This window comes from Grampus griseus (assembly GCF_964374135.1).
Source record: "Grampus griseus genome assembly, chromosome: 2".
NCBI classification, from domain to species: domain Eukaryota; kingdom Metazoa; phylum Chordata; class Mammalia; order Artiodactyla; family Delphinidae; genus Grampus; species Grampus griseus.
This window is the reverse complement of record NC_139018.1, coordinates 68,573,437-68,717,615: the sequence shown is the minus strand read 5'-3', so window position 1 is coordinate 68,717,615 and position 144,179 is coordinate 68,573,437. Positions and strand designations below refer to the sequence as shown.

The window sequence follows — 144,179 nt, the reverse complement described above, 5'->3', positions numbered from 1 at the left end:
TCTAATTGATGTTTTATATCGTCACAACCACTGTTTTCTTACCGCAGACTCTCCTTAGATGAAAGGAATCTGGCTTTCATCCACATTACTTTATGAAGTAAACTTTAGAACAATTTTTCTTATATTTGAGACATGTACCTCTTGTAACAGAATCCTCTTCTAACATATTGGTGGTATTAAATTATTTGCATTTTTGTGTTACCTAAATATGCATAAATACAAATTCAAGTTAAATTCTGTATAATTGTTATCAGTTATGATAATGTAACCATAAACATATAAATCAAATACAAACTGAAAAATCAATAAATTATAAATGTAAAATATAAATGTAGTATCTAGATGATATTTTTATTTTGGAAAATATTTAGTTATGTTTAGTAATAATATAATGTAATTATATATGCATTTATATCTAATCTGCTTCTTTATTTTAACATCAATAATACTTATACCTCTCTATACAACCCAGTTTTAGAAGATATGTAAATAATATTTAGTCTTTGAATTCTGGTTCATGATAATCAGACCTTATACTTAACCTAAACCCTTTGAGGAAGTAATCTTAAAATGTCAGTTTTAATTAGCTGTCCCTTGAGAACTCTCTAAATTTGTCTTCTTTGTTTAAGACAGATCTAGTACTGCTATATTGTTGGAATCTATGTTAAATGCCTATGTGACCCAATTAGTGCAATAAGAAGAAACAGAAAAGTTCTTCATTAAGGTATTTAGATTCAGTATAACTGTTAAGGACTGACGTGAACAAAGACAGAATTCACACAATACAGCTTACAGGTTGAATATGGAGTGACTTGCTACTGCTCCGCTGCTTCTGAGCTTGGACACCTATACTCTGAAGTGCATGGCAAACTAAGTCCCCCCAACACGTCCCCATTAGGTACTATGTAACCATCATCAGGACAGCAGAGATTGATGGAAATGACACCCATCCATCACTTGTTTTAGATGCAAACATGAGCACTAACCATGTAGCAGGTAGATATTCAATAGTGCAATTTATGGTTATATTATTTTTTAGATTTTCAAATAAAATGAAAACATAAAATTAAAATGTTTTTCATGGTGAACTCATCAGACCCAAAGGCTAACCCTATGAACCTGTGGACTGCACAGAGGGTAGGATGAGGAAACTACTTTAGAATAATGGTTCTTATCGGGGTGGAAAAACAGTTACGTGGCCACCTGGGGCAGTGGATCGGAAGAACTTGAAACGGTTTTAAACTACTCATATCCTACTATGAGATTCTGATACCAGATACTGCTTTTGATCATCTCCTGCTGTGATAATGCATTGTTGCTGATGGGAGTAGCTACATATCTTACGTTACAGAGAGAAGAAGAAGTTTAAGAATTACTACGTTCAAAAACCACCAAAGATGTCCTTAACATCAAAGTCAGATGCTTTTCCTCAGTTGTAATCCTTATCTCGTAGACTCATGTGATGTTTACTATCTCTTTCTTGAAACTCTATCCTATGATTCTTAAAAACTTATTTTATTGCTTACACTTCTACTTATTTGACTGCACCTAGTCTTTCTTTTTCACCAGCTCCTCTTCATCTACTTTGCTTTTAAATGTATGTGTCCTGCAAAGTTATTTCTAGATTTTCATTCTTAACAATAATTCCCACTTCCATCAAGTACTCAGAAGACTGTTTTAAATCTTTCAAATTACTGAGCAGAGGAATAAAGAGGATTGAGGAAAAAGTAAGTGAGCATAACAAATATAGATGTAAATAATCCCACTTTTCATCACTGTACTATGATTACAAAAATGAGCCACTCCTTTCAAGAGTAACCAAACATTGGAAAAACAAATTCACATTATAACCAGAAATTTTAGCCCACACCTATATCAGCACAATAAAAAGTTCCATTAAGAGCAAATGGCATAAAACAATATTGAATGTAGTATCTGATCGATTTAATTTAGAATTTAAAATACTTTAAAGTCATATTTAATTTTTTTGCAAATTCAGCCAATGATTAGTCAGACAAAAATATCCGGGAAAAGAACTTCTGGTTCCAAATACATCTTAATGAATAGGATTTGAAATCTGGACCATAGTTTAAAACACAAAAATAATGATGATATTTGGATTGAGATGAAGACCAGAATAGACAGAAAGAAGGTTTTTTTTTCCCCAGAAGACTATCTGACCTGATCAGGAGGACTTTATATTGAAAATGGATGGAAGGAAGAAAAAAATAATTTAAAAAACATGAGATGTCAGTTTCATTGTGGAGGAATTTATATTAGGTATATTTATACAGAGAAACTTAAGAAAGTGCTCTGTGATTCATAATACATAACTTAAGAAAGGACCCATGATACCTCTGTATTCATTTATTTTTTGCAGTCTAATCTTGGCTGTTATACAAACTGACTTCTCTGGACTTTAGTTTCCTTATTAACAAAATGGAGTGTTTGGGTTAAATCAGATTATTAATTATGCTGCATTGATCATTTAACTCCTAAATATCAGTGGCCTAACACACAAATGTAAAATCTTTCTCATGTCCAATACTGGCCTGCAAAGGTTCTGCTTCATTTAGTCACTCAGCACCCCAGTTGGTGGATGTCTTGTTATGTTGAGACACCACCTGAATCTCAGGACCAGGCTTCACAGGGCACCATGGTAAGGGACGATGTTGATGGAGGGGGTATATAGCTTTTAATTATCTCAGCCAGAAAGTGATATACACCATTACTATCACAGCCAATTGGTCAGAACTATTCTTATGGTCTAAAGGTGTCCGAGAAATATAAAAGAGCACATGGGATATTTTGTGATCATTTCTATATCTGCCACAATCTCAAACTTCTCAACAGGGGTCCTAAAATCTCTAATCATAAAGGCTGGCATTTACTGACTACCCTCTATTTATCAGGCAATTTACACACATTAAAACTACCTACAGTACTAAAATTTACTACCTACAACTGTACGACTTATAGTAAAGTACGCAATATTATCCAGTCTTATAGATTAAAAACAGATTTAAGGAAAATAATTTTGCTAATAAGTACTGGAGGTGAGTTCTAAATTCAGGGCTATTAACACAAGTAAACAATAAGCCTGTTTCTCTGTATCTCACTGTCTTCCCTGAGTATGATATAATGAAAATGGTTTTCGAAAGCCTGTGCTTTGGCCTAAGTAGGAAAACAAATCTGAAATTTGTTTTAATTATGTCAAAATGCCTAAAGGACATTGTATGTTTATCTGTAATATGACTGCAGGTTATCTAAAATGTCACATTTCTTTACTTTTGATTGAAATTATATAAAATAATATGATAACAAGGATTACCTAATGCTTATTAAACACTCTTATAGCCCATTGCAGGTCTTCGACGAATAAAAAGAAAATATTACAAAATATTGGACCAGTTGGGTAAAAATTATAGTGATTCTTCATGATATAAACTGGGTATTATTGGGATAGGTCAGATGATCGTGAACTCTAGGATTCCCAGATAACTCTAGGATTCCCAGATCGTATTATATACATTGTTGCTCCTGTATTTGCAACTTCTTTGTTCTCGCCAACTGAACATACACCAATCATCACATTAGCTCTCCTGATGTTTTGTTTATATGGCACCAACGCTGCAGTTATTTGGAAACCCCAGGTGATTGGATGAAGTTTTCCCTTTGTAGTTGAAGGCTTGACATCAATTAATGCAACAAGAAAGTCATTAATTTAATAAATAATCACTGAAAATTCTGCCTTGCGTGGCCACTTCTAAATTTATCCTCAATTAAAGACATTCTTTTCTTTATTCATTTAACTGTATTCATTGAGTACCTACTGTATGCTCAGCACCATGCTGGGCTGGTATTGCAAAGATGAAGATGTCAAAGACCTTGCTTTTAAATCAAGATCTCACGAGTAAAGATATTTTAACATTTGTTTCAGTTTGGTTTTTTCCCCCTTAACTGGGCCCCCAAACACTCTCTTTCTAGCAATTTACTTTACCTATTTCCTAATGAAACCAAGCTTTTCATTATTTTATTAAGGCATTTGTGCCTGTATTGTCTAAATGGCACCAGTTTTCAAAATACTTAGGAATATTATTTAGCTTGTTTTTCAGCACAGAAGATAAAATCATGTTTTAAAAATATAATTACCTTTTATCAGCTGTAGTAATAGGATTTATTTTACATATTTGTTTTATAATAGTATACAAACAAATGCTAGAAACAAAATATGGGTGGTTTGTTTTTTTTTTAGTTAATACAATATTTTTTGGATCTCAATACTTTGGAGAAATGAGTTACTAGCATCTAACACTTGAAAGTATATACTACATTTCATTTGATAGACACCTGAAAAAGAACAGCCAATTTCCTAGAGCAGAATTAATATAAAATAAAAATTTTGGAGACTTTCTTTTTCTCTCTTTAAATTTTTATTAATTAATTATCCTTAGTTTGCTTTTGGGAGTTGCAAATGTGTTTCAGTGTTTCCACATATAGAAAAATTTACTGAGTTAGTCCATAAATGCCCTCTTGTGACAGTCTCCAAAAATGCAACTGCCTTTTTCCCTATTTACTTTACTTTGTTTTTTCTAAAACAATTTAATATATCCAGGTTATAACTTTTCGATAGAAATGTTTTATATTTTACCTGATCAAATTAACTTATCTCTTTTTTAATAAGCTATGACTATGTCATGTTTTGAAATTGAGGCAGAAAACTTATGACAATACCATTTCCTGTGTTGGGTAATTATTGGAAAGACCTAGGAAAGATCTAATTCTACCATCACTTTATTCTACTTTGATGTACATGGTAAGAAAATAATAGATGCTGTGAAAAGATCCTATTTTCAACCTTTCTTGAGAACTTTTAGGGTCATAGCACCTTTCCCAATGTGATAGCTAAAAGATAAAGAATACATTAAATTAGCTTGAATCATTCTTTCATAAATTATTCAAAATTTCTAACCAATTGTCTTTTGTATTCATTGGTCATCCTGGATTTCCTAGAAGCAAATTTTACTATTCACATTTGGAAATGAGACAATTAATGATTAAAGCAGTTGAATAACTTGCCTAGAGACAAAAGTGAGTGCATCACTGTAAGACCTGTGAGCCAACATGTGGCTTCCATGGGCTTTACACATAACTGTATTTGAAAGTCAGATGTCAGTGAACGCTTTTCAAAGAGCAAGTGATGTGTACTTCCTAAAATTTATTTCTAAAACTTTGTTTTAGGCCAAGAATACTGAACATAATTTCAAAACACAAAAAGAATATTGAAAAGTGTTTTCTTTCCAAGATTCATTCTACAGAGGTTTTCAATAAAGATATAAACATGTAATTTCTTCTTAAGAATATGATATAAAAAATAGAATATGCTATAACATAAAACTTTGAAATGATACAGACCTGTGTTTGGAAAAATTACTTGATTAAAAAATAATAATCTGTTTCTTATTCTGAAAGATGGGAATAAGAATAACCTACCTCATAGGGTTTTAGTGAGATTTACATGAGATCATGTATATATCAATTTCCTTGCCCTTAGTAGAAGCTTAAAAATTATAGCCATTATTATTAGAAAAACAGCTTAAGTGTGAGTTGTGGACTCAGAAGAAAACACAATTTAACATTATTAAGTGGCTTTATTTAGGTGGCCATATATCAATAACTGCTAATTCCGTATCTTTTAAATTTAAAAACAGTGTCATTATATATGGCATGCTTAATGTTCATAACAAATGAGAATAAGAAAATTCAATAATGTGAATTCTATTTATACTTTTATTGTTAACTTAAATAATTTATTTAAATTAAATTCTCTTGATAACAACATTGGATAACAAGGAGCAGAGAGCCACGTTTTTTTTTCCTGAAGCTGAAACAATCTTGAACTTACAAAGTCTTACCATAACCAACTGGGAACCAGTTATAAAGAATAAAAGTCAGTGATCTATGATGGAATTCAGGGGCATCCTGGACAAAGGAATGTCAGAGGAGAAACCAGGGAACTGGCATGCTTGTCATTCTCACCTTCAGGAGGGAAACCTTGGGAGCAACAGAACACTCAATCGCTCACAGTTTGGAAATGGACACAACATATTTTCCATTCCAATGCAATGTGATTTTCCTATTTGGGGATCCCTTGCAAATAATCATGTTTTTTAATTTTACAATCATATATGAATTTCAAACCAGAGTGCAAGATATTGCGAGAAAATAATTCTCAGTTATGATATGTGAAAAGGTCCCTCATCCCAAAAGTAACCTTTGACATCCTTTTTTTCCCTCCCTTCTCATACTCAATGTATTGCCATTCTTGTAAATTTTACTTCCTAAATACATCTTGAATCTTCCCCCTCCTCCCCACATTTACTGTTACCACCCTAGTTGATGATACCATCATCTTTCTTCTGGGTTATTATAAGAGCCTCCAAAACAGTATTCCTAATTCTACTCTGTTTCCCCATCACCACCCCTTCTCCCCCACACCCCAAACACAGGCTCTGAATTCTTTCTCCAAATTACAGTCAGGGTGATTTTTTTATACCACAAATATGATGAAATAATGCATTAGTTAAGAACTTTCAAACATTTTCTATGACACATAGAACCCTAACATTGCATAAAATCTCTGCCTGATCATCCTTGTCTACTTCTCCAATCTTGTGTCTAACCACTCCTCTCAGCAAATTGTGGGCCACATTGGCCTTTGTCTAGTCCCCCAAATACATTAATTTCTTTCCTGTTTTAGGGGTCTTCTGCACATTTTTCTTCTACCACGTTTTGCCTCTTCAGATCACTCCTCTTCTGATCCAAGCTCAGCTCAAACATCACTTCCACCGAGAAGTAATGCTACCCCCTGGACAAGTATTACATCTGTGATATAAACACACTCCTAGGACATTTCCTCCACCGATTATACTTAAATGTTTATTTGGTGATGTGTTGATAAGTACTGGCTACTGGCCTCATTAGACTGCAAACTCCATGAGGCTATGTCTAGCTGCTCACCACTAAACTCCAGAGCCTGTAACAGTAATTGGCAACTAGTTGGTGCTCAATAATTATTTGTTGAATAAATTTAATTTCCTGTTTTTCTTTCAACTAGAGAAACCATTCTGTGTTTAATCTTTCTTCAGGACAAATATGTGTTCCTGCAGTAGTTTCAGTCTTTTTCTCTTCCCAATTCCAAGCTGACCAGCTACACTTGCCAAACAACTCAACTGTCTCAATCCATTGGTGCCACCTGTTGGCCCTTATCTGCCTCATGCATTTCTCTCCATCTCTTTCCTCCTTTGAGGGGAATGAGTCCTCTGAAGCATTCTCCTTGCCCCTCGTTCTCTCCGATTTTAAACACATAACCAGACTTAGCTTTGGTTAATCTCTTTCTCACAAAAACACACCCATCCTTCTAAATTTTCTTTTTTCTATTTCAACTTTTGTTCAGTAATTTAGGAAAATTTCCTCCAGAACTCTCTCCTTCCCCACTTCCTCTCTTTTCCCTCATTCACCCTCTTCCTTCCTCCTTCCTCTTCCTTCCTCCTTCTCTTTCTTTCTCTCAGCTTCTTCCTCTTCCTTTTTCTTCATTATAATATTATACATGTAGAAAACTATATTCAAATTCCAGAAATATACGTTCCAAGTTTTAGCTTGTAATTATTTGTAAGATAGGACTTTCTAAAATACCTTTGGCTTATAAAACCAAGGTGGTAAGTATTTGCCCCATTAGCATCCTGATAAAGCCTAAAATTCTAACATTTTTTATGGTAATACTGTGTTTTAGGGGTAAACTTAGATAAATAACTTTAGCAAACATATAATCTCAGTGAATTACTGTGTTAGTAAGTAATGATTGATTGGTACCTATATGGTATTATATTCAATGAATAATTTATTGTGGGCTTAACAACAGGAAAATTAACATTAAACAGGTGAAAGAGAAATGAGTTTGTTTTATAATTTTCAGGGTAGATTTATTTACTTCTTCACCCCAACCATATTGTACTTAATATTGCAATTTTATGATTATAAGTTTTTAAATTAGCTATATCTAGAAATAATCTAAACTGGCAAAAAGTTTGAATTTTAAGTAGTATTTAAATTCTAATCTTGAATAAATAATTTAATCTTTCTGGAATTACATATGAAACTCAACAACTAGATGTTCAATTGAGTGGAAACTTCCCTATGTAATTGGATAGTTTATAAGTACATTGATCAGCATTGATAATAAAATATATATACAAGAATTCTTGAATGTCAAAGTTAATTTTATGAAAATTATTTGGTGTGAGCATTGATTACTTGCCTACTCTAGCATAACACATTATGACATGTGTATTTCTTGAAACCTTTAATATACAATCAACTGGATATTATTTAAAATTTTACATAGGCTAACAATTCACTAAAACAATTATGGCCAAAATTACTTATACATTTAGTACATGACAACCAAGAAGGGGAATTACATTTTGTCTAGGTTTAGCTTATGAAGTTAATTATTTCTATAAATTTAATAAACATTTTAACACAAAGTGCAATATCATCCCTTATAAGTAAAGACAAACTCACCTACTACAGGGTTTCAGTTCAAGTTGTCAAATGTTTAGTGAGCAGTGACTTAGCATACTATGAAGAATACACCGATGAAGGCAAAATTCCCACACTCCTGGAGCATGAGTGAACTGAGCAAAAGAATTGGAGATCTGTTTTCAAACAAAAAGAAAATGAAGGAAAAAAGTTGGTTGTTTCATGAATATTAATCTTGCACAAATCAGAAAACCCACCTTTCAAGTCTTCTTGATTAACTCTCTAGTGAGGCCACGGGTCTAGCATTCTTCATACACCCAGTCTAAAATAATTATATATTGCTTTGGGTGGTATCATCATATTTTCAAAAAACATTTCAGCATGAGTGTTATAACCAAAAGTTTGTAAATATGACCAGTAAAGTAGCCTTGAGAGGACTTAAATAGAGTGGGATTTATAGAAAATTTATGTTACCCTTTATTGATTAACATAAGAGAAAATTTTATCATGGTAAAAGTTCTGCAAGTAGCATTTGTATATTAAAGATGAAAAGGTCCAGTTCTGACATGAGTGTCTCAGTATATACTCTTTGTTTGTGAAAATATTCTTTGATTTTATTAAAATAAGGTAGTTTATGGGGATATAGTTAGTGATAAAAGTATTTTATATGTATAAATGTCTAAATTTCATTTTCTAGAGAATAGTTCAAATTTGATACTGTGTTCTTTACTACATTTTTCCCCACAAGAATCTTTCTTTTTTAGGCATAAAATTCATTCTCTGTATAAAAGAGGAAAAAACAAAACAAACAAGCAAAAGAAAAATCCTGCTGGACTGGCTAGAACATAAGATTCCAGGAGTCAAAAGTCTAGCCTTCTGACATGATTATACCTCCATATTACACTACTATGAAGCTAGGCTGCTCATCAATTTGACCAAAAGTTAAAAAGGAGACAAAACTCAAAAAAATGTGTGGTGTATGTTTGAATAATCTTTACATCAACTTGGAAAAATTTTTATCTCTAACATATTCTGTTAAAGTCAACTTACTGAAATATATAACTATCTAGTGTGCCAGTATTTCTAAATAAAGCCTTTTTATATACTAATTATATCATAAAAGTGTGGGTCACATGTGCTGTAATATATCCTCCTATACCATATAGCTTAGAAAACAATATCCCAAGACTAGATTCTTTAGAATACCCTAATCACTGGAATAGTTATAAGTTAGTAGCCAGCAATTGTTAGTGTATAAATTAATGGAACAATAATATAATACTACATATATCTTCTAAAATATTACAGCATATATATGAATTTTAATTTCTCACTTAATTAGGAAATATTATTAATATAAGTAGATAATAAACAAGACAAACTTAAAACAGGGATCTTGATTTTCCCAGAAAACAACACAACCCAAATCTTGTCATTATGCTTATACTGACATATTTCTGTTTCTATTCCCATAATGCATCAGACCAATTTTTTCTGTGTTCAACTATTTAAAGTTTAGTATTTGTATCATATTACATATTTTGTGTTAAATTATGACAATAACAAATTACATCTCAGATTAAAATCTTTGGATATCTATTAATATTTGCATTCTTATTATATAACTATTTTAATTTATGATAAAATATATTATGTATAAATTTTTCACACGTTATATAAAATATATAAATGTGCTGCTCTACTTAAATCAGGAATAATGAATATTCAGACATTTATTTTAAATGATTTGTCTCTTGGGTAAATTGAGTTTTTACTACAATGCGAATTTGAGTTCACCTAAAACTACTGACCAACTTTTTGTTGAATTATATGCCATTAAACAAAAGTGAAGATAAATATTGAAAAGGCATACATGTGCAGCTAACATTATTTAATCCTTCTCCAAATACTGGCATGTTTATCTGTTGAAATCTTAAAATTCTTAAGAATTTGAGAGGTCATTAATTCTGTCTTCCCTTCACCACATAGCAAATTCACATTGAATTAAACTGGACTGAAATATTACTCTATAAGAGATTAACTTCAAAGGCTAAGCTTGATTAGTTACTGTTAAGTTTTAAATACTCACTTTCAGCACTCTTATAGTCAAAATGCTCCACCAGTAAGTTTATTTATATGATAAATTTATCACATATGTGACTAAGAAGGTTTGTATAAATGCAAGTATACTTACATACTTTATGTTCATTCATTTATTCAACAAGCACTAATGAAGCATTTATTTTTTGACATGTATGATTTTTAAAATATTTTAATGTTGGGGTTTTTAATACATATTTACTATATTCTCCTTCAAAGTTTTTAAAGTACTCCAAACAGCTAAAAAATCTACTTTTACTTGATATATATTGATTGTATTTCATGTATATTTCAAAGTAGTGATTATAATAAATATTATTTACAGATCAAAGATTATATAATTTTATAATATTGTGGGTAAGCAGTTATGAAGCAACATAATAATTTAATATTATCAGAGCTGAACTCCTTAGACTCTGATACGTTCACAAATGTATACATAAAACTGACCTTGAGCAAAGTTGACCTTCACAACTGTCATTCTGTATTACTCACATATCTGTGTGGAAATAAAGTGAACACAGCTGACGCTACCAGAAAGGAAAGGATAGTTAACCTGATTACAGGGTATAATATACCTAAGCATAATAATTTTTTTGGTGAATTTTTATTTTATCCTTTTTATGGTCATGTAGATACGACAATAGCTTTCTTTGCTCTTAATATTGTATGTGGATTTTGGAAGTAATCATGAGAAAAATAAGAGAATTCACTAGGACTGTACAGATAGAAAATATGTGATTTTATTTCTCAAGAGAAAATAATAATATATTGAATAGTATAAACATATGTGTGTATATATACATATATACACTTATATATGTATATTTTCCAGTTCATAACTTTAATCTCTAATCTTACATTAATTATCATATTAATTAATGGAGGGACATAAGTAACAATAAATTGTTAAAATTAAAGGAATTTAAAATTTGAGGTGTTACCAACCACAAGATAATTTTTTTATTTAACCAAAGTCATAGTAATATGTATCACATTATTTATAGTAAGTCTAATCAGTGAATTTTATTATAAAGATACCCGTAATTTCATGTACTTAAAGCACAAGTGTGGTGCCATTTAACTGCTGACAAACCAGTTTTATTGATAGAAATAGCTTGAGTTGAAAGAAGGATCTTGAAAAGTTTACAGCTTTATTTTTTCAAGCACCGCAAACTAATAAGTAAAAACATGTGAATTAGATAAAATACTTCATTAACTTACTTTTATTGGGTGAGTCAATGTGATATGATTACATTTCAGAGACATTTAATTCCCCATCATATAAAATCACATTGATGTTTGCTTATATTTTCTCTTCTGGTGATGTAGCCATTCAAAGTATTTTACTCATATCAAAGCAGAGATATTATGAAGTTAAAACTAAAGTCATTTTCATTAAAGCTAATCATAAATTTTATTTTCTAAAGTGTTTCCCAGAGTAATCACATTGCAGGTCTGTAAGGGAGACTCTCAAAAGTCCTCTTGGGTCTTGGGTTCTAATTAGAAAGAATCCCATCAAACTTGGAGCGTTGCTGTGAATATCATCGAGAGAACTGAAACAAAAACACCCACATTTGGTTCATGAAGCTCTGGAAGAACCCACTGCACACATATATTAAGAAGGTGTTTCTTAATGTTGAAAGTATAATTGGCCACTCATTACTTAGGTGGCCAGCTCTACAGTGCCTTGCACCCATTTGTATAAGTTATGTAAATGTATAAATGCTTCCTTTGAAATGAGATAAAACTTGAATCATTACATAAACTGGTAAATGATAGTTGCTCGCTATCTTGTACACAGGTCCCTTTTTATTGGTTAAAGAAGGTAGGTGAACATCACAGATGCAAAATGTGTGTTGTTAAGAATGTGTGTTTACAGGTGTGGAATACCCTAAGGATGGGTAGAACTGATATCCTGCTGCAGGTGCAGACTTTAATAAACAGGAACTTGTCTTTCCTCTAATCACTTCTCTCCTTTATCATGCTTTTGGATTATCTCAATTCACATTAAGTATCACTTGTGCATAAAGCATATACAGTGTACTATATTTATTTAGATATACATGTGACTAGATTTTCTGTGAATAAAACCCCAAATGCATTCACATGAGAAAATGGAGTGGCTTAATTTAAATATTTTAGGAGTGCTAGAATACTAATAAACATCTGGAAGAACAGATAAAACTAGATAAATGTTTAGCCTTGTTATGAGTAACACACTAGCGTACGATTAGGTTTATAATGGTTGTAATTTAACAAAACTGTTGTATGAAATATTTTGTTTAGCATTCATTAAAAACTGTTAATGCAGTTGTGTTTTTCATGGACTAAATTTTTTGCAGCAGACGCACGTTATTAGTATAATACAAATATGCTAAAAAGCAAACAGTTTGGTGTTAAAATGTTTTAAGTAGAATTGTGGAGGGAAATTTTACAGCAATCTTTATTTTTTTTTCATTTTTACAGGGAAAATTTTACCACAAATTCCGTATTTTAATGATATACCAACTCTATTTTTTAAACTCATTTTGTCACTGTTTTGTAACAGAAACACTGTAAATATTATAGATGTGGTAAACTATTATACTTGTTTTCTTATAAATGAAATGATCTGTGCCAACACTGACAAAATGAATTAATGTGTTACTAAGGCAACAGCCACATTACATGCTTTCTCTTTCACAGTAGGCAGCAGAGCATATGGTTTTCTCTTAATGGAACGCTAGCTTCTCATTAACATACCAGTAGCAGTGTCAGAACTTACAAACCAGCATAACAGGGAGATGGAAAAACTTATAAATTAGACCCTTTCAGTACTATTGAGAAGGAAATGACTGATGTTCTAAGGTACAATATTTAGCTAATACTGTGCCCTTTTCTGCACCTTCTTTCCACCAAAAAAAAACCTTTTTTCTTATAATAAATATAAATATAAATATTGAAGTACAAGTAATTTTTACCCTGCTTTTAAGAGTGATTGGCACTCTGATTTTGATAACTCTTCTTAAAAATAATATTTCCTTTTTGCACACAGTATGTTTTAAACAGCTGTATTTTTACCATCCTGTTTCAATACAGTAAAGCAGTTGAAATGTAAAGCGAATTTTCATGTCTCCCTAAAAAGAGGAAATCCATCAGGTAAACAAAAATGAGGATGAGAAGGAAACTATTTTCTGGAGGCAAAAGATGACCATTCCTGCAACAGAAGTGGAGCCGCCAAGAGGTTATGCTTGGTAGTGGAGGAAAAGAATCATTTTATGTCTCCATTTCACTGTGTGTAGTATAAACCATATGTAGCAGTCTCATAATAATTATGGGGATTTGAATTTTTCATCCAATTTTTTTCTTTATTTCAAGATTCTTCTCACAGAGAATTCAGCTATATTTGTAGAAGGAATATATCAATGTCATGTCTTAAGAGACATTTTAAAATTTAAACCTATACATATGGCATGGAAATTATACTTATATATGGATAACCATGACATGACCTCATATTCCAGGAATTCCATAAACTGAAGTTATTTTTGTCATTTATACTTTAAAAATTTTCGTAACACTTACCTATAATTAAAAGGTGGAGTGCTATTAAAAAGTAAAATATAATGTCCTGGGGAAATATCCTATGTGTTCTGGGTCACCAGAGAGTAAACTCCAGAAAGAAAGCAGATGTACCAATCCTCTGATAACCAAAATTCTAGAGAGAGAACAAAGTGGACTGATGGCTCTTTCCAAAGACCTTAATGTCTACACTAATTCAATTCACTGAATGGGAAATTTTACTGCTAGGAGTCTACCCACTTACTAGGCTCTTTCTGCGATGATGTTTGTACATGTATCCCTTAAATCTGCAGATCGTGATGAATGACAAGAATCTCTTTTAAAAGAATGTCAGGAATATACTGATAATACCAAAATTACTTGAATCTTAACTATAAAAATAACAACAAGCTTTCTAATCATTATTATTCTGAATAAGTAATCCATTGATATTTGTAGCTTTTTAAACTGATTTTTTTCTCTTTGGTGGAGTTCAAAATTTTACTGAATTTTGATAACTAAAGTTAGAATATTTGTGACTTAGCTCATTTTCTACAAATGTCTGAAGAATGGCCCAAAGGGCCGGGAATCAACAATATAATTATCTGTAATAAGAAGGTATCCAAGTAACCTTGTTCCCAGAGATATCATAAGCCTGATCTTACAGAGAGTTAACCCCAGCAATTAAAATTTCAGGACTTATTTCTTTTCCTTTGCAAAGAGAAAGATACTAATTCTATTCACAGAAAGACCTTTCTCTCTCCTATCCACCCCAGGACCTGACGATATGTTTATTTGATAATCATTCTCTTTTTCCTCCCTGCCTCAAAGTTTGCCATTATCTCCAACATGATTGCAAGTGCTTTGAAAACTAAGTTAATAATTATTATTCATTCAAGCCCAGTGTTATTAATGAAAACTATTAATTTAAGGGTGTTTCCATACTTTCTGAGTAGCAAGCAGCCAGATAACCATGGTCCATGTTGCAGATTTAATTTGTGAGTCAATGGATCCAGATTTTTCCATTTGGTAAGCAAACTTTTTTTTTTTTTCATTTTAGCAGTATCCAAGAGAGCCACAGGGAATAACTGGCTGCTTGGCATGCCCCTCTCTTAACCTATAGATAATTTCTCTGTAACTCTAGAAAAGGGTGTGTGAAAAGTCTTCCCTCTCAGTGTGTTTTTCAACACCACGGAATCAGGAACATCTCTGCATACAGGTGTTAAAAGAAGCTTCCACCTCATGTCTAGCATTAAAACTTAAACTGATGGTTGTTATTCAGCTGAAGACAGTATCAGTGTAAAGTGTCACCGATCTGGTCACTATCTCTGGGAGGCTGCCAGAGCTTCTGCATTGGCATCATGGTGTCGTCTGTGAAGGAAGCCAATTAAGATCACAAGATAGTGGCTGGTAATAATAAACTTCTAATGATGTTCCTGACTGAAAAGAGGTAATTAAAATGTGTATATGGATGACCCCAGCTTCTGTCAGCTCAGTGTAGCTGTTACACTGACAATGTCTATGTTTTGTTTAAGAAGAGGAGTTCGTGTTGTCTAACAACAATAAAAGAAGCAATTTAATAATATAGAAAGGACTGCCTTGGAAATGCACAGAGGTTTCAGTTTTGTTGCATCCCTGATAGAATTCAGTTGACTGCTGTCTCCTGACCAGTCAATAGTTTGTTGTTTTGGTTACTGACTCGGTAACATCTCCCTCCTCCCCACTCCATCCTCCCACCACCTGACTCCAACCTCAATATGAGTTTTGGAGTTGCTTGTTGTATTTCACCAGGACTAGGTCTTATCTTTTTCAGATGCTTCTCGAAATCAAAGACTGTGTTTTGAAAAGAAAGACAATTAATTAGATAGCAAAGGAAGCCTGTCCTCTTATCACTCAATCTGGTCATGGACATAAGTGCTTCACACTTTTTCCATCCCCTAACCTGGCAGCCCAAAGCTTTCCTGTACACCTGCTCAGCTCAGCTCATCAATTTTCTGTGAGCCAGTTAAGTTCCTTTAAGCCTGTCCACTGAGAGGTGGTGATAGCTCTCTGAGAAAAAGAAGAAAGAGAAAGAGAAACAGAATGCTGCTCCAGGCCCTTATCTTGATCACACTGTTTGTTTTCACACTGATGTCTGTAATGAAACAAAGAGGATTTAATCGTGTTAAACAAAAGGCTGCTGGTACCCAGAGGAAACTCATTTAACTCTACTCCAAGTCTAGGAGTTTCGGGTTTCTTGTCTTCCTTTTTGCCGATCCACCAGGCTGAGTTTCTTACCTGGGGCTTAAAATTGTGAGGTGTGAAACTCTTCTTTTGTTTTGACAGGTGCTCTTTGCTAAACATCAGCCTAGCCTTGATGGTGATAATACACAGAAAGGGAAAAAAAACTTCAGAGACGTTAATGACTGTAGTTACCCAACTTCTGCCTTTCATGGTTTTTATTAGCTTCCCTCATTGGAGTACTTTAGGATAAAGTGGGAAAACAAATTGGGCTGATGGGAGGTGAGTTGTGAAAGACAGTTGCTAAGGAGAAGACCCAGAAACCATCTACATCTTGGCATCTCAAGAAGGAAAGAAAAAGTGAAGAAAATAGGCCTAAGATTGCTCTTTATTGATCAAGGAGTTACTTGGCAGGACTGGCTGCATTGTTATTTGGTGGAAGAATAGGCTGACAAGTGACACCGATAACTCGACATTTGGACAAGGAGTCCCCAGACATGATTCACACTTTAGAATGCTAGAATAGTCGTCAAGACTCAACTGATAACTCTTCTCTCTTATACCCAGAAAAGAGTCTCTCTGTATGGAGAGTGAAGCCCTGACTTCATTGACTTGAAACCATCCTGGTATGTTTCTTGACTGACCACTCCTTCCCAGTGATTCTAAAATGGCTTTTCTGCGTTTGTTTAAAACACCAGTTTCCTTTACTCAGTCCCTACCTGCTGACACATTTCTCTCTGTGCCTCCCACTAACTTTTTTTTTTTCTTTTCTTTTCTTTTTTTTTTTTTGGCGGTACGCGGGCTTCTCACTGTTCTGGCCTCTCCCGTTGCGGAGCACAGGCTCCGGACGCGCAGGCCCAGCCGCCATGGCTCACGGGCCCAGTCGCTCCGCGGCATGTGGGATCTTCCCAGACCAGGGCACGAACCCGTGTCCCCTACATCGGCAGGCATACTCTCAACCACTGCGCCGCCAGGGAAGTCCCTCCCACTAACTCTTGAAGCACACTTACCTTGACATCACTCTTGGGGAGCGGAAACTTTCCCCTTCTGCAAACTCTGACAGATCTGCTATGCTGACCAGGCACTCTGGGGCAGGACAGCTGAATCACATTTCCCAATGATGAAGAAACCTGGCAATGTTGAGCTTTGTTATCAATCCAGAAAGCTCCACTGCTCCAAAATTAAAGAAAAACACCTTCTCTTTTTTGCTGTATAAAACCCCGGTCTTTCTCCATCTTTATTTAGACAGTGGTGATAGGAGTAGGGTATAGACTTCTCCCAGAATAAATGCAATCTCACAAAAGGTTCATAGAAAATTATTAGAAAGATGGTAAGAATTCGTGGTTAAAAGTGGACCCAGACCACCTGGGCAATTTTGGGTACAGTTGCTTGTGCTGCAGATTCCTCAACTTCAAAATATATACACAGTAGCACCAAGATCATGGATTATCATAAGCATTTAATTAATTCATCAATTAACTAATGTAAAATATTTTAAAGAGTCCTCAAGTCATAGTTTGTGCTCAATAAACGTTAACCATTATTATCTGCAGCTGAGTGATCTTCTCAAGTCAGGTTGTTAATTCACTGAGCTTCATTTTCTTCAATGTGTGTTTCATCTTCCAAGCTCTGGCTTCACTTGCTTGCCAAGGCTTTGGTGGAATTGAGCTTCTTTTTTTCATTTAGGAGGGCTCTGCCTCCTGTCACCATTCCTTCTTTTTAGAAAGCAAATCCGGAGTCTTCTCATTCAACGTCTTAAAGAGGATGGAATTATATATTTAATTTCAGCCCTTCTCTTCAGCAAGAGCTAGGAGGCAGAGGCAACGAGGAACCTTCAGTTCTTCTTTCAGATCCTCACCAGTGACGATCAGCTTCACAAACTGGCCACGTCTTCTGGTGCCTGCTCTGACGTTAGCCCTACACAACCTTCTATGTCTTTCTTCCCCCTTTGCAGCAGTGCACAAGGCAAGTGGATGGATCCTGATTGTAGAATGTTGCTGCTGCTGCCTCAAACCTGGAGTTTCCATCTTAGAGAGAGGGCTGCTCTTAGATCCGGGGTAGTTTTCATGCCAAAGTTTGGTTCTTTTATTATGGCTTCTTGCAAATTAATTATAAACTGAGATCTTTATAGAGGAAATAATTATTTGGTAGGAAACTGAGGCAGGTGAGAAGGCTTAGTAAAAAGGCTAAAAACGTAAGTCGTTATTCTTTTCAGAGACAAGAAAATGATAGGCAAACTGCAAATATGGTTGATTTCTTAAAGCAAATACCTGGAATTAAGTGAAAGGACGAGGAGAGGAAGAAGAAAGGAAAAGTGGAAGGTACTCATCCCTTATAGATGCCTTTATCATGATCTTGACACAATAATCTGTATTTGCTTTAAAAATAACAGTTAACACATGAATAGCAAAAGGGGCATTCAAACACCAATTACCTAATTGGAACAATTCAAACTGAATGGGCCTGATGTTGAGATGGGTATTGTGGTGAGTAGTTTCTGTGCAGACTTCTGTTTAAATTCTTCTCAATTAAACTGTGAAACAAAACAAAACAAAACTCTAGGGTCACCTCTGAAAGTCAAAGCAATCAAAAAGAATATTTGGTTCTTCAAATTCTTTTTTTTTTTTTGGCTGGAAAATATATGTATCAATCCATTTTATTCCTTTCAATGTAATCACGTTACCTATTATAGTTAGGTCTTTAATGCAGATTTATAGAGGGTTTTCTTACAATAATGATTCAAACTATTCTTTATTCACAAAATAAAGAATAATAAGAAAAATGTTCTTTCTGCTTTTTCCTCCGCAAATAAAAGCTGTCTGAATTAAAAAGATCAAGTCCTGTCTTTGGTTTTTCTCTTTGCTACCCTGCACGTCCAGACCCACTGAGCTTCCCTTGCATCTGCATGTAAAAGGACTACACAAAGTTCACCTGTGGCACACAAATTATTTTGTTAGGGTGCCATCTGCTGGTGTCAAACAACCAAAGACTTTTTAAAAAGAGATTAAATGGTACACATGTATTAAAACTAAAGACTTAGAAGTTGTTTGATTCAAATTATAGAATTATAGCCTATTTTCAAGTGGTTGTCTGGTGCATAATCCTTAAACACTTTAGTATGGTAATATAAAATGTGACTTTATTCTAAAGTGAGGAAAATGGAGGTACCAGACATTGCCTTGACTTCCTGATTCCTGATCTGTTTCGATTTAAGCTTCCTTTTTTAGTTTCCATGGCTCCCCTGACTTTAAAAAATTCTGTTAAACTTTCCCCATAGAAAAGCAATTTAATTGCTGTGTTTGTGATTACATAGATTTCAACAGATAAAGTCTTCATTTACCCATTCGCTAGGCTTGTTCTCTCTGCCATGGTATAAGATGCATAAACAATTTTTTGCCTCATTATAAAGCAAGCTTATCAGCAGAGCCTTTATTATTCATGTTCAATATCAATGCCCACCCTACCTTCATAACAGGTAAGGCAAAGCAACTGCTCTACTCCCTCTCTTTTTAAAAAACTTTACCACTTAACTATCTGTGTGACCTTGAATAAGCCATTTAACCTCCCTTTACCTCTTCTTCCTTATCTCTAAATTTTGGATACTAATAGTAACTACTTCCAAAGGTTATCTACCCAGTTATCTTGATTGCTAAAGAAAATCACACCTGTAAGTTTCCTAGAACATTCCCTGTATCATAGCAAACACACAGTAACTACTAACTGCTTTACCATAGTTGTTATTTAAACAAATCAAAGAATATGGGTTAGTATCAACTAGAAAACCATTGCTTTACAGCAATTTTTGGGATCCTTAACTTCCTTCCAGTTGGGAGATATAAAATATGTATATATATTTATATTTTGGAGAATATGGACAGAATAATCATTTTCCTTGCTTTTCTTTTTCCCCTTTTCTATGAGTGCTTAGCGGGTTTGAAATCTCAACTCCCTTAAATCTTATGTAAAGCCTTTCATGGTCTGACCTACCTACTTCTCCATCCCCGTTTCTCACTCTGTTTTCCAGCCATAAGGAACTTCTTCCAGTTGCCTGAGTGAGGCCTGCTTTCGCTCTCCACAACTTTGTGCAGACTCTTATCCCCTGTGCCTGGAAAACCTTCCTGCCCCACCTCACCCCCCATCATCTTATCTCTCAGCTCTCCTGTTAAGAAGTCAATCCTTTCCTGGGCTCCCAAAACACTCAATACTCATCTACCCCACCCACAGCCCATCACATTTCCATAGGGTGGAGAGAGATAGGATCTAGTTTATTCATCATTATACTCCCAGCTTCTAGAGCAGTGCGGAAGCCCAGTCTGGACTAGATAAACATTTATTACGTAAGGGACTGTATAAGTGTGCAGTTTATTTTGGGGGAGTTGAAAGAGAAAGCATAAACTATCTCCTACCTACAAAGGTTAAACTCTGTCTCAAGCAGTGACCATCTTTCTCCAGGTATTTTCATTAGGGCACTGCCAGTGTCACTCTCACTCATTAATACCTTTTTATTCATATACTTGTAGCAAAAATCAAGTACATATGATAAAAATGGATGTGATTGGGGTTTTTTTTTGGTATGCATGTAGGCATTTATTTTTAATTTCTATGTTTACAAATCATAAATATTATCTTTACATATCTTTATTTAACAATTATAATTTTCATAAGAATGTACGTGTATAACAATTTATTCAACAAGTATGTGCTGAGTGCCTACTATTTGCCTGGTACTCTTCTAGGCTCTGAGCAAAGCAGAAATTCCTAACCTCATTGAGCTTAATTAGCTCTATGTTTTTGCTTAAGTTTTTCTGTATCTGTCAAGAGAAGAAAGGAAACCCAAAGGATAATGCAGCAACCTGGGGCTCACAACAAGGGGAGTTGTTACCATCCCTGCCTCTAGAGGAAAAGGGAAGGAATAAGTAGTTTACCAGAATTCTAGTTCCCTCCTTCATTCTCCTGCTCTTTCCTTCCACAGACTGAAGCCAGTTGTAGCCAAAGGACAGCAAGCCCAGGAGAAGCAGGACACAAGCTCCATCTACCGGAGCACAGAGCAGAGTCCAGAAGTGGCACGGTGGATCTGGAAGGACAGATGGAAAAAATATCCAGCACTAACCCTGACCAAGAACTTTAAAATTATTATTATTATTTAGTCTCTAAATCTTTTCTAAATACAGAGTCTTCTTTCAAATAATTGGCAGTTTTCATGCTACTCAGTCAGTGACACCTGTTAGAAATTAGGGCCTATTTTTATAAACCCATGCCTTTTAAACAAATATTAATGTTCTGTGTATTTGGAGACTCTTTTTTTGGTATCAGAAGGAGAGACTTAAGTAATCTAATATGAATGAATAATCTCATTCTAGATTGATTCTCTGAAAGTCATGTCAGAACTTTTAAAAGGAAAACAAAAAACCAAGAGGGTTTGAAATTCTATGACCGTGGAAGAGCTAGTGATAATGCCAATCATTTGCAGCCTTCCCGAGCTTCCCCTGGAGCTGCAGTGGAAGCAGGCATGACTTTGTGCCTTGGCTCATGGCCTGAGGAGGAGGCCAGGGGAAAGTTACATGCAAATAGAACAAGGGTTACTGAGGTCCCATGGTATCATTGAGGAGACCAAGATGTCTTTGTAAGGGTGGAGGTTCAATCTAAGTATGTCTGAAATCTGAAGGCACAAAAAAGCAAGAACATTGTATTAACCTTTGTATAGTACCACCCATTTTTCTGTCATTTGTTATACCATTTTCCTTGAAAATCTTACAGAATTTTGCCTTGCAAGGCAAGATTTGTGCTTTCATAGGAGGTGCTATTTTCGGTTACTTATAACTCAGGTGGATACACTTGCTATGAGGTAAACTTTTTTCCAGAATAACTTACTCAGTTACTTCTTCCTGAAACCCCAGCTTCTCACTTCCCTGTCCCCGGTTTATATATTAATTAATTAATCTAAGAGCTTGGTACTTAACACCAAGTACCATGTGTGTTCCATGTCGTGAGGGTATCAGCGTGTATGACTTCCTTCCTTCTAGGAGTTAGAAATCGAACAATATTGGGGCCATTAGGAATAACTTACAAGCTGGTACTGTAAAATGTTCACAGCATTGTTTTGTGCTTTTTTGAATTTGGATGATCATAATATTCTTTGTAGTTAGACCCTGACTCCTATAAAAAGTACAAAAACCAGGAACTTAAATGAGTCCCCCAGACAAACCCATATGTGAGTTTAGGATCTGTGCCATGCATCCACTCTCTGACAAATCAACAATGCTCGTGGGACCATCAGAAGCCTTGGGTTTTAGACCCAGGGGGTCCCGAATGAGGGACTTTCTCTGAACTTCAGCTTCAACTTCTGCACAGTGAAGGGCTAGACCAGATGCTTTGGTTCCCTTCTAGAATCAGACATCTATGGAATGCTACAGGCCATTATCTCTGAGACTTTTGACATGTTGTCTCTTTGGTTTTTTCATCTTCTGGATTAGACTCTATTTGAGGACTGAGTCCTCACTATCTAGCACAGTGCCTACAAAATGCATAGTAGGACATCAATAAATATGTGCAGGACTTAATATATTTAATATCTTGCTGCACTATATAAGCATAACCAGGTCTCTAGAACTATTTCAAAACATTTTGTAACTCTAGCACACTGTGATGCTATGTTTTCAGCTGCTAACAATGCACAACGACGTAGGTCAACAGAGTGTTTTGAATGTTTCAGAAAACTTGGCCAGGGTGAGAACTCTCCATTTGATTAGATTTCTGGAAAGAGGATTCAAGTATATTTATCTCAATTGGGCAAAAGAACATGTTTCCATTTCATATCTTAGCTAAAATTTTATCTAAAAATCAGACACATGGTTCATCTTTAACTAATACCCTTTTTAAAGGTGACCCTGTACAAGCGCTATGGACTGAATGTTTGTGTTTCCCCCCAAATTCATATGTTGAAGCCCTAATCCCCCAGTGTGATGGTATTTGGAAGTAACAGCAGTGGCACCCCCATGATGGGATTGGTGCCCTAAGAAGGGGATGAAGAGACCAGAGCTCTCTCTCTCCACCATGTGAGGTTACAGCAAGGAGGTGACAGTCTGCAAACAAGAATAGGATTATCACAGGAACCAAACCTACTGGCACCTTGATCTCAGACTTCCCAGCCTCTGGGACTGTGAGAAATATAGTTCTGTTGTTTAAGCCACCCAGTCTCTGGTATGTTTGTTATAGCAGCCCAAGCGGACTTAGACAGCAGGGACATCAGGTTTGTTCACAAGCAAAACAGAATCTCATGCTAAAGAATTCAGGTTGGTAATGGATTCTTTTATAAGTGCAATTAAGGAGTAAGAAAGCTAACAATTTCATGATAAGGAGGGACAGGATACTGACATCAATAGCAGAAATTACCAGCTCTGACAGCCCACAACCTTGACAGAGTGATTTGTTGGCAGAGATATTTCTAGTCCAAAGCGTTATACTTCAGGGTTTGCCAGACTGTGAACTTCCACCGCTGGACTCAAACTTCTCCAGGCTGGAAATTATGTCTTTTTATTGCTCATCTACAAATTCCCAGAAAACATCAGAGAATGTTCTATAAATGCTGCTTTTCAAAAAATACATTAAAAATAAATACATTCTTTAGTATTATCTTGATTGTATCACATCACAGCAGGCAGAATTCAACTCTTGTTTTAGCTCACACTATTTACAGAGAATACACTACTTTGTTACACACAGTAAGTTTTCTTGAAACACTAAGAAAATTAATGTATGTATTAAGGTGTGTGTGTGTATGTTGTTGCAAAGATGAGAAATCCAGTTACATCAGTTCAAGAAAAAATATTCTTATTTTAATGATATATTGGACCCATCAAAATGAAGTACAGCTAAATTATATGAAGTACAGCTAAGTTACATGTGACCTAGTATTGGGACAGGAACTCTTTATGAATTGGAGCAGACACTTGCCCACATATCTTGACTTTTCATATCTATTTGTCTCTCTCCAAGTCTCCTCTCTTCTCGTTCTATCTTCTTTCTATATCATTCTCTCTCTCTCCCCCATCTTTCCCTGTTAATTCTAGCTGCTTAAATTATATGGTAGGTTTCCTACAGATATATTCTGTGAGTTTATTGTTTCCCTGGATTTAGGAATGTTTTATCATTGGTTTATTTCAAACTTCCTAAAACACATCCCTAATTATAATACTATTGTGGCAGGACACAAGCTTTGCCAGGTCCCAGAAATCTCCATCTTTGACTAAAAAATTTTAGTCTCAATTTCTGACCCTGATTCACATCAAACCTTTATGGTGAAAGGCAATGTCTCCAGCCCAGCCTTTGGGCTCATCCTGTCTACACAAGTAGAACTAGGGAAATTTCTACATTCCTAAGTGAGCGGTTCATTTTAGCAGAGTAAGGACTTAGTATCTTGAACTGGAAATTCTTAACCTTCAAATGCAGTATCTTATACTGCTCTTATAGCCCACTAAAAATTGAAATATTTTCATTAACAAAGTAATCAAAACCCTAGGCACTGGGTTTTGATCAGATAGGCACTGTTCTTCAAGCTCCTCTCACATAGGTAATTACCACCTAGGGGCTGTGGAATGCTAGTGAGATAACATATTACTTATTCCAGATAAATAGAAATAAATGTCTCTTCAAATGGGTACATTGTTATCAGCTTTAAAAAAATTTCAAACATCTATCAGATTCCCAAGTGTAGGGTCCTACCTCATGAAGTCTTCAGAGACTAATCATCATGAACATTTTCAGACTAGATGGTCACCTCTCAAAGGCTCCTTATGGGCTCAAGTAACTGAGAGATTCAATCAAGGTAACTAAAAAGGAAAAAAAAAAAGTTGGTCATAGTAGGGTGTTAATAAAGAAAAAAAATAAAATTAGAGTAGAAATTTCAAGAAACCAGGTTGGGAATTGTTATACAGATGAGTCTCATGGGAGAATGAAATTGATCTGAAGCTACTCTCTCCTTGTCTTTGAATGCACACTCTGTCTCTAGAAGGATCATTTTCTCTTTCTATCCTGGCTGTTATGCTTCCTTCTGAGCCTAAGCATCTATTGCTACCACTACCCTAAATTAAATTCAATAAAGAATATTTAAGTTAATTCTGTTGAGTGTATTCATGACTACCAACAATGTATTTTACCAGCTCTAAGAATGTCACTCAGGACTTATATTTTACAAAAAGTAAACTGCTATGACTATTTAACAATCATCTTCATTGTACTGGTGGCAGGAATATATTGTCTTGTCTTGTCTATACATCTCTATAGCCATGCTTAACCTACAATGAAACATCTACCTTAGTATTAAAAATTAGAAAAGATGATTTTTAAAAGTCAGTCTTACTTCTCCTGAGTCCATTTGGATATTTATTCATAAAAGTTTAGATTTAGGGTTTCCAACTAGCCACATATTTCTGTAACATTGTAAGAGGTGATGCTATTTTCTGTACTTTTCTAAAATAACGTGTTTTTTTTTGTATTATTTATAAGAGCTACCCGATTTGAAGTGAGACCAGAGGAAGAAAATAAACTTGTGTGCAGTATAATTTGTTTTGAACAGGAACATAGGAGTTATTGAATGCTGCAGTTTGACTTACTGCATATACGAACATGATTAGGAAACAATGAAAAATCATACACACTACTTTGTCATGGAAAATTAAGGTAGAACACAGGAAGCCAGGGAAATATGTTCCAGGTTTCATGACTCCTTCCATCACCACTTAACTCTTCTGGCAAGTTCTGCAAGAAGGGCTTTTCACCCTCTGAAGTAGGACACATTGTTTCATGGTCTTGGGAAAAAGTTGTATCACAAGTAGTCAGTTGCCAATAATTATAGACATGTGTAATTGGTGTGCATTTGAAGGAAATTAGAGCAGATTTAAGTTTATCCCTATCGTGTCATTCTTGTTCCCAATTTGCATGCTTTTCTTGCGTGGAAGGAAAATGGGTGGAGTCTCCAAAGGAGAAGGAAACAGCATTTATTGAAAACCTGTGCTCAATAAAAATTATATGAAAATGCATATGTAGAAAAGTTTGACAGGATACTGAAATTTTGAAAGGACAATGAGATTATGCTTAATGTATTTTTTTCTTTATGTGCATCTGAACTAATTTTCCAATAATAAAAATACATTGCTTGTGGTAGGGGTTGCTGGTTTTATAATATATCCACATGCTCATCTGCAATTCTCAGCTGCCATGCATCTACATAAGATCATGTGACTATCTCTCAGCAATCAAATTTAGAAGTGGTGCATCACTTTCCATTCTGGACAGCAAAAATTGGGTGTATTTCTATTGTGTGCTCTCTTCCATTTGTGCTGCTAGAAACTGGGCTTCTACTTGGAAAAGAGTCTCACTAGATTTGCATCAGACTGTAATATGAGCAAGAAATAAACTTTATTTTTTTTGTTAACCCACTTAGACTTGGGGGCTTATTTCTTACCACATCATAGTCTATGCTATCCTGACTCACACATTTGTATAATTTTTAATATTTTTTTCTATTTAATGTTCATGAGTTCACTTGAGGCAAGTGTAATTATTTTTATATTACAGATGAGAAAGCTGAGACTTGGAGACATCTAAATACTTGCCTAAATAGGAAATGGCTGAGCTGGGGTATAAATCAAGCTTTCATCTGAACTGATTTTTTTTTTCACTTAAACTATTCTTTATTATATCACATATAATGGGACTTGCATGTGAATGGAGCTACTATTTCTGCATCAAAGCTCCATAGTATGTGAACAAAAGTGATTCCTTTTGTCCCTTTTTATCCTTATGTTTTTCAGTGTATGCCTGCTATGACCATCCTCACTGCATAAGTAAAGCCTCTTATTCTATGAGGTAAAACCCAATCTCCCTAATTCAGAATTAAACAAGGTACTACAATTTGTTTCCAATACACAGCAGAGGACAGTCTATCAGAAATCTCCCTCCTCATTTCAGTTAAAGCTGGTGGGTAACTGAGAAAAAATATGTGGCAGAAGCCTGTGTGCCCTGGCTACTTCATGCTTCTCTGGAGGGACTTGTCCTTATTGGACACATGAGCCAAATAATTCTTGAGAGCTTATCATGTAGAACAGCCATTATGGACCTAACATCAAGAGCATCTGTAATTTGGGTTGGTTTTCTAGTAGTAGAATGATAATCATTTCTCCCCATCATTTCTCTTGTAGTCAAGGCTGTGTGTTTTCTACAGGGCTCTGTACTACTGATATACTTTTGAGAAAGTCCCTTCAGCTGAATAACATGAGTAAATATGCAGCCTATCAACTCTAATGCCAAAGCTTAAATGAGTCAAAAGTGTACAGATTTTTTAAGGAAAAAAAATTAAGAACATTTAGCCGAGCTGTTCAACTCACTACATTTAAATAACGTTTCCTGAATTTTGAAATAAAATGTGTCTTAAGAATGACTATGTCTATGAAACTGTTGTTTAAAGGTGTTTTGATGTGGACCATTTTTAAAGTCTTTATTGAATTTGTTACAATATTGCTTCTGTTTTTTGCTTTTTTTTGGCCGCAAGGCATGTGGGATCTTAGCTCCCCAACCAGGGATTGAACTCGCACCCCCTGCATTGGAAGGTGAAGTCTTAACCACTGGACCATCAGGGAAGTCCCAAATCTGTTGTTTAAAACCCAGTTATTGCCTCAAGATACAGAGAACTAGTGACTTGAAATGGCAAAATCCTCTGTTTATGCCTAAGAAAGAGCACTAAAACTAAGATGATTCTGAGTAGCTTCCAAAACAAATGTTTGAATATTTTGTTGATTTACAAACATAGAAAAATCAAATCTCATGCCAAAAGGAATAAAAAATGAAACAATATAATGAAATATACAGTAATTATTATCTTGCAAGTAACCCAAACCTCTTAAAAATGCATCTGTACCACATTAGTTAACTGGCAATAGCTACTGAACCCCTAGAAACATCTTAAATATTCATTTCTCCAGCACATTTATTTCTTACAGATTAAACTGGAAAATATAGAAACTAGAGCTTGACCTAAGTGTTCAGGGATGCTTTGGTTTGAGTTTCACAGAAGGTTATCATTTATTCATATATATGTTCCATATATATGATGTCACGAGTTTTATTTTCTGTTTAAAACTTTAGTGAAATGCAAAAAAGAGATTATGTCAATATTCACACTGTCAAGAGTAATAGCCCTTTTCTTTTTATTAATATTTATTCTGTTTCAAAATAACTACTGTAGCATCATGCAGGAAAAAAAACATTTAAGAAAGGTCCAGGAAAGGTCATCAAGCAGTCATACCAGCCCATAATAAATTCATCTCATAGGTATTCATCTTGGACATGGTTGCCTTTTTGTCAAGGTCAATCAAGTTTATTCTAATATATTTTTGCTCGCATTGTTATTAAATATATAAGAACATCTAGCCATTTTAACAGGAAAAATCTTCAAGCCATAGTACAGATGGAGTCATGCAAATAACTACAATGACCACAAGGTGGCAAAGTATACAAATCTACATCATTTAGATGGGACCTTCCTGGAGAAAAAAATGTCTTTCAGCATGGGGGAGGGGGTGGGGAGGGGAGGGCTTCTCTTATGACTGTCTGCTGGCCAGAGAATATCAAAATTATACTAATTTCTCAAAATTTGGTAATTATTCCAAATTCCCGGTTCTTGAGATGAGTGTGTGTATCGTTACTACTCTAATTCATTATAAATTTTTCCTTTTTAGAGCAAAGTTGAATTTCTTAAATCCTAAATGTGTATTTTAAAGGCAAAATGATTAGGACTCTCTCTTACAACGTTTTAAATCCATTTGATATGTATACACGAGTCAGTTGGAAAGTGGGCGGTATTGCTACCCAAATTCAGAACCGCGATGTGATTATATGATTAGTGCTAGTTATCACAAAATTACAGTTATTTATAGTTCAAAAATTTTCGGTTTCGAGAAGCTAGATTATAAGACTTAATATTGTTGTTTTCAAAACTCTATGTTCTGGCCTATCTTTTTGCTGTAACGTACTCTGAGTGATCAACCAATTTTCAATGACCTAATATATAATACTGACTCTCAAATCTACAGCTGAAGCTCTGGCTTCCCTGAGTCCTAAGCCAGAAAATCTCAAATAGCCATGTGGATAAGCCATACACAATTTATATTTAATGTATTTAAAATTGTTCTCATTTTCTTCCTCCCAAAATGCCTACTCCTTTTATCTGATTTCACTTCTGGTAATCCAATGGTTGGTGACACCCAAGTCAGAAACCTAGGACTGTTTTTATCTAATTTTTGGTTTCCCTGTACACTTCATGGTCTGGACCCTGTCCACTTCTTTGGTTTCAGCCTCTGCCACTATTCTACACCCTTCTCCCGAACTTACCACATTTTCTCACCCTTCTGTGCCTTTGCTTATGCTATTTTGTTATCTAGCTAGTACTCCTGGGGTTATATTCAATATAAACCCATAGAAGCTTTCTGGATGCTTTTGACATAATGTATTAAGTGCTCTAGAAAATTCACATTCTTATGTTTGTCAATTTCACTTTTTTGAAAAGTAAGTCATTGAAAAGCTGGTCTGACATTTGTATACATATTATTTATAATAGCAAAAAAAAAAAAAAAAAACCCCAGAAAACTAAGATTATATAGAAATGGTAAAATGAATTACAGTAAAACTCTAAGAATGTTGTACAGCTATGTAAATAATGTTTTCAAATAATGTTACAGTTTAGAAAAATGCTTGCTGTATAATAGTAAGGAAACAACAAAGTTGAGGGGGGAGTTGAGAGGACTCTGGAGCCAGACTACCTGGTTCACATCTTTGTTCGGTCACTTTCTCACTATAAATGATTTATTCTCTCTGCTCCTCAAGCTTCTTCGTGTATAAAATGGGAGTGACAATAATAGAGCTGTTACGAGGATTACATGAGTTAATGCATGTAAAGTGCTGACAGTGGATGGCACAAAGTAAGTGCTAAATAAAAGTCAGCTGATGTTGTTCAGGACTGGGGTTCTGCGATTTTGCTGATGGCTATGAAGCCACTGACATCCTATGTTGATTGTTGTTTTGATCCATACCCCTTAACTCCTCATGCTTATATGGCCTCAGGAAAATGACGAAGCAAATTATTAAACCAAGTTAAAATTATTCACCTTTGCTCTAAATAGGATACTCCCTAGAGAAATTGGTTATAATTTAATAGAGCAAATTTGTTATATTTCAGTAACTGAACTGTTAAAGCACAAGAATCTCTTCAGAGAACGGTCTTGAAGAGATTAGCCTCAAACTGAATGTTCTAGACAAAAAGCAAGGTTTAATATTCTAGCTTTTGTTCCTGAAACAGAAACTGATATACTTTTCCCAAATAAATATTACTGAATATAAAGACACATTATGATAGTCTACTGATTTACTCTGAAGGCACTTGAGGATTCTCTAGATCAAAACCTAACTTAGACAAGTAGGTCTTAGACAAGGACCCATGTTTTTTGTGTTAATTATCTTATATAAAGTCATGAGTTTTAGTTTGCTTAGCCAATTGGTTAAAAATTATTGATATTCCAATATACATGTGATATTGTAGGTCAAGATTTAAGACTTTAATATCCTCTTATCTCCTATTAAGCTCATCAAATTTGGACTTATTCAAGAATATGTAATAAGATTAACCTATAGGAATATGTATTGAAATAAGCAAGTCTCAAGTGAATTTAGGTAAGTTTTAATTCTTCAACTATGGAATTCCTCATTATGAGTTTTATTTTATAAATTCAAACTTAACTAATTTTTGATTACTCAAAAGGGTTCAACTCATATTGATTTTAACCGGTGATGAAAGTATCTGCTAACAATATAAAAAATCATACATAATAATATGAAGAATACTCAAGGGAAGAAAGGAGTTGCTTTCAAATTTGCAGGGTACCATTCTTATTTCACTGATATTATAATTTACTTAATAGATTGTTAGCATTGCTAAAATTATTATATATACTAAAATATAATCAGATTTTCAAGTATTTTTTTACTATTTCATACTGACATTAATTCTACCCAATTAATGAAATTTTGCTAGAAGTTTTTTTTTTTTTCCCCAAATCAGTGCATTATTCATTTTCTGAGCTGTAGTTGGTTGACTTGTGGTCTCAAAAAGATGTGTCTATATTCTAACTCCTCAAGTCTGTGGATGTGGCCTTATTTGGAAAAACGTTCTTTGCAGATGTAATTAAGCTAGAAGTCTAAAGGTGAGACCATTCTGGATTAGAATAGGCACTACATTCAATGAAACATATAAGAGACACATTAGACACTTATTAGAAGATTAAATGTGGAGCAATATTTGATATTAGTTGTCTAAGAGTAATTTTCCACAGTATCAAACTCTCCTTGCTTCAGTGATGGATTCATTACTGGAAACAGTTTTGGGTAAAGTCAAATAATAATTTGAGAGCTAGTTTAACCTTTAATTTCATAATTGATTACTCTATCTGACCTTCAGCTGTTAGGGTAGTGGAACAATTCCTCCTTGATGGGTCACTTGAGTTTGGAAGATGAAAGGGTCTATCAAATGATTCCTGGTCCCATATCTGACCCCAATCCTTTCTCCTCTCCACCACACCATAGGACAGGGGTGTCAGGAGACAAGTGAGAGCAAGAGAACAAGAGCACGCTCAGTTCCTCTGCTTAAGGAAAGTAACTAGAATTGAGATATGGACAGCTAGATTGAAATAGTAATAAGTATGTTATAGAAGCCAGTTTGACCTAGTGAGAAATGCCCATGGTTGAACAGGCTAAAGGAATTTCAAAGAGAACAGGGATGTCTAATATTTAATTTCATTCTATCTGATGTGATGTTGCTCCACACCATTATCCCTAAACAAATAATAACAACCAACATTTATTAGATGCTTACCGTATACGAGGTAGTTTACTTTCATAACTTCACTTTATGCTTTTAATAGTTCTATGAAGTAGGAACTATTGTGAACCCCAGTCTTCAGGAAAGGTTTACAACATGCAGGTGCCTCATGGGAGCGATAATCTGGAGAAGTTAAAGGCTATGTTCCATTTACATTCAGGTAAATGCAGACTAGAGAAAACACAGGGAGGTCAAAAATATTTATTCAAGCAGAAAGAGATGTCACACTGAGAGAAACATCAGAGTAACCCAAGAATTTCCAGGAAACACTGTGTTTCCTATCTTACAAAGAACATTAAATTTTTACAGGCTAGAGTGCCTCAAGTAGACTGAAAGACTTGAAGATACTGAGGCAACTGATACCTGAAGGCTATAAACCAACATTGATGGACTAGTTCATAGAACATGATATATAGAACTAATGATTTAGTTTTCTTTTTTGTATTTTGACTAATTCTTAGTATTTTTGTTAGAACAAATTGAGACATTTATACATCCCAATTTTCCAATTCTGTAAATACTTTTTTTTTTTTAGAATACTAAGATTTGGATCGATTAGAGTGAAAAAAAGAAAAAAGTCTTGAACAAATTTGGACAGGGTTTTTCTGATGAAATGTTGTTGTAAAACTTTATCATAAGGAACACAATCTCCACACCCATAGCAGTTCTTTTCTCTAAGAACATGTTTATAGTGTGTGTTGCAATACATTATCTTACATTAAGATCTACTTCTAGATACATAGGGAACCTCCAGAGAAGTTGGTTAATTGTCATTTTTAACTAGGCATGGATGTTTATGTAGCACACTTGTCAGAAAATATTAGTAGCCTGTTAATTGAACAGATTAGATTAAAGGAGTAAGAGCTGTTTGTCACTCACCAAGTTTGAGTAATAAGGAAAATAGTGAACATGTACTGGGATGCACGTGCCTCCACTTCTTCTCTTTTGTCTTCATTCCCTTTTATCTTGCAAGGGTTGAGACTACAGTGCTATGCCTCCAAGGGGGCCTCCAGCTCCCTGAGAAACACCAGGCTGGGACCTGGTGTCAGTGGTTTTCCCCTGCTGCAGCAGCTTTGGGGCTCTTCATAATGGGATTGTAGGGGCTGACCTTTCAGACAGGTTTGAAATCAACTCTTGGGACCTTTCTCCAGGCCTCTGTCTCTTAATAACAAACACAACTTTATTTAAAATGCCAGACATACTTTTTAGAAATGTTAAGAATCACTGAAGAAAGAAAATCCTGTCAGCAACCCTGTGTTTGAATTCATTTTGCCATTGTTTCTTTTAAAATTAGAAGGCAGCACTTCTCGAACTGGTTATGGTAAAGAATCAGTTTTTCACTTTTTGGTTTTAATTCCCAATTCATTGCATAGTTATACTTTTGGAAAATATTGTAAAAATGAATTACTACAATAAAATAAAAACAAAGACAATAAAATATTAGTCTACTTTTTAATTATTATATTCAACAACATAAAATTACTCTATCAAATTGCCATAAAAATTCCTAAACACTTGCTTTCGATCTCTGTACTCATCTTATGGTGGCCCAAGATCAGCCTTATTCCACAGATTTTAGTTCTTGTAGCACTACGTTAGTGCTTTGGTTGGGGTTTTAGTTTTATGAATAACTGAAACCTATTGATTGTTTTAATTTAAAAACTTTTTTTTTTTTCCAGCAAGAGCTGATTCTTGTGGAAACCGCCTACCCTCCATATGCCCTTCCATTTAACATTAGAGTTTAAAAGTCTGAGGGGAAAGGGACTGTGTGAATAAATCCAGCTGATACACATCTATCAGTGGGACTTTAAAATTATTTTGATCCCTCCAATTTTTCCTCACCCTTTTGGAGAAGTGGTAATATCACCTCTTTGTCAACTAATCTTTACTCCTTTCCAAACTTAGAGTAAAATAAGTTAAGCTTGTAGCTATAGCAATTACACTTAATGTTCTCCCCAAAATGCACAATATCATATGCACTGAAACAAAACAAAAAAAGAAAATATAAATAGACAACTAAGCACATATGTTTATGATTAAGAGTTTGGTGTCTGGAGCCAGATTACCTGGATTCAAATCCTGACCCCCAACAGTTATTAACTGTGTGACCTTGGGTAAATTACTCAATATCCTTGTACCTCAGTCCCCTATCTGTAAAGTAAAAATATATAAAACACCTATCACATAACCCTCAGAGTTTTAAATAAAACGCTTGAATTTTGGGCACCTTTGTTGCTTAAATCTCACATACTATTATTGTTTGGACATTTGTTTTAGGCTCCAGACTAAAGCATACTTTCAAGATTGGTTTGACGACTAGGGCTCAAGAAATCTAAACCATGGTTTCTGGTTCCAATCAAGATGGAATAAACACATAACATCCTACTTCTTCCTCCAAATGCAAATAAAAACCCTAGACATAATACATACAGCAGCTATTTGAGGACTCTGAAAAGTAAATGGTAGTAGACAGATTGGGGAAAGAAACCAAAACTTGATGTAGCACCAAATCAGTGACGAGTTTCACATTTTTTTTTCTTCTCTAGTATCTCTTGGCAATGAAAACTCAAAGAACCTAAAACCTGGGACTATGCATTGAATGTTAATAGAAACACTGCCAAGAGAAGCTATTTTCTGGCCACTAAGCAGGAAGGGGGTTCCCTCGGGTCAGAGAGAGTTGGAGAAAATCCTCTTTTTGTGTTTTTTTTTCTCGTCTTTCACCCTGGCCCCCAGACAATCCCAAATAAGCAGTGACAGCAATGGCAGTGACTGTCAGGCAGGTACCTAAAACTCAAATGAAGTAACTTTTTTTTTTGACCACAGGAACTCTGGTCCCAAGAGTGTAGCCCCATTGTTTCTTTACCTTTGTATTGGATTGGCCAAAAAGTCTGTAAGATGTTACGGAAAAACTCACACAAACTTATTGGCCAACCCAATACATCCTCTTGCTGGTTGGCCCGGGAGATGGACACAGTCATAGTAATTATGCAGCAGTGTGGGGAATCTAAAGCCCTGGCATTTTAGCCAAAGGACCATGAAAGGTGCTCCTGTGAGATAGAGGAGTCAGGGACATCACAGAGAGGAGGCAGCTCAGGAAAATAATTCCAGAAAGTTATATATGAACGCTTGGGGTCAGTCACAAGTTGTGCACACTTAAATCTGACTCTAATCAGCATATCAAAGACTTTCAGAACTAAATTGTGGGGTAACCATTTTCCAGATGCTAGACTGCTACTGGGTGGAGCACACAAAAGACAGGTTCAGATAGCACATTTTGTAAAGGCTTCAAAAACTGCACTGACTTTGAAATTACAGCCCGCAGACAGCAACTAGAAATTTGTAGCCAGAACCTAACAGGATCAATAACTACTGAAAAAAAAAAATTAAAAACAATATTCTTCATAATATTTAAACAAAACAAAATCATAATATTAAAAATGTTCAGGATAAAATCCTAAAATCACTTAACTTACAGAGAAAAATAAAATCTCAATATCACACAAGAAAAATGGCAATCAACAGGCACCAAAACTGAGATGGCAAAAGGTAAAAATTATCAGAGAAAGACTTTAAAGTAGATATTTTAATTGTATTCCAAAAAGTAATGCCAGGCTTTCCTGGTGGCGCAGTGGTTGAGAGTCCGCCTGCCGATGCAGGGGACACGGGTTCGTGCCCCGGCCCGGGAAGATCCCACATGCCGCGGAGCTGCTGGGCCCGTGAGCCATGGCTGCTGAGCCTGCGCGTCCGGAGCCTGTGCTCTGCAAGGGGAGAGGCCACAACAGTAAGAGGCCCGCGTACCACAAAAAAAAAAAAAAAAAAAAAAAAAAAAAAAGTAATGCCAAACACTCTTGAAATGAATGGAAAGACAGAAAGTCTCAATAGAAGACATAAAAACAGAACCAAAGGCAAACTTTAGACCTGAAAAACACAACAACAAAAACTAAAAACTCACTGGATGGATTCAAGAACTAAATGGAGATGAAAGAGTCAGTAAATGTGAACATAGATCAATAGAAAGTATCCAATCTAAAAAAAGATTGAAAAAACAATGAACAGAGTTTTGGGGATCTGTGAGACAATACCAAAATGTTGTTCAATATCACTGACGTCCCAGAAGGATAATAGAAGGAGTATGATTAAGAAAAACTGTTTTAAGATATAATGACTGAATACTTTACAAATCTGACCAAAGACATGAACTTAGAGATTTATGATGCTCAGTGAAACCTAAATAGGATAAATGCAAAGAAATCCATGCCCAGAAACACCCTAATCAAACTCCTGAGAACAAATGACAAGCAAAACATCTTGAAAGCGCCCCTGCCAAATGAAACATTGCATGCATATACACAGACAATTCGAATGGCAGCAGATTTCTTATCAAAATCCAGAGGGCGGTAGTCTGAAAGCAGTAGGGCATTTTTAAAGTGCTGAAAGAAAACTGTCAACTGAGAATTCTTTATCCAGTGAAATTATCCTTCAGGAATGGAGGAAAAATAGATATTCTCAGATGAAGAAAAACTAGAGAATTTGTTGCCAGCAGCAATACTCTTAAAAAAAGGCAAAACGGAGTTATTCAGATTAAAGAAAAATGTCACTGCAGGGCAACTTGGAAGGTCAGCAATGAAGGAAGAGGAACAGAAACAGTAAACGTTAGGGTAAACATAACAGACAAATATCCCCTCTTAGCTTTTTAAATTATGTATGATGATTAAAAGCAAATATTATAACAGTCTGATAGGGTTTTCAATATATGTAGATGTAATACATATTACAACTACAATATAAATAGGGGAAGGTAAAAGGACCTATAAGGTAGTAAAGTTCCAATATTCCACTTGAAGTGTAAAATATTAATTCTAAGTGCACTGTAAAAAGTTAACTAGGTATATTTTAATCCTTAGATCAACCAATAATAAAAAATTACAAAGAGATATAGTAAAATACTCAACATACAAACTAAAATGGAATACTAAAACATAAATATTCTAATAATTCAATAGAAGGCAGGAAAGGGAAAGAATGAAAAAACAAAAGGAACGAATAGGAAAACATGATATCATTGTAGCCTAAATCCAAAAATATCAATAATTATATTTAATTTAAATTGTCTGAACACACCAATTAAAAACCAATGTTTTCATAATGAATTTTTAAAATCCCAGACCCAGCTACATGGTATCTACAAGAAACTCTCTCTATATACATCTTTTCCATCCTTTCCAAAGGATGGAAAACATGTACCATGCAAACACTAACCACTAACCAGAATGATATAGAAGAACTGAACAAAATCATCCATCAACTGGATTTAGTTGACATTTGTAGGACACTCCACCCAACAACAGCAGAATACATATTCTTTTGAAGTACACATGGAACACTCTCAAGATTGGCCATCTCTTGGTCATAAAAACATCTTAACAAATTCAAGGGAATTGAATCATACAAAGTATACTGTCTGATCATTAGGGAATTAAACTAGAAATCAATAACAGAAAGATAACTGAAAAATCTCCAAATACTTGGAAATTAAAAAACATACTTTTTTTGTTGAAGTATAGTTGATTTACAATATTATTAGTTTCAGGTGTACAGCATAATGATTTACTATTTTTACAGATCATTTTCTTTATCCATTCATCTGTTGATGGACACTTGGGTTGCTTCCATAACTTATCTATTGTAAACAGTGCTGCTATAAACATTGGGGTGCATGTATCTTCGAATCAGTGTTTTTGTTTTGGTAGTTACATTAATCGGTATGTGTGAAAACTCACAGAAGCGTAGACCAAAAAAAAACAAGTCAATTTTACTGTATGTAAACTTTAAAATAATAATAAATGAATCTGAATATCTTACTTCATTTGTTCATAATTCAGTGTGTGACACTGGAAACAAACTGTAGCCATTTTAATGCATCAACTTCCCTAGCTTAAGAGTTCTAAAAAATTATTTTGTATTGTTGTACTTATAGGATTAATGAGATAATGTTTGTGAAATGCTTTGAGCTCCTTAAAAGGAAGTTGCTATGCAAATATAAAGTGTTGCTATATCATTATCCAGGCACTATTTTTTTCTTTTGCTTATATGATGAAGTTTATGATCATCTTCATTTTTCACATTATTTTTAATGAATTGTAACAATAAAATGTGGTAGCCAAGATACAAAATGAAACACATGTGTTAATGAGGCTAAAACTTTGTAATTAGAATTTGAAATATCAGTCTGTCTAAAGATAATTGGCTCTAATGATTATTTCTCTATGTACACAAGCCACAGTTTTATGATGTCCAAGTGTGACTTATTCTGCAGTTTTGCCTACAGAGCATACTTCAAGTCACTATCTCCTCTGAGATGTCCTTTGTTTATCTGGGTGCCTGAATAGAGGGAATTAAGAATGACGAAAAAATTCACATCTGATGGAAAGAGTACTCTGTCTTCAAAAGGGAGTAATGAAAGTGTAGTCAGTTTAATTTTAGACTCTGCTCGTATTACTTTTTTTTTAAAAAAAAGCCTTTTAATCTCATTATGAACATAAGCATGAATTAATATTTAAATTCTTGGACTCCAAACAAAAGTTTTATTTTACTTTCTTAAGTGTAAAATAAGGATTCCACAATTCCCCTTGACAAAATAACCAAGAGCTTCCTATATACTTTGGGACAAAGTGTGAATTCTTCTTCCTAGTTTTTGAGGCCTTTGTTAGTATTGCTCTAATTAACCTGGACAATGTTATTTCCTGGATCTACCTCCATATTAACCCTCTACTTCATCAAGAGCTTTTCCTTTGTTCAATTCATTCTTACTTCTTTATCCTTCCTCAAGTGATTCCTCTTGCTCCTCTGCCTCCATCTAGAGGGCTGAAAGCACCCACAATGAACCCAGTTTTTTGGAGATTTTGCAGGAGACCTATATATAGGTCACATTCAGGTATTTGCTTCTAATAACCCATGTCTCTATGGAAGGTAGTGGAATGCAGTAGTCAACCAATACGAGACAGTTACCCACCTTCAAGAGTGGAGACAAAATTATGAGAGAAAAGAAAAATAATCTATTTGGATCTCCTTGAAAATTGAGATCACTAAGTGTCCAAAGCTCAAGTAAAGCGTAACCTCAGTTCTCAGACCAAAACAAGTTGAATATTTCAAAAGGAAAAGATCCAAGGGTTTCAGGTTTATTAAAAAATAGTATAAAACATGAAGATCCTTTCATTTCCCAGAAAAAATAAATCTTCATTCAAAATCTTACCATTTCATTCAAGGTACAGAAAGAAGTTTTGAGGCAAATGTTCACGATTTTCAACATAAAGTAGCTGGTAGCCCAGATTCATTTAAAGAAACTGTCACTGTCAAAAGTCCCTAGACACAATCTATGACACAAATGAGGTCCAGGGAAGGATGTGACTTTTCCTCTTTCAAAACCGAATTTGCCCCCAGAGAATTAGAAAACATATGCATCACTGACATCTTGCTGACATTCAACTTAAACCATGCTTTCATGAAATCTATGAATTAGAAGGTAAGTTAGAAGTCAGCTTGCCCAGCTTCTTGTCTTGCTATAGAAACAAGAAATGAACTTCAAAGAGGTGAAAATTGTTTCTGTCTAAGCTCTGACATTCATATATGTGGTTCAGAAATTTGTGGAATACATGGAATTCTTACTGAATAGTACTTTATTAATTTTTAGATCCCACAGCTTTTGTAACACTAAGTAATTTGAATTCATCTTGTAGGTAACTGGCAGCAGAGTCTTTGAAGATTTCAGAACCTATGAGTACAATGATTAAAGCAATTTGGGGGGCGGCAAATCTAGCAGAGGTGTGTAGAGTAGATGATACGGAGAGGAATTTGAAGGAGAAGATTTCACTTAGAAAACATTACATTGAAGCTGATTTGAAAGTAAATTGATAATAGTGATTTTTAGATGTGTTGAATTTAAGTCACGGGGTGGGAACCTCTAGATAGATATAGATTATGGAGATTATCTATAGATTTATAGAGAGATGTAACTGGAATGTTGAGAGTTTGACGTGGTCAATATGGATTTGGGAATGTTAGCTAAAGTAACAGTTGAATTCATGCAAATAAGTCATATCAAAAGAAGAAAATATTGAAAGAGAAAAATAATAAAACTTTGGGAAATGCAGATAGAGGTAGGAGAGAGGAGGAAGTTAACATCTGTTGAGCTGTAACATATGCCAGCAATTTGGCTAAGAAATTTAAATATTTATCTTAGTTATCCCACCTGCACTCTGAAACATACATCATTGCCATTCTACTTTCGAGTAGACAGAGAGACTTTAGAGGAACTTGTCTAAATTCACTAAACAAGGAATGGAGTCGGGATTTGGACCCAGGCTTCTTAAGCTTCAGAATTCAGGCCTTTCCCGTAGCCCATCAAAACAAATGGAGGCAGGACACCAGAGATGGAAGTTAGAGGGAATATGGGCAGTAACCACATCTGTCTTTTCATCTGCTATATTCCCAGCACATAGAAAGTGGTCAAAAATAGTTGTTGAATGATTCAAGAATAATAATTATCACTGATTGATGGATGTCTCAGATCAAGGATGCACTAAAGAGTTTTATATGCATTATCCTGTTCAATCTCTCAAAATACCCCAATAAGAGATTACAATGCTTTCATGGTCACCCAGAATTCAAGAACAAAGTTAGTCTGTCTCTTCATTTGGGTTTCTAACCTCTATGTTATCTTGAGAAAATCCATCAATTTTGAGTTTAAAGCCACTGATGACTCATGTGAGAAGAGATTCATTGATGACAAAAATGAACATTTTATTCCATGGAATATAAATACAGAAGCCGAAGAAAAAGGAGTGAGGAATTTTCCAGAGAAATAAAAGACAGTAATTAGATGTTTGCTAGAAGAAGGAAGGCCCAACTTGATTTGTTTAGGTTTTGTTGGAGGTGGGAAGCTGAACTTGTTTTAAGTCAAAAGATAATTTGTTGATGGATACCAAACAGAGCAAGGTTAATTGGGGGCTGCGTTCTGTCTGAAAAAAGGCAAGAAAGAATCAGAAGAGTTCAGGTAGGAGGGTTACTCAGCCTTTGAGTAGATTTAAAAAAGATTCTTTCTCTGAACCTGCAAGAAAAGTTCAGAGCTGGGAGAAAGAAAAACAAGTCAAACCAAAGGGACAAAGGAACAAAGAAGCTGGAGGTGCTGAGGAAAACATGCAAAATAGCTACCACTAGTGCCAACCCTTTCTCTTTCAAAAAACAATTTGGAACATTCTCCTCAAGCAGCATGCTGCTGTTAGCTGAGGTTAGTGTTAAGGGTTGGAAGGTTCATGCAGGCCCCATCCACACCCACTCATCCCTTATTGTGGAGATAGGGAATGTTTTTATCCACTTGAGTACCCGGAGTCATGTTGTTCAGACACGCAGAGCCTTAAATGAGGGAGAAATAGATTAAGTGAAAATTTTAAATGAGACATTTCAATTTCACATATAATTGAAATTTAATTACCTGATAGTTTATTTGCTCATCATAAGAAGTCTGAATAAATGAGAAAAATTTGGATTCTCTGAATATTTTCTCCTAATGTATCTCTCTTTTTATTTATAACAGATTATATATGTTTTCAGGGTGTTTGTTTAAAGTCCTATGGACATTCTTAAAGTGAGGTTAGTATTATTAACTCTGAAGACTTTCATAATAGGGGAGTGAGAAGCTCAGCAAATCTTTTCCCAAAGAGCAATAATACACCTAGCAAATTTTCCCAAAACAACCATTTTAGGACCATGGAAATTGGCCAAGGGCATACAATGAACTGATAAGCATTTATTCAGGAAAAACTAACCAACCCTTACTAAGAACAATGGGAGTCTGTGGCCTTTTAGCTTGCTCCCCTCCGCCCCTCTCCCCTTGACTCTGTGGCAAGGGAGTTCTACCAGGGTGGGGAAGGCTGGGAAAAACCAGGGATCTTACTGATAGCACATGGCTGACTTGATTTGGAGCAGAACATGGAAAACCCACTTCTAGAGTTATTGTCAAAAACAATAGCAATCTCATCATGAACAAACATTTAAGGACAACATTACAGCTATCCTGAGGTTGCAATACAGATTGGGATAATGAACAGATTGGTAGAACAGCCAGAAATTTACTAGGAAGATACAGAGGAGGTTTTCACATACCCCTCGTGGCTCAAAAGCTACGTGTATGTACAAAGGTGTATACACACAGAAGACTCTGAGCCTTAGGCATCTACTTTTCACCTGAGTGAAAGACCTTGCACACAGAGAGAATAAAAGCATCTCAGGGAAAGAAACTTATTAACTGCTTGAACCTAACCCACACTTTGATTCACCAGCAAAGGATAGAAGTCTAACTGGCTCAAGGTGCTTAAACACAATCTCTGAACTATCACTGACTACTAACCTATGCTGTCCTAGATGTGGCATCTAGGAAGCCAGTCTTAAAAATAAAAATAAACAAACTAAAACTGAGCAGAGACATAAGCAGATGCGTACTTCAGGGAAGACAGTCTCTAGAGTATTAATCCTGATAAGTTACCGAACAAACAAAAGCAACAACAATAACTATGATGGGGATGATAAGAGATGAGTCACAATACAGAGTTGCTACAATATGTTAGTTAAAATCCATAATTTTGACATGAAAAGAAAGAGGAAAGTGTGATGCATACACAGGATAAAAAAGTATTCAATGGAAACTGTCTCTGGTGGGGTAGAGGATGGGAGAGAAGGCCCAGAAATTGGACTTAACACTGGCTTCAAAGTAGCTATTACAAACATGTTCAAAGAACTCAGGGAAACCACATATAAAGAATTGGAGGAAAGTATGATAATGACTCAACTAATAGAAAATACTTTTTAGAAAGATGAGCATAATAAAAAATAACCAGAGAGAAAATTTACATTTGGAAAAAAAGTAAAATAAAAAACTCACTGGAGAGGCTCAACATCAGATTTGATTTGGCAAAAGAAAGAATAAGTGAACTTGAAGATAAATCAGTACAGATGATCCAATCTGAAGAACAGAAAGAAAACGAAAACAAAAACAAAACAAAACAAAAACAGAGTTTCAGAGACCTGTAAAACTCACCAAGCACACCAACTTATATGTAATGAGAGTCCCAGACAGAAAGGAGAGAGATAGAAGGGCAGAAAAGTATTTGAAGAAACAATGGTCTGAGTTTTCCCAATTGTATGAAAAAAATTATCTACACATCTAAGAAGCATAAGCTGAAATAGGATAAAAACAAAGAAATCCACACTTAGATACATGATCTTAAACTGCTGAAAGACAAAGAGAAAATACTGAAAGCAGAAAGAGAAAAATAATTCATCACATATAAGGGAACCACAATACGATTAAAGGTGACTTCTCATCAGAAACAACAGAGGCTAAAAAGCAGTAGGATGAAAGAAAAAAACAAAAAACAAAAAACCCTGTGAACCAAGAATTCTATATCCAGCAAAACTTTCCTTCAAAAATAAATGTGAAATAAAGGCATTCACAAGATATGCAAAGACTGAGAGAACTTGTTGGTAGCAGACATGTCTTAAAGAAATCCTCAAGAAAGTCATTCAGGCAGAAAGGAAATGACTCTAGATAGTACCCTGAATTCACATGAAGAAATAAAGAGCAATGGAAAAGGTAGGTAAATATAAAAGACGGTGTATTTTTTTACCTTTCTTCTCTCAACTGATTTAAAGGATAATTGTATAAAATGATAATTACAAAAAATTGGGTTATAACATATAAATCTATAACATATATGATAATAACATCACAAATAAGGGTGGAGGGAATGGAGCTATATTGGAGCACAGTTTGTATATTTCACCAGAATTTAGTTATTACTGGTGTGAAGTAGACTGTGATAAGAACAGATGCATATTAAAATCTCTAGAGCAATCACTAAAAAATAACTTAAAAATAATAAAAAATCCAACAAAAGAATTAAAATGTTACATTAATAATAACTATCTAACAAAAAAGAAGGTAATTAAAAAGGAGCAGGGGAACAAAAAAGACACGAGACATATGTCAAATGCATGGTAAAAGGATAAACAGGAGGTAACAAGGCAAGAGGGTAGGGTGGAGAGGACACCCTACATTTTCTGAGTGTTTCAGACAATGTGAAAAGACTGAGATGAAAGAGCCTGTTCCCTTTTGGCAACTAAAAGCAGTTGGCCCTTCTCCATGGGCCTCAGTGTATCTTCAGATGAACCAGTATTTGGTTCCTTAAAACAGGTTTAAACAGACAGTATGTAAAATGTAATCACTTCATAGAGGTAGTCAAACTTAACACTGACTGGATAATGAATGCAAAGAGGAGACAGATGGCTTTCTTATTCTCACTGCTGTACTTATTGTACACATTCAGTACAATGGCTGACCATATATTTTTTAAAAAAGTCTCCATGAGAGTAAGTATTCACTAAACTCAAAGATTCTTTAGGGCTAATGGACAAATCGAAAGCATCACTGATCAAAATATTTTTCTAAGCACTGTCCTCTTGCTCAGGCCAGAAGCAAGAATAGTGGGAGTTTGCTCTAGTGGTTCTGGATATATAGAGATCAGCAAATTTATGACATCTTGAATAGACTGATAATGTCGTTTAAGGAATATCGCCACTGCAACAATGACAGAGGACACATCCTCCCTAAATCATGCGTCAGTCATTTCTCTCATCTTTGTCAGAATCAGAAGATTCTTCTGTATCAAAAATGTTGCTCTGCCTCTTGTATTAAACACAGACTACTGCCCATGTCATTAAACACAATGATATACCACTGATGTGAAGTGTGGACAACTGCATTGATGATATTTAGCATAAAAAGTGGGTGCTGGTTCAGTGAAATTGGAGTCTTTGCAGTATCAACTGATATTTTGGATGGAAGAAAGTGGCATGACTTTCAGCGGCCCATTTTTTTCCTGAACATTAGCGGTTACTTACTCTTTCTTGTGCTTGAATAAGTTGTGTCGGTAGCATGGCCACACAGATATCCTTTTGACATGCTACTCTGAATGTAACAGAAAGAGTAATGTTTGTTACAAACTGCTGGAATAGTTGGTAAGGCTGCCCCCCAAAAAGCTGAAACCATTATTCCTCCATAATATTTTCTACTATTGTCTACTTCATTCCTGAACTTACTTTGTCCCTTGAGTTCTATAATATTACTTCATGTAATTCTATCTTTAAATATTCCTTTTCAATTTTCCTTTTTTTCTGATTGAACCATTCATGTTGATATTTCTCAGGTTTGTGTCCTATGATCATTCTTTCTCATTCCACCCCCAAGGACCTGAGTCATTCTAATCAACTTGTGGTGAGTTATTGACTCCCAAATCTGTACCTTCAACTCCAGAATTCTTCCCTAAACTCTACACACATATCTAAATATCTTCAGGATATCTCAGACTTGATGTCTAACAGGAACGTTATATGCAACATTTTCAAATGTGAACTTACCCTTTTTAAGGCTATAACTCCTTTTGATTAATAGTTCCATCATTCATCTGAGCTAAAACCTAGGATTCACTCTGGACTCCTTTAAATTCCACATTCAACTAGTAACCAAGTCCCACTGATTCCACCCATCAATATCTCTTATATATACCTCCCCACCTAGTTTCCTATTTACTCCTGCCTTAGCTCATGCCCTCATCATCCCCGATGTGTTATTACAATAGTTTACCTGGTCTTTTGGCTCACCCCTGCCCTGGCTTCAATCCAGACTCTGTCTTGCTGGCAGTGAACTTGTTGATGTTGATTATTCTTCTGCTTAAAAAGTTTGAATGATTTCCTCAGATTTAACACAGAATAAATTCCAAATCCCTTAAAATAATACAAAATAGTAATTAACCATTGGAAAGATCAACTATTTTCCTCCCATCCCTCCAAGTGCAAATATTGTCTGTTGTCTTAACATAATAATGTAACATATTCAAGTGGCTTACAACACATAAAATTCTTCCAAACCTTTATTACAATTTTTTTTCTGTTATATAGTAACAGTAATACATGATAATTCACGGTCATCGGGCTATAAAGAAAAACAGCCCACAATTATCCACTCCACACACCTGAAGTCTGTTAAGTCCAATACTAGTTTTGTCTTCCCCAGGCTACAGAACTTTACTTAAGTTGGCTTTCTCTTTAGGAGTTTTCCAGTATTGATGTGTTATTATAGTTCACCTCAGAATCTTCTTTTTTAGAAAGAAATTATTAGAGTCATTATTCTAATAAATCAGGAGGCTACATTGAGATTGCTGTTTGTAATATTCTTATGTCTCCAAGTATTCTGTTTGGCTTTGGTCATTCTTCTCCTTTCTACTGGAAACTAGATGACATGCAAGATAGAAAGGTTTCAGTATACTTGGAAACATACTTTTGTGGCTGCAGACTAGACAAAGCTAAGTTCTAGGCCCTGAGACTTTCTCTGGTCTTTTTGAGCAGATACCCCTGCTCTTACTTGGCCAGAGAACATTAGCATGGATCACAAATGAAAATAATTCAGTCGGATGGACACATATTTTGCCAAGAATATTTATTTGTTATTGTTGAAAAATACACATAGGCAAAAGGTTGCTTAGCTGCTGATTTTCCATAGTACAGCAGGGTATTGTAAGAAAGGGGAAAATAAACCTGTTCTATACATGGCAGTTACATTTCTAAGGCATTTAGGCTTAAAAAGTAGTAGGTGCACCTAGGCCCATTTACTTGAGTTTAAATATACTGAGGCACACCAGGCAGGCAAAGGATTTGAAACTATACAGTAAAACTCTTTCATGCATTTGTGTCTTAGGATTGCATATCCATCCCCCCGAGCCCCCAGTCCCCATCATTCGTTTTTTCCACATGAGTTTTGGAGTTGTTCATAGAACACCAGTAATAATCTACTCTTCAAGAGTTTGCTTATAGTGACAACACCAATGGGACACACAGAACAGAACCACTTCATGGACAGGTTCTGTAGACTCTTACCAAATTGAGGCTCCAGTAAGAAAAACACCGATTTGCAAAGGCACAGTGGAGACAGGTTTAATGCATTAAATATAACATGAATCATTCACAATAACAAGTTTAGTGTTTCAGCGAACTTTGGTTAATACAACACAGTTGGTCACACAAAATACAAATGCTTCTGTTGATCTGTCTTGGCAACTCAGATACATCAACAGTGCTAACAGTTTAACAGCTTTGTTCTCATCTGACAGAAAATAATGGCAGTTCTGCAAGGCAAATGTTAAACCTGACCGTATGTATTTATTAATTCCACAGTGTTTTGACAGATTATAGGGGATGGAACTCAGAGGATGCTGACACGCTCACTGAGGGCTTTCATCTCTGTTTCTTCGGTCTCAGGACTGTCACTGTGGCCAGTGCTTGGATCGATCAGGTGTGTGGGGTACTTCAGCCCCTGCTCGCCTGCGTACTGCTCCCACCTTGAGTCATCACTCTCATGGGTGATGTAGCGTTCCCCGATTTTGCATTCCAGCTCTCGTAAATCTAACCAGGTCTGATAATCCTGAGGGAGAAATTGCAAAATATTACCATAGATATGATTAAAACTCATTAAAACACTCTTTCATTGTTGTCAGCTCCCACAACATATATGTTACCCTTTTTTCTTCCACTCCCACCGTGCTATGTCTTTCATCAGGCACCCTGAGGTGACAGCATCAGCACCAAAGCCATCCTATTTACCTAAACTTTGCAAATGCATACTGTTTATAGGATATCAGGCATCAGAAGGTGGGCAATTAATATTTGCAGTCAAACAAAGCAGAATGTTGGTATTCCTTTGGAATTTAATGCCTACAAAGAATCCTTCAGTATTGCAGAGGATCGTTTTTCTAAACTTCTAAGTTCAGTGTGAAAATAAAATATTTAAGAGAGAACAAACACATGCATATGCTTTATATCTACCATGCATTTCTTTTACAAGTATTGCCTTGGATTTAAATATACAGCTTCCAAACAAGTACAGTGCATAACCAGGTGGGCGTCTACTTGGATATTTATCAGGATTACACATACACATGCCTTTGAAATCTGGTCCTTGGAGTTTCATTATGACCCTTCTTTTTTTGTCTTTTGTTTTTGGTGTGTGTGTCTGTGTGTGGTATGGTGTGTTTCTCCCTTATCCAACCTTCCTGGTAGAGAAAGAGGTTTAGAAATACTAAATTGTTATTAAATCCTATGAAGTGGCATGCATTTTGGCAAACAAACTGGTATTATAATTATACTTTAAAAAATGACAAAAGATTTTTATATATAGTATCAGAATCTTAAATATTTAGAAGCTTATTCAACTGAGAAAAGAGCCAGTGATTGATTTTTACCTGTAACCAAGGGTGACTCAAGGTCTTATCCACGCTATAGCGCTTTCTCATTTTTACTTGCAGCAAGTTATTGATAAGATCAATGGCTGAAAAAAATTTTTATTGGTAAAAATAGATGACATATCTGGAACATATGCATAATTCATTTATAGTTTATTCCACATCTGCTATTTCACACAGTTAAATGCAACACAGTGATAATAGACACTAGAACCTGAAGAAAATTCCCCTTGAGAATTCTAAAACCTTGGCCTTAATTTAATTTTAGATGCAAAAAAATGAATTGGAAATAATTGTAGAGGAAGGAGTATGAGTCCTTTGTGAGTATGATGTGAATTTCTCTTAGTCTAGTTTCTAATACATTTTTCTGAAGTAGGAGTTTTGTTCAAATATACATCATTTAAATATGTGTTGCACTAATGGCAGGATAAAACTAATATTCAAGAGAAAGCATTTACTAATTTTGTTACAAAATGTGTTTAAAGTTTGAATACACATAATGGGCTCCGTAGTCTTGAATTAAGTGACAGACATCTGGACACTACATTTAAAAGGAAGAAAATAAAGCATAACCATGGGCCATGACTCATGATAAATTTAGAGCCTAAAAACCAATGGCCCAGTGGTGAAACACTTTTGTCTCTTTCTCTTTACTTTTAAAAATAACCCATGGGGCTTCCCTGGTGGCGCAGTGGTTGAGAGTCCGCCTGCCGATGCAGGGGACTCGGGTTCGTGCCCTGGTTCGGGAGGATCCCGCGTGCCGCGGGGCGGCTGGGCCCGTGAGCCATGGCCTCTGGGCCTGTGCGTCCGGGGCCTGTGCTCCACAACGGGAGAGGCCGCTGTGGTGAGAGGCCCGCGTACTGCAAACAAAAAACAAAACAAACAAACAAAAAAACCCATGAATTGGAATTATATCGGCCTTCATTGCTTTCATAGGGAAGACAGGTAATCAACTTGTCTAACAAGAATTCTTCTAAGAGGTTAGAATCACAAACCATCCAGCCTCATACTCTGCCTCTGACTGGGACTTCAACAGAATGTAATTTAGGGAAAAAAGCGATTCTTCTAGTTATCTAGTCTACAAATCATCTTACCCAGAGTACCATGTAACAGAGTTCTCACTCACCTTTCTGAAAACTATTATTTTCAGCCTATACCCTTAATTGTTCACTATTTATTCAATTCATTACCTCATGCTTCCCATTCATTCTTGTAATGACTTCCCATTTCTTTCTTTCCTGTTAGCATTTTCTTCCCAAAAAGAACTTAGTGAAATCTGCCAAACTAATGAAAGCATTCACATTCCACCAAAGAGTCCATTCCCTCCCTTAATCAACCCTGGTCATTAAGATTCTTGAGAGATGGATCTTTCTATCAAAAACCTTTAACAGGTATCTGATAAAGATGCAAATTAACTCCCCAACTTCCTCAACCATCAAGTCCTGAATGAGGGGGCTTTGACTCCATTGTTTGGTCTACATCAGTCTGTGTGGATCTGAAAATACAGTGTCACAGGAGTCCTGAGGCCACCTGGAACAAAGATCACTTTATTCCCTCAGAATGAATCAGAATCCTTCTCGTTATCAGGCAAAGAGAAACGATTTTTACAGGCTTTTGGTAATCTAGACTTGTATCACTTTGATACTAATATTCCAAGTATTTGCCTGCATGGAAGGACTGTAGAATCAAACATCTAAGAATTGCTTGATTGGAGAAAGTAAATGTAATAGCACATATTTAAATGCTGTCTATGCCCCTACACCCTTGCCTTCGCTAGGATACCTTAGGAAACACAGTATTTAGTACAATTTCAAATTCCAAGCATGTGTTCTCAGAGGGCTTTTGAAAGTATAGTTCTCTCAGTGAACTGTGTATTGGGCACGGGCTTTAAAACATCCATTCACATGATTTACTCACTGGTGTGTAAAGTGCACCTTCCATTCTTGCTGCTGTGAAGTCACACAGCAAAAATGGAGAATAAGGGGAGACGGGAGAATGCATGTGCTACCGTAAGCATGCCACAGCATTATGCTTCCTCATACACTGCAGGGAATAAAGACATGTTATTAATTCACTCCTTCTGCTTTGAATTCTATAATTAGGAAGGTAGGAGTACAGCAACTCGACAAAAAGTCTGGTTTGTGCCCAAATGGGCCCCAACAGTGAATCACACTGCCTAATGGGGAAGGAAGTATAGCCAGGGGAGAAACTACATGTGTCTGAAGGGAATGGAATATGTGAAGATGAAAAAATTGCTCTGCTGAATGAAGCATATAATCACAAGTCTCACTACAGCCACAGTACACAGCTGACCTGAATAAGCACAGCAAGCCAATGACAAGTACCTCCGAGAAAAAATAGTTTAGGACCTAAGGCGAGAATTAGCAGGAGTGTGTGTGGGGGGGTGGGTGTATCTGTGTATTTATAAATATATTTCATGGCTCTTGATAGCAGAAAACAGAAATAATTAACTATTAAATGTTGGACACTGTAGTTAAATATTGGGAACCCGGTGTTACTGAGAAAATAGGTTCATCATAGTGTTTGAGAGTTCCATTCTACTGGTCACTGTTTCTGGAACTCCTAAAACATCCTTTTCATTAATCAAGGCTCATACAACCCAGCATTAAATATACCATCCAAAATGCCTTTCACTAAGCTCACTTATAAAAAGAGATTCTACTGTTGTTTTTTTTTTTTTTACAATATTCTTTTTATTGACCATGTATATATCGCATATACGTATCATTCATTTATCTGTTCATTCACCAAATATTCCTTAAGGAATTACTGTTGGCAATGACATTGGGAATAAAAAAGGTAATGATAAAGCCCTGAAAAGCTCCCAATCTAATTGCAAAGGCAAAATATGCACACGTGTGTGCGCAAACACACACGCGCACACACACACACACACATATAACATGACAAAATGCACCATTTACTCAGCAATGGAAGAGGCCACAGCAGTGAGAGGCCCACGTACCACAAAAAAAAATGCACCATTTAAAATCTTTTACCTTTAATTACTATCCTACTCAAAGAAAAAAATGTTTTCTTTAGCGCTCCCTAAATATAACTAGCTAGGGTCCTAGTGACTAACTGTAGTAGTCCAATCTATTTCACATCTCAACGGTGCTGCAGGATACCAGTGACAAGAATTCTTTTCTCCTATGTTGTGCCCAAAGTTGTCTTTTTATAACTTACCCACATTAATCCTATTTATGTTGTAGATGCAATGGAGAACTTGACTATTCTATATGACAGCTTTTTATGTTCACTAGCTCTTTTTCAATGTCCCTGTTCACAATGGACCAGAATTTTCCTCACAATTAACTGACACCTTAATTGTGATATTATTCATATAGCCTAGGATGGAAGGTTTTGCTTTTTTAAAAAAATTTCACATTCATATTCTTAGGTACTCCTAACAAACATATGAAAGTAGTTACTTTTTTTTTTTTTTTTTTTTTGCGGTTCGTGGGCCTCTCCCGCCACAGAGCACAGGCCCCGGACGCGCAGGCTCAGCGGCCACGGCTCACGGGGCCAGCCGCTCCGTGGCATGTGAAATCTTCCCGGACCAGGGCACGAGCCCGCGTCCCCTCCATCGGCAGGCGGACTCTCAACCACTGCGCCACCAGGGAAGCTCCAGTAGTTACTATTTTAATCTCTATTTTATATAAAAGGAAAAACTGAAACTTCAAAAGGTCATATAACTTGGTCGAAGTCAGACAGTTCCCAGGTAACAGTTGAGGTTGAAACCCAGGGTAACTGGCTCCAAAGCCCATGCTGTTAAATACTGTGGCATGCAGTAGCCACATCATACCATTAACTCATTATTATTAACCGATAATAATCTCAAAAACTAATTAAATTTAGAAAATTTCCAATAATGAACATTAAATTCTTCTTAGTCATGTTTCCACCATACTTTTAGGTACATAAGTGCCTGGATCTATCTATCTATCTATCTATCTATCTATCTATCTATCTTTGTGACCTTAGCTCAACATTTCAGCAAAGACTATTCTGAATGTGATGTGATCTCTCCTATCGAAGGGACTAATCCTCTAGCTTTCCACCACTTCCCAACTGAGTAAGCCTATCTGCTATGTATTAATCAAATTACTAGGAAACTTTTTTCAGGATAAGGCTTAAACATAGGACTTGATGACTCTCCAATAGATTACATGTCCAACTGCCATGCCTATTAATTATTCTTTGAACACACTCATAAATGAGCAATGTTTCATCCTAGGAGTATCCCATTCAATCCATATGTTATCATCTTCTCCAAAGGCTACTGTGGGAGATTTTTTTCTAATGTTTTATTATAGTTAAGAAACATAAGTCCTTGGTATTACTCATTCTACCTATCTGGCAGTAGGTATCTTATTGAAAAAGAATGCAATTATTCTGGAGTAATAGATTCTAAGTAAACTAATATTGACTAGTATTGGTTTTTAGTCATTTCCTTCTCAGTACCAGGATTTGTTTCTAAATATCTGCAAACTATTCATTTAATCATTCATTCTAGGATTTTGACAAGGACAAATATTAAGCTTCTTCTTGAATGATTACAGAATCCATTCTTTCCCCCTTTTAGAAATTCAGAAAACCCTGGCCTGTCTTAAGTATTCTGGTATCTCTCTCATTTTATCCATGATTTACTAATTACCCACAATGGCTCTAGGAGCACCTCTGTTAGCCTCTTCAATATGCAGTAAGTCCTGTTCTGAACATCAGTCATAGTTTATAGCTGCCATTGAGTGTACTCTTGTGATACCACTATTTCCCCCCTGGGTACTAGCTCCCAGCTGAGACTGCTATGGGTAACCCTCAAATGTAAAGGATCCAAGTTAAGGGAGGAAGGAAGCCAATAGCAAAGGAGCAAAAAGACTAGTAAAACTGGAGTAGCTACAGCAGTCCCCAGAGAGTCAACAATCAGGAAAAAATTCCAAACGGGATCTCAACTCCAGTTCCAAAACTCAAATCAAGGCTCAGAATTCTGACCTAGAGGGAATCTGACAGGGTTTGTCTTTGAAACTGCAGGGTGGCTGGGGGCGGAGAAGGAGAGACAATGGGAAAGACAGATATGAAACTGGGCCATTCTGTGAACTTCTTTCAAAAACAAAGCAAAGGAGAAAGGGACGGTGGTCTGGCTGTGGGAAATAGGAAAGTAAGGAAGGGGACTGCAGCAGAATGGGAAGTCAGAAGGAAAGGTGACATGCTGGCATGTCAGCAGAACAGGATACTAGCACCCAAGGCAGAAACTAGAAGGATACAGAAACTCCAGGTTCCCCGGAGCACCAGGAAGATCTGGAGCCCCAGGATAAAGAGATATTTGGGGAAGCAGAGATTGCCGCAAATTCCTGGTACCCATACTTCCTTCCATAAATATAGCAAAAAGTACATATCCCAATACCTGCCTTTCATGAGGTCAAGGTTTATTGCTACACAGTGCTGGATTCTCCAGTTTGGGGCAATAAGCAGATGTAATTTAAAACAGCTGTCGTTGTACCTAGGGCCAAAGCTGTGCAGGAAAATCCTCCATTCTCTGAGTTATATTATTTGTTTCACACCCTCCTTCCCTTATTCTCTCAATTTGAAGAGCCGCTTCTCCACCCCCAAAGAAAACAGGAGCAAAATAGGCAGTGGTTAGTTCCTCCTTCTCTTTGCAGTAAATATGATGGCAACTTTTTCAGAGAGTGGTAGGATTATTTTCTGATTCTACTTGCCCATTTACTCTGAGAGTTAGCCTTTCTAATATTACTCTGAGAGTTCTGTTCTCTTATTCATCTTAAAACTCAATCCCTTCCTTCCATATTTTTAATAAATTGTCTTAAGGCTGAGCTCTCTGAGCACCTCAAATAGCTACATTTGGGCAATGTGAGAAGTCTTTCCTTTTTCTTTCTTATTAGAAAATTTTAAACAATTGTATGGTTCAGATTTTTATTTTAAAGAATCCCCTCTCTCATAAGCACAGAGTTTTGTGTTTTCTAAAATGTCTCTGGCCATGGATTCATATTAATGTTTCCTATAAATTAAAATAAGAGCAAAGAAAATCTGTTTTATGACGCTTAATGTTTCTTTTTTGCTACAACAAATTCTTGGCTAACAAAGTTACTTTTCCCCTAACTTCTTGTACAGCAATTTCTCTTGTTGCCCCATCAGCTGAGAGACTGAAATGTCAGGAAAGCGAAGAGAAAATTTTATCAAACTTTTTTTTTTTTTTTACCAGAACGGGACTTTCAGCAGATGTTGGGATAGCTGAAGTTCTGCATAAGTATATATGAACAAAAACAAAATTAAATGATATACGTAGGTGCTGAGGGCTTTATGTTTTAATATGAAAAGAAATGTTCCATCGGTGTTAATTGTATGGATTCTATTTTCTTAGGGTGTCAAAATTCGGAATCATCTTTGAAATTGTGGAAACTATATTGCAGTCATTCTCCATTTCAAAGCAAATACCATGTGTATGGACAATTGGTTCTTAGTATGCAGAAGGGACATTGCATGTGTCATAGCTATGGCTAAACTAAACAGCATCCAAAGCTTGGAGAAAATCCTACAGAAAGAATGGAACTGGACATATGTGAAGACATAATAGGACCCTCAGGTCACACCTCTCAGTCATCTTCCATTTTTCATCTCTTTTTGGCCGACAGGCTTGCAGGATCTTAGTTCCCCGATCAGGGATGGAACTTGGGCCCCTGCAGTGAAAGCACCGAGTCTTAACCCCTGGAAATTCCCTCATTTCCCATCTTTCATTTTAGGTACCTGCCTGTCCCCCCATTCTCCCCACTAGATTTTAGCTCTTTTAAGGTCCCACAGATTGTGTATTCATTTTTGCACAATTTCATAAATATGTAAAATCAAATGCATCATTTAATGTATTAGGAAAATGCTTGCTAAATAGCATTTGATAGATTGAATACATTAATTAGAAATTTAAATATCCATTTTCTCAGCTCTATGTTTTAATATCCACATTATGTGCATATAGTTTGTATATTTTGGCTAAAAATACTCCTGGATGGTAGGACATCACACGTCTACAAACGGATCACAGGATCAATGACTTTCGTCAGAAAATCAGAATAATGCTGAGAGGATCTGCAATACAGATCACATTTACTTTACAATGTTTATTTGACACAAGAGAAATTATCTGTGAAACCCTGGGGCTGACCTGTTTTGTCCAGACATGGTAGTTTAGAAAAAATTGTTTTTTCCGTACGGTCTTTCGTCCAGCTGCAAATTATTGAGGTACAAATTTTCAAATTAGAAACCAGGTCAGAACTATCACTCTAGTGATGGAGTCTTCATCTGTCACTACTGAGCTCCTTGTTTGCTTTTTTCCCTTTCCATTCTGCCTCACTGCCTGTCACCCTGTAGGCTCAGTACTTCTCCCTTTGGCTTGATTCATGCTGAAGGTAAGTTATGTGTTTATTTAAAAAATCGTTTTGCAACCCTTCACATTCCAGCTCTCAACCCAGCAAGCTGTTGCCCGGCAACACTAAGTGGGACGCTCCTCTCAGGGGCTGAAACCAGAGGCTGCCGGCAGCAAACAAGGGCGCTGGGAATCATCATCTCACTCGTTCCTGAGTCAATTACCGCAATCCAATGAAGTGCAAGACCTTTAGAGGCTCAAGCAGGGTCTTTCCTTTCCCAGTTCTTTCCGCTGTAGAAAGTTATTCTATCATTGGGTAGTCCTTTGCTTTACATTCAGTTTAATTTCCGCCTGAAGACTAGAAAGACAATCTTGGAAATCATGAATTGTTTAAACACAGCATACAGCAGCCCCCAAACTGATGCCAAATTGATTCAAAATTTAAAGTCTAAATTAAAATCTATTTATATTAGTTTAATGAAGTTTGGGGTGAATTTTTTTTTTTCACTTTGGAGGGGTTTCTTTTTTTTTTTTTTTTTTATGCTGATACTCAAGCCAAAGGTCAAGTGAAAAATTGTTAGGGGCCTCCAGGTGTCGGTAGTTTTAGAAGCACCTCAGGTGTTTCTAATATGTGCTCCTAGGGTTGAGAAAGGCTGTGCTAAGCAGTGTGTTTCAGATTTTTACACCCATATGAATAATCTAGGGATCTTAAACTGTAGATTCTGATTAGGTAGGTCTGGGTAGGAGCCTGAGAGTCCCAGGTGGAACCTTAGACCACATTTTGAATAGCAAAGGACTAGGGGTATGAGAACATTGAAAAAACTGGTTTAATGTTGTTCAAAGGGCCCCAGAATAGATGGATATAAACATAGAGGAGGCCCCATCTTGTTCAGTATTCTGGAACGAAGACAATAGAAAGGTTTCAGGATAGCTTCTACTCAGAGGATGCCGACAGGAAGAGCAAACAAGTTGGATTACACAAATAAGTTCCAAGATAACTATATACATATATAGCTATACTGGTAAGATAACATTTAACAGGGACAAATGAAACAGGGTCCTCTATTTAGCTCCCCCCCACCCCAAAACCAAACCAGTCTAAGTACAGAATTGAAAAATGTGGCCTATCAACAACATTTATAAGAAAAAATTCAGGGTCCTAAATGCACAGTAAACTCAACTTGAGTCTACATTTTATACAGAAATCAAGTGTTATTTTATGCCATGCTAAAAGAAATGTGTTCTTTATAATGAAGGAATGGTGGATTCACGTTACTCTCAGGCTCATTGAACCTTGAGTCAGAACAGTTTTGAGGTTTGATTTAAAGAGAACATAGGGCTTCCCTGGTGGCGCAGTGGTCGAGAGTCCGCCTGCTGATGCAGGGGGCATGGGTTCGTGCCCCGGTCAGCGAAGATCCCACATGCCACGTAGCGGCTGGGCCTGTGAGCCGTGGCCGCTGGGCCTGCGCATCCGGAGCCTGTGCTCTGCCACAGGAGAGGCCATGGCAGTGAGAGGCCCGCAAACCGCAAAATAAATAAATAAAAAGAACAGAGAGAGGGGAGTGTCTGGACCAGAGTGAACAGGTGGTTAAAGAAAAAACTCACTGCCCAGGAGAAGAGAAAGCTTGGGGTGACATGATGGCTGTTTTCAAACCTCTGAGATAAGCTTTTATTTGGAAAAAGGATTGGGTTTGTTTCTACCAGTGGGTAAAAACCCAGAGACATTTTGTTCATTGTGCTAGGCTCAAACTGAGAAGAAATAGGGCTCCTCATGAAATTGTACATTCTCTATTACAGTAGCAACGTAAGAGTATTCTGGATAATTGCTCAGTGGATTGGTATTGTGGAGCAGTACACGGGTAGGATAAGATTTTTAATATTCTGTATTTTGAAATATTATTCTGTGTTGTTATTGTGAAAGAAAGCAAATTTACAGAATATTTAACATTTGTTGTTCCTATATCCTGACATCTCCACATATATTTAGATGTCACATTTCAACTCAACTAGGATGTACATTCAGAAGTGAAATTTTATTTTTATTATTGGGATATATAGGAAACATTTCAGTTTGGAGCACAAATAAACAGCCAATTTTTGAGCACTTATAATGCCAATGTTCTGGCTAAAACTTCTTCAGATCAGTTTCTCTCTACAAATTATCATTTTTTAAGAAAAAAATCTAATTATATTTTATTTGCTATCAAAGGTTCCTTAACTGGTGGGACACCTTTTCAGATATTAACTCATTTGGATTTTGAAATATGTATGTGTGTGTATGTATCTAAACACATACACACATACATATATTTAAAAATTCACTCTACTAAGTAGATATCATTTAAACCACTGTATGTCTTTGGCTCATAATTTTAAAGTTCCTTATTACTGAACAAAAAGCATACTCTTTTTCAAAAAAATTAAACGCAAGTAATCCTAGAATTTCAAATAGAGGTTGTTTAAAATGTTAAAACCCAGTGGAAGTTGTGACCCACATCATTCACTATAGTTTATCAATCATGATAGAATCTCATGGTACCCAGTCCAGCATTTTTAAGTACTTTACTGCCTAGTCCCCTTGCATCTCCTCCATGCTGTTATGTCTGACAGTGGTGCTAATATGTTGACAAATCAATCTATTCATTAATATTCAGCAGGCTTGCTGGATCTGCAAGGCTCATAAACTGTTACAAACACAGTTTAATTTTTAAATGACAATTGTCTTTCTTTTGTTTCTCATACCATTGGATTTCTGGGTCTCATCTACCCGAGGCTTATTTTCAATAGGGTTATTTTTTGTTTTGAACAATATGTAGTGAAAGAGGGACCTACAGCTGGTTCCTTTTCATGGCAAAGTGCTACTTCCAACTTAAGTGTTTAGCGTTCTGGAACACTGTTGGATTTTGAAAACATACCATGTGGTAATGGTGCTAGGCTTTTATTTAGCTTTGCTTTGTGTTTGTACTGGCTGTATTTTTCATCTCCAATTTCTGGGGGAAAAACGCACTTGTGACCAATTTTATTTGAATTTACCACATTGAATGGCAAAAAAAAATAGCTTTTAAAATAAAATTTAGATGCTTGGATAAATTTAGTGGTATATTATTATAGCCATTCTATGCCTTGGGATGCCATATATTCTGCACTGAACATAAATGTCAGCAGAGGATTGAGACCAAATGGAAGAATAAACTACAGCTGCACTTATCAGGGGAAAGAAGCAGCAGAAATATTACCATTGAGACTGTTGGATCGTGCAGTGGAAAAAAACCTGTGTCACGGGTGCACCATCCCAAGTTGATAATTTTGAACTAAAGATAAGTTATAGGAATAATGAAAGGGCATTTCCTTTTCTTTTTTTTTTCCTTTTCACATATGTCAAGGCTTCATGTCTGATCTTAATTCTTGATTATATCAACTAACCATGTGACTCTGAAGCTGAGCAGTGACAACACAGCAGGTGAGATGAGAATAGGTGCTTCTTCAGACTTCACCTGCAAGCACAGAAAATGATCTCTGTCTGCGGGGGTCGTGGGCTCTTTGTGAGACAATTTCTGAGGTTGCCTCTGTGTTGATTACTGCCTGCTTGCCTCCCTAATGGCATATAAAAGAATATCAAAACTCAGAAGGAAAAAATAGTAATTTATCTAGTGATCATCATGGTCTATCACTAACCTTCCTCAAATTTACTGTGTATCTCTAATTGAACACATCAATTCAATCTGATGATGGAAGTGTACTTTTACTCTAACAGAGGCTTTCCCATCACTGCAGGTTTGTCATCATTCTCCTAGTAGGATGATTTGCACTGAAGCAAATTATATTTCACCTTATTAGCTATATAACCCACCTCACATGGTTACCTGTGTCATCTCTCTTCTCCTTCTAAGAATAAACTCTTGGGTAAAAAATGCTGTATAAAAAAGCCATTTATAAAATAGAATAATTTAAGATGTGTTAGGATCTTGACCAACTGAAGGAATGTAGAAAAAGAGAATTAATTTGACTCTCACACTTGCAAATTCTCCTTTGTGTGGGCAAAGCAGGTTTAGAGATTTAAGATTACATCTTCTTCATCTGCTCAGTCACCATGCAAGAATTGGTATTATAGAAAAGGAACTATAACCCTCTAACTCTCCAGTAATATAGAGTTTGTATATTTAACATGATAGACAACTTTTAGACCAGGTGTGCAAGAATTTAAGTCAAACAAAAGGTTGTACTCCACTTATTCCTGGAACTTTCTTGCACTTTTGTTCCTTATTATTATTTTTTACAAAAGTGTCATATGCACCTGGTAAAAGATCTAAATCAATCAGTAGGAAGAGTTCAAATTGAAAGATAAAACCTAATATCTCATTATTAAACCTCTTTTAACTATGTAAAAAATTTCTTCTGATTACCTCTACACCTTAAAAAAATATGTGCAGTATCATTTATGCTTGATTCACTAACTTTAAGCTATTCAGAGTATGGATGAATGCCAGTCTGTGAAATGTTTATTAGTTTACAATGAGATAAGTATAGAAAGTGAGACTAAGTCTTTGGAAACTTTCACAGCATTTTGACATTGCTGTCACATTTTTATTATATTTCACAAAGTACTGATCCATATGTTTGGAAATTAAAATAAAATAAAACTGGTCCTTTATCACATAGTTTGAGAAGAACCACCTTAAAAACAAAACAAAATAAAACACTGATTCTCTTCCATTAAGGACAATGAATCATTCATTTCAGCTTTTTCTACCTCATTGTCCTCCTTTATGCAATTAATTTAGTTACATTAATGTACTGGCTACTGTTGTAATTTAGAACAGTGCCTGGTGCACAACACAGGATATATATATATATATATATATATATATATATATATATATATACACACACACACACACACACACACATATGTATATATAAAACATTTATTCAAAAGGATTAACTCTATGATTAAATCGTATACTAAATCATGCATGTGAATGTACTGGGCTGGCCAAAAAGTTCATTCAGCATTTTCCGTACAATCTTACAGGAAAACCCAAATGAACCTTTTGGCCAACACAATACATAAGCCAATCCATTCACCTCGGCAGAATCGGATATCAACTCTGTGCAAGTTACAGCTCTTACAGCTCCTTTCACCTCTTCTCTGTCCTCCTTCCCAGTGTGAAAGAAGTTTCACTATTTACACATCCTTTGCATAATTAAATGAAGTCAGATATGCTTGGTCTAAAGGTTTTCTATAATTTAAAATTAATAAGCAATATGTGGAATAATTTATATATAACTATTATGAACTATAGGATTATAACTCATACCCCCTATAGTCTATAACCTATAACCCTACAACCTGTAACATCAAATTTTTACACCTATGCCCACTCAAAGGAGAATTTTCAAGTGTTAAAAGGATTCTCTCTTCCTATATTCCCTTAATCGCTCAAAATCATGACACACGTTAGTTTCTTCTTTATTACACATAACTTTATTACACAAATTTTTGCATTTCCTGGAGTTTCTTTTTTCTTCTTTCATCTTGACGTAGGAAGCTTGTCAAGAAGCTTTTTCTTATTTTTTTTCTTACTATTTTCATGCAAGTCTATATTGAAATACATTCAACATTTGGAACAAATTACACCTCCTGATATTAAATATCTGATAAAGAAAATGATGTGGATACAAAAAAAATGTTACGAATGAGAGGAATTTTTAGTTCATCTAAATTTGAATATTGGAAACTTACTAAAAATTTTTTGAGAGCACTGTCAGCTGCCAGGTCTTTCTGGGGATCAGGGCTCCCGAGCAGTGTTTTAGAAGGTGTGCTCCATGGACTACTTACAGTCTCAGAGCAAGATGGCAGTTTACGGGGGTGGAGTCTGGGAATCCCCATTATTAACTCGCTCCTCTGATTAACCGCTGGCATGCCAAAGTTAAAAACTGTCTGCTATACATTTAGAACGAGACAATTACAGGTAGTTTAAAACGAGCCATGATCAAGGAGGTTCTTTGGCAAAATTATTAGTAATCCCCTGCCTTGCAAATATTCCTGTGTTCTGACTATTAGGTAGTTTTTCCACTTCCTGTTTCTAAGCTCTACATCCCTGTTACCTATTTCTTTTCTTTTCTTTTTTTTTTTTTTTTGCGGTACGCGGGCCTCTCACTGTTGTGGCCTCTGCCGTTGCGGAGCACAGGCTCCGGATGCGCAGGCTCAGTGGCCATGGCTCACGGGCCCAGCCGTTCCGCGGCATGTGGGATCTTCCCGGACCGGGGCACGAACCTGCATCCCCTGCATCGGCAGGCGGACTCTCAACCACTGCCCTGCTTACCTATTTCTTAAGTTATAGATTGAGTCTTGGTTGCAATTTTCTGGTTTTTTGGCCATGTCCATCCAGGATTCACCCTTATTATGTACTAGATGTGACAAACATGGAGGACAACCTGGCCTATCTCTTGTTATTTTGGAATTGCTAAAAATGCAATGAAAGAAAGGGCATATTGGTACATGATCAAATAAGGTGCAATTCTCTTTAGTTTCATCTGATTATCTAAAAAAACGTTTAAATGACAATGGACTGCCTGTTCCATAAGATGAAGTAAATCTGCCTAATCAAGTAACTATTTGAAAATAGGTGAACAAGTCCTTTCAAGGAACTGAGAAATGTCATAGCCATCCTATGTGCTGAGGACTAAGCTTAACCTAGTATGAGATAAAGCTGGAGGTGAGAGTGAGGCCATGTCTAATTACTGACAGGTAGTAATGGATAAACTGGATGGTCAAATGGCCATCAGATAGTCACAATGATGAAATGAAACAAGGTACAACACACTGACTTAGAATGAACTGAAATGTTCTCAAACTCCTCCTTTCCCATGATTACCTAAAGTCTCCTTTTGTGCAATTATTTGTAATCATATGATTCATTCTGGAGTGTTTTATTGTATACATGCATTTTTATTTAGTTATATATGTATAGCAATATATAATTTATACAAGTATTTAGTTATATATATAATATATAACTGTGATTAAATATGTGTTTAGTTACATACATAATTATATGACTGTATGTATGAGTGTAGAACTAAAATATATATATACAGAGAGATCGACTGATCATGTAAAGTGATTGGAAATAGTGTTTAACACATTTAAGGTAATCTAGTTATGTCAATCACTGTGCTAACCACTTTCCAGTGCAATTTCATTTAATACTTAAAGTAATCCAGTGAGTTAGTAACTAGTGTCACTATATTGCAGACAAGAAAACTGAGACCTGAAGGAATAAGTAACTTGGATGAGGTCACCAAGATGCTGAGTGGAGGCAACTCAGGTCTTTATCACAACATGATCCTGTTTCCCTGTCTTTTTAGACATTATTAAAAATTGTGTTGCTACGCTAGCTCTAAGCTAGTGAAAACATATTAAAAATTTAATGTGACAGCATGGCTAAATCCATTAGAAAGGATAATCAAGTGGCTGTAAATGCAATGAGTAAGAGCATCTGCCTTGGAGTAGGCTGACAGGATTTGCACCCTAGCCCCACCCAGGGAAGCCACTTAACCTTCTATGTCTGCAGTGCCTCATCTTTAAAATGGAAACAATTATAGTATCTACTCAAAGGTTGGGGACAATTAAATAAGTTCATATATGTAAAGTGTGTAAAGTAGTGCTTGGCTACAGTGCAAAGGTTATAGAAGATTACTTATTCTTATTTTTTTCTCTCAAAATTTATTTAATTTTACTATTACCATTTTACCTGTAACATTTGCTAAGTTAAATTTTCCCCAATTTTTTTCTCATTTTTCAAGTCATGCTTTAATTCACAAAAAAATCTATTTTTATAACGGACATCTGTTAATGCTTTTGTGTTTGTTTTTAGCCTAGTATCTTTTCCCTGCAGGAACTTCCTCTCTCCAACCTGGAGGGGCTCTCCATCATCCACAGTGCCAATCAGAGCCAGGCTCCTGCAGTGACAATGTGATTGTTCCCAGGGTATTACAGGATTTAAGGGCAGCCAATCAGTGCCCCTTTCAGAGACTCTACAGCTACTGACAGATAATTATGGTTCCAGTCTGAGTCATGTACAATGGGTAGCATGTAAGCCTGGAGCTGCTGGGAGATCACTTTGTACCACATGAAAAGCCCACCTGAGAAGGAAGCCATCATAAAGTAAAGCAGAGGTAAGAGAGAGAAATGTGACACTTGAACTATAGGATCCAGATGAATGGAGTTCACCTTCTGGACTTCCCTAGTTGTGTGAGTCAATAAATTATCTCTGTCTAACTTAGAGATAAGTTTCTATTATTTGCATGCAAGAGTCCTGATTAACTCACTGATAAATTATTAGTAAGCATATCTCTAATGCCAATACTCAGCTTATTATATTATAATAGCAAGAATAATTAATGAGTTTAAAATATTCCCTATAGGTTGCTAAATAGCAAGACATTAGAAATAAGCACCCTTTGGTGTGCAACAATGTATGCTGTAAAGAATAGAGAGAAACCAATGATTTCAAGTCCAAGCCCTACCACTGTGTGACCTTAGGCAAATTATTGAACCTTTCTGGTTTCTAACATAGAGACTAAATCAAGTTACTTATTAGAGGATTGCTGTGAGGATCAAATGACACAATGATAGCTCAAGCACTTCAATATATAGTATTATATTTTACTGAGTCCATGTCTACACTAACAGAAAAAAAAAAAGCACGATAAAGGAATTTTCTCTTCCTGACACATCTACGTACGTTACAAAGACCTTACAACTTTCTTTTATCTTTTGCTTTTTCATGCCAAGAAAAAAAGTACAACGAACAATTTTTCTGAAGAACACTTGGGAAATGTGCACATCAGTTTGCATATAATTTCTAAAATTATACAATCAATTCTTGGTTACTCGCCAGAGCAACTGCTTAGCTTAGTGCTCTGCTATCCTTTTCCTAGATCCAAATCCTTGGCTCACCCCACACCTGCGTTCTATAAATGCCTTTCACATCCTTTATCTCTTTCAGTCTCTATTACAACTTCATTATATGGGCAGGAATCATTACCCTGTTTTACAGATGAGAAACTGAAGCTCAGAAAAGGTAAGTGATGGCTAATTAGAATGGCAGGAATACAACATCACAAACTGCTTCACTGCTGTTCCTTACCTTTGATTTAGAGTCACTGAGGTGCCTAGATGTTTACTTCCTTGCATCTGGAATTTTAGTGGTTCTGGTGTGGTTTACAGTATCCTGAGACTGAAAATTCACTAATTTCAGTTGTGACCACCCTTGGCCCGATACTAGTTTGCTTGTGTATTCATCAGATCCTATGTGCTTAAAATTATTTGGTACTGGCCCTGTGATAATATCTAATCAGGAAATTATTTGTTCCCAACAAGACAGTGGAATAGAATCTGGGCCAGTAATTACTTTTGTAACACCTCAGCTAATATTATGACATAATTTAATTAGCTTTTCTTTATATTCAATAATACTTCTGTTTGTACACCAGCAGGTAGGTAACTCATTTGCCATCTGAGCTTCATTTAGCAAATAGTACAACTCCTGTGCCTCAAAGGCAAGGATGAGCTAGAAAAAGATACTGAGAAGAGAGGCCAGTTAATCCCCAAATTGATACTTGAGTCATTTAGAAGAAGGAGATTCTACCTGAGCTGGTTTCCACATCACTTTGTCTGAGTGGCAGGGCATTTTTAGTGCTTAGACATCTATAGCCAAGTAAAATGTGTTCTTTCTGGTCTAATATAAATGCCTCTTGAATAATCCCATGTAATTCCCTCTTTGTAAAACGCTGTATCTCTTCCTTTTCTTTCTTCAGTGACTGGCCTAAGTTCCATCTCCCCTGAAAATGCAATTCTGACTAGTCAAGTCCACAGTGATTCTCCCTTCTCTGAACTTGGAGACCCTGATTTTATACCAAGCTAACAATTCAAGGAAATAAATGATCATTTTCCCAAGTTCATATAACTCATCTCCCCAACAAACTTTCAAGGGCATTTTATGAAAACTTGAAGGATATTTTATGTTTTGCCCTTTACATTCATATTACTTATGCATGTATATTGTGGTTTCCCAAGAAGAGTTTCTTGAGCTATTGATATCTATGCCTCTGGTTTCTATTACTAGTGATAATTAAACATTCATAATCTATAGCTTCTATCTACACAGAAGGCCAGCATATTTCTGAGAGTGGGCATCATTTGTTCCACTACTGCAAGAAAAAAAATTTTTAATGTGAAGGTTATTTTCTTAATGTCCTATTCTTGCATAACAGGAAAATGTATGACTGGCTTTAGAGATATTTCAGATTTGCACTGTGGTAACAACATCAAGTTATCCTACTGGATTTCTAGATTATAGATATCAAACATACCTTTAACTGTATTTAAAGGTAATGTTCCCTGACAAGGTTAGGTCACAAGGTTATTTGATAATTCTCTCCTTTCTGCCTCCTGGATGAGAAAAAGAATTACACTTCCCTTTTTTCTCCTATTGAATTATCCTAAATATTTCATTAATCCTTTGGCTACATGGTAGTTCTTTTTCAGGTCACAGATTCCTTCAAAATATATCCACCTAGCTATGATTTACAACTAATTAAATGATGTTAAAGGTTATTCACAAAATCAAAACTACAATGAGGTATCAACTCACACTCAGAATGGCCATCATCAAAAAGTCTCCAAATAATAAATGCTGGCGAGGTTGTGGACAAAAGGGAACCCTCCTACACTGTTGGTGGGAATGTAAATTGGTGCAGTCACTATGGAAAACAGTGTGGAGGTTCCTCAAAATACCAAAAAAAGAGTTCCATATGATCCAGCAATCTCACTTCTGGACATATACCCAGATAAAACTATAATTCGAAAAGATCCATGCACCCCTATGTTCACAGCAGCACTATTTACAATAGCCAAGACATGGAAGCAACGTAAATGGCCATTGAAAGAGGAACGGATAAAGAAGACGTGGTACATATGTACAATGGAATGTTACTCAGCCATCAAGAACAATGCAATATTGCCATTTGCAGCAACATGGATGGACCTAGAGATTATCACACTAACTGAAGTAAGTCAGACAGAGAAAGACAAATACCATATGACAAATACCATACTTATATGTGGAATCTAAAATACGATACAAACCAACATATTTACAAAACAAAAACAGACTCACAGATAGAGAGAACAGACTTGTAGTTGCCAAGGAGGGGAGGGGAGGGAAGGAATGATGGGCGTTTTGGAGTAGCAGAGGCAGACAATTATATATAGGATGGATAAACAATAAGGTCCTACTGTATAGCACAGGGGACTATATTCAATATCCTGGGACAAACCATAATGGAAAAGAATATAAAAACATATATATATAATGTGATATATATAGATATATAATGTGTATATAGATATATAGTGTGTGTGTATATATATATATATGTATAGCTGAGTCACTTTGTTGTACAGAGGAAATTAACACAACATTGTAAATCAGCTATACTTCAATACAATTTTTTTAAAAAGGCTGCTGCCAATAGTAACTCAAAGCTCTGTTAATAGATGGATCGTGCCATTTAATATGAATGTAGTCTAAGAACTAATTGTCCAAGCAAGTTATACATGCTCTTTTCCAATTTCTGCACCACCACGTGCAATAACAGGTATCAAATAGATGTTTATCTATGAATGTATTTGCCTCTTTAAGTGGTGGAAAATCTCAACAAACTTAGAGCTAGATGTTGCCTGAAAACTAAAAAGGAAGCAGGACCAGTGGTTACAGAATGTACGCTCAGAACATCTGGGTATAAATTCTGGCTCTGCCACTTACTAGCTTTGTGATTTTGCCAAGTGGTTCACTTCTTTTGATTCAGTGTTCTCACTTGAAATATAGATATAATAGTTAAACCTATCTTCACATTTTGTGTGTGTGTGTGTGTGATTTAAATAAACTCCAAAGCACGTTCAAGAGGAACTGCTTTCTCTCTCTCTTTTTTTTTTTTTTACGGTACGCGGGCCTCTCACTGCTGTGGCCTCTCCCGTTGCGGAGCACAGGCTCTGGACGCGCAGGCTCAGCGGCCATGGCTCACGGGCCCAGCCGCTCCGTGGCATGTGGGATCTTCCCGGACTGGGGCACGAACCCGTGTCCCCTGCATCGGCAGGCGGACTCTCAACCACTGCGCCACCAGGGAAGCCCAGGAACTTCTTTCTGAAGCATGCAGCGAGCCATTTTCACTGCCCTGACTGCCCCACCACTTCTTTTAAAACTATCTATCACTCTTCCTTTAAGAAGGAATTAAAACTATCACTCTTCCTTTAAGAAGGAATTAAAACTATCTACCACTCTTCCTTTAAGAAGGAAACATTTATTAAGAAGAATTTAATTTTAAATAATGCAACACTGCCAAGGTAATCTATCCTAAAAAAAAAGCATCAGAGATACATATAAGAAATTATACATGAAGGTTATCTAACACTGAACAAATAGAAATAACCTAAAAATATAATAGCGGGGTATATGTATAAAATATTATACATGCTCTAATGTCACATATAGGAAAACAGTATACAAAGAATGCGGTATACTAATATATGTAATGTGACAATTAAAATATCAATATCGTAAGGTTCTTGTGCCCATAATAAGTTAAAAGTGCTTAACATAGAAATAGGCATATAGTAAATAAAAGAGTACTGTTAGCAAAGATCAAGTATTACCATTATATCAATGTGTAAACATTTATAAGTTCTAAGGAAATACACCAAATATTAAGTTTCTCTTTATTTCATTTACCTTTTAATGTGTATTTCTCAATTTCTCTATAACACATATACTTTTTACCAGTAGATATTTTTGTCTCCATTTCCTTTACTGCTCCATCCACCTCAATAAATTTGTGCCCCTGCCTTAGTGGGCAATTTGCAATAAGCATTTATCAATTTAAAAATTCACAACTGAATTAATAATATAACACAATGATTAAATCATTATCACTTTTGAATGGAAGATATTACCTTCATGAGAGATTTCCTTCCAGGGATTTGGTGGATACATGAAAGCTGCGTTCTGGATTTGGTCGTGGATGTCCTCATCTTCATTAAATGGGAATGTGCCACTTAGGCTTACATAGATGATGACCCCAACAGACCACATGTCTAGAGAGCGATTATAGCCCTTGTTCCTTAGAACCTCAGGAGCCAGGTAAGCTGGGGTACCCACCACTGACCTCCGGAAAGACTTCTCTCCAATGATCCGGGCAAAACCAAAATCACAAAGTTTCACCTGTTGATGATAATGGTTTGGAGATATAGTAAGGTCACAAACTGTGTGTCTTAGTCCACAACTGCTAAAAAACAATTATAATATTTTACATATATTGTATGGATTTCTCACGGTAGAATAGCTATTTTCCATTTTATGTACTTGAAGATAGTGGTTTAGGTACTGATACAAAAGTACGCTTTTATTCATAAAAATATCATCTAAACATTCTCCTTCCCTCCTACGTAGAACCAGAGATAAATGTGAAAATATGTATACACAGAAGTGGGTAATAGTGTTTTACCAGGCAGGAAAACATCATGCAAACTGATGGATTTAACTCAAGGGCTTATTATAAGGAAAGGTTGAAGGATAAGCACAAGGACGCATCATGCCATCCACAATATTCCTCAAAATTAGCTCTGCACGGACACCTAGCCAGGACCTGAGGGTATCAGGGAGCCAGGGCAGAACAGCCACCTCAGTCACTTCAGATATGACAGTTCCTGGGAAGAGATACAGTTGTTTTGCATCCTCTGGGTTGAGGAAAAGAAGAAACTTTTTTCCTTGCCCCTGAGAACAACACTGAACTGCAATATCTTGCCTAACATTAGAGAGCTGGTAGCATCCCTGGGACTCTTAAGTGTCTCCCTCTTAGGCCAGTGCTCCCAGCATTGACCTAGTGCTGCCAGTTCTCCAGGATGTCCACACGACAGAAGCAGAAGCACAATGAGAGGCTCAGTGTGCATTATTAAGGCAGGCTGAGCTGAGATGCAGAGCGACAAAGCTGCAGTCCCCACAATATAAGAAGGGTAACAAATGGATGAAAACAGACAGGTGAGACTTGAAACAAAGGTTTTGAGGAGAAAGGGTGACAGAATGCTGCAGGGGAACCAGTGATGCTGTGGGCTGGCTTTTTTGCTGAGAGGCTTTCATACTTGCCTGAGGGAAAGGATCAGCTGATGCTAGCAACACGTTTTCTGGTTTGAGGTCACAGTGAACAATATTTTTAAAGTGCAGATGACGCAAAGCTACAAGTATCTATAAAGGAAAAAAATCATCAAAATCATTTTATTTTAGTCTAAAGGTTTATTTCAAAATGTTTTCTACTAGGACATAAATTTAGAGGGTCAAGAGAAACCTCAAAATGAATGGTTGAGTTTCTTTATACTCCAGTTCCTGAAATGAGCTAGATTAATTAACACAGCAGGTTTCTAAGGAAACTTTAAGGGAAAAAGTATCATATTATGGTATCCATATAGCAACCAAAACAGGTGTAGATAAAAGAATTCAATGATATCTAACAAGGATACATATTCCTGAATATTTTCAAAGAATGAGGACTCAGTCACTGTGCATTTTAAAATTTCATGAGTAGTTTTAATACATGAGCCTGCACACACATTATTCATTTGGTACGTATCCTGAACTCTGGATGCTACAGATATAAATTAGAGAATACAATAAGCCACTGCAACTTTTTTTTTAAGTGTAGTTTAGACTGGGGAGGTAGGGACTAAACAACAAGGGTAGAAAGCTCTAGGTAAACAGTGATAACATTTGATATTAGATATTACCTTTTTTTTTTTTCTGACTCTAATTGATTTCTTACCTGAGTAATTAAAAACTTCGTTATGTGCTCTGGCAACCTGCCCTTTTCACTTGACAAGATCATCTCCAGCATGTCTCCATGGAGTTTTTCCATAACAACAAACACTCTTTCAGGCGTCTCAAACATACACTCCAAATTTACAACACCAGGGTGATGAAGGTTCTATTAAAGATAAATAAAGCACTTGAAGAAAATGAGTTTTTTGATACTGTTTGGCAAGCTCACTGATTATACAAAACTGTTCACGTTTAAAGCTGTGGAGAAACCCACACTTAAGATTTTTAACACCTCTAAATTCCACATGTGCTGCCTTATATTTTTGAAATTCTAATGTCTCCAAAAAATACATCTTTACTTTCTGTGCATAGTGAATTTTTTTTTTTCTATGCTACAAATCCAAGTTCCAGCACAGTGAATTGCTAATTAGGTTTTAATTAGAATACCATACTGAGAAATCTGTAATTTCTTAGGATCATCTCCAATATTAAGCATACTGTCCTAAATAAGTTTACTAGGCCATCTCTACACACTTCATAGAAATTTAAGGTAGACAAGATGAAGTATGTTCATGGAGTGCACCTGACTGCACTGATGAAGCATATTAGTGAAAACCTTTTGGCACTGCTCTGCTCTTGGAGGCTGCTCTCGTTTGCTCCAGAAGCTCTTACACAGAGTAAAGACCCCCATGAAAACAGAAAAGAAATGATTATTGAGCCCTGTTTTGTTCAGGACACCATGCCATGTGGTAGTGCTGCATGGTTCTCAAGCACTCAATAAATATTTCCACAATAAAGTAATGGCCAATAATGATAGGCTGAACTTGGCTTGACAGGTTGTCACACATGTCAAGTAAAGTTACTTTTAACATTAGATGGGCCCTTGTAATGATGCTTAAGTCTGAATGTTGGTCTGGGGTCATCAACAAAAGCCTTTGATCATTTGACTTTTAATATTTTTTTTATGCACATGACAACAAAAAATCCTAACATTAAAAGAACTATTACATATTCCACTTATATTTCAATGAAAAATGGGGAAAAAAATCATCACGAATAAAAACTACCAAAAGAAAAAAATAGGGACTAACTTTAATGTGCTAACAGCTGAACAGGCAGAAGAAATTGCATCCTTTATTCTAGGGGAAAAAAAATCTCAGCGAGCAATAAAATTAAATGTAAAATGAAAATTCCACAAATTATTGGAAACCTGAAATGGTTCACTCTTCAGACCTCACAGACAGATGCTGGGTGGTGAGCAGTAGAGGGCATGTGGGTGAATCTGCACTGTCATTGTCTTCCATGCTACTCATCGGCACAGAGAGCCTGGCATCAACTCAACATGGAGCTACGGCTGTGGCTGGCAGTAGCTCCCGTGATAACCTGTCTCTCTGGGTGCCCTTCCACTACTTTGGCAATTGTGATCTCCACCTCAGACATCTGATGGGTCTTTCTGATTCTGAGGCCTTGGGGCCCAATCATGCAGTATAATGTGGTCATGGTATAGCAAGGTACTGAATGTGGTCTGAGAGATGCCTGCACACCTACCCAATGGCCATTCACCTCTCGAGGGCTGGAGTGATTATTCTTGAAACTGTCAAATCTGGCTACTAGATCTGGCCTAGATAGACTAGGCCCCCCAGAGTTATTCTCTCCTGGTCAGAGCTCAAGTACATGGGACAACTGTGGGATTAACAAAGCTCACACTGTCACTACTCTTAAATTTCTTTGTCCCGACTGCCTACCAATAGGACCAGATAGCTGGTTGGCTTTGACCACTGTGGGAGTGCCAGATCCTTAGGTGGGAGACTCTAATTAATGACTCCATATATCTGTTCGATACGCAGTATGGAAGACCAGTGACAGCATGGTTCATACCTGAACCTGTGCCCAGGCTGTCACAACAACTAGACAGACCACCAGCCTCTGGGTACCCAAGCATCTCAGCTGTCCTCTTTTAAATCAGTGATCACAGAAGAAGCTTTAAGGATGACATGAGAGTCCTGCCAGAGTCATGATTCTCCCAGGACAAGTCCACTATGAGATGTGATAAGTATACCTTCCTCTTCTGAGTATCTTCTTAACTGATTCTTTCTTCTATTTACTCTAACTTTAAGCACTCAAGCAGTGTTCTTGGGAGTTTGGCTTCTTTAATTGGCCAAGGCCTTGTCTAGGTGGGGAGTGGGAAAAATGAATAGGAAAGGAGCAGAACAACAGAAGTAGGCAGCAAAGCAAGCAGGTCCCTTGTGTTTAGACAGAGGAAAACCTAGAGCATGAAGGAGAAGAGGAAAGTTAAGGGAGTGAGACCTCCAGGACCCAAGGAGGGCAGGGGAGGACAAAAGTGGTGTGGTAGTGGCTCAGCCTGCTGCTTCTGCTGCCCTTGTCGTAGGCTGTGAAGGTTGGGGGTAGAGTCAGAAGATGACCAGGAATCTCTCCTACCTAAATGATTCGAATATATGCACAATGTCAACCCTCATGCGCCTCTACTTGTATTTTTCTAAGCATATGAGTTCCTAGTGGTACTTAAGTCCTCCAGTCAGTATACTCCTTTTTCCTTTCCACCACTCAACAAGAAGACTTGAGAGGCCCCTATTCAGAAGGTAGGACTTTAACATGTCCTTATCTAATTGGTATATTCCCAAAATGTTCTAGGCCAAAAGTATGGAATAGACTAATGAGATTGTTTACTGTCAATTATTTTGTGCCATGTTCCCTGTAGACTCTGAAGGACTGTACAACTCTCCTTTAACAGCATCTTTATGAAAAGGATAAGGGAAAATTTTTCTATTTCTCGATAAAGGACTTCGAATATAGTTAGGGATATATTTTAGAAAAAAGTATAGGACTTTGAATATAGTTAGGTATATATTTTAGAAAAAAGTATAGTCAATGAATGCATTGAACTAAAGGTCATGTATACACCACTGGTAAAAAAAAAATGTCTTAGAAAAGTTTAAACTCTTATGTTCATTGCAATCGGCCCTTGGTCTTTTACCAAAACCTTTATGTTTTATAGGTTTGCTAAAGAATACATTGAGTGGTAGCTGAAAAATCTTTCCAATAGCAAAATGACTTCATTTTTTCTGTATAGCTGATATACAATAAGTTGATAGTTTTTTGGGTTTATTATGTATGGTTGAGACAAGGCCATCATAGATGCCTACTCAAGACCCGTATTTTTTTTGCACTGAACCAAATGACCAAACTTGTTTTTACATTTGACAATAACAAAAGAAAATGGAATATAAAGAATCATGCCTTCATCATCCAAATTCTCTTTACTACACTGATGAGAAGCATTTATTTAGCCTAGAGAAGATAATATTTGAAGACTAGAGATAGAAAAAAAAATTCAAGTCACTATTTTCTATCATGTATGATTCATATTATCTTTTTAATACCTTAAGATCAACTCTAAGATGAGCTTTAATCAAAGTAGTTGATGCGACTTGTTCACAATTTTAATTTTGTATATAAAATATGAAATAGCTTTTCAACATTTTCCTTCTGAAGTCTAAAGTAACTTAATTAACTTAAAAATGGTTTGATGACTGTAACATCAACTGTGGAATAGTAGAGTTCAGAAAGAATTTTTGCTAACTTCTCAGGCCTAGCTCAGGGATTTGGATAATAAATTTCATGGCAGAGTAAGCTACTACAGGACTTTCTGACCATCTGTTTGTTGCATTTAAGTAATTTACTTTTCAGGAAATGAAACATTTGGTCAAATATAGGAAAGAATAGTGTCTATTCACACATTACAGATTGATGACATATCCATGGGGTGAATATAAGTTGTTTCAAAGACTCGGAGGAAATGCCATTTGGAGATCAAGACAAAAATTCTCCTGACTCAAATTGCAAAGAGAATTCTCATGTAATTAATGGAAACTAGTCACTAAAAGCAAAGGATTTATTTTGTAAAAACATTTAATTAAAAATTTTAGTTTATGCGTACCTTCTATTTTATGTTACTTTTTTTGGATTTGTATTAAGTAATATTTAATTTGTACTTAAAATCTTTGATTCTAATAGTTTTGCTTTATTATAAATCTAGCATTGCAAATTCATTCTATATATTTAGCTGTGAAAAATTAATGTCATGTGTTCCCCTTCTTCTACCTTCAGGATTATTATACTCAAACATATGAGAGGTAGGAAAGAGAAAAATTAGAATCAATGTATCTTTTCAACAGGTTATTTAGGATTCAGCCTTAATGTGGGAACTTCTGACTACTTTTCTATCAAACAACTAAGTGGTTTAGGTCATACTGGGACAGAAAGAAAGAAACTTCAAAGTGAAGAATCCAGGATCTAAATTCTAAATAGCAGGCAGAGCAGACAGAAGAATATACCACAGCACAGTGGTGCACAGCGATGGGGGTGGGGAAGAGGTACCTTTCTCGGAGGCACAGCACCATGGCAACGGCTTTGTTGATTCTCATTCCCGGATTGAGGGATAAACATACCATCTTATGAATTTTCTAAACACAGTCTCTTACAATTTATGCTTCATTTACTGGTCCTAGAAGTCATAATCACCTAATGCCTTATGAAGGGGACACAGTGTGTAATAGTACCTTGATAGATGCTGAAAAGTCATCGTGTAGAGAGCAGATGATTATAAAAAGACTTGCGAAAGATAATACCCAAATTGATACAGTAAACTCAGCTATCTCTACTAAATTTTCTCTTTAGTTTGATAACTGGAAATTTAAAGTAAGTGGCAGAAAAGAAAATTTCCTTTTGTGTTTCACCTAAAGGAGGCTACATTAAGCTAAGTATGAACTGCCACAAACTTGCACCTTCTAATTTGTCCTCACCTGTCTTCCCTTGTGCTGTATTTTTAAACTTCAATGATGGCAGAGGTGCCTCTACTGTGAAGTCAACAGGTGAGGGCTGTGTTACACCATGTGAGAGCCCTCCTGATATAACATGAGGATGGAGATCGTTTGGTTGTTGCATATGAAAGTATCCCTATTTCATGTTCCGTTGGCAAAAAGCCTATAATTTAAATAGGCTCATACTCTAGTGGTTATCTTTTTGGAGGTAGCATTTTTGGGGGAAATTTCACCTGTAAAATTTTAGAAATGCACATTGATAATAACCTAGAACCAAATAAAGCTAACATATACTGTCAGAGGAATAAATGCACCGATATTACTTCAATAAGACCAGATGTAACAATCCACCCTCCTGTGAATAGGTATCACTGGCTGACATTTAGATCAATGGGGCCACAACCAAATTTAACCTATTAGACTCTGAGAACTCAGAAGTGACCAGATCATTCCTGGTAAAAATTGTCTGCCTATACCATCCATCAGAACTGGAGTGTAATGTTACTTTTTTTGTATGGCACTAATTAGCTCAGATTGACCCTGGTTTAAATAGTTCAAAATTTTGTGGAAGAAGTAAGTTGAAGCATCTCCATTGACTGCTAATGACAATACATATATTGTGTCTGGATATCAAGAAAGGGAGTCAACTTTTAGGTGGCTGGATTATAATGCGAAATTTACCATTATTTCATCTTAAGTTAGCTGTAAGTCCTCTGCATTCTATTAAGTAACAGTGGCGCATGAAAATTTTTTTTAAAGGACCAGTTCAATATTTGCATGGAAGAAAAAAAATCAGGTGACACCTGATATAAAACTTCTGTATTCGCATATATCCATAAACCTATATACAACCCTCTCAGTCATTCTGCACTTCATCTCTTCTGGAAATGCTTTAATCTAGCTTTAGATTCCAGGGCTGTGCAGACACGTGATAAACAGAATGGGTCCTCTCCTTTCCTTATAAAAGGAGAAGAGACCGAACGCAGAGGGAGGAGTATGTAAAAAATACACTTAAAAAACCCTTCCATCATCTCTCATGTTTCTAGCCTTTCTTGACTTTTCAGTAGGTAGAAACAGTATAAAAATATGTGATATTTTCTACTCATCACCAGGAAACTTTCAGGTTAGAGGTATGAATGAGAAATTTAAAAAGCAAAATCTGGATTCCTAAGCCCACCATCTAGAGTCATACATACACTGAGGTTTCAATGGCATTGATGTTTGTATATGGGTGAAATTGTTACTATAATTTTTGGTGGTCGAGGGAGTGATTTCTATCAAAAGAAAGACCCTTACACAGCAAGGATCCTGTATGCATCCTAGTATCTATCCCCTAGCCCCCGACAAAGGCCGGAGTTCCAAGTTGAATTTAGGCAAAAGGACGTAATATTTGAGAACAAGCAGCAAAGGCTTCAAAGGCAGAACATTAATAACTGATTGTTACCTTTTAAAAAAAATCAGTGTTAGTAAACATTCTACCCATAAAGTGTGACCCCCTTTCCTCTATGCCATTACTGTTTGTTTTTAGTGGAAAGGCAAGAATTAAAAGAATGGCATGTTAAAATAAGGAAATTGGAATTGGTAGGTCAAGGTGTGTTTACTGTACATAAAAGTTAGAAAATGGATCAAATATCTGGATATTTTTTTCTATTTGCTACAAACGCATGGCAATGGAGACAACATCTGGAAAACTTTTTTATTTCCTGTTAACCTGCCTGACTGGAAACATGAACACATGAATCCCATCTTACCTTGATGTTAGATTTAAAGTGTAACTTTTAACAATTCATATCACTGTAGCCCAGTTACTATATTTAAATGTCAGCACCCCAGAAAGCATAACATTCTATTTAAGGTTAAATGACCTGTGTAGACACATAATCTCTCTGATGTCTTAAGTACTGGATATTGGGAACTGGAGTGACCATGTAAAGTCTACTGTACAGGGTTAGAAGACAGAACATTATGTGCAAAAAGGTCAGTTTGTGATATCTTACATTTGTGTAAGGGTTCTGTGGCACTTAACTGGCATATTATCAAAGTTAAATAAGTTCTTAATTATGTGGCATCTCAGAATCTTTAATAAGTGAAAGACTATTCACTTGCAAGATGTAGATGACCTGGCTGTAGTACACAATATTTTCTTAACTGTCTTCATGAGAACATCTTAACCCCCACCCTCTTCCATGAAGGAACTCAAAAGACATGATCTTCCAAAAATAAGTTGGGAAACATTGATTTAAAAAACACTTTATAGGAACTTCCCTGGTGGTCCAGTGGCTAAGACTCCACGCTCCCAATGCAGGGGGCCCAGGTTTGATCCCTGGTCAGGGAACTAGATCCCACATGCTGCAACTAAGAGTTGCCCCAACTACAGATTCCGCATGCTGCAGCTAAAGATACTGCATGCTGCAACAAAGAAGGATCCTGTGTGTCGCAACTAAGACCCAGCGCAGCCAAATAAATAAATACATAAATATTTTTTTTTAAAAAAAAAATAAAACATCTTATATATTATTTAATTTAGTCCCCCCAAAACATTCCTGTGAAGAAGCAAGCACACCAAGTCAGATGAATTCTAAGCCATAATTAAGGAAACAAAAAGAGGGTTGCCAAAAAATGGAAAAGCTTTGACTGGAACCTGACCTTCTGACACTAAGTTTTCACTATGACTAACTTCTTAGGGAACACAATACCTATTCAGAAAATTTTCTAAGTTTGTTTTCTTTTCTTTATAATAGATCTTTGTTTTATTTTTCCCTCTATCTTAGATATATATACACATAATCTGTGGGCTTTATTTATTGGAACGTGCAGAAGATAACAAGATTACTTTAGAGCTGCAGAACATGTCTTCAGAAGAAACAATTTCACTAAAATTCTTCATGCAGTAATATAAAAAAGAAAAATATTTGAAGAAATATGATGAACATGTAAGATGAAACAAAAGAAGTATAAACTAACCTCTCAGTACACACAAAAGAGAAAGAACTCAAATTTTGCATATTTTTTCTAGAGAAAGAAAAGTTGACTCTTTCATGATTTAAGTAAAATCACCAGTTTGTGCAAATCTTCATTTTCCCACTCATATTTAGCAGTATTATTCTCTGGTTTTCTATCATGATTACCTCTTTTCCACCTACTCTTGATCGTCTTTTTTGACTAAGAGAACAAAGCCAGGTATTTACAAGATGTATATTTAATCTTGTTCTGTGAAGATAAATTACCATGTTTTTTGGTTTTGTTTTTGTTTGTTTGTCTGTTTTTTTGTGGTGCACGGGCCTCTCACTGCTGTGGCCTCCCCCGTTGCGGAGCACAGGCTCCGGATGCGCAGGCCCAGCCACTCCGCGGCATGTGGGATCCTCCCGGACCGGGGCACGAACCCGCGTCCCCTGCATCGGCAGGCGGACTCTCAACCACTGCGCCACCAGGGAAGCCCAAATTACCATGTTTTGTAGTCAAAAAGGAATGCATGCATGTGCAGTTGGGGCAAATTCTGGACAAAAGATACAATGAGACCAAAAAACCCATCTGCCACTTTTGAAGACCTAGGAGCAAAAGCAGGGGGTAGGGAGCAAAAGCAGGGTACTGTGCATGCCCCCTGCACACAACACTACCTAAGGGGTGGCAAATCACCTACGCACCCCTCTGGCCGAACACTGGATACATCCCTACCCTCACCCCATATAAGGAACCAACTCGCACCCGCCTTGGGGAGCGAGCAAGGGAAACTGTTGCTTGTTTTCATTCCCCCCTGCTGCAGCAGGGGTCCCAAATAAAGCCTTGCCTGAAACAACAAAAAAAAAGGAATTAAGGTAAGGAATACTTTATTGTCTTATTGGCATGCTCTGTGATTCTGTATCCCTCTGTTTCCTTGAGCTGTGGCTAAATAATTTGTTCAACAAATATTTACTGAGTGTCTACCAGGGGTAAGGCATATGTTAATGTATATATGTTCAGCTTTACCCCAGGATTTGAGTCAACTGTGTTCTCTGTTACAATGAAATTATGTGTCTCTATGTTCTCTATTTAGGAAATTCTCAATATCAAGTTATTTGAACTTGTTCCTAGGAGCTAGATTTACAACTTAGTGGTGGCAATACTAGTAGTATAAGTTTGGAATCTTTACTATATGCTAGGCACTAAGAATTTCACAAAATTATCACACTCAATTCTTATAACATCTGTTCAAGGTTTCTGGATAAGGAAAGTGAGAGTCAGAGAAGTTAAGTAACTTATCCAAGCTCTTAAGACTCTTAAGCCTGATGTGAGAACCCAGGCAGTCTAACCCCAGAACTTAGGCTCTCTAAACTCTATGTTATCCATTGCCTCAATGCTTTCCTTGGACTCAAATCCATTTAGGACCTGTCCTGCCTGTTCTAACTAGTATGCTTCAGGGACCATGCTGCTTAAGCCTCCTCACTTTGCTCTCAGAGTGCATTTGAGCATGTTGTCTGGATTTCTGAATGCTGCCTTGTCAGTCTTCTCACTGCAGTGTCCTCTGTACCTGTTATGACATCCACCTTGACAATTTGGATTCCTCGCCTTCCTAGCTGGAAGAACGTCTTCCTTATAGCTTATTCTGTTTTTAAGCTCATGTACCGCCACCGTGTTGTTCTGTGTTACCAAATCCCCCCCTGATCTTGAGGTTCCATTGCCTTTAAAGGTATCATTCTGACATGTTCTCTGATTTCTTTTGCACCTGATGCCCAATTTTTTCCCCCAGGTCTAAGCTTCTGAGACAGCTGTAACATCTGGAACAATGAGCAGTCACTCTACAAACTCTTCCTCCTCATAAAATATCATAGTTTTCTAATTAGAGCCTAAAATGTAATTATTTATTTATACAAGAACGGGGGCATTTTGACTGTCACAACTAGCTGAAAATAGCTTCTAAGAAAGTTTTCTTGCCTTTAAACTTTTTTCTCTATAATATGTCATCCCCAAATACTGATCTGATCATAACAATTTCTTTTTCAAAATATTTCAATAATTCACAAACACCAAAGCATGATAAAATCCAGGTGACTTGGCACAATATCTAAGGTTCTCTATGAACTCACATGAAAGCCATTTCCCAGTCTTACCTAAGCGTACTCTGTCCTTTCACAGCAGTCTCTAAACTATGGTAGGCATACTTTTGGGGTACCAGAAGATTTTAAAGATATGTGAGCAGAGGGATAGTTTTAAGAAAATGTGCTTTGTCTACATTTGTGTCTCTACTGCTTGGAACTATACTTTGAATGAATGAATGAATCTTAACAGTCTACAAATATTCTTCTAATACAGATCTATTTGAGAAAATCCCCACAGTCTTCAAATTCTCCAACCCCAAGTTGCCTTTCAGAATAATTTTTCTTCCACTTTCCAAAAGGAAGGCATGCTTCTCACACATTCCAAATATTACTAGGGTACCTTGCCATGGGGAAGGAAATTGTCTGGGAGAAAAATAAAAGGAAAATTTGAAACATTGTGTTGATATGAAGTGAATGACCCTAATAACTTGGAAATCAGTTCTTTTGCAACTTAGTTTCTAATTCATGCTTTCACCAAAATTAGAGAAGCATTTAATAGATTTATTAACAGAGAGAGAATTAAAAGAGAGAGGATGAATTTCGAAGATAAATCACTGGGATAGTTTTGTCTTGTTTTGGGAGGGCTTACAGCTGGGCTCCTACAATTTAGAAAAACAAAGTTGTTGCTGAACTCTGTTTAACTCAAACAATAAGTAATAATCACCCACTAATTTATGAACTAAATTTTAAAAAATCTCATTAAATAATGTATTTTCAGCAACATTTCATTTTTTATGTTTAACAAACATAGATCAAAATTTTTAGAATATTTATCTTTGCTGGATAAAGGGTTTACTAATAATAACTGTAATGATAAATTCATCCAGGAGAATGCTTTAAACATTTAGTGTTGTAATCAAGAAATTTAAAAATATATACTTATGTTTACTGCAAATAAGTATGAAAGGGGGACCAGTAAAAGACTTTTAAGTATAAAAATACATTACACTGGAATACAGTTCTGTGGGAGAAGTGTTACGTAGTCAAATAAAACAAGGAATGCTGTAAAATAAACTATTGCTTAAAAAGCCTATGCATGTATTTTTTAAATGATTGTTAAAAAATATCAAATGTTTCTGATATTTAGATTCTAATGAGTATATTTAAATAAGTTATATAGCAGCTCATTTTCAAATATCAATATTTTCAGTACAGTACAAAATTAAAATTCTTTAAACTTCTGACAAAATAGTTCTATCTGTCAACTTAAAAATACACAAGCAGAAATAAACGTTTCTAGAATTCTTTCTGAGGACACATGAAATGGTCTGAAGCCACTCTTTTAAAATGATCTAGTTTTCTACTTACATTTCATAGTATATTTATTAAGGTGGCCCCTCAGCCTAATGACCCTTTCCAACATTTCTTTGGTTACCAAAAGGCAGTGAATCTTTCAAGATTTCGCCAATGCTATGTTTCTCTTTGAAGTAATCCTTCATTCCAATGTCCTGACCTCTGTCATAATCCATGACTCTTTTTTTTTTAACATCTTTATTGGAGTATAATTGCTACACATTTTTGTGTTAGTTGCTGCTGTATAACAAAGCGAATCAGCTATAAGTATATGATATTTCCACAGCTATCCTGACTTGTAGCTACTTGTATCTATCTGCTCAAATAGATGATAAACATCCTAAAAGGTTTCATTCATTGTTATATGACCCAGAGGCCCAGTAAATCGCTTTGTATCAAAGAAGGAAGTGCTTCAGGGTACTGCTGAATGACTTAATATTTTTATTAATTGAAGGTAAAGGATACTAGGCTTAGAAACTGGAAGAATGATGGCAAAATAGACAAAATTAGGGAAAGAATAACTTGCAGGAAAAGACATTAGGAATAATCGTTTGGTTTTCAGCTGGTTGGTTTGGGTAAGACTGGCACAGCAAAGTGGAGATGTCCTAAGGTCAGAAACAGGAGACTCAAGTGTCTGTGAAAGAACGGAGCTCAAGAGATAAATTAAGGAATGACCTGTGAGGAGATGACAGACAACTCTCTTAAAGTGGATGAGCTCACTCTGGGAATGAGTTCCAGATTAGCATACATCATTTAGACCAACAGAAGACGTTCAAGAAGGATGGAGCTAGCAGGGAAGGTGAAACGGGGCCTGATAAGTGCAGGGATGAAGTGAGGAGTGAGATTTAAAAAGGAGCAAATGATCAATGCTGTTGAAGGACTGAGACTAGTCAACTAGGGTAAAGACTAAAATATAGCCAAAGGGTGATAGTTGGGCAGAGGTAGAAGACCAAAGGGCCTTGTATTTTAAGAAAAGTGTGGAAATCAAAGAAAGGAATTTATGAATAAGAATGGAAACTGGCATAGAGCAGAAATCTGAAGTGTGGCAATATAAAACGTGCTGCAGTTATGAGAGGTGGCAGACATATCGAGCTCACAGTTTGTTATTGCTGTTATTTTGTTTTAAAGTTAAAATGGGAAGAGGACTTCCACACAACAGAGAAATAAGAATGATGGGGGAATTTCAGGAGATAAGTGCAAGGGGATACACTGAATTGATGGCCTGTAAAATTCTTACATATTGTTTCCTACATTTTGTATTCAGCATCTTTACAATTCCAAAATGCTTTAATATACTGTATTATAAACAGAAGCTCTAGTATTGTTCCTTAGATAAATAAGTTGATATTTAAGATAAAGAAGAAAAATAATAGTAAATCAATTAGAATTAAATTCAAAATAGTAAATCAATTGAATATATAGATTTATATTCAAATCAGATAGAATATAATATTCATTCATATATTATATTCAATAATAGTAAATCAATTAAAAATAATAGTAAATCAATTAAGTATTATCCTAAAGCTTTTTATGCATTGTGATACTATGTTAGAAAATAAAAATTAATTTAGACCAAACAAGCCTGTGTTGATAAATTATATTAAATATATCACGCCCACATCACTTATTTTAGATTTTAAGTTTCTAAGCCTTATAAGATGTAATTGCACCTCCTTGTAAAAGTCAGTTTTCTGTGACACCCTTAATAATCGTAAACTATCTTTTTATTCTTATTTTGTTGACATGAATAGAAAAAACAGTAATTTCAAATTTACCTTTTTAAAAATCAAGATACAACTTTTAAAATAACAATATAAATAGGATCTTCTGGGAATTTTTGAACCAAGTTTAACGTCTACATTAATTAACATTCTTCTGAAACATAATAATAATAATGAAGCATTTAGAGATAATGAAAATAGCTACTCGAAAAGATATAAATAAGGGATAACTATGCCAAAAGATTCACACTTGCCTTAATTTTCCAACTATTCAAAGATATCTAAAGAGCTTGGTTTTCCAATGACTGAATCAGACTTTGGAAAGCCTTCACATAGGTTATGTAAAGAAGATGAAATAGAAAAAGAAGTCTACTTTTTTTACACATTCTGCATTTATACAACTTTGAAGTTTTCTATAAGCTAAGGTGCTTTTTTTTTTTTTTTTTTTTTACAAAAACAGAAACAAATCAAAATTCGACCAGAGGACTAACGGAACTGCATGAGGGGAATTTTCTCCCATCAGCCATTTCGGCCCACTTGATCCCCTCTGGAGAATCAGAAAGAGGAAAGGGTTGGGGCAGAACTTGTCAGACTCCAGGTATAACCATAAGCCAGGAAAACAGCTTTCATAAGCTACAGACCACAGGGCAGAGAATATCAAATGCTTCTGGGTATCACTTTTATATCCAGAGGGACAGAATTCTGTTCCTCAAGATTAGTAAAAGAAAACCCTCCCCACCATTCAGCTGATTTCAATCATGGTACTTTCCCTGAACATATCACTTAGTGAGTCAGAACCCTTCCCTTATCGCTTGCCTCATTACCATTTTGTCTTTTCAGGTTCAAAAAATGAGTTCTTTCTTTTGAGAAGCAATATAAAACAGGGGAATGAGGGATTTCAAAGAACAAAACACACACGATCCTTCTTAACTAACCAATTAACCATTAATAGAAAATAGAGTCTGGACTTTTGCTACCTGGTTGGATACTATGTAGCAATATGTCTTCTTATGTGACAGAAGGATGTCTCTGTACAATTTTAATTCAACAAACATTCATTCAACAAATATTTGCTAAATACCTAATGTTTGTCAGGAACAGTCTCTGGTGTTTGGGATACAACAAAACAACAATATCCTCCCTCCTGAAATGTATATATTCCAGTGGAGGGGCTGGGGTAGGGGATGGGGAAAGAAACCCACAGCAAATATAATAAATGAAATTCTGTAATAGGCTAGAAGATGATAAGTACCATGGGAAAAAGAGGACATAGGTCAGAGTAATTTTTGAGGAACAAGTTTGAAACAAATGTCAACTTTTGATAAAGTATGAACTCCTGAACCTCATATATTTATGCCAAGCCTTAATAAGACTCCTTATACAGGTTTTGTAATTAAAAATTCTACACGTAAGTATGTTGCAAACATCAGACTAGAAGTAAGCCTGAGTAATACAATTTAAAGCCTCGTGACAGGAAGGACTTGTGTGTTTTTGTCCCCACTGTATCCACTGAGCCTGGAACAGTGCTTAGCTCATGATATGTACTCAATAAATATGAGTTTGATGAAGCAAGTGAAATATGGTTGGGGACAATGGGGACGAGTGATAAGTGATGAGGATTCTTGAGATTTCAGGCCATAATATAAGAGCTGCTCAAACGCTTCATATGCTCAAGGGGCAGAATTTGACTTTCAACCTAAGCAAACTCTTTTTTCACATTACAATGGAATTTTTGCCAAATGTATGTTTACTGCATCTCAGTTGTTGATTGCAGCTACTCTTCTGCAAAGGAGATGGAGTCGGTTTATGGTATATTTTATTTTTCTACCTTACTACAGAGTCAGCAGCTGATAATGTGTTGACAGGCTCAGGAAAGCCAATTAAAGGGCTATACACAGAAAATTAGACCTTCCTCTGCAGCTGCAATAAAATGTAGAAAGATATAACCATCCATGTTAACCGGGAAACTCCTCTTATGTCCTGAAAGGAAGGATAAATGTCTTATCCTTATGCCAACTGTGGCAAGCTGCAAAGGAGTCTGCCTTCAGGACACTATGTGAGGGTGGAGACCAGGACAGCAGGGTCCAAGTGTGGAAAGATGTCATTTGCAGCTCAATGTGGCCAAATTAAGAATAATAATAAAAAAAAGAATCTGATTAGCAAGGACTAAGCTATGAATCTATGAATTGTCAGCTTAAGATCTGTAGTTATCTTCTTCCAAGAAAGCAGAGAACACTGTGGTAGTTCTCTGTGTTACATTAGTTGTCCAAAGGCACAAGAACACCATCTTTAGAAAATATGAGTCCCAGAAAAGTTTATGTCATTTTTTATGTACAGCAGCAATTATTTTCAGTTGTCTGTACACATGAGCTCCTTTAGGGCAGAAATCATATCTTTTTCAACATTTTATTGTATAAACTCAATAAACAGCAGTTACATGAAACAATAAATGAAGACATGTAATCTGTTTTGCTTTGCTAGCAATGTTCAAATGAAAATTATTCAATAAAACTAAAAATTACAAATTATGATCAGCTTGCATGACAAGTAGAGAATTATGGAAGTTATATAAAAATGAGCACTTTCAATGGTCTAAATTGTCTAGACTAGATAGCTAGGTTGACCACATTTAGCAAACAACTGCTCCATTTCCTTTTGATCTGCAGAAAAAGTTTTAATAGTTATAGAAATTATATATATCACATAATACCTTTCATTAACAAATTCTAGCTTTAAAAAGGGACTGGCTTTAAAAATGAGAAGAGTTAAGGAACAGTCTCAATATTAAATAAAAGGCTTACAGTGAGACACAAAGAGGACATTAATAAGATCAAGATCATGTATTCTCGGACATGTATTACTCTTTTACCTGATATGCTGACAGCTACGTACTCAATTCATATAATTATCACAGCATAAAGGAGGAATGTTTATGAAGGCAAGTTCATTGATAATGTAAAACAAAATGGTCTCAGCGTGCCCACTATGAGCAAATGCTGAAACATTACCCATTTAATGAGAATTAATAATACATTAAAACCTAGAAGTACATAAGAAAAATAAAAAAAACGCTGCCTAGACTCAGGAAAGATACTACACAGGCTGCAGTTTGATGCTTGATCTGCCTTTTCAGTTATTTAAAAATGTTCCTAAATATCTATGCCACAGATATTTGGATAACTTTTCTTTGTTTTGCAGAAGTTGAGGGGACATTTTATAGCCCCTACATAAAAAACAAAAAAGTACCTGAAGAATTGCAACCTCATTACGAAGTTGGCTTTCTTGTTTTGTTGGAAATCTTAACTTGTCAATGATCTTAATAGCTACATCTCTTCCTGTTTTACGATGTTTTCCTTTAAAATAAAAAAGAGAAATATTAGCATAATCTTATTATATATCATCTCTATTAAAGAATACCAGAATTTATAAAAACCGTTTGGAATTATAAAAATGCTTTACTGAATAAATTAACATTTCTGATGAGCACCGACTTATATCCATAAAGATTTCACTTCTTAGCTTCATTTTCTACATCAAATATGCACTATAAAATTAGCTACAATTTAGAACACAAAAGAATTAGGACATTAAAAGCTATTTGCATGAACAGCCTGATATTTTCTTGTAAAATATATGTTTTAGAAACAGGATGTTGAGCTACTTGATATAGAAAATATTCATACCACAGGCAAAAGTCCTCTCCTTAAGAAAGTATAATTTTAGGGCTTCCCTGGTGGCGCAGTGGTTGAGAGTCTGCCTGCCGATGCCAGGGGACACGGGTTTGTGCCCCGGTCCGGGAAGATCCCACATGCCGCAGAGCGGCTGGGCCCGTGAGCCATGGTCGCTGAGCCTGCGCGTCCGGAGCCTGTGCTCCGCAACGGGAGAGGCCACAATGGTGAGGCCCGCGTACCACACACACACACACACAAAAGTATAATTTTAAAGTCCTAAAAAACGAATGTATGTTATAATGGAACAAACGAAAGTCTTGGCTCTGTCCCTTATTAGCTTCATGATCTTGAGCAAATCACTTAAGCTTTCTGAGCTCCTCATCTTCAATGGTAGTGTTGTCGTGAGAATTAGGTGTAATAAGATACGTACAGTACACAGAGTGCCCAGATAACTATACACACTCAAAAATATGAATTATCATCATCATCATCATTGTCATCACCTGACAGTCCCTTTATGTACATCACATCCCATTTAATTCTCACAAGTTTTCTAGGGAATCACAGGGTACCCTCAAGCTTTTAACTCCTACACTACTAGATTATAGAAGGCATAGAATATGGGAATGCTAATTGAATTTGAAAATGAACCTAATTATTCATTTTTTTGGTCACATACAAACTAACTTGAAATTCCATTATTTCTACATTTGGTGTAAATCTAGCATTCCTTTCCCCTACATCCCACTTTCACTATTCCTTCCAACTCCTTCCAGAATACTTCCCTTCCCAACTGACAAAACTATTGTCTTGCTTTCATGTTCTCTACTTTCTTCACATCACTTTTTAACTCTTTGACTCGCTGCAATCTCTATTCCAATGCAGACTTTTATTGCATCTACTGTCTTCAAGGTTGCAGCTTCTTTTGTCTCTATGCTTCTGTCACTATGGCAACTGACCTCTCTTCTGTAACTGTTCTTATCTGCCTCATCCCATATGTGTCCAGCCGTAACATTTTTTTTTTTTTAACATCTTTATTGGAGTATAATTGCTCTACAATGGTGTGTTAGTTTCTGCTGTATAACAAAGTGAATCAGTTATACATATACATATGTTCCCATATCTCTTCCCTCTTGCATCTCCCTCCCTCCCACCCTCCCTATCCCACCCCTCTAGGTGGTCACAAACCACTGAGTTGATCTCCCTGTGCTATGTGGCTGCTTCCCACTAGCTATCTATTTTACGTTTGGTAGTGTATATATGTCCATGCCACTCTCTCACTTTGTCACAGCTTACGGAGGCCTCTTCCCATGCCTGCTCCTTCACTGTTGGATGTTACAAATTACCTGGCACCTGCTGGTTTCTCTAACCTCATTTCTTATCCCTGTTTCACCTCCACACTATATGCAGTTATGTATATTTACTATTCTTTATATACCATGATTTCTTTGCATGCAATTATTACACCACAGAAGAATTTTCTATGTAGTACTTGGTCTCCTCTATTATATAGTTATGCCTTAACAAAAAGCACAATGGTTGCTGACTTGATAGATTTTCTATCAAAAAAAAAAATCTGTGCATTTTGTTAAGAATCCAAATTACTTTTAGAGTAGAATTTAATTAGCTTTTAAATAAAAAGCACAATATTATACTATGATAAATAATATTGAATGAGACATTGTGATTATTTCAGAGCACCCTAACCTCACCAAAAAAAGATAATCTGTTACTGATTATATTAAGGAAATGAAAGTTATGATGTCATTTTATAGGGCAGGTGAAACATTGATATTAAATTTTTCTTAAAGACTTGAAAAATGTCATTGAACTGGCTAGAATCAAAAACAGCAGAAGTTTTAACTAAATTCACCAAATAGCTTGACAATAAGAAAAAGGTAAAAATTCAGTATTTTACTTCAAAAATGTAAAAAATGCAAACCTTACCAAAATACATAATATTATTAAAGATGTTAGAATTAAAGAATTTTTGAATGGACTTCTATAGCATTCTGATCAAATATGCTAAGAGGAAAAGGAATCTTTATGATTACAGCTGCCTTGTTTCTCAATATTTTGTTTAAATAAACCAATATTTAACCAGTATAGTGTATAGAGTTTGTTGATATTTAAGCAAAAGTTTGTTGATATTTAGTAGTAGAAAAATTTCTCTTTCAAAACAGAAAGGTACCAAATTTCCATTTAGTGACTACCTCAAGAGAAATTTCTAAAGAGGTCAAACACAGAGAGACATACATAAAAACGTATCTACATATAGGTCCTTTATATTTTTCTCGGAGATATTACTTTTCTAAACAAAAATGCTAAAACTTTAAATTAATAAAAATACTTAGTGAATTAACCTACCTCCATAAACAATTCCAAACTGCCCAGAACCCAGTACCTCATCAGGAAAAATCTGATAAACTGTGCTGATGTCCTATAGGTGCAAGTCCAGAGAGAAACAAACATGAAGTGGAACAAAAGATTAGTCCTAATAAACTCTATAATTTTATTAAATATATCATTAACACTGATAAATATTTTAAACATAAACAATTAAAATTTAAATGCTAGATGAAATCTACAATATAACTATATTAAAAACCCACTCTTCAATTTAATGTAATACTGTAATGTTGGACAACTATTCTAATCTTAAGCAGCAGAAATTTTCCAATGTTCAATTATATAGGTTTCATTAGAGAGAAAAAAGACTTAAAACTCTATGTCATTTACATACATAATGTCAGTATTCAAAAAGTGATTTGCTTATTGCAATCGTTATTTAGAAATCTCACATTAAATAATCATGGTTCCCAAGCATATGTCTGTGTGAGTCCTGATTCCAACCATTTCATTCTTTATGGCTAAAATGCTGTGGCTGCCTCTTTATCAATCATCCACATCCACATGAATTTAAACTGAAGGAAGAGGGGGCTGAATCCCTGTGAGTGAGCCAGAGACACCACAAAAAGATGACAATCCACAATGAAATTCTCATCTGTGAGGCAACCACACTCTTCTACCTTTACCACTTCTGGAGGTTAACAAGTCTCCAAATGTCTACTCTTTCCTCTTTGAAATAATAATTGCTAAGTAAAGCATTCTGTTTTAGATGACTATGCTTAGTCTGTGATTTTGATGACCACACTCATGAAAGCACAATGTAATACTTTTTCACTTTCAGTATTCCTATGACATCCTATGGAATTTTCTGTCTATCCTCCACTCTTGTACTCTTTGTCCTTTCAAAAATAAAAGTCCTGGACTTCCTTGGTGGTGCACTGGTTAAGGATCCGCCTGCCAATGCAGGGGACATGGGTTCGAGCCCTGGTCTGGGAAGATCCCACATGCCGCGGAGCAACTAAGCTTGTGCACCACAACTACTGAGCCTGCACTTTAGAGCCCGCGAGCCACAACTACTGAGGCTGTGTGTCACAACTACTGAAGCCCGCGTGCCTAGAGCCTGTGCTCTGCGACAAGAGAAGCCACTGCAATGAGAAGCCCGCGCACTGCAACGAAGAGGAGCTCCCGCTCGCCACAACTAGAGAAAAGCCCACGTGCAGCAACGAAGACCAAACGCAGCCAAAAATAAATAAATTTTTAAAAAAACAAAAATAAAAGTCCTTTTACATCACATCCTACCCTCTGCATATTCCATACATTGCTATCCTTTCCCTTTGTCCTTCCCCCCAGAAAACAACTACAAGTTCTCTCTATCCTGTGATCCCTTCAGAGTATCCATGGTTCAGAGTTCAAGGTTGTCTGAAGACAAGAAAATGAATTAATACTACTCCAGTATTCTGAGTCCAAACTACTACTCCATCTTTCTCTGATAGCTCAATGGCCACCCAGAATTTTCAGCCAAACAGGGTGGAAGAACCCCACAGGAATCTAGAATTTCCTAAGAGGCTTATAGGTAGATCAGTATTTCCCAAAGTCTTCTCTGGCTAAGCAAGAACAACAGGAACCTTCAGGTCTTTAGAAATCTAGCTCATGATTGACAGAACAAGAATATGTCTAATTTTCATTACAAAGTTTCCCTAATTCTCTCAATCATATTTGGTTTTCAGTTTACTTTATGCCAATTTAGCAAAGGTTGCAAAGCTATGCTAGTGATGAATCGAGTTTCATGGAGTTTATTCTTTAAAAAATAGACTCAGATCAGTGTAAGGCTACAAACTTTTTCCTTTTGGTGACAGGTATAGCAGTCAAAATAGAGGGAAAGATCGAGTCACAGGATGAGGTAGGAAAGGCCTTATTACTTTTGGGCTGCTTGCCACAGTGACAAAGTATAACCAAAAGAAGCAAACATATGACAGAGTGTAAATTATTTCATAATATGTATGATCTACAATTTTCAAAAACTGAGCTGAAAGGATGGAGTTATGTGGCACAGCTGACTAGGGTGCTAGAATGTGGCTCCATAAAATCTGATTTATGCAGCTTTCTGAGGTCTCCTTGTTAAGTACAAGTGATTGTAAGAGTATATGCAGCTCCTTGTCATACGACAGCACTTCTGGGTAGCAATCAAGGAATGAGAATAGGACATGTTTAAGCTATTCATGCAACTCAAATAATTTATTTCATTTTATCTGGTATTACATAGTATCAACCATTTAAAATTCCAGTACCAAGATGAGCAAACACGTGAAAAATCAGGCACTGCATGATAATTGTTTATCTGAGATGAAAAGTAGGTATTTAACTTTCCACCCTGCAGAACAGATGATAGAAAATCACTAAGAGAATTGATACAATGTAATGTTTCTAAAATTTTATAGAAGAAAAACATCCAAAAGGACCCTATTTTATTTTCTAGAAAACACTAAAAAATTAAAATTTCAGATCAATAAAAATGTACTTTATGATGCTCTTATTTTCAAATAAAGGATCACAGTAGCAAGTTTTATATTAGTAGGTACACACTCACCACATTTTCTTGAATCTGGGAATTTGATACTGAAATACTCAGAGAAATATCTCCTGGAAATACATGTTCAAAAATACACAAAATAAGTAAGAGAGATAATAGCAAAACAAGTAAATACATGCTTATTAATCAAGCTGCAGGGCTGTTTTAAAACCATAATGATTAGACTTTTCTACAAAAATGTCTATTAGAATGTTTCTTTCCTTTTACAGTTACAGATTTACTCTGTACTTGGCTTTGAAAAATAATATTTTGTCAGTTTAGAGTTAGGAGTCGTAAAGACTTGGGTTCAAATACTGGTGTGCCATGTCGTAACTCTGGTACAAGTTGAGACAACTTAATGTCTCTAGGGCCTGATTCCCTCACCTGTAAAACAGGCTAACCATTAACATCCAACTATTGGGGTTATTTTAGGCATTAAAATAGAGACCTCACATAAAATGCTTAGCACCCAACTAGGCATATATATTCTATTAATACGTATATTGGTTGTAGAGATCAATTAAAAAGTTGTGATAGATCATTAGATAACACACTGTGATGTGAAAACAGAGGGCTTTTTGCCATAGGCTTCATTATTAATAGCCATTATAAGATTTTAAGTTGCATTTTAAATAGATACTCCTCTAAAATATCTTTTAGAAATTCATCCTCAATACTTGATCCTGTTTGCATTTTGGTAAAATTTATCTCATTCTACAATGAACAGAGGTTTCTTCCTGGGATAAAATGATCAAGAGTTTCCAGGTACTCTGCACACTAAGCGTCCTGCCCGGAATAGCATATTAGGTGGTTTTGAGGACATATGTTAACTCACATTTGCAAATGGCAAGACCGGCATTCCAGGTCAAGCTCAAGCTGACTAGATTAGTTCTTCTTTTATGACCAACAGCTCTAGGTTTCTGCTATTGCCTAATATATTGGATTGACATGCATTTGTTCAGAATTTTAATGTAAAATGAAAAATAAAATAGGATCATTTAATGAATGACATACCTTAGTATGTGTAGCAGCAGCTTTTATTTGGAGACCCTATGTTCGCCAATAAAATAAATCATCCCCAAAGAGTCTCTCTTCACCTGTTCTAAAGATAGTCAGAAAACTAGCAGACTCACTGTGCACATTGGTTCCTGAACCCACGGAGGAACCCTTGGGGATAACGGGCATGAGGGCATGCCGGATCGCCATTTCCCACATCCTGGCCACGTCTGCACCAATGCCACTGGTGACGACACTGCTACTTGGTGGTGGGCTGGAGGGATTGACCACATTTTCTCCCACATAATACACGACGTTTGCTGTAGTGATCTCAAAACAGTGAGGATTGGCCCCGTTAGGGATTAAAGCTGATGGTTTTACTGGTTCCAGAGATAAAATTTCTGATAAAGGAATTTCCTGTGGAAGAAAGAGTGTGTTAAACGCAGTATATCAAAACTATGTAAACTTTCAAATAAAATTCATGCCAGGGACATGTGAGAAATGGCATTACAATCAGCCATCAAATGGTTTAGTAAGACACAGAATATTACTAAGAAAAATACAAAAATATCTTTAGTAAGGGAAAAGTTATCATCTCCTTTCTACAGAAAAATGCAATTGACTTTTTTACTATGTTCATGTGGTAAGAATAAGTATGAATAAGAATAATAATTTTGAATCTGCATCAAGATCTAAGACTTGGAATGTAAATGATAATTTTTATAACGGTGAGGTAAAATCACGACCCTTTTGAAATGCCTTTGGGTATGTGCAGCTGTTTTTAAATTTCAACTATTCTTTAAGGCACTGAAAATGAATCATACAATTTGATTTGATAGATGTTAATATAATAATATAGCCACATGAATAGTTTTAATGAGAAAAACCACAGACAGTGGTTTTAAGAGTAGTTGCTTTTTGTTTGTTTTGTTTTGTTTTGAACTTACATCTGCTTAGTTTTTTATTGAGTTAAGTATAAAAGCCCAGCTAATCAACTCATTAAATTGACAGTCAAGGCAGGACCCTTGAACTACATTAACAGGATTTAAAAAGTGGTTGGTCTTTTAGTAGCTCTCTGGTAATCCCACACGCGCACACACACATACACAAATTTGTACAGTACTCTGGATATAGGATTTCCCCCCATAATCTTATATAATGTGCTGTTCACAATCTGCAGTATTTTGAAAACTATATAAATTGGACACGAGCAAATTAGAGATGTCTGATAAACTCTTATAAAGTATTTGGGAACTTCAGCTCTAGTCCTGAAAAGATCAATTTTAACCTATAAAAAAGGAAAATTCATATAAAATCACAAGACTTAACAGACATCTTTGAAAAAAAAAATCAAATTGCAACTCAGTTTTCTACTTTTTCAAATATGACCGAGAGAAAAAGAAGTACAAGTAGTAATGTCTGCATTTTTTTAAAAAAACTATTAACCGAGTGGACTTGGGGAAGAAAAAAAAAAAAACTATACAGTATTATTGCACTCCACGAATGTGCAGAACCCCAAAATGTGCCAGCACTGAGAAACTGCCTTGTGTTGAGGTTTTCCAAGAGGTACAACGAGCCTGCCAAGAAAGCATCTGGTCTGTACTAACGGCTTGCTGTCTTTAGTACAGGTCTTCACAGTGTCACTCATGCTGCTCTTGCAAAAATCCCTTAATGTAAAAGAGTATTCAGTGCTGATAGGTGGGGCTATGATCGATGGTGTGGGATTGAATCCATATGCACATTGAACTTCATTTCATTGTCAAGAATTTGAACAAGCTGTTGCATGGATGGAAGGTGACCAGATTCCAGCTTAGACCACACAGGTACATCATTCAAAGTTATCTCAAATGCACCTGTTAACATACACTGGTTCTCAATCATGTTGCTCAAGAAGAAGACCATCATGCATGCAGAGACCTTATTTTCTTGGCCTCACTGCCAGATGCTAGGAGCCTGCATGCCAAACAAGGCAAAAGGATCCTTGCCAACAATTATTAAGCCTAATTACTAGGCTAGCTTGAAGACCGACAGGAAAGATGCTATGTGTCTATACATTGGTTGATGGAGGTAATTCTCTCCTTCAATGAGAATGCCTGGGTACCGCTAGCTAACAATCCGCGTGTACTCCTAAAACACCCACCTATAACCTCAGGAAACACAAATCTCGAACTTGAGCAGCGGCCCCGTGGCGTACTGCATCTTTAATCTCTTGCCAGGCACGCCTCCCAGGTTGGCCAAGGCACAGCTCTGGACCACTGCTGACGCCGCCACCAGGAGAAGTAGCAGAAGCCTCATCTTAAAACAAGCCAGCCATTTCGGCCGCCCTCAGACTCTAAAAAGTAGTTGCTTTTAAGACAATATAGATAACTAAAAAAATTAATCACCACACTGTCTTCCAGGAGGTACAGAGTGACTAAGAAATAATAACTTTTAAAACAAATTTTTAATTGAAAAGTTAATGAGGTCTCCTTTTTCTGTTAGATCTGTGTAAAGGGGCCATGGAGAACGACACCAACTTTGCCTGAGCCTGCATTAATCTTGAAGGAGCAAGTATATACTGTCTTCAGTATGAACTTCTTTTGGAACCGTGTTTTACTGGGTGATAACGTTATATGACACCTGTATTATTTCATGTAGAGAGACAGAATGAAAATAGCTGACAAATCTTTTTCTAGAGGAAAGTGTTCCTTGTGAATATTGACAATACATGGAGAAATCATAAAATGTTTCTTAACCCCCAGTGACGTACGGCAAGGCTACAGATGCAAAACAAAACAAAGAAAGTTGGATAGAACAGATTTCAGGAATTTACTTTTCGCTAATATTCTGTGACCTTGAGTTTTCTAGTTAAATCATACATCTCTGCTAAAATAGTCAGTTAAGCTTCTTCTCTCCCCCTCCCCCTCCTGCCCCACCATCACATGGGGCTAGAAGCATTCCACAGGGATATTTGAAATTCACAGATGACTAACATGGGGTCACAACCTGATTCCCCGCAAATGTGTAAACTACAGAGAAGAAAAAATATCCCTTGGAGCAAGCTTCAAAAGAGTCATGTCTGTTGGATGTATTTTGTATTTCTGATACTCTACACTCCCATGAGAAAGAAAGAGGGGGTGTGAAACTTCAGTCAAGGAAAGAGCCACCCTTACCTTGTAGTACCTGCTTCCTGTGTCATTTTGAAAGAGGGTAATACATTTGCTATCCAATCTCCAATAGTGCCGTTTCCGCTGAAACAGAAGTTGGATTTAGTATCTTTTAAAAACTTAAAAAATATCCAAGATAGATAAAAATCAAAACATTTTCCCACTGGGGACATCAGACTCGATGGTGGAAAGTGCATGGGCTTTGGACCAGGAAGACTGACACTCAATTTCAAGACTCTAAAAGATGACTACTCAGCAAATGTGTGGTGAGTTTCTGTGTCTACATCCGAGAGTTATGAATAATAAAGGAGATGATGTGTTAGCACCCAAGCGGTGCCTGGCACTTACTGAATGTATAGTAAATAGAAAACTCCATTTTAAAATTTATTTGATGGCTTGAAGAGCTAAAAGTGGATTTGTAGCTGTAATAAAATAAAAAGGCTTAACAGGAGATACAATATTTATATATTCTTATTATCTTAGAACATAAGGCATGCCATGCTGATCCAGCCAGGTATTCTGGCTTCCATTAGAGATGGAAGAGCTCTGACTGTTACAGCAGAACTAAAGAATGTTCTGTAGGATGGCAAGGTTGACTCCATGGCATCAACTTAACAACACCAGGAGAGTGCATCAATAACTCAATTCTCTCTTAAGCTCACTGCAGATCTAAACTTCTATGATTTGGTGATCAGGTCCTTGTGTGTCTGTATGTGTGTATGTGTTTCTTCTTTTTAGGCCAAAATGCCCTGATACTATTCTTGGTCTCTTCCACACCTATCTTAGACCAGTCAAATACACTAAATATGCTTCAAATATTTTACCATGTCTAGGAAGGACTGGATAGTATTCAGTTGAGTCCTACAGTAAGTCATGTAAATCTCCCTCCAGAAGAGAAGGTTGAGATTATAGCTAGAGTGATTAGGTTATAGATGTCCATTTATCTAAAAAAAATGATAGGAATCCTATAGCTAGGGGGTGATGAGGAAAACACTACCAATAGCTGAGAAAGAAGCTTAGCACTAAATGTCAATTAGCTTAACTGAAACATACATCAATTTTTTTTCTCTCTTACACACAAACTCATTCATCAACTATTAGGAAAATAAGAAGTAATGAACTACTCAGACTATATGAAAAAATTAAAATGTGTTGTCTTTTATCTAATAAAATATAGGATTCCTGTATTTCTGAATAGGTCAGTTTTTAAGTGAACACCTAAGGATTTAAGAAGTATATAATAGTTATCATCGTTTCTTCTCTCCCTAAAATGCAGTGTTTCCAAAAAAAAACCTGAATCACAGAGGAGTGCTCTGAGAGCAAGCCTGTAAAATGACAGGCAAGACATTCAAGTTGTTGGGAAATCATCTCAAGTAATGGAGGGAAATGAGTTTGTTTCCCTGAGATTGCTGTCTACACTTTTTTCTAACTCAGTTGTTAGCTCAACTACTTGGGACACTCAGTGACTGTGAACGTGCTCCCCCAATCCGGTGCCCTGCCTGCACTGAGGTTTGCTCCTCATAACCCAGACATCCCACAGTCTTGACAGGGCATCAGCAGCTCCTCTAATTAAAGCTCGCAAGACAAGAGAAAATTTCTTGCTGTGGATCTTACCAGTGTGTCCTTGCTGGTGTAGTGGACCATCCATCCTTCTTTCATCACCGTGCTGCTTTTCCTCTTCGTGTGTTTGACAGACTGCACTACTCTCATGAGTGGGATATTGTTGCTTGTTGATGGACTTGAAAAGTCAAAATATTTTAGGGGAGAAATGTTTTTAGATACAGATCTTCTTTTCCTGCATAAAACCTTATTTCAGCTATTTCAAAGTGAAAGTCAAAAAAAAATTTCATATTCCATTTTTAGTGAACGGTACTGCCAGAGTACCCTAGTTCAGAATCTGGATTACTCTGAAGAGTGATAGGTGCTTGATATGTACACCTTAACAATCCCGAGGGAGGATAATAAGCTCCTCGGTTTTCAGGTTGAAGTGCATGGTGCTCAGTTTTGGGGTGAACATTGGGTAGATTACAGTTTTAGTGTATTGAGGCCACAGTATTCAGAATCACACATGAATGCTTGCTTGCTACATATTACAGCCATAATATTAATCGTTTAGAGATAATATCAGTTACTGTGAATTTCAGTCTCTCTCTGGATAATTTCACAAAAATTAGAATCTGCTGTTGAAACTGTCTTTTAAACAACTATTGCTCATGGAATTATGCCCATCCTTCATGTCTTTCTTTCTCTGTCTTTTCTGTCTCTGTGTCTTCCTCTCTCCTTCACTGCCCCCAACCACAGGCCCACCTGCCCACACCAATCTTTTGATACTAAAGAAATGTACACCTTTGAAAGACAGTGGGGTCATAAGACTAATATTTTCCAGTAGTTAAAAAATATTTCTCATGCTATTGAATGGAATAAAATCCAATTATTTTATTGCTCTCCTCTCATGAACAATTTCAGTCAGTCAATGAATATGGTATTTGTAAAATGGACACAAAAGTTTGAATACACTTTATAACATAAATCAGAGGTTTGGAAACTATTTTTGTAAAGAGCCAGGTAATACATATTTCAGGCTTTGCAGAATACTTAACTTTGTCATTGTGGTGCAAAAGCAGACATAGCCATAGCTATGAACGGGCCTGGCTATGTTCCAATAAAACTTTATTACAAAACAGACAGCAGCCTGATTCGGGCCATAGTGTGCTGACCACTAATATAAAAAATGGGGATCATCTACAAATCAAAAAGTACAGATAATTAGATGACAAATATGAAACTCCACACACTTCTGAAATAAAATCAAGAACAGTAAGGTCCAGACGTATGTGATATCTGTAATAGGGACCAGCTATAAAAATAGATGGTGTCCGCTGAGGTTGATCCCTGATCTCTGTATGTGCACACAATGAGCTTTTTTTTTTTTAACGTCTTTATTGAAGTATAATTGCTTTACAGTGGTGTGTTAGTTTCTGCTTTATAACAAAGTGAATCAGTTATACATATACATATGTTCCCATATCTCTTCCCTCTTGCATCTCCCTCCCTCCCACCCTCCCTATCCCACCCCTCTAGCTGGTCACAAAGCACCAAACTGATCTCCCTGTGCTATGCGGCTGCTTCCCACTAGCTATCTATTTTACATTTGGTAGTGTATATATGTCCATGCCACTCTCTCACTTTGTCCCAGCTTACCCTTACACAATGAGCTTTGAATGAATATTAACTTAGTAGTAAATTTGTCATTTGCACATACGTGTAACCCTCACATGCAAAAGAAAATGGGTCAAAGAATGAGGCAATACCAGGAAAGGACACAAACTACATTTCTCCAAGGGAATCCCGACCTCCTAATTCCAAAGTTAGGAGTCTCCTCCGTAGTACACAGCTCATTTATAAACAAATTATAGACATACCTCGGAGATATTGCAGGTTTGGTTCCAGATCACAGAGATAAAGCAAATATGGCAATAAAGCGAGTCACATGAATTTTTTTTGGTTTCCCAGTGTATATATGTTATGTTTATACTATACTGTGGTCTACTAAGTGTGTAATAGCATTATGCTTAAAAAAATGTATCTAGCTTAATTAAAAATTAGTTTATTGCTTTAAAAAATGCTAACCATCACCTCAGCCTTCAGGGGAGATATAATTTTTTTGCTGGTGGAGAGTCTTGCCTTGTTGTTGATGGCTGTGGACTGATGTGGATGGTGTTGGCTGAAGGCTGGTATGACTGTGGCAATATCTTAAAATAGGACAACGATAAAGTCTGTAGCATTGATTGACTCTTCCTTTCACGAATGATTTCCCTGTAGCACGCAATGCTGTTTTATAGCATTTTACCCACAGAACTTCTTTCAAAATTGGAGTCAATACTCTCAAACCCTGCTACTGCTTTATCAACTAAATGTATGTAATATCCTAAATCCTTTGTTGTCATTTCAACAAACTTCACAGAATCTTCACCAGGAGTAGATTCCATCTCAGGAAACCACTTCCTCTGCTCAACCCTTAAAGTTTTATCGTGACATTGCAGTCACATCTTCAGACTCCACTTCTAATTTTAGTTCTCATGCTATTTCCACCACATCAGCAGTTACTTTCTCCATCGCAGTCCTGAACCACTCAAAGTCATCCATGAGGTTTGGAAACAACTTCTTCCAAACTCCTGTTAATGTTGATATTTTGACCTCTTCCCATTAATCATGAATGTTCTTAATGGCATCTGAATGGTGAATCCTTTCCAGAAGGTTTTCAGTTGACTTTGCCCAGATCCATCAGAAGAACAGCCATCTATCTATGGCAATGATAACCTTACAAAATGTATCTCTTAAATAATAAGACGTGAAAGTTGAAATTGCTCCTTGATCCATGGGCTGCAAAAATGGATGTTGTGTTAGCAGGCATGAAAGCAACATGAATTTCACTGTCCATCTCTGTCAGAGCTCTTGGGTGACCAGGTGCATTGTCAGTGAGCAGTAGCATTTTGAAAGGAATATTTTTTTCTGAGCAATATGTCTCAACAGCGGACTTAAAATATTCAGTAAACTATGTTGTAAACAGATATGCTGTCATCCAGGCTTTGTTGTTCCATCTACAGAGCGTAAGTAGAGTGGATTTGGCATAATTCTTAAGGGCCCTAAGATTTTCGGAATGGTAAATGAGCATTGGTTTCAACTTAAAAGTTACCAGCTGCAGAGTCAGCCTGTCCTTTGAAGCTTTGAAGCCAGGCATCGTCTTCTCTCTAGCTGTGAAAGTCCGAGATGACACTGTCTTCCAATATAAGGCTGTTTCATCTACATTGCAAGTGTGATGTTTAGTGTAGCCACCCTCATTTATTATCTCAGCTAGATATTTTGGTAACTTGCTGAAGCTTCTATATCAGCACTTAATGCTTCCCCCCCTTGTACTTTTATGCTATGGAGATGGCTTATTTCCTTAAACGCCGTGTAAATCAATCTCTACTAGCTTCAAACTTTTCTCCTGCAGCTTCCTCACCTTTCTCAGCTTTCACAGACTTGAAAAGAATTAGGATCTTGGTCTGGATTAGGCTTTGCTTTAAGGAAATGTTGTGGCTGGTTTGACCTTCTTTCAAGACCACTGAAACTTTTTCCTTCAGCAATAATGTTGTTTTGCTTTCTTATTATTCACGTGTTTGCTGAAGTAGCACTTTTAATTCTATGAAGAACTTTTACTTTGCATGACAACTTGGCTGACTGTTTAGCTCAAGAGGCCTAGCTTTTGGCCCATCTCAGCTTTTGACATGCTTTCCTCACTAATCTTACTTATTGCCAGCTTTTTATTTAAAGTGAGAGACGTGTGACTCTTCCTTTCACTTGAACACTGAGAGGCCATTGTAGGGTTTATTAACTGGCCTAATTTCAATATTGCTGTATCTCAGGGAATAGAGAGGCCAGAGGAAGTGGAGAGAGACTGGAGAACGGCTGGTTGGTGGGGCAGTCAGAACACACACACCATTTATCGATTAAGTATACTGTATTATACTGGCCATGGTTTGTGGTGTCCCAAAACAATTACAATAGTAACCTCAAAGACTGCTAAACACAGGTTACCCTAACTAATATAATAATAAGGAAAAAGTTTGAAATCTTGTAAGAATTATCAAAATGTGACACAGAGACACAAAGTGAGCACACGCTGTGGAAAAAATGGCACTGATAGATGTGCACTACCCTAGGTTGCCACAAACCTTCAATTTGTAAAAAAAACGGAATACCTTTGAAGTGCAATAAAGCAATAAGACGAGGTATGCCTGTGAATGCACACTTTAAGTTTATAACAGATAAAAATATCAAAGAGTTTTAAAAAGTACATACCACTTGGGGTTCCCCTGTTTGGCCAAAGCTGGGGTTGCAGCCCTCACCTGATGGTTCTGTTGGAGTCCTCGTGGTCTGGGTCTGGATCCTGCATCTCCCCACTGTCGTTCTGGCACTCTGCCATGACCATCTCAGCATCTTGGACCATTGCCTCTTCCATGTCATCCATGAGCCCACTGTTTCTTTCACTGTCATTGTCATCGCTCCCTTCTTCCATGACTACATCAGACTCTGCCCCAGGGCTAAGCAAATCTAAAAAATTGTTTTGTGCCCATGAAGATAAGCCTGGAATCCTGGAGCCAGGACTTAAGAGAAAGTTAGGCAATCTTAAAGCAAATCAACTGGAAGCCCTAAAAATATAGTTATGTGAAGAATTTTTCTTTTCTTTCACTTTCCTTTTAAATTTTAGTTCATAGCCACCTGAATGAATGAGAGGATGAATATATAATTTTACGAGCAGATGCTCGTTTTTTGTGCCCCTAAGCCTAAAAGCATGAAAAGTCATGGGAAGCCTTGGAAGGAAGCCAAGGGTGAGACAGAAACAAAGTGCTAGGAAGCAAAGTGATACCAGGCACCAGTGAAGAGGATACGAATCTTATTTCAGTAGTACAGCCCTGGTGGGAAAAAGAAATAAATGGGAGGATGTGGGAAACTTTGACATGCAAGAACACTCAAGGTCACTGATTCTTGATATTCCAGTAACTTTTAAAATCATGGATTCTAATATATGGTCACATAAGCCTAAGATATTTGATATTCGAAGTAATACTGAATCCTGTCATTATATAGCTGATGGTAATGTAGTAAATTATAATTACTTACTAAGGCAAAGTACTTACTTTAAAGTTAGAAAACAGATTGATCAGAGACCCTAGCCTGCCAAGCTTGGAAAATGCACATTTTTCCAGATTTTTCTGACTGTATGGAAAAATGCAATTTCAAATTAATCAACATAACATAAACTACACTGTTTCCCTTTGGTTCTAGTTATCAAGTACACATTGACATTTCCTGGGCCTGAACAAAATCAATACCATATGCCACAGAAAGCGGGAAGATTGCCAAGATTTTGAGTTTGGCAGCTAATTCATGCATCTTGAAGCCAGAAACTACTATGGGAATGTTTTCCTAGAGAGCTTTCTCTTCTTCTAGAGAAGAAAGTTGGAGAACATACATAATCACTTGTTCTTCAGGATTTTAGCAACAGAAATACTCAACCTGTTTCTCCAGTCTTTTATCACCAGTTTTCTTCCCAGAGGAATCAGCAAACTGATAACAGACTGAAAATATAACACAGTCTACTATCTATGGAAAAAGTCAGCCTGGGACACTAAGTCAAATATTTTGGTCAGAATCCATCAGGAATTCTACCAGGGAAGAAAATGAGAGCCGTTCCTTTAGGACATAGCGTTTTTCTTAGAATTCCTTCAATCTTAATTTATACAATTAAAGTTTTCCCAAAGGAATATTCCCCAATATAGAAAAGGATATGTAGTTTTTAATTGTCTAAATTAAAGTTCCTTTTATTATTATTAAAGATGCGGGTTAACAAGCACATACATAATGAGAATAGTAAGCAGGTGGAGGAAGAAAGTTGTAACTATTTCCTGGTAGGTCAATTTCTGTGATTCTTCCCTTCCTTGACAGACAGGGAAGAAAAGTTAACTTCTGTCTCAATGCTGGGAATGAAAAGGATGGAGGATGAGACTGATAGCTATAACTGGGAGGCATTCCAACAATTTCTATGCTTCTGAATGAACTAGAATAGGTGTAGAAAAATAAGAGAGCTGGGGAAGAAATCCTGGATATCCAAGTTTTCAGTACTAGCTGGTTCACCATGTAAAAATCAAGAAAATCTCTGGTCTTTATCACAACGCAATGATGGGTGCTTTTTTACAGTAAAGTAGGACAGAGACCATAATTTACTTTGGTTTGGGTCACGAGTATCTGAATGGAAGAAATTAAAAGTAAAAAAATCCCGCTAAGTCCTAACTGACACATGCCTTAAGAGGGAAAAGAAGCATAGATGTGACAGCTGACCTTTTACCTACCTCCGTTAATGGTCACTTCGCCAAGGCAGTTGTTGGGTACTTTTGGTGCACAACGTTTATGACAGTTGAATCTGCAATCTAATCACAATCATTTTAAAAGAAAACACATCAAAACCAAGCATGCATCAGAAAGAGAAGGTGTGGGAAAAATAGTCATTTCAAATAGGTGAGGCTCAAACTTCGGCGGTTGACAAATACTTGGTGGCAAGATCGTCCTTACCTTTGCACTGCAGGCCCTGCCTGAAGAGCCCCTTGAGAAGCTTCTTGCAGTACTGGCACACAGTGGGCCGTGTGTAGGAGTGGATGACGAAAGTGTGCGGCACTTTCACTTTGGACAGCAAGATCTTGTCGAGCTGGATGGGTCGTCCAATGTATGACTGGGAATTCGACCTCTTCTCTCGACCAATGAATGACTCTGATGGTGACTTTTGCTATATGTTTGAAAAACAATAAAGGACAATAAGATATAAGAGACTATCTGATTTATATATTTATATATTTTTATTTTCATTTTTTTAAATTTTATTTTCCAACAAAAGGTCTCATATATTCATTATTGAGCCAAAGCACTAGTGCAGAAATACTGACACAAAATCATTTTCCCAATAAAGCACATCCAGCTGTTCATATAGTAGTGATGTTCTCAGAGTGATATGGTAAGATGCAAGTGACCCTGACACAGCATAATATATTTGTGTATTTTTAAATTGCCTTTTATTTTACTATTGTATTTAGTGGTTTGATCCTTAAGAATGTGAGAGGAATAAACTAAAACTATGTTTCTGTTCATTAATGTCATTTATTTCCCCTTAATTTCTTTTTTGAGTTACTTTATTTTTAACGTATGAAAAGAAGAGAATTGGAGATCAAACTATTTGAACCTTACTTCTAGGACTTTCAAATAATTTGCAGCTTTTCAATTTCATTAGTTTAATGCAGAAATACAAAGTTGAAAGCAAACCAAAAAATTGTTCTTAATCCCACTCCATATATTACTTCATTGACATTTTCTAAAGTTTTACATATAGGAAATGCAAGCAGTTCAGGAAGATAAAAAATGAAAAGTAAATTCCCCCAATCTGTCCAATCTAGTACTTCATAAGAACAGGGCCTACAGCTTCTTTGGATTCCCTCCAAGAAAAAAATGAATATAATTTAAAATTACTCCTCAACCATAAAAGTAAAGGGTTAAAATTATACTATCATTTATATAATTGAAAAACATAGTGACTACTGGATTATATAAGACACACAAATATTAATGTTTCGGTTACAATTATATCTCTGTGCACTCTTGTTTCTCATTTTGTAATTAATCAGCCCAGTACATAGATTAAAAAAAATAAATGAAGTGAAGTAAGTCATAAAGAGAAAAAAAACATCGTATATTAACGCATATATATGGAATCTGAAAAAGTTGGTATAGACGATCTTATTTACAAAGCAGAAACAGAGACACAGACACAGAGAACAAACATGTGGATACCAAGGGGGAAAGGGGAGATGGGATGAATGGGGAGATTGGGATTGACATATATACACTATTGTATATAGTATCATATATAGACTAATGATACTATGTATAAAATAGATAACTAATGAGAACCTACTGTATAGCTCAGGGAACTCTACTCAATGCTCTGTGATGACCTAAACGAGAAGGAAGTCAAAAAAACAGGGGATATATGTATACGTATAGCTGAGTCACTTTGCTGTACAGTAGAAACTAACACAATATTGTAAGGCAACTATATTCCAATAAACGTTTTTAAAAAAATAAAATAAAATAAATTTAACTGTGTTTACAATGTTTTTGAACAATTTCATGGTATCTCTTGATATCATGGAAATGTACTTGGGAATCATCAGGAAAAATAATCATTGGAATAAAAGAACTGAATTACTTTTTAACAGTTATTATAATTATATATCTCATTTATTAAGCTCTTAGCTTAGTATTAACTCTTAATAATCACTGTGTTAGGCACCTTACAAGACAGGCCTGGTTATCTATAGTTGAGGATCTAAGCTCATAAAGTTTAAATATACTCTTTTGGGTCAAATGCTAGTAAACAGTGGAGCCAAAACATGAACCTACACTTGTCTGCTTCTAGAGCCCTTGTATTATCACATTACTCAGTTAATTTCTAATTTGAAATAATTACTGATGAGAAACAAATCATATTTACAGACAATTTCCATCCTTTTCAATGCCTATCTGCATCAAAAGGTAATACCATTTATTACCAAATGGGAAATTTTTGATTTGCAGATTCACTAGCTGCAATAAAAAGAAATTTGAGATGAGGTTCTACTTAGGGATATTATGTCTACAGTTACATTTATAATTTCAATTCCATAAAATAAAACTACAAAGCATAATTATTCTGGAAGGGCTCAACTCTTGCAGAGAGATCTAGGGCACTTTCAAAGATGAGCCAAAGGTTTGCCAAACCAGAATCATAAATATATTGAATAAATATCTCCAATGGAATTGAATTTTACTGGAAAATAATTAAATTTGTAGGGTTAGGTCCCTGTTTTAACTATATCCAATGGGCCAGTTTTAAGCATACACTAAAATGAAAAGTGATATTTTTCCATAGTTGGAAAGTTTCAACACTCAGAATAAAAGCTGACGTGATGTCACACTTTCTTAGCAGACTTAAAATGTTCTCAGATTTGGAAAATCATATGAAAAGTTGACCAAATCACCTTTCAGTTACTTTCCTTAATTAAAGAGACCTAATTCTTAGCTGTGTTAACAAAGCCAGTTTAATGTAGGACTACTCAGTATACCATGGGGCAAATTCACTTAGAAGAGCAAGAAGCAATCTGATAAAACTGAATGTTTTCTTTTCATCCAACATGATAACATTCACATAAACACTGCCATAAACTACAAGAACCAGAATTATTCTTGAGAAGTCATTTTGTTTATTACCTTCAAGGCAAGATTACATAAGGAATTTTAAAACGTTACACGAGTTTAGGGAAAAGAAATTGGCTGTTACTTTGTGGCCCAGAGTCCTTACTTGTAAAACAAACAGAAAATTGTAAACAAACAGAAAAATAAGATCTTATGAAACAAGGCCATTGACCTGTAATATAAATTTATATTTATAATATCTATCTATATATCTCTGTTTATATAAATGTTCAAAAACCATCATTTCTGGAATCCTGCCAATTATTCCTTCCAATAATATGAAAGCAAACTAAATGCTTCTAAGGCTTTTCAGAATCAGTGATACAGTTTGATTAATAATTCATATTCAGTTACTATTTTAAGAAAGTTACTAGTTGTAATTTCAATTTTTATGTGAAGTTTTATTTGAAGGTACATACATCAGAAATCCACAATTACAGTATTTTTGTTTGATGCATCAAGCTACAGAGTAGGCGAAAATTCAGAAATTAGTAATTTTAAATGAAACGGGATGGTTTAAAAAATCTCACTGATCTAAATCCAACTAGCTTGGACTTTAAGATAACTTCAATATGAAAGTAGACTTAGCAAGTCAAAGGGTAATGTTGATTTAAATAACAGCTTTTATGGATGTTATGCATTATTATGCAAAGTAAAGAGATATGGTATCATTGTATTTCTTCATTAACTTCATTTTATTTTTTATTTATTTGTAGATTTTTATACTTAATTATAATATGTATAGAACTTTACAGTTTTAAATAAAATCTTTCTTTAATTCTGGTAAAGAGAAAACTCTCTCTTACCCATCAACACTAGTTTTACTAGGTTAACTAAATGGTGTTTAAATTCATTTCCACTGTTACTTGCTGCTCCAGTTTGGCACTGTGTGTTTGGTGAACCTGGGCAATCTGCAGAATGAGTGGTTTTTTTTTTTTTTTTTTTAAGGGAACAGGGAGGAAAGTTGAAATGTTTTGGAAAGGGAACAGCAACATTTTGTTTCATTCTGCTTCATTATTTTGTGCAGGACAAAAACTGGCTCAAAACTCTGAACAGCTATAAAATTCTCTTCTCTCTCTATAATTATGGTAGGCACTTGCAGGAGGATGTGCTTCTAAAAATTTACATTTTTACATTAGCCACTGGTCCTATGAACTGTTCTCTTCCTGAGTGGAGGAGTTTGGATCACATTACAGGTGTGGAACTTTTGTGAGAACTGACATCACTGTACAATATGGTATTGGGATGGATTGATGTAAATGATCGGATTTGGCAAATTATAGATGACGAAAAGTATAAAGATCTCTTGTTCTCATTGTAAGAGGTATCACATCATAGATGAGAGAGAATACGAGAACAAAAAAATGATGAAAGCTGAATTTAAAGGCGGGATTAGATATTAAATAAAGATTATACAGATTACACTTTTTTTAAAAGACTGGTGTCCTGAAGTGTCTGTAACATCCTCATGCTAACAATATTTCATTTGAAATGACTGCCGAAGTTAAAACTATATGCACTGAACACCTACTTACAGAGGCAATGCATCTTGCTTTTCTAGAGACTGAATCTGTTTTTTAACCTGGTGTATTAAATTGATGACTCAGCAAGTTTGGAACCATCCCAGGAAATGACTGGTTAGATTACATTATGGAAACTCCAACTGCCAGCACATCTTTAAACATTCAACAGGACCATGAAACAATTTCCCAACAAGGTATATTCCACTTCACAGTTCAAAATGAATTCTCTTTATTAGTTAAGCTAGAAAACAGAGGGGAAAAATGGCCCTTACTTGTGGTTTCTTGTTGTCATTTATGGAAAAATCAAACATAAGACTTCCTGAGAGATGAAAGTCACTGTCTAAAAAACAAGATTCAAATAAAAACTTCTCCACTATTAAGATATTTATGTTTATTAACTAAAATCCATTTCACAGACCCATATTGGGGACTGGATTTGGGGTGACATAAACTCCCCTTGAATCAAAGAGAAATAGAAAAGTAGAGAACACTTTAGCGTACGTGTTGACATCACTTTTTGGACTCCTCATTTTTGGGACTCTTTTTGGTCTTAATCATAAGCTCCTAAGGGAAGGACACAATAAGCTCCTAAGGGAAGGACAACGTCTTAATCATGTTTGTCCTCTGTTAATGGAAAGAAGTGCCTGGTAAAGATAAGTAATAAGCATTGCTTGAACTGAACAAAAATGAATGTCTTCAAGCAATAAATGCATGCAAATAATGGATGAGACATTTCAATAGAGATGTTCAAAATACAGACTGTTAATATAAGCTTTTAAAAAATTTAGTATTACATGCACTGTAACATTGACACACTTGCTCTACAGGGTTTCAATTTTAAGTGAGTACAATTGACTAAGGAATGTTTTCCACTGGAACTGTTCTCTGTACTTGTCTACCTGCTCCTCGTCCCTACTTGGCATCTCCAACATGAAAACAAAATCTGTCAGAACCCTTTTGCTCTGGAAAGAGGACAGGTGGCAAGCTCAAATATCAATAATATCTGTAGGCTGCTAATACTAATGGGTGTCAGGGATGCAATAGAGAATGGTGGAGACTACAGTAAATCGGAGAGGACAGGCTCGGTTGAAAAGGGATGGATCAAAGACTGCTAATGGCTGTGAGTATGAAAGCCCTATGTTTCCTGACCTCTTAGTTTTGCAAAAGAAGCAGAAGATCTAGCTGCTTTATGAAATAACTCTATTTCTCGACATTAGCGACTCTGAAAAAATTCTGAAACGTTGTGCCAGTCAACTGATTTGGGGAATAAATCTGGTCATGGGGAGTCTGAGACCTCTGAACTAGATCACGACATAAAACACTTTCTATAACCTTTGTAGGTGCCAGATTCTTTTCGTAGCACTTTACATTCATCAACTCATTTAAACCTCATGACCACCAGGTTTTTTAAAGATAAGGAAACTGAATCATAGAGAGACTACATCATTTGCCCAAGATCGCACAGCCTGTAGAAGCAGAACTATGAACTAAGGTATTCTTTTCTTTGTTTTTGCGGTACATGGGCCTCTCACTGTTGTGGCCTCTCCTGTTTCGGAGCACAGGCTCCGGATGCACAGGCTCAGCGGCCATGGCTCACAGGCCCAGCCGCTTCGCGGCATGTGGGATCTTCCCGGACCAGGACACGAACCCGTGTCCCCGGCAGGCGGACTCTCAACCACTGCGCCACCAGGGAAGCCCCAGGTATTCTTGTTCCAGATGATAATAATGATTCCTCTCTTTATAGCCTCTCCCAGTTCTCACATCCCCTGGTTTTATGCTAATATAAAAATAGAAAGTATTTTCTTCCCTTCATTTAAGTCATGAAGGAAGAGTTCACAGGAAACAAGAAAAATCAAGTAATAGTATGTTCTACTTGCCAAAATGCAAAGTGAAAATATTGTGAACCCCTTAACCTTGACCTACAGAAGAGACTTTCAAGCGACTTGTCTGTGCCCAGAGGATAGCATCTGAGTCATGCATGTTTTCTAGAACATAATGATTAGCATAATACACAGCCTCTATTGTATAAGTATCACTCAGTTGCCTGCCAACTTTCCTGTTCAGGTGCTGTTATGCTTAAAAGATACCAGCACAGCTATGTGAAACACAGCCAACCAAACATTAATCTTTTACTCTAGAAGTTTTATGATCTGGCATTTTTTGATTATCAAAGAACTGTGCAGAATAGCACCTTGTAACAGTTTGCTCCTACTGCCATCCAGATGGATCTATGTAATTTAACAAGTGCTTACTCGGACAAATCCTACCTAAAGGCTCAAGTCAGATGCTACAGGACATACAAGGACCAGTCTCTGTGCCCAATGAGTTTACTATTCAATAGAATTCTGGACACAACATAACTGTTACTATCAACAACATGTGCTCTTCCCTTCTATAGGCATAGATGGTTCTGTCTCATTCTTCAGATTCCAGGTCATATATCACCTTCTCCAGGACGCCTCCAGATCACCTCACTTCCTGCCCACATCCCCTCCACTCTGTGGTACTCTCTGGCACATCATCACGTCCCCTCCAGAGCCATTACTGCAGAGCACAACTATCTTATTTACCTCTTTGTTTATTAGGTTTTTACTGTCTCCCTTCAGTAGAATATAAGTTCCATGAGAAGGGGAACTTGACAATTTTGTTCATCACTGTATCACCAACTTCTGGAATACTGCCTCACACAGAATAAGTGCCCATATGTATGAAGGTTCGAAGAAAAGATAAACCACTTCCATGATGGAGATAAAGGGGTCATTCAGAAAAGGAGTTTCCTGAAGAAGAGGCATTGGGTGTGGATCCTGAAGTGAGTCTTGCCATGCAATGACTATGTTGACTATTATTAGCAGTTAAAATTCTGTTTAGGACAACTCAGTCCTCCTAATCTTCAGACTGCCTAGAGATTTCTTTTATACACTCTGAAACCTGTTTATCCCACTTGGAAATGATTATCTAATGCCACCCATTGTCACTGCTAGTAAAACACGGCTGTGAATGCTTAGTCTGAGGCTATTTTACGAAGCAAAAAAGAAACAATCGACTTCTGTCAACAACACTGAGATGAATATTTCACCTCAGACATGGGGAGTCCAGGATTTCCCAGCACAGAGCAGTTCTTGGGCAACAGACAAGTTTGAAGAGCCCTGGGAATTGAGGTGCATATACGAACATGCGAACATGGCATGTTGCCATGCCCTGTAGTTCGCTGAGTAGAGGTACGGTGTTTGGCGAGTTTTAAATTGTTCAGTGCTATTCTGTTACAATTCTGATTCTACAGGCCTTGAACTACCTGCCAAGTGTGCCAGATAAATGAGTTTGGTTCCTCAGTTGGATACCCTAAATATGTACCATAAATAAAATCTAATCAACACCTTTTCATAACAGTGAAAAGGACTGCCACAGAGCAGAAATAAAAAAAAGTGTGCCCCCTGCTTAGTGGTGATGGCTGCTGTTTTACAGTGGAGAATCCATTTTTAATGTTTGCAGCAATTTGTGAAAGATTTCATAGTAACAACATATATAATCTCTTATTAAAAATACACGGTGATCTGGATTTGCTGAGTGCTGAAGCAGTCTTAGAAGTTACATTAACTTTTATACTGCCTCACTCTTCTTAAGTAAACAGAAATGAAGGATAAAGGAACCTTACTATTTTCTTAAGCAATCCACCTTTTCCAGGGAAAGCACTAGACCCCTGGAGAACTTGTTACAAATTACAATGCACTGTTCTTTCAAAATGTCAGTTACTGACATCTTCCAAATCTCTGGGTTCCTGGAGGAAAGGGGAGACATAATACAAGTACTGCCTCTCCTTATCCTTGAAGGCAATGCAACCTTAACTCCACACACTATACACTCATAAAATAAAAAAGCACTTCCGCTGAGGAAGAAGATAACTCTGCATGTCAACAAGTTGAGGGCTTCGACTGTCATATAGAAAGTGAACTGGAAGGTAAGCAGATCATGTGGAAAATTCAAAAGTGATTTTAGGGACACATATTCTCATGGTATTTAACCTTGACTGAATTGACAGGCGCCTGGCCTCGGTTTACGAGCTAACGGGAAAGCTGAATGAAATAATCTAGAAAGAGATTTTCCCAGTGATTACTGCCTTGGAGCTTAGTAGTCATGATTGGTGAGGAATTTAAGGAGCAGAGACTTAAATCTGACAGGCCTGGCATGACATTAGATGGACACAGATAGCCACTAAGCAAATGCCTGTTACTGGTCACTGGGTGCGTGGGGGGGTTGCTTTGCATCTTAAAGCAGAGAGCAATGTTTTGTGTCTTAAGTCACGGCAGTGCAGAGTGTTAAGGAGGCCAAGGTACCTTCCCGATGTGAGTGCAGGCCCTTCAGGGACTTCACTAAAGATCCATTTGTTCCAAAGACCTGTATGTTTGTAACTGTGGACAAGTGGTACTTGATGTCCTCTTCCCCAGTGGAATTCATGAAGAACTCTCCAGCTGTGTTCGTACTTAGAATTACACACCTGGAAGTCTATGTTCAGAACATGAAATAATAATGTACAGATGACAAGCCAGACAAATTGAATGAAATCAGGCAACAGCTGATTAATAGCACATCAAAGAAGGCCTCACACTCTTAATTTTACTGATGGGCTCCTTCCCGACAAACGCACCACTGCACATAGTCTTCTGCCTCTCAGGAGGTGGAAAAGTGCCAGTTAAATAATTCTTGGATGTCTTTTCCTCACTGGAAGTATACACTGCCCAGGTTTGAATTTAGAGAAATAGTCTGTACAATCATCAAAAGAAATCTTGCAATATCTGGCTAACGTACTGGATGTCATGGTTCATATTTAAATGGAAAAACGACTTCTTAATTCAGATGAATCACCAGGATTCCTGGAACTCCAGAACACAAGCATAACAATGAAAGTGTCTACCTCTAGATAGACTTTTGCTACTTTGGAAAATATCCTGGTAAATATTTATTGGGCCAGAAATTTCACCATAGTTTCATTAGAAATAAACTTTTTCCCCAGTATTTGCTCATTTGAAAAGAATCTGCCTTAACTATTATAAAGTGTATCAGGAGCATACCCAATTACAGATAGGTAATGCAATAGTGGTATTCTCTTGTCTTTACTTATTTATTAATGAACAGAAACAGCAACTGAATGAGTCATTTTGGGGGGAGGTTTTCTAGGAGAGTATGCAGACAAGAGTTCCTTTTACTACAATACTTGTCTGAATTAAATGTGACTCAGGAAACTCTATAAAAAATAATAGTGGTTTATGGAAAAGTATTATTTAGAAAATACGCACCCTCACATAAAAAGGTAAACTGAATATCGTCCAAATTTTGTAAAAACTAAAGGATGTGAAGGGTAAACAGTCAAACATAGAGAAAGCTTTTGGAATGAGCAATGTATTTCCTAATAATATCTTACTGTAAGGCAGTCTGACTGTTAAGAATTACCAAGAAGACTAGTCTAGAAGCATTTAATTTCACCAAAAAAAAAAAAAAAAAAAAAAAAATCTCTCTAGAGCCTCTTAACTTCAAAGCTGTAATAGTAAATGCTTCCTTAAAGACATTTAAAAATATTTAAAATAACTTCAGTAAAGTTCTTAAATTTTAAAAAAACTCCATAAGGCCTACTTAACTTAAAAAAATATTGTGTCATCATTGTATCCTGTTGTTGCAAAGGACACCAGTGTCTTTAATTCTGCTTCATTTTCTACCTTGACTTCAGCTCATTTACGTCAAGAAAAGACTATTCTCTTGAATCATTTGAAAAGAATATTATGTTTAATCTGCCTACATTGATTTATTTTCAATAGTATTCCATGTAGAGTAAGATAATGAGTGAAAATGTTTTCTCTGTATTAAAATATCAGTATGGGAAAAAGCCATGAAAAACACATGTAAAACTGAAAATATACTTCCATCACAGATTAACAGATAGAGGATTACTATCACAATATATATTCAATTAAAGACCTAAATGTAAGGCCAGACACTATAAAACTCTTAGAGGAAGACATAGGCAGGACACTCTGTGACACCAATCACAGCAAGATCCTTTTTGACCCACCTCCTAGAGAAATGGAAATAAAAACAAAAATAAACAAATGGGACCTAATGAAACTTAAAAGCTTTTGCACAGCAAAGGAAACCATAAACAAGACAAAAAGACAACCCTCAGAATGGGAGAAAATATTTGCAAATGAAGCAACTGACAAAGGATTAATCTCCAAAATATACAAGCAGCTCATGCAGCTCAACATCAAAAAACAAACAACCAAATCCAAAAATGGGCAGAAGACCTAAATAGACATTTCTCCAAAGAAGATATACAGATTGCCAACAAACATATGAAAGGATGCTCAACATCACTAACCATTAGAGAAATGCAAATGAAAACTACAATGAGGTATCACCTCACACCAGTCAGAATGGCCATCATCAAAAAGTCTACAAACAATAAATGCTGGAGAGGGTGTGGAGAAAAGGGAACCCTCTTGCACTGCTGGTGGGAATGTAAATTGATACAGCCACTATGGAGAACAGTATGGAGGTTCCTTAAAAAACTAAAAATAGAACTACCATATGACCCAGCAATCCCACTACTGGGCATACACCCTAAGAAAACCATAACTCAAAAAAAGAGTCATGTACCACAGTGTTCACTGCAGCACTATTTACAATAGCCAGGGCATGGAAGCAACCTAAGTGTCCATCGACAGATGAATGTATAAAGAAGATGTGGCACATATAGACAATGGAATATTACTCAGCTATAAAAAGAAGCGAAATTAAGTTATTTGTAGTGAGGTGGATGGACGTAGAGTCTGTCATACAGAGTGAAATAAGTCAGAAAGAGAAAAACAAATACCGTATGCTAACACATATATGTGAATCTAAAAAAAAAGGTTCTCAAGAACCTAGGGGCAGGACAGGAATAAAGATGCAGACGTAGAGAATGGACTTGAGGACACGGGGAGGGGAAGGGTAAGCTGGAAAGAAGTGAGAGGGTGGCATGGACTTATATATACTACTAAATGTAAAATAGATAGCTAGTGGGAAGCAGCCGCATAGCACAGGGAGATCAGCTCAGTGCTTTGTGACCACCTAGAGGGGTGGGATAGGGAGGGCGGGAGGGAGATCCAAGAGGGAGGAGATATGGGGACATATGTATATATATAGCTGATTCACTTTGTTATACAGCAGAAACTAACACAACATTGTAAAGCAATTATACTCCAATAAAGATGTTAAAATTTTTTTTAAGTTTAAAGAAAAAAATATATATATATATTCAAAGCAACTCAATAGAGAAAGAGACAGGCAATTCACCATAGGTGAAATACAGATGTCCAATAAATATATGAGAAGTTGTTTCTCTTCTCCAGTAAAGAAATCATATTTAGGAATAGAAATTATTTTACCTATCTATCAAATTTGTGAAAAAAAAAAAACCTTTTAAAATACTGATAAAATCGATTGGGGCTTCCCTGGTGGTGCAGTGGTTGGGAGTCCGCCTGCCGATGTAGGGGACGCGGGTTCGTGCCCCGGTCTGGGAGGATCCCGCATGCCACGGAGCGGCTGGGCCCGTGAGCCATGGCCGCCGAGCCTGCGCGTCCGGAGCCTGTGCTCCCCAACGGGAGAGGCCACAACAGTGAGAGGCCCGCGTACTGCAAAAAAAAAAAAAAAAAAAAAAAGAAAAAATCGATTGTTGGGAAGGCTATGAGGAAATGGAAACTCTCATACACTGCAGTCAGTGAAGTCATAAATTTAAACTTTTACATCCTTTTAAAGAACTAGTTGGCAAAAAAAAATGTGTATATTCTTTAGTCTACTTGGCTTCTAAGGATAAAACCTACTGGATTCATTCGATAAATACTTACTGAGAAACCTACAAATATGTTTACAAGTGTGCAAAAAATACAGACAAGGATGCCTATTTCCACATTGTTTAAAAAAAAAAAGGAACCAATCTAATCAATAGAGGACATTAAGTAAATTAATATATATCATTGCAATGTAATACCAGAAAGCTTTTACAAAAACACATTTCTTTGTTTCCATAGTGTCCATTCCTGCAAGTCCATGAGGGCAGAGGATTGATCTACACTTGTATACTTTTGCATCCTTGAGTCACAAACCTGAAAATATAAACTCTGACTAGGACATGCTGAACATGGCGCCATGACCAGGTTTCTCAAAACAGTTCTGCAACTCACAAACTGTCACTAGAATATTTCTCTGAAATACTGGTCAAATTTTATGACTAATTATCTTCCAGGACATTATAAAGAAAAGAAGAAAAGTTTGTTACCTTTTCAACAAACCAGCTATAAACAACTTCAAGAACAATAGCTTATGCAGAAAATGCATCTTGTTTCCCTCAGGAGCTATCCCGTGAAGGCCTGGCTGCCTTTAAGTTGTACAACTTCCACAGAAAAGCAAACTACCCTTCGGTCCTCTTTTACACCATCTGCTCCGATTTCAGTGCAGGAGAGGGAAGTGGAAAACGCTTCCCGCCCTTTTTTGGCTTTATTCCCAAAGGATAATTTGAAGGGAAAGATACTAGTCCACATCTAAAATTATGTCTGAACGGCACTGTAAATTACAAAATTTAAATTTACAAGAATATCAAAAATTATACTGACCTAGCATTCACCCCAGACTTTTCTAAGTACTGCACATTTTGAACTAGGATAATTTTTCAATCATGGGAATTCACTATTATTGAAGCAGATCTCTTCATTTTACATCTTATGAATCAAGATATCTTGACTTGGGGCTTCCCCAGGGGCGCAGTGGTTGAGAGTCCGCCTGCTGATGCAGGGGACACGGGTTCGTGCCCCAGTCCGGGAAGATCCCACATGCTGCGGAGCAGCTAGGCCGTGAGCCATGGCTGCTGAGCCTGCGTGTCCGTAAACTGTGCTCCACAACGGGAGAGGCCACAACAAGTGAGAGGCCCATGTACCGCAAAAAAAAAAAAAAGATATCTTGACTTGTTAATTTTCTTTAACCCAGAACATGTTCTGGTTGTATTTTGATTTGCTTCCTATGTTAGAGTTACCTTAACAATACCATCTTAGAATGGACACTAATAATGGTATTTGAAATTTACAGTCTCATGAAAGAAAATAACAATATGTCAACTCTCAACTCACCAGAGGTACAGAAATAAGAAAAACGAAACATTAACAAGTCAACTGGTCAAAACAAGTTATCACAAGAAGAGCACTGTTGTATATCCTGCTTTAATGCTTGACTTTTCCATGTTTAGGTTATTAATTGCTTAAGATAGACAAAAGGCCAATTTTGGAGGGGGTCTTACTTAAAACCTTTATGAAGGAAATGTGTGGTTTTCCATATATAATTTCTTCTTGGATTGAGACCTTAATACATACACTAGTACCATCCTTTTAAAAAATAATTAAATAGACTGTGATAATACATTACGGATTCAAAGCTCCTTTCTTGAAATGTTATAAGTCCTCTTCAGGCAGTCCTTGTTTTGTGCCTTATGGTGCCAACCAAAACTGCTGGATATCAGGATGGTGACCTCACTTGGCACGGTTCTATGGTACCTAGCACCAGGACACAGTTCCAGCATGCACACATTTCAGTTAATATGCTACCAGGTAAAGTGAGTGCTGACTGTGTTCTGTTCTATTCTCAACTGGCCTGCCCAGCTTCATAGAAAAGACACCAATGTTATGGAATCAAGTAATCTGAGGGCAAAATTTTATCTAATAAACCAACTATTGGTCTAATGCCTGCACTGCTCTTTGTCTTCTTGAAGACTGAAAACTTAAACAATAACACCAGGAAAAGACAACCACCACCACCACCACCCATGGGCTTTCTGCAGTTCAACAGGTGGGATTCTGAGCTAAATTCTGACCTGAGTATTCTCATAGAGTCAATACAGATGACTGTCTGATGTTAATTTAATATTATAATGTTGGCTTGCAAAAGATGGTGAAGCACATTCCTAGGCAGAGTTAGTACCTACCTCAAAGCCAGGACTCACAGGAGACTGAAACATGAAGTCGTAAGAGCAAAAAGCAGACAAAGGTGCAGAAAAGGGGAGGCAGAAGACAAGAGAACCGTGTTATTGGAGGAAAGCAATGCATGTTACTCAATAATATTATTAGCAAATAATAGATATATTTTCAAGAAAAAGCAAAATGTGATACTAATCAGTCTTTGTGGCACAGAAACATCTGGGTTAGAAACTACTTTTTAACATTTCAATGGAACTACAGACACTAAGATTGCAAAAAACACAGTTTAAAGTTTTGAGTTGGTAGAGGTAAAGAAAATAACTACTTGTCACAGTGTCAGTGATGAAAGACGGTTCATTCACCTTCTTGAAAATAAATGAGAGTCAGAAAGAAGCATTTTGACCTTTAAGTGAAAGATCAGATTTTCTTCACAATAATTCATACTCTCAATGGAAAAAGAAAGAAAAAGGTCATCAAAGTAATCAAATGTGACATAGTTATCTGCCTGCAGGCAAGAATAAGTTGATGAATAATCAGTATCAGTCAGTGCTTTACAAACCTGAAAAGTCCAATAGTGGGTTAGAGTTTTAATGAGAGAAATATGTCTACAGTGTATTCTTTGCTCATTTTAGAGTCTTTGCTGCATATCATTGCTTTCTGTCTGATTTCATTTAAGGTTGAAATATAATTCAAAAGTAGAAAGGTTATGATAAATTTTTTTAAGAGGAGGAGTATCAATGAAAAATCTAAGAAACATTTTGGTTAAGTAGACATGCATCTGGTAATTTATGCTGAATATGTTCTTTTTCATCTCTGTTCCCTCAAGCTTTGTGGGGTAGCTCTGATAACTAGAAATTAAATCAAAACTGAAATACAGTTGACTCTTTTTCTTAACAAAAATGTATGATGGTGTTTTGAAATCCATGATATTTCCAGTGTTGAATAAACATTACACTTTGAGAAAAATCCTATTATTTGTTCTCTCAGTCCCTGCATCCTAATTTACAATCTACAGCTAACCCATTTTGTCAGAGACTTTGGAAAGGGATGTACACTTAGGTTGAGGTTCTGCTAAAATTAACTGTTACCCAGTGATACCAGTTAGACCTCTGGATTAACAGGAAGCATGAGCAGAATTCAGGAGCAACAATTGCTCATTTGGCCAGACCCAAACATGACTTTGGAGGAGAAATTATAACCCTGTTTGAATGTACTTTTATAGAACATTTTCATACAGAGGAGGCAAAGCTTTCCCTTTGCGAGAAGAAATCAAATTTCCTCAATTTCCAAAATAAGATATTATCCGTGTCATCAACATACCTAATATCCAAAGCTCAGGATTTTCCTCCAGTTTGTAGCCCTGAATGTCTTTATTCTGGGCTATCAGCAGAATTCAATTCCAGCTTAGTGCTGGTTTACTGCACGATATTTGAAGATGGTCTATGCAACATGCATTAATTGACTTATTCCTCTAAGTTACCATTTCTAAAAGTGCATGTTATTTTCGCACTAGGTATTTCTAGGTTTCCTGAGAAAAAGGGATTCCATAGTTGAGTCAGTTTAGGAACACTGATTTCATTATTGCAAGACTTCTGAGAGCCATAACTATGCTTAATGAATATTGTGATGTCCAGTACTTGGATGGACTGAGGAGTACTTCCCAATCTTATTTGACTAGGAGAAGGATTTTTTGCATAATATTTTATAGCACCATTATTTTAAAGAAAATATTTTGGGGAACACACACCTCTGTATTTCTCCCTTGCTATCAAATTAGAATCACCAGAAATGTCCATAGGTCGCCAAGAAAAAGAGAGCCACCTATTCCTTTGGTAGTTGGTTGTAATATTTTACTAGAGCTTTGTTTTTACTTTTGTTTTTCCCTTGAAAGAAGATCATATGAATCACAGTTGTGTATCTGTGGTGAAGACTACTGTAGAAAATGTTTATTATGTAAATGAATACTATATATATTAGGGTGATGTGGCATATTACTTTCATTTAGCACCCAAAGAATTTATGTTTCCTGTTACTGAATAATGTAATTTCTATAACCCCATTTTCTTTAAATTGACTGATAGGAATCTCAGAATTAAATTAAATTATTTACTTTTCTGATATAATATTTCATTCTTTTACCACATGACTTGGGATGAAGAAACCTAATGACTTTATAACTTGCTATTGTCATTTTAAAACCTTTTTATTGGGCTTCCCTGGTGGCGCAGTGGTTGAGAATCTGCCTGCCAATGCAGGGGACACGGGTTTGAGCCCTGGTCTGGGAAGATCCCACATGCCACAGAGCAACTAGGCCCGTGAGCCACAACTACTGAGCCTGCGCGTCTGGAGCCTGTGCTCTGCAACAAGAGAGGCCGCGATAGTGAGAGGCCCGCCGCACCACGAAGAAGAGTGGCCCCCACTTGCTGCAACTAGAGTAAGCCCTCGCACAGAAACAAAGACCCAACACAGCCAAAAATAAATAAATAAATAAATAATTAAGACCACATATTAAAAAAATAAATAAATAAAATCTTTTTATTGAGGTATAATTTATATGGAATAAAGTGCAGAAAATTCTAGGTGTACATATTGATGAGGTTTTACATGCGCATATAAGCATGTAACCTCTACCCAGATCAAGATATAGAATATTTCCAGCATCCAGAAAGGCTCTCTCTTGCTCCCTCTCTACGTGGGCACCTACGAGGAGCCATTATTCTGATGTCTTTCACCATAAATCAGTTTTTCTGGATTAGAACTTCATACGCTGGATTCACAGGCATATAATCTTTTGTGTCTGTTTTTTTCCCCTAAATATTATTTTGTGAGATTCATTTATGTTGCTGAATGAATCAACAGTTCCTCAGTTCTATTGCTGTATTGCTGTATACTATTCCATTGTATGACTCTACCACTATTTATTTGTTTCTAGCTTTTAGCTACAATGAATAAAAATGTTAAAACATGCTTGTAACAATACCATTCACACTGGCACCCCACCAAGGTGAAATACTTAGGTATAAATCTAACAAAATATGAATAAGATCTATATGAGGAAAACTACAAAACTCTGATGAGTGACATAAAAGAGCAAAATAATGGAGAGAGATATACCATGTTCACAGATAGGAAGACTCAATGTTATCAATTTGTCAGTTCTTCCCAACTTGACCTATAGATTCAATGCAATCCCAATCCAAATCTGAGCAAATTATTTTATGGATATCAACAAAGTGATTTTATAGTTTATATGGAAAGGCAAAAGACCCAGAATACCCAACATGATACTGAAAGAGAAGAATAAAGTTAGAGGACTGATGCTACCCAACTTTAAGACTTACTATAAAGCTATAATAATCAAAACAGTGTAGTATAAGAATGACAAATAGATCAATGAAGTAAAACAGTGAGACCCCAAATAAGCCCCCATAAATACAGTCAACTCACCTTTGACCAAGGAGCAAAGGCAATACAATGGAGCAAAGGTGGTCTCTTCAATAAATGGTGCTGGTGATTCACATGTAAACAAATGAATCTAGACACAGAACTTACAATGAATTAACTTAATTAACTTAAATTAAAAAGTAAATTAATGCAAGTTAATTAAGTTAATTTAAATTAAAATTTTAACTCTATATGAATCATAGACCTAAATGTAAAACACAACACTATAAAAATCCTAGAAGATAACATAGGAGAAAACCTAGGTGACCCTGGATATGGTGGTGCTTTTTAAAATACATAACCAAAGACATGATCCTTGAAAGAAATAAATGATAAGCTGGATTTCATTAAAATTAAAAACTTCTGCTCTGCAGAAGACAATGTTAAGAGAATTAAAATACAAGCCACAGACAGGGAGAAAACATTTGCAAAATATTAGCAAAAGACACATCTAACAAAGATTGTTATCCGAAATATACAAAGAACTCTTGGAACTTCTCTGGTGGTCCATGGGTGAGATTCCACACTCACAATGCAGGGGGTCTGGGATCAATCCCTGGTCGGGGAACTAGATCCTGCATGTATGCCGCAACTAAGAGGTCACACGCCACAACTAAGAGTTTGCATGCCACAACTAAGAAGTCCGCCTGCTGCAACTAAAGATCCCACATGCTGCAACTAAGACCAGGGGCAGCCAAAATAAATAAATATTAAATAATATATCTATAGACAAAGAACTCTTAAAATTCCACAATAAGAAAACAAACAATCCAATTTACAAATGGGCCAAAAACCTTAACAAACGTCTTACCAAAAAAGATATACAGATGGCAAATAAGCATGTGAAAAGAAGTTTCACATCATATGTCATCAGGGAAATGCAAACTAAAACAATGAGAAACCACTACACACCTATCAGAACACAAAATCCAAAATAACGACACCACCAAATGCTGACAAGGATGTGCAACGACAGGAACTCTCATTCATTGCTGTGGGAATGCAAAATGGTGCAGCCACTTTGGAAGACAGTTTGGCAGTTCTGACAAAACATAATCTTATCATATGATCCAGCAATTGCACTCCTTGATACTTACTCAGAAGAGCTGAAAACTTATGTTTACACCAAAACCTATACATGGATGCTTACAGCAGCCTTACTCATAACTGGCAAAACGTGGAAGCAACCAAGATGTCCTTTGTTAGGTGAATGGATAAATGAACTGTGGACATCTTGACAATGGAATGTTATTCCACTCTAAAATGAAATGAGCCATCAAGCCATGAAAAGACATGGAGGAAACTTAAGTATGTCCTACTAAGTAAAAGAAGCCAAACTGGAAAGGGTACATACCGTATGATTCCAACTATATGACATTCTGAAAAAGGCAAAACTATAGAGACAGTAAAAAAAATCAGTAGTTGGTAGGGGTTGGCTGGAGGGGAGGAGGGAAGAATAGATGAAGCTAAGAGGACTTTTAGAGCAGTGAAAATATTCTGCATGATACCATAATGATGAATACATGTCATTATGCATTTGTCCAAATCCACAGAATGTACAACACCATGAGTGAACCCTAAAGCAAACCATGGACTTTGGTTGGTTATGATGTGACTGGGTGATTATGATGTGTATGTCAACGTATGTTCACCAGTGTTAGCAAAAGTACCACTCTGGTGAGTGATGGTGATAATGGGGGAGGTTATGCATGTGTGGGTGGCAAGGGGTATATGGGAAATCTCTGTGCCTGCCTTTCAGTTTTGCTGTGAACCTAAAACTGCTTTAAAAAAGTGAAGTCTAAAAAATTTTTAGAAATTCTGGTACGTATTTTTAAAAATTAAAAAAAATTCTGGTACATATCTTTCCATGCATGTCTATACACATTTCTGGTGAATATATACCTAGGAGTAAAACTGCTGAGTCGCATGATATGCATATGTTCAGCTTTAGAAGACAACTGCCAACCGGATTTCCAAAGTTGCTGAACCAATTTATATTCCTAGTAGTAGTGTATGTGAGTTCTAGTTGCTCAATATCTTCACCAATACTTGTTACTGTCAGTTTTTTTCCCCCAACATTAGACATTCTGGTGTACAGATATCTCACTGTAGATTTAAATTTAGACTCTGATAAATAACGATGTAAAATACATTTTCATGTTTATTGGCTGTCTTCTTTTGTAAAGTGCCATTCAAGTACTTTGCCTGTATCTTAAATAAGGTTGTCTGTCTTTTCAACTTTTATAGATGTTCTTTATACATTTGGATATGACTCTTTTACAAGATATATATACATATTATATACATTGAAAATATCTTTTCCCATTCTGTGACTTGCTTTTCCACCCTTTTAATGGTATATTTTGCTGAAAATAATTTGTTAATTTTAATGATGCCCAATTTACCAATTTTTTTTCTTTTGTCATCAGTGATTTGAGTCCTATTTGAAAAAGGTTTTTGTGACCCAAGTTACTGTAGATACTCTTGTATGTTATCTCCTAGAAGCTCCTAATCTACCTAGGATTTATTTTGTATATGGTATAAGGTAAGGTCAAGATTCATATTTTCCATATAGATATCCCATTGGTTCCAGAAATATTTGTTGAAAAAAACCATCCTTTTCTCACAGCAGTGGTACTGTTGTCATAACTTAGTTGGCCTGTATATGCGCATAGTTTCTGGACTCCTTCTATTCTGTTTCATTGGTTTATTTTCTGTTCTGGTGTAATACCACATCGTCTTAACTACGGCTTTATGATATGTTTGGAAATTCTCCAGCTTTGTTCTACATCAGGGGTTCTCAAACTCAGCACTACTGACATTTTGAGCCAGCTACTTCTTTGTTTGGGGGCTGTCCTGTACATTGACCTCTCTGTGATTTCCTTATTTCTGAGACATTTGTCCCTCAAATCCTGATTGCCTTGGTTGCTCCCAGGTACCTTTAAATATTGTTTTGTTATGTTCTGTTATACTGTATTCAGCTGTTATAATTGTCCCTTACAGGAGAGTGGTCTGATACAAGCTTCTTCATAGCTAGGAGCAGAAGTTCTGGAACAGATTATTAACTTTTTTGCCTAAGACTAAGCCTTGTATAACATGATTTCAAATGGCTTTAACTTTTCCCAAACACCACAAGAACATCTGCAAATTTTTAAAAAGATAAGATGATTTTTAAAAAGATCTAGATGATAAACAGAGATATTATAGGATCATTTAATCTTGACTTCTCCTATACAATTGTCTAAAAGTTTATAAAACTGATATAATCTTAATAAGTATACTTATACATAACGAAACAACATATTAGTGTGTCCTCCTTAAGTACCTACTGAGTTTTTCTTGTTTCCTTCTAACATAGGTGATGATGTACAAAAAGATATACACCCTTGCAGAGCTCTTATGCCATAAATTGCCTACATTTTGGATTTTCTCAAAAAAGGACTGCATCATGGTTGGAATAATGGATACAGTTTAGTGCCGAAGTTGATGACAGACAAAGCTTGTCATAAGATCTATGTTGTTATACTTTTTTTTCTATGTTAGCAGCAGTATAGAAATCCAAGACTCAATTTATTTGCCAGAAATGGGTAAATTAATAGAATTACCAGTATTTTAATCCATATGTGAAATGGTGATTTTCCAGTCAAAATAGGCAATCAAGTGTTGAATAGAAAAATCATTTTCTTACATTTGGCAGAAAATCTATACTTATTGCAGACTTGCAACATGGGTGGTCTAATGGCATTACTTAGCAATGCCATCTTAATATAGACCATCATCCTTTTCAGAAATGGAAAATATTGTTTATTGTATACGGACTAAAAGGTTTTACTATCATTACCATAATGTTACCTTTGACTAGGCATTCACTATAACCTTTAAACTATAGTTACTGGCCTTTTATGTTTTGCACAGGGATGAAAAGAGACATATTAGCTGCACTCTGAGCATGCAAAGAGAGACATACAGGCACCCCACAGGGGCAAAAAGTGCTATGATGAATGTAAAACGTGCATTTGAGAGCCAATGTGTCACCAACACTATTACCAAAGGCATTTTTCATTTAAAGGTTACCCATAGGGCATTTTATATAAGGTTATGAAAGTTCATGATAACATTTTTCGAAGTATCCTGTGGCCCCAATATTTTCTCACCTCATAAATATACGATTTGATCAAACTTTTGTAAGCATTCTTGGCAGATATAGTTAAAATATGATTTTTAAAATGTATTTTTAAAACATTTTTAAGCATTCTACTACAAAAAAATTCCGTTCAGCAATAAAGTGCTAATGAATTTCAACATCTGATGTACAATATAGCTTGTAATCAAGTAATTCGAATAATTAAATAATTATGTAATTTGATTAAATAAAGCAATTAAAGCAATTAAATAATTTGGTTGAAAAACACAAAAACCTGCTTAAAGACTTTAGTAACCTAAATTAAATTTATATATAAATTATGCATTCACATTTATAAATATGCATGCATATAATAATTTCATTTATATTTATAAAATCTAAATGATACATATGTGATGTTTGGAAGCATATATATATATGCATACATGTGTATGTATACATACATATGTGCATATATGTATATATTATTAAAAACTGAGATAGGTTTTTTTCTTCATTTTAGTATTCAAATTTCACACAAAATTAATTTTAAATACATCAAGCATATATTAAGAAACACATTAAAACAAATTATATACATGCAACTCTTTCTATTGACTTATGAAGTCTTTGCACAAAAGCCATCATTTTAAAATTACCCTGTATGACTTTGAAGAGATCAAACACTTAGCCTAATATAGAAAATCAAACCGCTGATAAATGAAAAAGCACAGTAAAGATCAGCTTAAGTAACACCTCATCTTGGAAGTCTGGTCTGAATTCTCCAGGCAAACAATTAAATATATTCCTATTCTTTTTGAAAAACTGAGTTTTAAAGGAAGAATCTTTAGCATTAATTACCTAGATTCTAATCTATTCTAATGATGAATAACTTTAGTTTACAGCTTTAGATTACTTATGAGATGTTAACTAACTTTTAAAAATCTTTTCCTGGTGAAACTGAAACCAATACACATTAACTTATAATTTTATTTCTTAAACTTGTTTAAAAATGTCTATTCTGTAAACAGTATGACTCTCAGAGATGGTACTTAAAAGCAAGAGTAACTGCTAACTTATAAAATCACTACCTACAAAAATTTAAACGAAATCTCAGAGTTGGAAAGATAATAGGAGAGTTATTTGAAAAAGTAAATAGATTTTGACTTAAGCACCTTTCAGTAAGCGTATCATTAATTCTAACTAATACAACTTTATAAAGTAATATACCACCACACATGGATTCTGAATAGTCACCAAAATATAATATATTCTTCTAGTTACTGGTGGGATTTAGTGCCTGACTTCCCCTAACAGGTTCACTTCATGAAAACACAACAAACTCCCATCCAAAAGTCACAGAAACACAGAGTACAGACTTTTCCTATTTATCAAAATAAGCATTCATTTGAGTTATATGTCTGGCTTATGTTGCAACAAAATTTAAGTGATTTAAAGATCACAGTGAAATATTTTCTGAACAACAGAGTAATTAATACAGCTTTTTAGAGATGGCTTCAAAATGCATTGCCCCTCTCCACCCCAGGGATTTATCTAAACTAAATGTTTCATAATTTTTATTTTTCTCTTTAACTGACTTTTGTAATTATTAGATTATAAAGAGTTTTTGTAATATCCACTAGCAGAGGGAGTAAAAATAGGAAACTTAAGCTCACACAATTAGCTTATTTCAGGATAATGTTCTTATTTTAAATAGTGTACATAATTACCACAATTTTTACTTTGCTTTCAATGTTTGGAAAATCAAAATTTAACTTTCTTAAAGAAAAATATTTAAGCCACATCCACAGATATATATTTTGGAGCCAATGGAAATATTTAAAGTATTAAATGCTATTTTTCCCATGGCATTTGTCAACCAGTGTCACTTTGACATCAGCATGTATGCCTTTAATGCCAAACAATTAAAGACTTTCATCTTTTCATATGAGCGAAGTTCAGATTTTCTCCCAGAATAAACAGTCAACTATGCCACGAAATACTCTAATAATCATCAGAGAAGAAAATCGTTTATCTCTGGTTTCCAAATTTTGACAAACTATGTTTTGTCACATTCACGTATTAGTCTGTGCTGCTCTGGCTCCATGACCATGATGAAACCTCACAGATTTTAAAATTGCTCTAAGCTCACAGATAAAAGCAAACTCGAAGCTGTTGGATAGTTGTTGAAGCACTGACCAATCTACAGCACAGGCCCTGAAGAAACACAGTCATTGACACCCTGGCTGTGTCCTCTCTCCCAGGACGCTGTCTTGGATTGATTACCACTGTTACCACATCGTCCTACAGATTTCTCATGTAAACGGGCAAATGGATAAACAGGAGGCCATACCAGAAGGGGCTCATCGGGGGCACTGGTGGAAAGCTCGGCAGATGCTGTGCGGACAGTGCTGAGCCCAGTAAGGGAAACATTTGAGAGCCTTCTCCGCCTCACGCCGCTGCAATTGTTGGGGATTTTAAATGCACATCTCTTGTGGTAATTCAGCCCACATCCTGGAAGGAGAAAGTAAAAATGACTTTTGTTCAACTATAAATTAAAAGCTACTTTAGTATAAGTTGTAAATTATGAATTTTTAGAAACAGTGCTGCTTCCATTTTTCTTGCGGCTGTTCGAAAATGTAAATTTTCTTTTGAGCGTCTCCTGATTTATTTTCCCAATTTGTCAATAAGCTGGGTTTTGACATCTGATTTTATTGGATGAGCCCAGCAACTACCCTGGTTATCATTTAAAAAAATGTTTTCTAACATAAGGGACTTGGGCTTTGAGGGATCTAGCAATAAAACTCCAGTGAAATGACCTATTTTTGGCTGCCTCAAGTTCTATTGCAAGGGAAAATTAATCATAACGCTTCACAACTTTTGACTTGCACTGATTCGAATCATGGCTCCACAACTTGTTTGTCTACATTGCCTTGGAAAAATTACTTCACCTCAGTTTTCCTGTCTGTAAAATGAGGATAATAACTACCTTGCAGAATTGTTGAGAAAATATGTAAAATACTACGCATGCTAGTTTCTACATGGTAGATAATTAGGAAAAAGCACCATTTTCCTCTCAATATTTCTACTGTTCATAGTTCTATCACGTAGTCTTACTGTTCAGAATTTCCCCATGTGTCACATAGCAGGCCAGGCAAATTTTCATAAAACTACACTTTAGGCAGACTTTCTTCCAGATCACTGTCTCTTAACTTCCCTTCTTACAGATAGAAATTCAGAAATTATGGTTATTTTATTTATGGATTTCATCATAAAAGCTTGGGGTTTTTGGTCAAAGTTCAAACAGCTCTATCCCTCCCCGCCCCATCCTTCATCAAAAAAGAGCAAGGTATGATTTGGTCCGTTTTTAAGATTATATCATGGTATCCTATAAACCTGAATTATGCACTTCAAGGATTTCTGTCCATGGAGGATGATAAAACTATGATCTTGGTGTAGAAACTGGGTACACGTTCCAGCCTGCCACTCAACAGCTGAGTGACCTTGGATGGTTTGATTAACCTCCTGAATCTCAGCTCCTTTCAGCAAACATTTATTGAATGCCTACTATTCCAAGTTCTGGCTTAAGATGCAAATTATATGTTTAGCCTGTTAGCAAAATAAACAACACCTTATGGGAGAGAAACATATCCACATGATATAGGGGAAAAGATAGGAGAATCTGGTTTCCCAGATCAGGGCTAACATGTTGAAGATAGGAAATGAACCGAACAGAATCCATGCAGTACCCAGATCCCTGGAAGCTATCTGAAGGAAAGAAGGCATTGCAGAAGAGGGAACGACATAAGTAGCTAACTCCAGCATGCGTTCCACTTGGCTGGGGAAGGAATACCTTACCTTCACATTTAAGGCCTTGACGCACCAGCCCCCATAGCATTTCTCCACAGTGATCACAGAAAGCTGGAGCTCTGTACGAATGAACAAAGAGAGTGTGGGGGCGAATCTGAAAGTCTTCAAAGGTGGCGGAAGCTGTGAAAATAATAACATTGAAAAATAAGTTGAATAAATACGCTCATCTGTAGATAATTAGTATGCAAGATACTTAACATGCAAGTATGGGTATAACTGGGCAAAGTCAGGAAAGATAAGATGCAACACTGCTTGACTTTTAGCCATTCCACTCCATTCTTCTCAACCACAGCCTTATAAGTGGTGGCAAAGGAACCTCGTTCTTGTCTTCCTGCTGATATATCAAGGTCTCAGGCCACTTCAAAAATAGCCAAAACGCTAGAACAAAGAATGAATGAAAGAATAACTCAATTCAATCTATAAATACGGGATGTTGCTTTAAAACACTTTGCTTTTTCTCTTACCTAAATGAGCCAGAGAGGTATTCAGAAATATTAATGGAAAGGAAACACTTGATGAATGGAATTTAGACAGATCAGAAGACAGTGTACTTGAATATGACCTTGAAGAAGTATATTAGAAGGGTGGGGCCCAACTGGAAGAAATCTGGGCAGCCTCTTTTGGGGAGATACAGTTGTTTGAACTCTTAGGCAATATAACCAAGCATTTAAATCCTGACCTAAAAATAACAAGCAGTCTCTTCATCAATATGCCAAACAGAGGGATTTAATACACACACTGGTGAATTTCAGCCCACTCTGACAAATATATTTTAGAAAATCATATTCATGCTATAGGGTACTTTTTGTTATGCTTATTGTTATTTATCCCATATGGTATTCGTACAGAGTATTGAAATTCATTATGTTTTAAAAATTATACTTTTCCACATGATATTTTTATTATGTTATAAAAATAGTTCACGGTTTTTTGGTGTTGCTTAAATCAAGAAATAGAAAGGTACAGATAAATGAAAGTGAAAGACCACCCCTTTTCCCCAAATTCTAGTGTGTAGGGCTATATCTTTCTGGATCTATTTACATATATAGCCCGATATTAAGGCTGCCCGTAATAGTCCAGGGAGTGCTGACCTACGAGTGAGAAGAGCTGGATGAGGCTTTGCCATTACCTTACTGACAACTCACTGAATCATCACGAGCCTCAGTTTCCCATACCTAAAAAGAGAAGGTCTGACCAATGGTGACTTCTCCTAACCCTTAAAGTGTAAACTTCCATTAACATAGAATAGAACTATATGCACTTGATTTCATAAGGTTTTATGCAAAGAGAATTTGGGGGAAAATTTAGGCCTTAAATACATCCTTCTATTCTGCCTTCCTTTCTCTTCCTCCTGTTTGTCTTCTTGCCTTACTTTTTCAACACACATTTGTTAAACACCTTTTCAGTATTGTCAATGGCACCGTTCCAGGGACAGAGATGTAAAGATAAGTAAGACATCTTTACAGAGCCTACCAGACCAGCAGAAAGGCAGATAAAAACAAACAAAAAACTCCACAATAACTATAAAATAACTTCTAAGGTTCAAAGAAGCTACAAAATTTGGCCTAAGTTACTAAACAGAACTAAGACTACAACCCACAAGTGTTTTGTCCCCAATCCACTGTCCTTTTCATCATACCAGTGTTACATCTTACCTTTCCTAACTCTGCCCAAAGAGTTATATCCAACAGCCCCATAGTGAGGGAAATAAACATCTGCAGTTTTCCTGATGCTGTCTTGGATAGCAGGTATGGGCTAACGAATCACCTGTGGAGTATACTTATGAAGTGCTTACCTTGGTAAGTATGCAAGGTGTGACAGAGTGAACGCTGAAACTGTAGGCAATTCATCTCTGCTAGATAGGTGTCCAAAATTATGAGGACAACTTTGAGGGTATCACATCCCTCAGGGCAAGTGACAACAGAACATGCAGGAAAGTGAATCACTTCAACCAAAAAGGATATTACTGATAGTTCACAGACGTATATCTGGACCATAAAAAGAGATTAAAATTTTTAATGGGTCAGTTTTCCCTTGAATAAAAGTACTTTATTCCAAATTAATATGCTTTACTACTGGAAATCATCCATCAACTTATCAAAGGTACTAGTTTTACTCAATGGAAAGATAATGAGAATAATAATAAGGTTAAGATTTATTGAGCTATTACTGTATACCAGACACTACACTAAGAGATTAAAGTGTGGGAAGAAGGAGCTAATCAAAGAAGTGCAGCCAAGTAAGTTGCTCTAGCATTGCCTACAAGGAGTTCTGATTAGTGTCAAGGTTCCTTACAAAAAGGATTCCAATTGAAATAAGATTGGGAAATTGTATTATTATGTTTCTCACTTCAAGTTTCACAATATTACAGTCAACGCTTATTCTAAGTAAATCAGTAAAAAAGTATGGTTTGGGTTCCAATCAACTACTTTTATAATTTGGTCAAAGTCTGTCTAATTTTGTAAATGCTAAATCTTCTTTAAAATTGGTCTCTCACAGTCATGGACAAGTTTGTTTTTAAAACATCAAAGAAAATAATTAAAGAAAATACTTTGTGCCAACCATTAACTCCTAACTTCTCCCCTACCTCTCCCCCCATCTCCCACCCCTGCCAAATGTCACCCAAACAATGGTGACAATACCATGATAGCAATTAGTTGAATAATTAAGGTAGTTTTCAAAGTAAGGAATGTTAGAATTTGACAATACTAATACCTAGATGTGTTCAGATATTTTTTGAATTAATCAGAAAGAATATAAATAATTAAAAAGAAGATTTTCAATGACCCCCCCCCATCCAGTTTATGTCAGGTACGTTTGTTTTTTCACTTTCTGAAGGGGATTAACATTCATAAGCAGTTAGCACCCTTGACTTACGTTTAAATGCCATTTTCTAAAGTTCAATTTTAATATTCTCCTGTTAATTTTAGAATAATTAAATACATTTTTTAAAATAAAACTACCAAGTGTGGTGAGGTTTCACATGCATTTGAAATCAAAGCACAACATCCATTCATTATGAATTTACCTGTTTCTGCACCCTGGGGGAAATCAGCATTAGCTGAGTGTATGCATGCCATCTTGCCTAATCACAAAATTGCACTTCAGAGATAATCACTTAGCACAGGAAAACAAAGTGAATGCTGTAATTCCATTTCACTTAAGGTTTGGAAGCAAAATGGACAGATAAGAATAAAAATACTAAAGTGTCTAGAGATTCCAAGAGAGAACAATGTGCTATCTGTCAGTATGTCATAATCAATCAGGTGACCTAAATTAAAACCATATGACAGGGCTACAAACTAAACACAATGGGCCCCTTATACTGGTACCTGTGTATCTTTGATTTGCTTTGTTCAGTCTATTGTTATACTCCACGGTGCAGGAGAGGAGAAAATAACATGCTTTCCTTAGTCACTGAGCATTTAAAACAGGTAATTGAGCCAAAAACTCTAAGATAATCAGTACTTCTTTTAAGGTTCATGATAAATTGTTGCATAAAATGGAATAAACTGTTTGGTTAGCAGTACAGAAGAAATCAGGCTTCCAAAGCAAAATAAATAATCTCTGGAGGTCAAAAATATTTGCATAATAAAATCAAAAAATGTCCTATCTTCCAAGAGTTTTAGTAATTTATTTTTACTGGTAATTTTGGCAATTTGGGAGAAGTGTTAACTCTTTCTGGCATTGCCAAGTTGGAACAGGTATAAGAAGAAGAAAAGCTTAACACATTTCAAGTATCATCTCATTCAATTTTTCACAAGGACTCTATGAAGTAGATACTATTGTCCCCACTTTATAGATGAGAAAATTGTCTCAGAAAAATTAAGGAGCTGCCCTAGATAACACAGGATCTTGATTCAGACAGCCTGACAGCTGAACCATACAAATTCTCTCAGCGACTCTGAATCTAATCATCATATTCTCTGACCATCAAAATTCTGTCGATTATAAAGCTGCATCTTTATTTTATGAATTACTAGCAAAGACTTAAAAAACACTGCAATTAAATACAACACACCACTATTGTAAGCTGCATCCTTATCTCAGAGATGCAAAAAATACTGAGGAAAAAAAGTCCATGAAATAATGTATAAAATGAAATTAATTCAGTTCATAGTCAAAAATTCTTTTAACATGCTTTCTGCATATACTCCATTTTTTGAAATCCTTCTCCCTCCAAACAAATTGGAGTTAGTAACAATAACTGGTTTTAAAATTTTTACAAAAATCAAAGGTAATGATAACTAACACCCAATTCGAGTTTTGTGTCTACATGATAACCAGTGTCATTCAACTGATAAGTCTGGCCCAAAGCAAAACATTATGAAGCTTTTAAAAATTAAGATTTGTTGTAGATAAATTTGTTTTTTTCTTAACCTCTGGAATATTTAAAATAGCTTCTGAATATCACTCTCCGCACATAAATACAAATACTCATCAGTTTTAAGGCATTCTGTGGATATGAAACCATATCCACTTTAACATCCTATCATTCATCCATACACACACATAATAGATACACATAAATAATTCTCTGTTCCATGAGAGCTTTCATTAGTGGAATGATAACTATTCACAAATCAGTTTACTGTATTCGTAAATATCTCAAATTATTAGAAATATTTTTTTATATTGAGTCCCAAACACTACTCTGTAATTTCTATTTGGAGGTGATAGTTCTAAAAGCAAGCATTTAAATTAAGACATTTTTGTGTCTTTCTTAAATCAGCTCATGTAAGTCAAGCAGGCCTAATACCTTCAAGCATATAGTTGATTAATATTGTGTTTTACTAATATATCTAGAACCTACTATATAGTAATATATATGTATCGTAATATAGTATATATAAGAAATAGAAAAATAACAAGGAATAGTATCTGTTGTTGAGGGTTCAAAGTCAAAATGAGGATGAGAGACCCATAAATAATCATAATACAAGATGCAGGGATGGAAACACAGAAGAAAGGGCAACTAAGACTGCCTGGGTCTATCAGGGAAAGCTTCAGCAAGGAGGGATCACTGAACAGAATCTTGAAGGATGAAGAGTGTTTTGAAAAGCAAAGAATAGGATAAAGGAAAGAGGAAACATTTTGTATAGCCTGATTTTACTTAATTATAGAAAATTTGTAAGACTACTTACAAATTTCTTTATAATTTTGTAGGCTGTTGATTGTTGGTGCACTGTCAGGACAGTTAGCAAGAGTGACTCCAACAAATTGTCCATGACACAGGTAACTGAGAAATTACAATAGATCATTTACACACTATTGTGGCCCAGATATCTGTGCCTGTAAAATTACGCCTGCAGATGTGTACCTGCCTCGCCCCCATTCCACTACCTAATACCTACACCCTGAGGTTGGTCATTTCTTTTTGCTTCTCCATTGATCCCAGTCTCTCCAAGCCACTGTTGTACCAGATACTCCCTTCACGCAAGCACTGTTCAAATTAATCACACGGTTCACATTTTTGTTATACGTGGAGATGTCTAGAGTCGGGAAAGTCCCATAGCTCTTCAGAAACAAGAGCATTAAACAAATTCTTGTTGAGACACTTACAAAAACATCTTTTAGATAACTGGAGAAAAAAAGACAGAAATTTCAATTTTTCACTCACATATGACCAGAAAAACATTAGTGAGGAGCAATGATGGGAACTTGGGAGGCTGTGAATATATCATCCCAAAGATTACAGCAGCCAAGAGAAGAAACATAAAATGTATTTAGATATGCTGATCAGGCAGTTCATAAAGTTCTTGGAAAATATTTTATAAGTATATGGCCAGACTCTTAAAAAGAAGATGTGGCACATATATACAATGGAATATTACTCAGACATAAAAAGAAACGAAATTGAGTTATTTGTAGTGAGGTGGATGGACCTAGGGTCTGTCATACAGAGTGAAGTAAGTCAGAAAGAGAAAGACAAATACCGTAGGCTAACACATATATATGGAATCTAAAAAAAAAAAAAGTTCTGAAGAACCTAGGGACAGGACAGGAATAAAGACACAGATGTAGAGAATGGACTTGAGGACACGGGGAGTGGGAAGGGTAAGCTGGGACGAAGTGAGAGAGTGGCATGGACACATATACACTACCAAATGTAAAATAGATAGCTAGTGGGAAGCAGCCGCATAGCACAGGGAGATCAGCTCGGTGCTTTGTGACCACCTAGAGGGGTGGGATAGGGAGGGTGGGAGGGAGATGCAAGAGGGAGGAGATATGGGGATATATGTATATGTATAGCTGATTCACTTTGTTATACAGCAGAAACTAACACAACATTGTAAAGCAATTATACTCCAATAAAGATGTTTTAAAAAAAAAAAAGGCTCCAAGAGGAATAAAAAGGTCTCACAAGCCAGAGTGACAGCACAATAACAAGTTACCCTAATTAGGGAGAAGAGGGGGTAGTACCTAGAGAAACTGATGTAACTGCCCAGGAAACTCTGTTAGGCTTATACTCAGAAAGAGAATGCAGCTACAGAAGGAGCAGCAGAGTCAGAGAAACAGCAAATAGTGGCCTGGCCAGTGAGAACCACCTTAAGAAGGCTAACAGGAGGAGAAAGCTGAAGCTTTTAAAAAGCTGGAAAGAACAAAAGGCCGTTTAGCTGTGTGTCATATGTGGCAAGAATGAGGACGAGATAGGCCTGCACCATGGAAAAAAGAGTTTAATGCTAACAAAGTAGAAAAAGCTAAACTATTCAACTGTAGTTTTGCTTCTACCTTTTCTAGAAGAGGAGTATCTATATTCAAACTAAATAAATAAATAAAGGGAAGAAGAAATATCAAATATACTCAAGAAGGAAACAAAGTCTAGGGTAGATGAACAAAGATTATCTAATCTGATCTGTTCTCAACAGGCCCAGGTGAGTTATATAAATTTATTTTTAATCTTATGAAAACATCTACCACAATATTCTAACAGACTCTTGTTGGGCTTGTGGAATTATGCCAAAGGCCTTCTGTAAGAAAAATAGAAGATACTCTGATAAGAGTGGAAGAGTTTAAAAGGAGAGTTAATGAAGAAATTTAGCCCTAGTCATATCAAAATATTCTATAAAACTATGATTTTTTTTTTTTTTTTTTTTTTGCGGTACGTGGGCCTCTCACTGTTGTGGCTTCTCCCGTTGTGGAGCACACCCATGGCTCACGGGCCCAGCTGCTCTGCGGCATGTGGCATCTTCCCGGACCGGAGCACGAACCCGTGTCCCCTGCATTGGCAGGCGGACTCTCAACCGCTGCGCCACCAGGGAAGCCCAAAACTATGATATTTAAAAGTAAGTGGTGGGGGGCTTCCCTGGTGGCGCAGCGGTTGAGAATCTGCCTGCTAATGCAAGGGACATGGGTTCGAGCCCTGGTCTGGGAGGATCCCACATTCCGTGGAGCAACTGGGCCCGTGAGCCACAACTACTGAGCCTGAGTGTCTGGAGCCTGTGCTCTGCAACAAGAGAGGCCGCGATACTGAGAGGCCCATGCACCGCGATGAAGAGTGGCTCCTGCTTGCCACAATTAGAGAAAGCCCTCACACAGAAATGAAGATGCAACACAGCAAAAATAAAATAAATAAATTAAAAAAAAAAAAAAAGTGGTGGGACTTCCCTGGTGGTGCAGTGGTTAAGAATCCCCCTGCCAATGCGGGGGACACAGGTTCGAGCCCAGGTCCGGGAAGATCCCATGTGCCGCAGACCAACTAAGCCTGTGCGCCACAACTACTGAGCCTGTGCTCTAGAGCCCGCGAGCCACAACTACTGAGCCCGCACACCACAACTACTGAAGCCTGCACACCTAGAGCCTGTGCTCTGCAACAAGAGAAGCCATGGCAATGAGAAGCCCGCACACTGCAACTAAGAGCAGCCCCCGCTGGCCCCAACTAGAGAAAGCCCGCGCGCAGCAACGAAGATCCAACGCAGCCAAAAATAAATACAAATAAATTTATAAAAAAAAAGTAAGTGGTGGTTGTGTAAGACAAAAGAGATCAATAGGATAGAGCTGATAACATAGAAATCTACTCTATGTATGAATTTTAAATATGATAGAATAGATATCATAAATCAATGCAGCAGGGAAACATAATTTAACAAATGATTAACAATTAGTAACATTTAGCTACTTGGGGGGAACACAATTTAGAAGCTTATCTCCTATGTTATACAAATATATAAATATATATATATATATATATATATAAAATACCTGATGAGTAAAAAGTTAAAATAACAAACCATGGAAAAACTAGAAGGAAACAGAAGTGAGTGCTTATCAAATCTCTGGAGGAAAAAAAGACTTTAGAAAGTAAAAGAAATTCATAAATCTTCAAACTGATGGAAAATCAAATGGGAAAGATTTATCAGCACGATCATGTAGCAGGCATTACTGACTGATGTGCCTTAAGAGTCATGTAATATTCTCTTTTATTTAGTATAGGTTTATTTATAATAATTATATGTGCTAGGTCATAGAATTATGTTCAATAGTTTCAAGCATTTATAATATAATCACAAACATTCAAGGAGAGATCCCTACGCTTGTTAAATGTCAGGCATGCAGGTGACAAGGCCTATGTTCTAGTATGAAAATTAAGGAAGTTCACAAGTATTCATTCATTCCTTCTCAGAAGGAAACAGATCCTTATTTGCCTTCTTTTATTTTTCTTTTTAACCAGAGGCAAGCAGCAGGACAGTAGGAGTTATGATGGCAGGGCTAAAAATTCTGCACAAGAAGTTTAGGATCTGTTCATGAACCTGGAGAGTTACAGTTAACACCTGAGCAATCGGTCCTTTGTTTCCCTCTCAGGCAACTGAGCTCTGTGGCTGCTGCAGAATAACTGTTACAGTAGTAGCAATGTCTTCTGCCAGGAAGGCTACTAGGATGAAACAGATACAAAATGGAACTCTATGTAACTAAAGGAAGAGAGCTGTAAGACGAGTTATTATATCTGTCCACCTCCATATTAAGAAGTTGCCAAAGACCCTCATATTAACACTCCCCTCAACATACTTTTTGATCCAGTCATTACTGATATATGCCTCCCTGCCCTTCACACAAACCTTCCCTTCTGCTTCCCATCCCACAACTCAGCTCAGTATCACCTGTTCTGGGAAGCCTTCAGTGATAAGCCCACCCCCACCTGACATTAACTGCCCTCTTCTATGTTCTGATAAGCTCCTGGGCACACTCGTATCATAAAATGTATCACGCTATACTGACACCCTTTACCCCTTTATGCAATCACACCTGACATTAGCAGATTGCTGAAAGATAGAGAGTACACCTTCTCTGAGTTTATGCACACATTAAGCAATCAATTAATGTCCATGGTTGAATAAATGAAGCAATGTCTTTAAAACTGATATTGCTAGCCTGCAGTTCTAAGGTTCTACATTTTAAGTCCTAATAATCTGTAAATATAGTATTTCAAGTTCAAAAGCAAAGCCCAAAGCCCATCAGACTCATAACGTGGATCACAATTTGCACATTTTAAAAAGTAACTAGCAATGTCCTTGACACTTCCAGAGATGTCTTTGCTAGTGTGTCATTACTCTATAGGCAGAGTGGTGCAGGCAGTGGTGATAAGCACGGACTTAGTGTCAGAGCATATCTGGGCTCTGATCCCAGTCACAGCAAATGGGCGACCTTGGATGTGTTACTTCCCCTCTCTGAACCTCAGTGTCCCTCTCTCTCAAACTGGCTTAGTGAAGCTCACCTTGTTAGGCAGGCTGTGAGGAGGACACAAGGTGATTAGCACAGTCCTTGGCATACTGGTAGTAGTTATCACAGGGATTTCTTAGCATAATAATTAACAGTATGGGCTTTGTAATCAGAAAGATCTGGGTTTGAATCCCAATTATTATTTGTTATTTGTAATTATTATTATTGTCATCATCATCAATACTAATAGAGGGAAGTACTGCTTTTAAATCCATCATCAATCACAGCACATAAAAAAATTAAGGCCTTTAAAAACTATTATTATTCGTTTCCTCTACCATTTTATAAAGAATATGTTTCCACTCCAGAGGAAATGGCTTTTCTTTCCACTGTTCTGGTTAATGCTAATTAAATGGTGCTAAGTCCATAGGACTGTGTCTAGTCCCTTCTCTAAAATGAAACAATTAACAGTTGGGAATTGCAGAGGGGAAAGAAGGATCACTATATCCTGATGTGACTGAATGAAAAATGCCACAGCTGGAAAGAGATTTGAGAGCATCTCGGGTCAAGAAAGAACATAAATGGTTGCCCCATGTGTCCAACATAGAGGAAAAAGAAAATTAAGTAAAAATGTCATGGAGTCAAATTCTAGCTAATGAGTGCAGGCTCTGCAGGCACCCGGAATAGGGGAAAGAAAGGTCAAGCCTGTTTCTTAGAAAGCTCCATCACATACAGGAGACTTTATGCCTTTAAAAGGATAATGACCTCATTTGCATGAGGAATACCAGCATACAAACTGCCCTTTAGACTACTTACAAAAGGCTGGTAGACAAAGGTTAGGTACAGTTTTATAATGAAATGTTCTTATAGGCAGCGGGGTTTCTGGCAACAAATAGCATCACTGTTGTCAAATATCTTTGCATATAGAGACAACATGCTGAGGTCCTATATGCTTTGCTTCAAGTTTCTTTAAGTCTCACTGTACTTTTCTTAAAAACAGATGCTTACTCTTGATTCATAAACAAACAAACAAAAACCTTAAAAGCTGTGAAATTTGCTGGATATTCCCACTCCCAAAGAAGCAACAGTTCAATGGTGGCTGAATTCAACTCAATGCCTGCTGACCAGGCACCTGCTGTGAACAGGAATAGTTCTGGCTGCTGCTCAAGGGTGCCCAGAGGAGGGAATTTACTGCTAAGGGACTCCTTGTATTCTTGTAAGAAGAATCAGGCTGACTGACTCAGTTGGTCTGCTCTGATTTATCAGAATAAAAGAGCTTTATTAATTGAAAATCTGCTTTTATGCTTTCCAGTCACACTTACTGAGTAAATATTTTACTCAAAGTAAAATCTATGCTTTGTGTAACCAATACCATAATTGAAATATGGAACAATTTTTTTCAACCGTTCCCAAATTCCCCTGGGCCCCTTTGGAGACAAACTCTTTCCCACCCCCATTCCCTGGCAACCACTGATTTATTTTCTGTCCCTTTTCCAAAATGTCATATAAATGTGGTCTTTTGAGTGTAGCCTCTAACAGCATAATGCATTTGAAATTCATCCTTGTGTGCTGAGTCAAATTCCATTTGGCTGGTATGCTACAGTCTGCTTATCCACTCACCAGTTGAATCTTTTGAAAAGGGCATCAGTTTATCCATTCATCTGGGCATTAGGGCCAAGGGTCATGCTGGGTTTGAGGGCAGTAGGGATCTAGGGTGCAGAGCCCAGGCTCCAGTAGGGAGAAAGAGGTGGAAAGAAATAATTTATGATCTGAACACGTCATTCGCAGCATGGGAACTTTATTGCTGAAAACAATTATCTTTTTACAACAGGGGACAGCATATAACTTTTAGAGTGAGATAAAGTGGCTTCATTGCTGTTTCCACCTACCACTTTTAGGCTGCAAGATCTCTGTATCTCATTTCCCTCATCTTTGAAATGGGTATAATTATTAACTCAAAGAATAGTTGCATAATCATTTCATTGAGAAAATATTTTGAAATCACAGCATTGTAACTGGCACTACACTGTGGTAGTGCACAAAATATGGTAAAACACACTAGACATTTTCTCAAATATGCATATGTAGACTTAATCTTATGTTTTTGCATTATTTGCAAAAATTAACTCAAAATGACCTAAATATAAAGCCTAACTATAAAAACTCTAGAAGAGAACCTCAGAGAAAATGTTTATAAGCTTGGTTTAAGCAAAGATGTCTTAGATACAATGCCAAAAATATACCTCATTTTTAAAAATCAATAGGCCCAGGATTGGTTCGAGATGGCAGAATAGAAGGACATGCACTCACTCCCTCTTGCAAGAGCACTGGAATCACAACTAACTGCTGAACAATCATTGACAGGAAGACAATGGAACTCACCAAAAAAGATACTCCACATCGAAAGACAAAGGAGAAGACGCAATGAGATGGTAGGAGGGGCACAATCACTATAAAATCAAATCCCATAACCACTGGGTGGGTGACTCACAAACTGGAGAACAATTATACCACAAAAGTCCACCCACTGCAGTGAAGGTTCTGAGCCCCATGTAAGGCTTCCTAAACTGGGGGTCCGGCAATGGGAGGAGGAGTTCCCAGAGAATCAGACTTTGAAGGCTAGCGGGATTTGATTGCAGGACTTCAACAGGACTGGGGGAAACAGAGATTCCACTCTTGGAGGGCACACACAAAGTAGTGTGTGCATTGGGACCCAGGGGAAGGAGCAGTGACCACAAAAGAGACTGAACCAGGCCTACCTGCTAGTGTTGGAGGGTCTCCAACCCTCCACAGCGGGGGGGTGGCTGTGGCTCACCACAGGGACAAGGACACTAGCAAGAGGAGTTCTGGGAAGTACTCGTTCGCATGAGTCCTCCCAGAGTCCGCCATTAGCCCCACCAAAGAGCCTGTAGCCTCCAGTGCTGGGTTGCCTCAGGACAAACAACCAACAGGGAGGGAACTCAGGCCCTTCCATCAGCAGACAAGTGGATTAAAGTTGTACTGAGCTCTGCTCACCAGAGCAATACCCAGCTCTACCCACCACCAGTTCCTCCCATCAGAAAGCTTGCAGAAGCCTCTTAGATAGCCTCATCCACCAGAGGGCAGACAGCAAAAGCAAGAAGAACTACAATCCTGCAGCCTGTGGAATGAAAACCACATTCACAGAAAGATAGACAAGATGGAAAGGCAGAGGACTATGTACCAGGTGAACGAACAAGATAAAACCCCAGAAAAACAATTAAATGAAGTAGAGGTAAGCAACCTTCCAGAAAAAGAATTCAGAATAATGATAGTGAAGATGATCCAGGACCTCGGAAAAAGAATGGAGGTAAAGATCAAGAAGATATAAGAAATGTTTAACAAAGACCTAGAAGAATTAAAGAATGAACACCTGGAAGAACTAAAGAACAAACAAACAGAGATGAACAATACAATAACTGAAATGAAAAACAAACTAGAAGGTATCAATAGCAGAATAACTGAGGCAGAAGAACGGATAAGTGACCTGGAGGACAGAATGGTGGAATTCACTGCTTCAGAACAGAATAAAGAAGAAAGAATGAAAAGAAATGAAGACAGCCTAAGAGACTTCTGGAACAACATTAAATGCACCAACATTCACATTATAGGGGTTCTGGAAGGAGAAGAGAGAGAGATAGTACCCGAGAAAATATCTGAAGTGATTACAGTCAAAAACTTCCCTAACATGGGAAAGGAAACAGCCACCCAAGTCCAGAAGCACAGAGAGTCCCAGGCAGGATAAACCCAAGGAGAAACACATTGAGACACATAGTAATCAAGTTGACAAAAATTAAAGACAAAGAAAAATTATTAAAAGCAACAAGGGAAAAACAACAAATAACATAAAAGGGAACTCCCAAAAGGTTAACAGCTGATTTCTCAGCAGAAACTCTAAAACTCTATTTAAAGTGATGAAAGGGAAGAACCTATAAACAAGATTACCCTACCCGGCAAGGATCTCATATAGATTTGATGGAGAAATCAAAAGCTTTACAGACAATCAAAACCTAAGAGAATTCAGCACCACCAAACCAGCTCTACAACACATGCTAAAGGAACTTCTTGAAGTGGGAAACATGGGAGAAGAAAAGGACCTACAAAAACAAACCCAAAACAATTA

General features: G+C 36.3%; 1 protein-coding gene and 1 pseudogene across 2 annotated transcripts; both read right to left on the bottom strand.

The window, feature by feature from the left end:
• Positions 1-46,981: 46,981 nt before the first annotated feature.
• Positions 46,982-130,484, bottom strand: LOC309818967 (serine/threonine-protein kinase D1). Its single transcript, XM_082649005.1, has 16 exons — positions 130,370-130,484; positions 128,865-129,025; positions 104,724-104,934; positions 104,504-104,581; positions 102,500-102,704; positions 98,223-98,346; positions 96,615-96,692; positions 93,600-93,879; positions 92,485-92,537; positions 89,916-89,988; positions 87,124-87,230; positions 70,949-71,110; positions 70,279-70,377; positions 69,090-69,357; positions 48,676-48,761; positions 46,982-47,858 (listed from the first exon to the last, which is right to left on the bottom strand). Exons 1-16 carry the CDS (start codon positions 130,407-130,409, stop codon positions 47,640-47,642), a joined length of 2,244 nt encoding a protein of 747 aa, XP_082505131.1. The 5' UTR covers positions 130,410-130,484; the 3' UTR covers positions 46,982-47,639.
• On the bottom strand, positions 95,167-95,757 carry LOC309818968 (thioredoxin reductase-like selenoprotein T; annotated as a pseudogene). The gene has a single exon. The product of its transcript is annotated as a thioredoxin reductase-like selenoprotein T (transcript).
• Positions 130,485-144,179: the final 13,695 nt, after the last annotated feature.

Bases quoted from the DNA above. Each gene is read 5' to 3' on its own strand.
- LOC309818967 (XM_082649005.1), bottom strand. From the start codon at position 130,409: ATGCTATGGGGGCTGGTGCGTCAAGGCCTTAAATGTGAAG. The intron at 93,880-96,614 runs GTAAGGGTGGCT...TTTCTTCCACAG, and splicing joins CAGGAAGCAGGTACTACAAG to GAAATTCCTTTATCAGAAAT. The intron at 71,111-87,123 runs GTACTTTTTTGT...TATCTTTAATAG, and splicing joins ATGAGGTTGCAATTCTTCAG to AACCTTCATCACCCTGGTGT.